This window comes from Camelus dromedarius, chromosome 32 (genome assembly GCF_036321535.1).
Source record: "Camelus dromedarius isolate mCamDro1 chromosome 32, mCamDro1.pat, whole genome shotgun sequence".
Taxonomy (NCBI): Eukaryota; Metazoa; Chordata; class Mammalia; order Artiodactyla; family Camelidae; genus Camelus; species Camelus dromedarius.
The window spans coordinates 506,762-650,940 of NC_087467.1; the positions used below are offsets into that span (position 1 = coordinate 506,762).

The following is a 144,179-nucleotide window of genomic DNA, read 5'->3' on the forward strand; positions in this document are numbered from 1 at the left end:
TCTTTTGTAGGTCTTGTTTTTCACTCTTTCTTCTTTTTGTTCTCTTTTTTTATGGCTTGATGACTAGAGAAGGTCCTTTAACATTTGTTGTAAAGCTGGTTTGGTGGTGCTGAAATATTTTAGTTTTTGTTTATCTGTGAAGCTGTTGATTGCTCCATCAATGTACACTGCAAACCTTAAAAAATGAAAAAGAAAGAATGGACTTCGGTTAATATTAATGTGTCACTATTGGCTCACCAATGGGCCGTAGTAATATAAGATCTTAATATTAGGGGAAACTGGGTGAGAGGGATGTGGGAACTCTTTGCAACTTTTTCATGTATCTAAAACTATTCTAAAATAAAAAGTGTATTTAAATAAAAATAAAGAAATAAAAATGTACTGAAAAATCAGTGAATTGTCCTTTGTAATAAGTGAACTTCATGGTATATAAATCTTACCTCAGTAGAGCTGTTTAAAGTTAGTAAGGGCAGAGTGGGATCGGGGATGGGCCCGGGCAGGGTCAGGGCCAAGGCTCAGGGCTGGGTCAGGCCAGGGTCAGGCCGGGGTCAGGCAGGGGCCTGGTGGGGGTCAGCAACCTTGACAATGGGCACGGGGGCATGGCTCCCTGAAGGTTGAGGCCAGCCTGTGGCCTTCCTCTGGCTGCTGCTGCTGCCACCAGCGGCCACCCCGGAGCTGCGGGGGTCCTCTGCCAGGGCCTCGGTGGCACCTGGCTGGGCCCCAGGCGCTGGGGGTCCAGTGGAGGGCGGCCCTCTGACCCCTGATGTGCAGCAGCTGGCTCCAGGAGCCGCAGGTGCGTTGGGGCCTCAGTGTGGGTCTGGGGCTGTTTACACAGGAGGGCCTCAGGGGGGCGCGGCTGTGACCAGGGCCTGGGGGCCTCATCTTTTCTCGCCCTTCCCTCCAGCCAGGCAGCCCAGAGACCACCTCAACACAGGTGGGTCACAGGCCCCCACTGTGGGGCCTCTGGGTGGGAACCACCCCAGGACCTTTGTGGGGCTGTGGACTGGGCAGGTAGCAGGGTCTGGCCCTGAGGCTGGGAGGCTGGCTGGAGGGAAGCACCGGAACTGCTGAATAAGTGGCCCTTAGTCTGGGGCCCAGGAGTCTCATTTCCCTCCCTGAGGCCCTGGGAGCACAGGCCCTAGGCCGGGAGGCCCACTCTCAGGGGGCCAGGGCACACCCCTGCCCTCCCAAGTGTGGGTCCTAGAGCCAGGGCTGTCTTCATTAGCCCACTCCCTCTTTAGAAATGGAGGATCCTGAGTCAGAGAGGGGGAGTGACTTTCCTCAGGTCACACAGCACTACAGAGCTCTGCCTGTGAACCTATTTCCCTGAGATACTGGGATGACGTGGAGGGGACACAAGCCCTTAGCAACCATGATCTTGGGCAAGTAATATTGGCAGCTTCTGAGGCCTGCAGTTCTTGGGTCTGCAGAGCAGGCACTGAGGAGTGCTAAGTGAGGGAGGTAATGGCTGTGATGGCCCAGCCCTTGGCAGGCTCACTCAGGGATGTCCGTCACCCTGGAGATGCTGCTGTCACCTGCTGTGGCTGCCCTTGGTCCCCCTCCCACCCACCAGACCACTGAGCTCTCATCCCCACGGGGCTTGCTCGGTTGTGCTCTGCTGTCCAGTTCTTGGCACCCTGTCATTTTGGTAGGCCTCTGGACACTTGGCCTTGGTTTTTCCATCTCTGAAGTGGACGGGGCTTCCCTGGTAGTGACACCTGGGGCATTACTAGTGTCTCTGTCATAGAAGGCAGGGGCGTCTCCACTGTGTGTGGGAAACCCAAGGTGATAGGGAAGGTCTACGGCAGCCAGAACACGGCGGCGGGCCAGTGGCCATGGCAAGCCAGCCTGCTGTACCAGGGCTCACATGTCTGTGGAGCCACCCTCATCAACTCCCACTGGCTGGTTTCTGCTGCCCACTGCTTTCTCAAGTGAGTCCTCCTTCCTTGGGTGCTGGGGAGAGGGGTGCAGGGGAAGAGGAGAAAAGGGGTGATGGGCATCCCAAAACAGTCCTCTGGGCTTTTCTCTGGGGTGGCCTGTGGCCTTCAAACCCACATCATCCTTGCCTTTGACCTGCGTACCCTCCACCTGGACTGTCTTCCTCGCTCACCTGTCTGACCCTCCTCATGCTCTGTCCTCAGCCCTTGTGCCTGTCCCCTAACACAGATGTGCCCCAGGAGAGTGGAAGTGTTGGTCCTGGCTGCCATGTGGTGTAGACCAACCTCAGACCACAGCTTCTTCTCAGTGTCCCCACATTCCTGGGTGTCAGACTCTAGGCAGAAACTGGAACTGTTCTGGGCCATTCTGCTTACTTGTGCAAAACTGAGTTCCCAGGAGGAGCTGTGGTCACTGGTGTGAGTAGGTGGACCCCTGCTGCCAGGCTGCTTAGGTGGGAGATGGGGCTCCCTAGGAGAATGACATGACTGTGGAGGAGTCTAACTCACTGCACCTCCTGGGCCTGGCCCAGTGCCTAGCTTCTGAACGCATGAGGAGGGGTCTGCAGGGAGCAGGGGCATCACAGCCCAGGGCCAGGAGCTGGATCTTTGAGAACCCAGAGTCCTGTCGGCACCTACTCTGTGCCACACTGTATGCAGGACCTTCTGTGGCATTGGGGTGGTAAGACCCCACCTCACTGTGTCTCTGTCTTGTCAGAAGAGAAAGCCCAAGATGGGTGAGAAAAGCAGATCACATGGTGGGGGGGCAGGTCAGGAGAAGCTCTGTGCTCCATTGGGTGTGGAGAGGGAGGGGCTTGCAGGAGAGGGGCAGGGGGAGGGTGTCCGGGTGGATGAGCCATGCATGCAAGGTCAGGGAAGTTTTAACACCTGTACTCAGGGAACAAGGCAAGTTTCCATTCCCTGTGCTCATTTGCTCATTTAACAATGTTTTGTGAGCGCTTATAACTAAGTGGACAAGCAGCCCTTGGGCAGGAAGATGTTTAAAGAAAAGAGGGTTGGGAAAAGTGTGGGGCCAGAAGGTGGGCTGTAGGGAGCCTTGGGAAGGGTGAAGTTAGAGCTGGGACTGAGCCAGGACTCCTCCTGTGCACAATCACAAGGCCTTCATTTGATGGCCCCCCACCACCCCGCCACCCAGCACTAGGATTCAATGCGCCTCCAATTCCTGGGTGTGATGGAGAAGCCATATGCTGACGTTGTAAGTAGAGTATCAATTAGCCTCAAGAAAGAAGGGCTCCTGACCATTAGAAATGGGGAGACAAAAGCCACGTGGCATACTGGTGGGTAGAGGGGTGGGCAGTTAGATGAGGATGCAGGGAAAGAGAGCTGGCTCACATTCAGACATGATGGTGACCATGCGCCCTTCCTCCTCCAGAAAATCTCACGTCCTGGAGAACTACCGGGTTTTGTTAGGAAACACCCAGCTGTACCAGCACACCAGGCACACCCAGAAGATACCCGTGAGCCAGATTATCGTGTACCCAGACTTTGATAAATTTCACCCTTTTGGGAATGACATAGCTATGTTGCAGCTGCTCTTTCCTGTGAACTTCACCTCCTACATCATCCCCGCCTGCCTCCCAGCTCCTGGCATGCAGCTGCCCAGTAACTTGTCCTGCTGGATAATGGGCTGGGGCATGCTCAGTGAGGAACGTAAGGGGGCATGGGAGAGGCCAGGGGGCAGATGAGGGTGGGGAGGAGGGGCAGGGAGGGGAGGAGGACAGAAGGGTCCCCAGGCAAAGTGGCCGCTGGAACTTGGCTTGCTGTGCCTCGTTTCCAGAGGACCGGACTAGTCTAGTTCTAGTTCTGAAATTGTGTGATCCTAAAGCTTTAGTGCTCCCTGAGTCCAGATCTCCGCAAGTCTGGGAATCTGACTTTTGGACTCAAGAATTGGGTTCTTGGAGTCTTTCTAAGGCTTGACTCCAAGATTTTAATCAACCATGGATGTCAGATGACTTGATTCAACTCAGAAGTCATGGTTGGGGCCTGGACCATTCCAAGCCACTGACAAACACTCCTATTTCCCATTGCCATAGGAGGCACTTGGGGAAACTGGAGAGAAAACACATTTATGAACTCGGACCTCTGACCTCTGAGCCTGCAGGATAAAGTTAGAATAATTATGACCTGAGAGTGTTTGACCTCTCTGAAGCTCGCTGTGCTGTTCTTCCAACACAGGTCAACTATCTACATTGTAGGCTTATTCAGTGAACTGAATAATGCAGGAAAAAGGTTGTGTTTTTTAGGATTGAAAAAGGAGAAGTGTAGGCAAAGACTTATAAGCAAGAGTCTTTATTAAAGAAAGGAATGTTCATGGTTTGGGAAATGCTTACAGTGCAAAATTAAGTGGAAAAAGCACATATATTTGTAATTATTTGGTACGGTGTTTCTCAGCAGAAGTGCTGCAGGCATTTTGGATGGACCCTATCTTCACTGGGTAGGATGCAGCTGCTAGTGTGTCAGTAACTCTCCCTGTCATAGGACAACCAGATCCCCAGTATTCCCACACCATACACACGCGCGTGCACACACACAGAGAAATACACCAACACAACACACCACGCTCACACCCACAAATACACACACAGAGACTGCTTCCCCTTGAGGGCAGGGACCCTGTCTTGCTGGTTTAATGTCCCAACCTGTGCCCAGGGCCTGGCCCTGGCAGGTGCTCTGCTGCTGCCCCCAGGTCCTAGAGACCGTCATTCTTGCCTGCACCTCCAGACCGGTCTCCAGCTCCACCCTGTGCACTCTGCTTTAGTCCCCACCAGCTGAATGTTTGCTTCAGAGCAGGGGTCGTGTCAGTCCCCTGCTCACTACCCTCAGTGCCTTCTCACTTATGCTTCGAAAAAGTCCAGACGCCCTACCTCGGCTCTGCATAACGGCCTCCATCCCTCTGTGCTTATCTCCTGCTGCGTCCCGTGCGCTCGTGCCTGCCCAGCCGCAGGCCTCCTTCCTGCTGTGAATGTGCCGCAGCCACGTCCCCATCGGGGCGTCACCGTGGCTGGGCTCCCAGCCCCGCTTGCTCTCCCTGCTCTCCTGGGCACGACTTGCCCATCTTGGCGGGACTCATTCCTTTACATGAACAACTCGGCTCCTCCTCTGAGGAGTTTTAGTGGATCACATGAGCTAAAATAGACAACCTCTAACACCACAGCTCCCTGTTGCCTTTACACCACTTACTAGATCTAAAATCATTCTACTATTCACTTCACTTCCCTGTGTCCCCCAACTGAGTATGTTCCCCTGTATCACTAGTGTCTAAAAGACACTAAACACAAGGACAAATGAATAAGTGAGTGAGTAGATGGGAGGATGGATTGGGGAGGGGGAGGGAGGACGATGAGTGAGGGGAAGGGAAGATGGGGGGTGCGTAGGTGAGAGGATGGTGGGCAGATGGATGGAGTGAGTGGACACATCAGTAGGTGGAGGGAGAATGGAGAGATGGGTCAAAAGATGGGTGGATGGGCAAATGGATGGAAGGGTGAGTGGGTGAATGGGACAAAAGGAGAGCTAGGTAGATGGAGGGAGGATTGGTGGGTGGAAGGAAAGGTTAGTGATAGACAAACGGAGAATGGATGGGATGGTTTGTGAAAGGGCAGGCAGGCTGGTGGATGGTTGCTGGGCACCCTTGTAGGGTATGTGCCAGTGGGATTTGCGAAATAGAAGAGGTGTGGTCTGTTGCCATGAGAGAGGTAGAGGGAATAGGATGAGTTTGGAAGAGTTCAGGAAACAGGAGGGGGCTTCTAGGCAAAGGTAGGACTGGAACAGTGCCGCAGGCCCAGCTGTGCCGAGACAACCCCGGGCTCGGGGCGCAGCGGCGAGCAGGGCGGAGGAGCGGGGAGCGTGGAGCGGCCCGGAGCTGATCTGCAGCGCACTTCACTCAACTCCTCCTTGTCCTCACAGGGCCTCTGCTCGAGCCCTTCCGTCTCCAGGAGGGAAAGGGGGGCCTCGTTGAGAACAAGTTCTGCAATATGTTATATGAACAAAGAGTTGGCCAAAGCAGGAACTACTCTGAGCACGAGGAGATGCTGTGTGCTGGGGACTTCTCGACAGAAAAAGCCATCTGCCGCGTGAGTGAGGCCATTTCTGTTCCTCCCTTGTGTGTTCTCAGGGCCTCAGTTTCCCTGAGGGGGGAGTGGTGTTGCCTCTGCTCTCCTTGTGGAGACCCCCCGGGATGTCCTGGTTCCTCCCTCTCCGTGTCTTCCCGGGCTCCAGCCCTTGACAGCTTCCCCCCCGGCTGCCCCTTCCTAAGCACATTGTCCCTGAGAGCATTACTGGCAGGACCTCAGACAGCGTCTGTTTTTGAGGCATATGTTCCAGTTTTAATTGAGGTGTAACATACATACAAAAAAGTATATTCATAGTGTTGTCATAGGTGTGGGGTGGACGAATCTTCACATAGTGACACAACATGTGACCAACACCCCAGGGCCCCACTCGTGTCCCTTTCCCACCACCAGCACTCAGGGGAAACCGCCACCTTCACTTGCAACACCTCAGATTAGATTATGGGTTTTCTGTAAGTAGAATTTATTTCCAGTTGTCAGTCTTTCGTGGCTTCACATTCTGTGTGTGAGCTGCATCCCTGCTGCTGCCTGTATTTAGTTTGTTCATTCTTGTCGCCTTCCAGGACTCTGCTGGAGGCACTGAATTCTGTGGTCAGTTCTGCTTCTGATGGGTATTCTAGCAGTTTCCAAGCTGTCCATTTCATTTTGCTTCCAAATGTTTCATATTCCATTTCATACAAGCCCATGAGGAGAACTGTTGGATTGAAAGGTATGTGTGTGTTCAGCTCTGGCAGATGCTACCAGACGCCTCCAAAGTGCCCGCCACACGCCCCCGTTCCAGCAGCGGGTCAGGCTCTGTGTCCTCGCCGACACTTGGCACTTTCCATCTTTTCTCATTTTGATATCTTATCATGGTTTTAATCTTCATTTTCATTAAATATATTTTCGTATGTTTATTGTCATTGGATCTCTTCTTCTGTAAATCTGCCCTTCCAGTTCTCTCCCCTCTCATCTTCCTCTTGGGTTGTCTGTCTTTTCCTTGAGGGGCTCTTGGTGTGTTTTTCTATATTCCAGACATGAGTCCGCTGTTGGAGTGTGAAGATATCTTTCTGCTCTTTGTTGTGCCCCGTGTTGTAAGCGGGCAGACAGGCCCAGAGAGGGAAAGTGGTGCCCTAAAATAAGGCAGTACAACCTGACTGCAAGCCCACTGCCTCCCCTCAGGGCCCAGCCTCCCACGCTGACATCACATCTTTCGCACAGATGGCACCGTGGGTTGGAGGGGAGAGTGTTGGAGTTAGAGATGCTGCCCTGCCACGTGTCCCTGCCCTGTGACCTCCGGTGGTCTTTTCACCTTCAGAGCCTGTGTCCTCATTCGCAGTGTGGGACTCTGAGACCTCCTTCACGGGGTTGTGGAAAGGCTGGTGCAGTGGGTGGATAGTGTCCCCTAAATTTGCATCCACTTGGAATCTCAGAATATGACCTTAATTGGAAATAGAGGCTTTGCAGATGTGACTAGATAAGAATCTTGAGATGACATCACTCTGAATTTGCAGTGGGCCCTGAACCCAATGACTTGTGTTCTTATAGGAAGAGAGAGAGAGACACAGAGATGCTCGGTGTCAGACTTCTGGCTTCCAGAACCATGAGAGGACATGTTTCTGTTGTTTGCAGAGTCACTCAGTTTGGGGTGATATGCTGTGGTGCCCCAGGAGACCCGCATGGGAGGGATGAGGTGTGCCTGGCCTGTGGGAGGGCCTCACTGATGGCAGGTTCCATGATGGCCCAGTGAGCTGCTGAGCCCGAGGGAGAAGCTTGGCCACCTGCCCCCTTGGTAGGAGGTGGATCCAGGTTTCCTGGGTCCCAGGCCCTAACCAATGGTGTGGACTTTCTGACTGTCTGGCCTGGCCCATCCTTCTCACAGAGTCAGCCGCACCCAGAGGTGAAACAAAGGGCTCAGCCCACATCCTCCCAAGTCCCCATCTGGCTGTCACCCTGGACCCCACTTCCAGCCTTGTCCTCCACCTGCCTTCCCCTGCAGAGGTCATGCCCATGGATTGCAGGGCTGGAGCCCTTTGCTTGCCTCTGGACATACGCAGTGGCCCTTGACCTCTAGTCCCCCCGCCCCCTAGCTTGAGGACACCACTGAGCTGGACGCCTAGGAGTCCCAGCAGATGACCCCCTCCTGCCTCCCTCAGCCTTTCAATCACCCAAGCCCATCTGAGAGATTCCTTCTAGATTCATCTGCCACGTCACCTGCTCTGGCCCCCACCCTCCAACCCGGGGCTCTCTTCTTTCCCCCAAAGTGTCCCTCCCCCTGCACAGGGCCCCCAGAAACAGGTCTGAGGAGAGAAGGGCCACAGGGGCACTCAGCACTCAGACTGTGGGTCAGGACAGACCTGGTTCCAGGCATTAATCTGTTGTTTACTGGAATTGTGGCCTCACCTCAGTTTCGTCACCCATGAAATGGGGTCACTAACAGCCTCCACTTAATAAGGTTCCTATAACAATTTGAGTACTGTGCCTGGCACTCAGTAGGTGCTTGACAAGTGCTGGCTTTCGTTCTCCTGGCCTGGTCTGCCCCCCTCTATCTTAATTGTACATGTTCTGGGCCTTTCTTAGACCTTCCTCTCAAGGTGGATTTCACTTCCTGGCCCCACTCAACACACACGTGCAAGTGTGTCCATGCACACACAAACACACACACACACAGTTGGCTGTGTATCTACAGCAGTGCAAACCACAGCTCACTTCGCATAGGAAATATTAGTGTTGGGGTTCCCTCTGCCTTCTGAGAGCTCCCCAGGGGCCAGGGGCCAATGGAGCCCTTCTCATCTCCTCTAGATTGGTCCAGAATCCATCATGATATTGGCAACCACATGGCTCATCTGCGTGAATCCCTTGAGGCCTGGAGTGGACAAGGACCAGGCCTTCCCCTGGCCTTGAGCAACTAGGAGTGGGAACACTGTGGGGAGGGCCGAGGGATCTCCAGGCAGGGACCACAGAGGGGAGGAGCTGAGAGGATGATGGCACATTCCCTATCTCCAAGGAGCCCCATGTATGAGCCTCTTAGGGCTGCTGAGACAAACCACCTCAAACTGGGTGGCTAAAATTACAGAAATTTATTCTTAGGTTTCTGATGGTCAAAGGTCTAAAACATAGGTGCTGGCCAGGCACGTTCCTTCTGGAGGCTCTAGGGGAAAATGTGTCCTTTCTTCTTCTGGCTTTTTAGGGGCTGCCTGCATTCCTTGGCTCATGGCCCCTTCCTCCATCCTCAAAGCACATCGCTCCAAACTCTACTTCTATCATCACATCTCCTCATGTGACTCTGGCCTCCCACCTCCCTCCTTACCCATGAGGACCCTTGTGACTACCTTAGGCCCACCCAGGTAATCCAAGATGAGCTTCCTACTTCAAGATCCCCAACTCCACCACATCTGCAGAGTCCCTTTTGCCACATAAGGTGACATAACCACAGGTTCCAGGGATGAGGATGGGCATCTCTGAGGGTTATTTTTGGCTGGCCACACCACGTACCCCTCTCTCTCCTTCAAGCCACCGCTTCCCCCACCCTCCCTCTCAGCTAGAGGTCTTGCTGCTTATTTCACCTAGAACATCAAAGTGAGCAGTCAGACTAGAGCTCATTCGCCCTCCCAGCCCCACAGCCCGCTCCCCGCGCCTTGCATCTGGCTCATCCCTCTTCCCCTCGCCTGCACTTACTGCTCCCTCTGCTCCTGCATCAGAAGGTTAGGTTGTTTCCTGTTTAGAGTCTCAGCTCAGGAAGCCTTTGTGCCTCCACCCTTCCTGTCCTGTTCTTTTCATGGCTTGTTTCCACACATCACATCTGACCACGGCAGGCTAGCTGGCTTATCGACAAAACACCATGGGGGAGGAGCAGTGTCATTTCACCCCTGTGCCCGAGGGCGGAGGCTGCCCTGGATGCTTGATGTGCGTGTGGACAGGTGAGCGGAAGAGTGGCAGGCATGGCTGTGGCCCCGCTCCACTCCCCCCATGCCCAAGGATGAGACCCTCCCTTTGGCTGACGAAGTGAGAGGATTTTCAACCAGATGGTCCTGCCCTGACAGTATTTCAGGACTCCAGTGATTCCCAGCAGCTTTCTGGGGACCCCCTCCTGCTCCCTGAGCAATGCAGGCTTCCTCTGCCAGGCCTGGGTATGAACATTTTCTGAGGATGCTCAACCAAGGGGTTGAGAGAAAACCAAAGGCCTAAATGAATGAAAAAGGGGGAGGACCCAGGTGGGGATGTGCTGCTGCAGCTCAGGGTTTTGCAAGAACTGAGGTCTGAAGCAGCTTGGCCTGACCAGGCTCCACTCACAGACCAGTCCTCCTGGGCCCTGTTGGGGCAGCTGTCCCTTCTTGGCCTGGACAGTGCCTTGTCCTGGACCACCGGGGCCTCCCTGGGCACAAGTGTCCATGTGTTGTAGATTTCAATCCACAGCCATCCTGGGGGTCAGTCAGAGCTTCCTGAAGTGTGATGACAGCGCCTGCCTGCATGACTGTAGCTGCAGGGGGACACTGGTGTTTGGACTTTCAAAGAGGTCCACCTGAGTGAGTCTGGATGCTAGACACTCATGAGCCCGGCCTTGCTCCCTGGTCTTCTCAGCGCTGGCCCAGCCGCCCACACTGACTCCCCTCTCTTTCCTAGGGTGATTCCGGGGGACCCCTTGTCTGCGACCTCACCGATGCCTGGGTTCTGGTGGGGCTGGCCAGCTGGGGCTTGGACTGCCGACATCCCATCTACCGCAGCGTCTTCACCAATGTCTCCTACTTCATTGACTGGATGGATGAGATCCAGAGGCTCACACCGCTCCCTGATGCCATGTCTGCGCCTCCTCAGACCCAGTTTCCACACCAGCCTCTGCAAGCTGCTGGCTCGCCGGGGCCTGGCACAGGCTTTGTGCCCCCACAGCCTTGGCCCCTGCTGCTGTTTCTGCTCCAGGCCCCACGGCAGGCCCTGTGGTGACCTGCCAAGCCCCTCTGCTCCTTCCCTCTGTCTCAGACCCCAGTCTCCTTGCTGGAATTTTCCACCCCTCCCCTCCCCCAGCCCCATCAGCTTTCAGAGGTTCCTTCTTGGCTTTCCAGTCCAACAGCTGCCACTCCCAAACCAAGCCTGAAAAGTCAAATAAAAACAAATGAAAGACTCATCCTGCTCCTGTCTTTGGGCCCTGCTGCCCCTCCTGACCTTCAGCACTCACCTCTTCCCTTGAGGTCTGTTTTCTGGCTCCCTGGACAAAGAAGCAGGACCTGGCAGAGAGACTGTCCCAGGAGGAAGACAGGGGTGAGGACACTGAAGGAGTCCAGCTGGGGAGAAGGATGTGTTCATTTGCAGACTCCACCCCTGCCATGGGAGTGCACACGTTTTCAGAGGAAGTGTATCAGTCAGCTCCAGCCGCTACAACAAATACCACAGGCAATGTGGCTTAAACAACAGGAATTTACCATCTCATAGTTCCAGATGGAGCACAGAAGTCTGAGATTAGGGTGCAGGCAGGGATGATTCCCCATGAGGCCTCTCTGCTTGGCTTATAGGTCATCTTCTCCCTGTGTCCTCACATCATTTTCCCTCTGTGCATTTCTGTGTCCAAATTTCCCCCTTTTATAAGGACACCAGTCATAATGGATTAGGGCCCACCCAAGCGACCTCATTTTAACTCAGTTTATCTACTCCAAATAAAGTCACATTCTGAAGTACTGGGGGTTAGGACTTCAGAATATGAATTTGGTGGGACACAATTCAGCCCATAACAGGAAGTTGGACATTTTGCCAGGTGACTACAGTGCAGAGGAGTAACAGCTTTCTCACAGTAAAGAAACATTACCCCTGGTGTTTAGCGAAGGTAGGAACAACTTGCTGTGGAGGTAGAGGGAGCTTCCCAGGGTGCAGGACCACTGAGCTGGACTGGAGTGCGTGACCCGGCCCGTGAGGAAGAGGGCTCCACCCTGCAGCACAGAGGGCTCTTGAATGCAAGGGGTCTAGGAGACGGCGTGGGAACAGACAGCGGAGGCCCGAGGCCAGGCTGTGAGCTGGGGTTCAGGCTGGCAGTCCTCAGACCTCTGCTCCTAGAGTTGACTCCTAGCACCTTCCTCACCTGCCCTCATAGCCCTGCTCTCCCCTGTCTGAAGGGGCCCAACTCACTCCCCACCTTCCTAGCTCCCAACCCCACCTGAAACTGCTCCCTTCTGTCCAAGGACCCAAGTCAGCCTCCCCCAAGTTGTCCACACACCTCCAGGAGTTGAAGCCTCATTTCTCCTCTTCTGCTTAGCTGACTCAGGACTTAGCGGCCTGGCAATAAGCCTTGAAGCAATGTTCTCATCATTCTTCCTGCCCATCTACCTGACACAGTCCTTGTGTAGCCAGAAGGATCCCAGATGAACACCTGTATGGCAATAAAGAAAAAAAAAAAAAACTGGACAACTTAGAAGAAATGGACAAGTTTCTAGAAACAAACAGTCCACCAGAACTGAACCAAGAAGATATAGATCATTTGAACAGACTGATCACTATAAGTGAAATAGAATCAACAATAAAAAAACCTCCCTGCAAACAAAAGTCCAGGACCAGACAGCTTCACTGGGGAATTTTACCAAACATACCAAGAAGAGCTCATTCCAATCTTTCTCAAATGCTTCCAAAAAATTGAAAAGGAGAAAATGCTTCCAAACTCATTCTATGAAGCCACCATCACCCTGATACCAAAGCCAAACCAAGACACCACGTCGAAAGAAAGCTATAGGCCAATATCATTGATTTGCATAGATGCAGAAATCCTCAACGAAACATTAGCAAACAGGATCCAACAACACATAAAAAATGTCATACACCACGATCAAGTTGGGTGCATCCCCGGGACACATGGATATTTCAACATACATGAATCAATCAATGTGATACACCACAGAGAAAGAACAAAAATCACATGGTCATCTCAGTAGGTGCAGAAAAACCATTTGATAAAATTGAACACCCATTTATGATAAAAAATCTAACCAAAGTGGGTACAGAGGGAACATATCTCAACATAATACAAGCTATTTATGACAAACCTACAGCCAGCATGATACTCTTCAGTGAAAAGCTGAAAGCCTTTCCGCTAAAATCTGGAACAAGACAAGGATGGCCTCTGTCACCACTTCTACTCAACATAGTAAGCAGTGGAAGTCCTAGTCATAGCATTAGATGACAACAACAACAACATCAAGAACAACAACAACAACAACAAAAAGGAATGAATGGGATCCAAATTGGAAGAGATGGGTAAAATTGTCATTATATGCAGATGACATGATACTATATAGAGAAAATCCTCAAGGCTCCACACAAAAACTATTAGAGCTGATAAAAGAATTCAGCAAAGTAGCACGATACAAGAGTAGCATACAGAAATCAGTGACATTTCTTTACACTAACAATGACATATCAGAAAAGGAAAGTAAGGAAACAATCCCTTTTAAAATTGCATCCAAAAAAATAAAATACTTAGCAATAAATCTGACCCAGGAAGTGAAAGCCATATGTGGAGAAGTACAAAACACTGACTAAGGAAATTAAATATGACTTAAAGAAATGGAAAGATATCCCATGTTCTTAGATTGGATGAATTAATATTGTTAAGATGGCCATACTACACAAAGCAATCTACAGTTTTAATGCCATCCATATTAACCCAGGACACTTTTCACAGAACTACAATAAATTATCCTAAAATTTAAATGGAATCACAAAAGACCCAGAATTGCGAAGGCAATACTGAAGAAAAAGAACAAAGCTGTAGGAATAACCCTCCCAGACTTCAGACAATGTTGTAGAGCTACAGTAATCAAAACAGCATGGCATTGGTACAAAACCAGACATATGGATAAATGGAACAGAAGAGAGAGCCCAGAAATAAATCCACAAACTTTTGATCAATTAATCTTTGACAAATGAGTCAAAAACATACAGTGGAGTAAAGACAGTCTCTTCAGCAAATGGTGTTGGGAAAACTGGACAGCTGTATGAACATCAATGATGTTAGAACACTCTCTCACACCATACACAAAAATAAACTCGATATAGCTTAAAGGGTTAAACATAAGACAAGACACTATAAACCTCTTAGAAGAAAACATAGGCAAAACATTCTCCAACACAAATCTCAGCAATATTCTCCTTGGGCAGTCTACCCAGGCAATAGAAAAACAAAGCAAAAATAAACAAATGGGACCTGATTAAACTTACAAGCTTTCACACAGCAAAGGAAACCATAAGCAAAACAAAAAGACAACCTATGGAATGGGAGAAAATATTTGCAAAACATGAGACTGACAAAGGCCTAATCTCCAGAATATAAGAACAGCTCATACAACTTAAGAAAAAGAAAACAACCCAATCCAAAAATGGGCAAAAGACCTAAACAAGCAATTCTCCAGTGAAAACATACAAATAGCCAATAGGCACATGAAAAAATGCTCCACATCATTAATTATTAGAGAAATGCAAATCAAAACTACAATGAGATATCACCTCACACTAGTCAGAAGGACTGTTATTCAGGAGTACACAAAGGATAAATGCTGGAGAGGCTGTGGAGAAAAGGGAACCCTCCTACACTGCTGGTGGAATGTCATTTGGTGTAGCTGTTATGGAAAACAGTATGGAGATTCCTCAAAAGACTAAAAATAGACTTTCCCTATGATCCAGAAATCCCACTTTTGGGCATATATTCAGAGGGAACCTTCATTCAAAAAGATACATTCACCCTAATGTTCATAGCAGCATTATTTACAATAGTCAAGACATGGAAACAACCTAAATGTCCATCGACAGATGACTGGATAAAGAAGTGGTATGGTATACAATGGAATACTACTCAGCCATAAAAAATGATAAAATAATGCCATTTGCAGCAAGAGGGATGGACCTGGAGAATGTCATTCTAAGTTAAATAAGCCAGAAAGAGAAAGAAAAATACCTATGATATCACTTATATGTGGAATCTTTAAAAAAAAATACAAATGAACTTATTTGCAAAACAGAAACAGACTCTCAGACATAGAGGACAAACGTGGTTACCATGGGGAGGGGGTGGGAAGGATTAATTGGGAACTAGAGATTTATATGTATAGAACAGATAAACAACAATTTCATGTTGTATCTCACAGGGAACTATATCCAATACATTGCAGTAACTTATGATGAAAAAGAATATGAAAACAAATATATGTATGTTCATATATGACTGAAGGATTGTGCTGTACACCAGAAATTGACACAACATTGTGAACTGACTATCCTTCAATGTATATGTGTGTGTGTATACATATACACAAAAAATAAAACAGGATCCCAGGAGGCCTCAGTACACTTGTGCCAGCCCTTAGAAACCATGATAATGTGGTAAATTCCCCATTTAGCACATATCAGTATGAAGCAGATGACATTCAAACAATTCAGTGCAGATTCTTTCCAGTCCTGGCATTGCCCAGGTATCCTGGACCCTCACTGGCAGGTGGGCACAAATGGACTCACGTGCACATTGACACTGGGATCTCACCGGCTTGAGCAGGAACGTGCACAGGAACTCCCTTCCCAAGATAATCTTGGGAGGCCTCAAGAAAGTGGTTTACCAGCGTCCACACCCATCTAGGCATTGCCAGCAGTCCTAGTCTCTGGCCATCTCTCTAGTTGGAGCTCTACCACTGAGGTACCACTATGCCTAGCTATGTGCCCACCACAACGATCGATCCATAAGAGCTCAGCTGTCTCTGGAAGGGGAAAGACAAACATTCCCTCCCTTGGTGGTAAACTCAGTTATAGGCGTCTCAGGCTGCGTTGCTCAGGCCCTGGATGTCAGTGAGTTACTGAGATGACATGTGGCTCACCCACACTCTCCACTAGGTCAGGGGAGCGCAGGCAGTTCAGCCGCAGTAGTAGCCATCCACTGGCCCTAAACTCCTATTCTCCGCCCAACCACAGCAGACCTGGGCTGGCTGTGCCCCAGGGGCCTGGCCTTCATATACCTTGTTCCTGAAGTTAGGTGATTCTCTGCCCATCTTGTATGCTCTGACCTCTAACCAAGGGATCCCACTATATATCTCATCTGCACAACAAACTGACCAAATTTCAGCTCCAGCCCAATCAGTTTCCCCATTGCCTGAAACCAACTTAGTGCTTAGTATTATTATCCTGGTTTAGTTTTTTTTTTTTTTTAAGATAAACTGAAGCCTAGTAGGTTTTAAGTAGCTTTTCAGAGGTGACATAGGTAGGAAGTAGTGGAAGAGGAATTCAAAACTTGATCTCTCTTGAGAGAACTTGAATGTCTTTGTCCTTCTCACTCCTGCATGTTGTACCCAGATGCCTGTTACCCTGTCTGACTTCCCCTCATCACCTGGGGAAGGCTTACTCTAACGTGTCCCAAGAGCAAACCCCAGATACCCACTACTGAACAGAGAGACTAAGGTAGGGGTGGAGGGAAAGGACTAAGCAGGGGACAGAAGGAGCCAGTGAGCCTGGGAGTGGGGCCTGGACTGTCACTGAAGTCACTGGCAGGGAGAGGGACTTGAAAGGTATGTCTTCAGGGACTCCCTGCCCTCCCAAATGGTGTGCTGGCATGGGCTGCTGGTGCTCATTGCCAAAGTCAAACACAGACAAGCTACGGAGGGGAGAAGAAACTAACAGAAATCATAGGCTTCCGGTTCCTAGTCTAGGGTGTGAGGATCTTGGAAGTCATCCCTCCCATCCTCAAAACAAGAAAAAATGAACAGACTGAAAAGAAACAACTCTTTCTAGACCCATCAAAGATCTGAGGTCACAGGGCAAACCACTGCCCTGAGAATTGGAGAAGCAGGCAGATGCTTTATACGGTATGATTAGAGAACCCAGGCCCAGTGTGGGCAGGGACTGGAACCAACACTGTGACACGCAGGCCCCAGGTCCAGCTTCTCCACGGGATGAGCACTCCAGATGAGGGAAGCACAAGCCTCTCTCCTGCTGGTCAGGGCTGGCACAAGCTGTGGTCGCCGCTGTAATGCTCAGCCAACCCATGGCTGAGTCAACGGACAGCACTTACCAGCTTTGACAGCTGTGAGCCTCGGCTGTGGTCCGTGCCCGTGACGTCTTGAGGAAGGCCAGCCTTTCTACTGCAGGGAGTCAGTCTTGAACAAGTAAACCTCGCCCTCTAGCTACTTCAAGAATCAAAACCCAGCCATGGCAATCTCAGGTATACAGCTATGAGAAATGAAAACATATTTCCCCACAAAAACTTGTATACAAATGTTCACAGCAGAATCATATGATATAATGCATAATTGTGAGAAAAGTGGAAAATAAAGTATATTTTCATTTTTGTTTGTATCTGAAACATTGGAAATATCATTTAAGAAACTAAGTAGTTATCTAATAATGGTAGGGGGAACTAAGATGTCACAAGGGTGGAAGTGAAACTTCTCAATGTACAGTATTTTGTTATTTTAACTTGAAACTGTGAATGTGTTCTAAATTTGAAACAAAGTTTTAGAAACCATATGAATTATAGTTCCCAACAAGACTTGAAATATTGTAAACATGAACAATGTTTTTAAAATACATATAACTATTCAAAATCTGAGTTGGGAATAACAGTGGTAGAAGAGAATCTGTTAATGACAAACTTTCAAAATGAAATCAATAGATAATGTCTAAATTTGAAGCACAGTGTTTAGAAAACACAAAATGTCTTTAATTTATTTCACAACCTGTTAATGCATTTCATAATTTTATTTATTTATTTGTTTGTTTGTTTATTTATCATTAACTCTTTGTACCTTATAGAGATCTTTTACGCAACAATATTTCCCATGACAAAGATACATTTACTTGAAATGCGGTAATTCCTCCAGTTTTGTTTTAGTTTTTTTCTTCTATGAAGTTTAAGTAAAATTACAATGAACATTTTTGTTTTAAAAAAAAAACTTGTATACAAATGTTCACACCAGAATTAATCCTAATGGACAAAAAGACTACAAATCTGTGGGGCCACCAGACCCGCCCCCGGGGTCACGAAAGCCAATCCGCGCGCAGGCTTCTCGGCCCCGCCCCGGCGTCCTCTTCCGCACCGTCCCTCCCTCCGCCCACTCGAAGGTCAGTTTGTCAGGCGGCCAGGGGGAATCCTGTGCGAGCAGCTGGCTGCTCTGCGGTTCTCCCGAGCGGCGCAGGCCCTGCTCCCTCCGGCCAACGGCGGCGGCTGCAGCGGCGGCAGGGCAGTCCCTCCGGGAGGCGCGGTGTGGGCCGAGCGGCTGCCGCGGAGCTTCGTGCCCAGCTCGGCGGCGGCGGCGGCGGCGGCGGCGGCGGCGGCCCCAAGATGGTCCGCGGGCAGGTATTCGACGTGGGCGGCGCTCCAGCAGCCTGCTACACCGGCGAGGGCTCCCCCGACGTGGTGTGGTGAGTGTCCGCGCCCGGCCTGCAGGCCGCGCCCGCCCGAGGGGCCCCCCGCCCGGCCTCGGCAGACGCAGCTGCGGCTTCGGCCCCACGACCCGCGACCCCAACCCCGAGCGCGGCCCCGACCCCCGCAGGGCTGCCCCGCAGTCCGCGCGCCTGGGGTCTCGGGCATGGCCGGGCGGTTCGCGCTGGGGCGTTGCTCGCGGCGCTTCCCGGGCCGGCCCTCGCTGGGCGCGGGGGTGGGGGTGGAGGCCGGGAACGTGGCCTCCAGGGACCCCCAGAACGGGAACGGGGCCCCCACCCCCGGGTGCTCCTCGCAGCCTTCCCTTGAGGTCGGACTGTGAAGCCGCGAAGTCCTTCAGGTGCTCGCGGCGGCGGCCGTGGTCTGGGAAGCGGTTGGCAGCGGCGTGTGTGCACAGCCCTGAAGTCATCTTGTTTGCCCCCTCGCCTGCGTTTTCTGCGGCCGGCTTTGCTTCAGCACCTTCCGTGCTGCCAGGGCTGCTCTCTTGCGCAGGCTTTCTAAGCAGCATGAGCAGCACCAGTGTTGGTGTGGAATGTTTCAGTGTTGAAGTTTTTAAGTGGTTGTTGGTGTGGTACCGTTCGCGTTTCAGGAAGGGTAAGTCGGCATTCCTGTCTTGATTTCTTAAGGGGTCATTTGGAGTTGGGCCTAATTTGACTTTTTCCCCTTGTACCGCGCGTGAGCTCCGTTACTAGCGTAAAGGCACCCAGTCGTTTTAGCACAGTGACTGTGGACTTTCCCAGTTACTGCTTTAGTGCTCAGTGTGTTTGCAGCCCTGATGGAGTTCTTGCAGGACCACATGCAGGCTCCCTTTGCTGGCTCCACATCCCTCAGAAGCGTTCATGGAACGTGGGGGTGGGTGTTGTTTTTTATTAGAATCAGCTACCTGTGGTATTTTGTGCTGACAGAGACTTGTGGAGCTGATATTTTGTAAAGCTTAATGTTTCTCGAAAGACTTAAAGATTTTAAGGAAGAAATTTTTTTTTTCATTTTCTGAATCTGTTCGTTAGGAATTTTGCCTTTTCTGTGCAAAGTGCTTTCCTAATCATAGAGGATATAAAGAGTGGAGTTTGAATTGAGCCTTTCCAAGTGGGTGTGGTTTTGATATAAAGACAGGTGCAAGTGACAGTCTAAGCTGTGGAATCCAATCCTGGAAAAGGAATTAGGTGGCAAATTGTGGAGGACTTTGTAGGCAGAACAGAGTTCAATTTTATATTTGTGCAATGGAGAAACAGAGTTTTTGAAAAGAGACAGGCACACGATCAGTTTTGAAATATTTGAAGAATCTAAATAAACACTGGTGGAAATGAGAGGAGAAAACCGAGGTGGAGAATCAGACTGTGTGACCTTCTAGAGGTGAAGTGATGTAGTGGCGTGAAAGATGGAGATGTTAGAGTCAGTAAGGGACTCTTATCAGAGGAGTGGTGGACTTTTCATCATGGCAGGTATGGGATGAAGCAAAGGATGATGAGGTCTTACAGGGTAAGAGGCTGAAGAGGTGGAATTTGGATTTGGGAGAGATTCTGAGACAGGACGTGGTGGTGTGGTTTGGGGAAGGTTGTTAATTCCAAGGCTTCTAGCTTGGGGCCATGGTGGCAGGAGTACTGTAGGCAGAGGAGGTTTGTTAAGGAGAAATACTGAGTTCTGGTTTGGACTCGTTAAGTTCATGATGCTGGTTTTTGAGGCCCTTTAGGCTGTATCTAGAAGGCATCCTGAAAATGAAAGGGATATGGCATCTGGAGATGAAAATTTGTGTAAGTGGTAGTCTGGTGTGGATGAACACAGCTTCTTATTTGAGACCTTTGGTTAGGTGAAACTGCATGCATGTATTCTGTGTGTTTATCTTTTTAGTAAATAATCCGTAGCATTCAGTAGATTTTCAAAGCATTCATTATCCCAGAGAGTTTAAGAACCAGGGAGACAGAACAGAAAGAGCAAAGGAGGAACCGTGACAAGCAAGTAGTTTTAAGAGGTGGGCAAAGGAAGCTGAGGACTGGTGAGATGTATAAGACCCAGGAGAAAAGGAAAAAAAATGGTATGAAAGAGAGAAGCTGAAGCTGTATGCTTCATGACCTAATTAAGGTAAGTATGTTGGATAAATTCAGCTTGAAACATTTTCTTAATGTGACTGAGAAGTCGTGGGGTCATCTCCATAGAGATTGTAATTGAAGCCTTGAGAAGGCACAAGATAAGAAAAAGTGAGTGAGCTGAGCCAAAGAAATGCCTGACTTTAGGTGTCCATAGCAGTCAAGCTACAGAGGAGGAGGAGGAGGAGATGTGGTCAGAGACCAGAGACCTGGGAGTCCTCATTGTCAGCGGAGCCGGGGGACAGAGTGGTCAATGGGGATCGGTACTGAGGACTGTAGAGAGCACAGTGCAGCTGGAGGACAAGCTGTTGGATTTGTTGACTTTCAGCTCTCCTAAAAAATAGTTTTAACCAAAATTTCGTTGTGCTCACATTCCTGGTGGTACAGTATCTGGTCTTGTTAAGGTGTCTGTGATGATGGCAGGCTAGTCAGAACTGCCATTTAGCCAATGCTTTCTGTTACTTTTTTTTTTAAGCATATATTAATTAGTCATCTTACCCACACTGCAGGGGTGGTTTCTTTCAGTTATTGGAAATTTGAGTCACAGTGAGTTTACTTAATTTGCCCACAGATACCCGACTAGGAAGTGGTAGAGCATCTCTGTCTGGTTCCTAAGTGATGCTCAACCAAAGATCAGAGTTTAGAAAATACATGCTTTCAATAGTAGAAAATATCTATTGTCTGCTTTCTGTGTGATTTGCTTTTTTTAGCCTTTTACAAAAACCTTTCATGCAAGGTCATTCTCTTAGAATTCATTGAGCTCCAGTTCTCTGTGAGGACTCAAGGGGTGCCTGCCCTTCAGTAGCTCCCGCTGCAGGCAGCGGGGTGCAGTTGGGCGGGAGCACGGAAGGGCGGGGTGGCGTGGGGCTGCCTGTGTCTGGCTTCACAAACCTTGGCACTGGGTATGGATGTATGACTGGGAGTTTGCCTTGAGACGTGCACTCCAGGTAGAGGAGAATGCACATGCCAGGGCACGGAGGTCTGAGCGTGGTACATCCGGTCGGGGAAACCGTTGTCTGGGAAGGGAGGGTGTGGGTGGGCACCTTAGGGAGAAGGCTGGAGGGGAGGCAGCTGGGATAGATGGGGCCGAGTCCTGAAGGACTTTGTTTTCTAAGGAGCTGGGACTTGACCTGGTAGGTGAAGGTCATTGAAGGATGCCTTTTTTCTGCTGATTCCTCATCAAATTTTGTGTTTCCCTCATTGTCTCTCTTTGACTTCCTCCCCACTGTGCTTGTTCTCTCTTCTTTCTGCTTATTTAAAGGTACTCAGTGGGTGTGAATTTTTTTCCCCGTCTCCAGGGGCATTTTGAAATGTATGTGGGTTTTGTTTTGCTTTTTGTTGTTACATTGATTGGAGGTGTTATTGGCCTTCGGTGTGTATGTGGTGGAGGTGGACGTGCCACACGACCCGCGTGCAGTGCACATGCAGCACTCAGTCCCTGCACCGGAGGAGCGTCCTGTTAAGATGCCAGTGGTGTTTCCCTCCAGCCCGTCCCCAAGAAAGGCTGGGCCCTGGGCAGGTCCTGCCTCCTTCTGAGATTCATCTCCTCCATGACCTTGCCCTTGTTACTCTCAGCTCTAGCACTCTCCCCATCCTTCCCTGGAACTTTGCTGGGTGTTGGTACCGCCTGTTTGAAAGGCAGGACCAGCAGCAGTATAAATCCTCTACAGACGCTCCAGACCAGATTCCTAGCTGTGCTGGCTTAACTGTTAATGTAACTTTTAATAATATAGTCTCTTGTGTGGTTTTTAGAGCTCAAAGACGTGAGGAGATCACCTTACATGAGCAACAGAAAATCCAGAGTTTCTGAACAGTTTTGAGTACAAGTAAAATGAAACAAAATTCATTTTGATATTAGCAACATCCCTAATAATGCACTCCTGGTGGTTGGAATGATTGAGTCCTTTAAAGTTTGGTAGCACTTGTTTGTAAAGCAGTCTGAACCTGGATTTTGTTTGAACCTGGTTTTGATGGGAACATGTTAAACTACTGATTCAAAAATTTTTTAACACATGGTTACAAGATTTTACATTTTCTGTTTCTTCTTGATAATTTATATATTTCTAGGTGTTTATTTTACACTTATTGGAGTATTTTTTTTTACCACTTCTAATTTCACTTTGACGTATTTAAGCAAATGTAAAACATACCTTTTAAAAAAATTAATAAATAATGTAATTATTGTGCAAATTGTAGAATAGAACATTGTCAGTTCTTTAGAAATGTCTTATCAAATCCCCTTCTAGAGGTGACCACTATCCTCAGTTTTGTGATAACTAACTACCCCCAGCTCCTACTCATCTTTCTAATCTCAACTGAAATAGTGCTGACATGGATAAGCTTTTCCTGACTAAGCTCCCCTTCCCCCCTCCAGACCATACAGTTCCGGTTGCAAATTACTGTAGCACCATTTAGAGCACGTAAAGCATTTTGAAATGTACATTTTATGATTAGTTTATTGTTTGTCTTTCTTTCCTAGACTGTAGTTCCTTGAGGGCTGAGCACCAAAATGGGTCCTCAGTACCTCTGAATGAATGAACGTGTCTGGTTATATCCATTTGGCTTTCTTCATGAGGAAACTGAAGCTTGAACTGTGTAGCATAGTCATTCTTCCTTCAAGTGTGGAGTTTGCCACTTACTAGCTGACGGTGTTTACTTAACCTCCCCAAGTCCCAATTATTTTATCTGTTCCACAAGAATAAAAATAGTACCTACTTCTTAGGTTGTTTTGGGGGTTACATGAGGTGCTGGGAACATAATGAAGTACTCAGTTAGTGGTAGCTGTTGTCATTAGTGTTGGGTCCTACCCAAGGCCATCAGCTGTTTAATGTGGAGGCTGCCCTGGGTACCAGTTCTCCTTCATGATTTTCTCCATACTGAGATCGTTTGGAATTCTTGCAAATTTATTCTGCTGTGAGCCAGAGTTCATCTTTGTACTTTCTTTGAAAAATGGGTTTGCAAACTACCCTGAGAAGGTGTGTGCACATGTGCCCGATTACAAATAAGAATCAACACCACCCCTGCCTGCCCCCTTGAACTAGATGGAAGGCATTTCTGATGTGTAAGGAAAACTTGTGCTTACTCAGGGAACAAGAAGGTTGGGAACAGGTTTTATAGGACTTTGAATATCAAATTAAGGTCTTTGAAATCAGGTATTTTGGAAATTAGAAATAATTAAAGGGTTTTAAGTAGGAGGTGAATTCTGTGCATGGAATTATTTGTAGAAAATTGCAGTCGGAATGGAAGGCTGGATTTGGGTGATGCTCTCTGAAAAAATCAGGAAAGTTAGGAGGGAGAGCTGGGCTTTTTGGGAGAAAAAATGAACTTTTATAGATTCAGGTTGAATTGCTTGTTGGACTTCTAAATGGAAGTGGCTTCAGGTTAAGTACATGGGACAGAGTCAGGAGAGAAACATGGGATGGAAATACTGAAACCATGTGTGTAGTATGACTAAAAAAGTGAGCTATTAACACCTAGTACACTAGCAAAAAGGCTGATCCCACAGTGCTTCCCTGTGATAAGGAATTGTTAGCTATTATGTACTTCTGAATACACTTGAAGGTGATGAAACTGTATTTTAAATAGTATTCTGTAAGTTAGAGTTTTCACCAGTCAGCATGGCCTTCCCACTAGTTAATCTGATTTAGTGATGTACAATTTAGTAAACTGCGGTGGATTACCTTGGTTGTGTTTAAGGAGGGATAATTGAAGGAGACATGCTGCTTTATAGTTCTTCTCTAAAAGGCTGAAGAAAAGCAGTAAGTATTAAGCACTAGATTGATTTTACAAATATGTTACATATACCACATTCTTCAAAAATATGCCTCAAAAGGAAGGAGAACATGAAAATTAGGACAAAGCTCTTGACATGAACCTCAAGGAGGTGGTAGATTCTTAAGTCCCAAGATAACCAGCTTGTGTGTGGGGGGGAGTCTATCCTGAATACCTCACTGACTCAAATGATTGTCCTTTTATTTTTCTTAACTAGGATTTGTGGGGCTTGGAATAAACAGAGTTTATGCCAAAAGTTCATTGAGTAAAAATCTTATAAAAATGGTGAGTGTAAAGATTAAACTGTTTGCTTCTAATATTAAGATATAGTGTTGATATCAATCTGAAAATGATTTTTCCCCTTTTCCCTCCTTACCCTACTGATTTCTGTTTTTAGCTCTCAAAAGCTGTGGATGCTTTAAAATCTGATAACAAAGTGCAGACCATAACAGAAGTGAAGTCCCAGGGATACTCTGTGCTGGTATGTAAATATATTGTTTTTAAAACCGGTCTAATTTTTCCTTAGTGATAGCCTGTTTTCCATTATGAAGTGTTCTGTGGTTTGAATTTTGTTACCAGCAATTCTTCTTTGTCTGTTTTTTTACTGCTTTACCAGAAAAAAATGCATGTCAGTATTAGAAACTTTTACAATATGTGGAAAAGTTGTTTTGGAAGTTGAGAAAATAATTCAAGCCATTAAAATATTCATTTGTAGTACATGAATAATATTTATGAAAGGTCAGCTTGGAAGGAAGCATTGTGTCTTCTAGTCACAACAGTGTGTTCTGTATGTATGAGTTGTTTAAAAAATGCTGTATTTGAGTAGCAGTAGCTGCCCCAGGACAAAATGTTAAGCACAGATGTTCGCTTTGGAGGTTGGTGTTTGTGGTAGTACTCACTCAGGTATGTGTCCACAAGTTGTATTTTTAAATTGGTACCTACAGCAGCAAAAGCTGGTTTTTTGTTTTTTGTTTTTCTGTTTGTGCTGTGTTACCAAAAGCCAGAGATTAAGTTATCTTGCATTTTCCATATTTGTCAGTATTTCTGAGTCATGAATTTGAATGACTCTATTTCAGTTAGTAAAAAATGTAGCTGATAAAGATTAAAATGCTGATAATATGCAGTATCATTGTAATTTATGAATAAGTAAATGAAAGTAGAAGGAACTGAGGCATAACTTTTTTTTTTTTCAGTAAAAATATAAATGAGATAATCCACTTGAGATAATCAGACACCTGAGGGAACAGCATACAGTGATTTACTCATTCCACACGTATGTTTTGAGCATTTAGAGTCTACGAAGAGCAGTGCAGGGGACATAGGGGAAGTGTTTCTAGACAGAATGTTTTTACAGCTGTCTTAGTTGTGGCTGATTTTGGTCAGTTTCATCGTTAAGGGTCCTCAGTTTCTCAAACTTCAAACCCTGTATCTTCCACCTTAAAATATGGCAGAATTCTATGGTATTTAGGAACATTCGGTATAAATGAGTTATATTTTAGCTTTTGATATAATGTACTGTGTCTAAAAGGATTAGTTCAAGCTTGAGTTTGGTAATCAAAGAGAGCAGGATTATTCTCGTCAGCAGCCTGGGAGATGATGTTCTGAGTACAGGCTTCTGCCCTTACATCTGGCAAATGCGAGTAATGCTGCCCTCCCGGTAGGGTTGTTGGTATCATGTGACAGTGTACGCCAATGCAGTGCTCATTATTATAGATGTTAATAGTTTTTATAAGGGCTTCATATATTTAAATTTTTTTCCTTAAACAATATGGAAAACTTACACTGAGAGAATTAGGATTCTTATATCTGTGACCTTAGGACCAGGTGGATGGCTGTCTCTCCAGATGACTGAGTCTAACACCATACTGATGGCTCTGAGGACCACTGAGAGGCTCATTGGTGAGACACAGAACAGTCTGGGGGCTTTTAAGGGAGGCCCAATTCTATGAATCTTTGAGGAGTGATGGTGGTGTAGTGAAGGCAGAATGAGACTTCAGAAGTAAGTGCTGATGGTCATAACTCATTACCGTCTGTGTTGGTAGTAGGTTTTATAATTATACCACTATAATTACTGATAGAATTCTTTTTGTTTTACCTATTCCTTTGCTGTCCATTTGTTTTAGGTCTCCACAATATTAATGCTCTTTGGAAAAAGTTTCAATGCTTTAGTACAGTTTACAGGTATCTTTTATAGGTTGCTGTTTTGGAGACATACTAAGTAACATATGAGGTGCTTGACCAGATTAAATACTGCTGGGCTTGAATACTTTTTCCCAAGGGCCAAGCAAGTCTGTTTTCTTTGCTCTGTGTACTTTTCATGATCAGGATAATCTCCTATACTTTAACTCATAAAGTTTGTTACTGTATTTTGTCCAAAAAAAAAAAAGTTTGAATTACAGAAAAATTGGAGAAAATCATTTGTTTTAGTAACTCAGTGTATAATAGAACCATTCTTTTGAATCTCTCTGAAAGGTTTTCTTTTCTTACATATATTTGAAACAGACAGTTTAGTAGGTCTGTCTTTATTAATATGTACACATTAAGTGTACTATAATTCTGCATAAACAAAATCTCTTTACATACATAAGAATATTTAAACATATTCTATATTAGTATAAAATCTTAATTTTAATCAGACCTCATTTATTAGTTATTGTTGAAGTATGGTCTTTCACATAATTAGAGCTTTAATTTCTGTTCTGAAGCAGTCATATTCAAAAACAAAATCCTCAAAAATGTAAATGTACTCATTTATTGGTTATGTTAGCTCCTCAACCCCCTAAAGTTACTCATTTTCCCTCTTCCCTTTCTGCCCCCACAAATGTTTCTCTTCTCTGTATGTCTGTATTCTAGTGGCACCTTGTCTATTTCCAAACACTTAAAGCTTGTGAAGTGGTCTTGCCTCAAATTTCTTGAGGACAGGAACTTCTATTTTCTTTTTTGAGAATCATCTTACATGTTCTAACAACACAGTGTGTAATAGGGACTCAGCAGGTATTTGCTGAATCTAATCAGCCATTACACTGTGCTGTGATTCACTGACTTTTTTTTCAGGGGCTATTGGGATGTGAGCAGTTTCTCTGAAATTCACTGATAGGGTCTCTGGCTCCTGATCTTGGTTGGTTTTCCATGTCCTTTTTCTAATATGCTACAAGAACAGATAATTAAGCACTGTTAATAAAATGATCCCTCTATGCACTGCAGGTTGGACTGAGTGATTTCTGACTTCTCATTTAAATCTTTTATTTAGAGTCAACAATCGTATTTTACTTATCTTTACATTTTTAAAATTATATTTTAGTTTAAAAAATAGGTAGTATGTCAAAATGTATGAAATGTATACAATATGTGTGAAAAGTATACAAAGAGAAGTCCCACTCTTACCCACTCCCTCTACACCATTCTTTCCCAAATAAAAGTAGCAATTTTTATTATTTCAATTCATCCTTTTAGTATTTCATTGTACAGATGCATACAAATATACATGAATATGCAGATATGTAAGTGCACTCAGTAGAATGTTAAGATACTACTTAAAGTGATAAAGTGAAAACTACATTACAGTGTGAAAAATACATAGTATGAGAAGAGAGCTACATGTGAAGTGTTACTCCCATTATGACTGCACCTGTGTGAGCTCTGTCTACAAATAAAGTCACAGCTTAGGAGTGATGGTTTCTTTTTCCCACCTTCAAACTTTTGGTAATAATAATTACAGTAAGAAATTATATTAAGCTAATAGATACAAAGTAAATAATTTTGAAAAAATTGCCAAGTATATTTAGTGTATTTTTCCATTTGGGTAACTAAAATTGTAACATTAATTGCATTTCTGAATTATTGTTGCAACATTTAGCGGGAAAAATTTCAGAATAAAAAGACCTTATACAGCTATTCAGATGCTTTCATTTTACAGAATCTCTGTGAGGTTAAGTACTTGGTTAAAGGTGGTGGCTCCATTGGAACTACTTCTGACTCTTAGGGCAGAGTTTTCTTTACTGTAGCAGTGATTTTAAATCTTTTGCAATATGAAGTCTCCTTTTTAAGTTCTTACAATTTCAGGCACTTACACACTGTAGTGGTCCTGTGTTGACTGAGAAGATATGTAATATCAAAATGCCGCTCTGGGTACAGTAATCTACTTAGATGAATTTTCTATTTGACTACAGTAATATCTAGATCCAGAAAAAATATATATCGTAGTTATGGCTGGAGATGATGTTTCCTCCATGTACATGCTTTCAGATAACCGTGCCGTGCCCTAGGACCGACTCCAGGTTGGGATTCGGTGTCACATGTATACTCCTCCTTGTGGATGCACTGCTTCTGGGTTCATGGCTTGCCTGTAAGTCTCTTAGTATCCTGAGAAATAACATTTTGATAGTCAGAACTCATTGTGAAATGTTTAGGAGTTAAATTTTTAATATATTATCTTTGACGAAGTTATGAAAAGGTCTTTTTAAACTAGGGTACTGCATCAGATGTAACTGTTTGATCCTGTCATCTGTTTATTTTTTTCTGTTAGTGTTCTAAGGCTAAGTAGCAAAGTACATATGTGTTGTTTTTACCATAAAATTTTTGAAATGAAATTTTTTGAGAAATTACTGAGACTGAGGATCTTTTCTTTTGAAATTCCTGAAATAGATTATAAACAGTTCTTGGTAATTGATTCCTGTATGTAGAACTCTAAATTGAGTATTTCACTGAATTACACTAGTGTGGGTTTGTTTTTTTTTTAAAGTAAAGGTACTTTTGCTTCTGCTTTTCAGTTCTAGTAAATTGTGTTTTGACTAAAAACTTCTCACAAAAATTGTCAACATGCTTTATCATTGAACGTTGTATTTTCAAATGGATGTAGATTTCAACCACATGACATGGTTAGATACGTGGAGGCCTCTGTCTAATGAACTTACCTAACTCAGTATTGTTTCAGAATCTCAGGTTAAATTATATTTGTGTATGTGAGTGTTAGTCCCTTAGAGACTTTATAAGTGAAAGCTAGATATCTACAGATCTGTGTTTAGTTTAGCATAAGATTCTTTTTTTGGAAATTAAAAAAAATCTGTTATAGGGATAAGAATTTCTTGCAAAAATGCACCAATTTTAAGTACATATGTTGTTGATTAGTTTTGACAGATGTTTAAACCATGAGGGTAGTTGTGCTATAGAACATGTTCTTTACTTAAAAAGCTTTCTTTTTTCTTTTTTAATTGAAGTATGATTGACTTATAACACTGTGTTAGTTCCAGGTGCATGGCATAGTCATTCAGTCTTCCTATACATTACGAAATGGTCACTGTGAGAAGTCTAGTTACCATCTGTCAGCATACAGAGTTACTAAATATAATCGACTGTGTTCTACTGTACAGTTCATCCCCGTGACTCATTTATTTTGCACCTGGAAGTTTGTACCTCTTAATCTCCCTCACCTTTTTCACTCATCGTCCTACCCTTGCCCCCTCTGGCAACCACCTGTTTATTCTCTATCTGTGACTGTTTTTGTTTGGTTATGTTTGTTGATTTGTTTTGTTTTATAGATTCCATGTATAAATGAAATCATATGATCTTTGTCTTTCTCTGTCTAACTTATTTCATTTAGCATAATGCCCTTTAGGTCTATCCATGTTCTCGTAAGTAGCAAGATTTCGGTTTTTTTTAATGACTAATATTCCACTGAAAATATATATCATATCTTCTTTATTCGTTTGTCTATCAGTGGACACTTAGGGTGCTTTCATATTTTGGCTACTGTAAATAATGCTGCAGTGAACATAGGGGTGCATATATGATTTTGAATTAGTGTTTTTGTTTTCTTTGGAAGGCTACCAAGGAGTGAAATTGGTGGATCGTATGATAATTCTATTTTTAATTTCTTGAGGAGCATCCATACTGTTTGCCATGGTGGCTGCATGACTTTACATTCCCACCAACAGTGCATAAGAGTTCCTTTTTCTCCACATTCTCACCAACACTTGTTACTTGTTTTCTTTTTGATAATAGCCATTCTGACAGGTGTGAGGTAATATTTCATTGTGGTTTTGATTTACATTTCCCTTGTGATTAATGATTTCATGTGACTTTTGGCCATCTGTATGTCTTCTCTGGAAAAATGTCTATTCAGGCCTCTGCCCATTTTTTAATTGGGGTGCCTGTGTTTTTGATACTGAGTTGTATGAGTTCTTTGTATATTTTAGAGATTAACCTCTTATTAGCTCTATCATTTGCAAATATATTTTCCCATTCAAATAGGTTGCCTTTTTGTTTGTTGACAGTTTCCTTCACTGTGCAGAAGCTTTTAGTTTGATACAGTCCCATTTGTTTATATTTACTTTTGTTTCCTTTGCCTGAGGAGTCATTTACAAACAAATTATTGCTAAGACCAATGACAGGGAGTATACTGCTTTTGCTTTCTTCTGGTTTTGTGGTTTCAGGTCTTATATTTAAGTCTTTAATCCACTTTGAGTTTATTTTTGTATATTGTGGGAGTAGGTAGGTCAGTTTCATTCTTTTGCAATAACCATCCAGTTTTCCTAACATCATTTATTTCTCTGTTTTACGTTCTTGCTTCTCTTGTATATTAATTGCTCCTATAAATGTAGGTTCACTTCTGGGCTTTGTGTTCTGCTCCATTAATCTGTGTGTGTGTGTTGGTGCAAGTACCATGTTGTTTTGATGACCGTAGCTTTGTAGTGTAGTTTGAAATCAGGGAGTATCATACCTCTAGCTCCGTTTTTCTTTCTCAAGATCATTTCCCCTATTTGGGTTCTTTGGTGTTTCCATAAACATTTTAGATTTATTCTAGTTGAAATGCCATGGGTCTTTTGATAGGAATTCACTGGATCTGTATATTGCTTTGGGTATTATGGTCATTTTAACAATATTCTTAATCCACAAGCATGGTATATCTTTCCGTTTGTTGGTGTTGTCTTCAGTTTCTTTCATCATTGCCCTACAGTTTTCTGAGTACAGGTCTTTTACTTCCTTAGTTAGATTTGTTCCTAGTTATTTTATTATTTTTGATGCATCTGTAAATGGGATTGTTCTCTTAATTTCTCTTTCTGATAGTTTGTTGTTAGAAAGGTAGAACAGATTTCTGTATATTAATTTTGTACCCTGCAACTTTACTGAATTCATTGATAAGTTATAATAGTTTTTGGTAGTGTCTTTAGGACTTTCTATACATGGTATCATGTCATCTGCAAATGGTGACAGTAAAATTCTTTACATCTGTTCTTCTCCCGCATTCACTGAACATCTTTATGATCTTTATCTTGAACTCTGTCAGGTAGTTTGCTTATCTCCACTTCAGTTAATTCTTCTGGAATTTTAATGTTTCTTTAAAATATATACTTTGTTGCCTCATTTTTCTCAATTCTCTGTTTTTAATTCTGTGTATTAGGTAGGTTGGTTACACTTCCTGATCTTGGATTAGTGGCCTTAGGTAGGAGATGTCCTATGGGGTCCAGCAGCACACTCCCCTCTGGTCACCAGAGCTCTGTGCTCTAGGGCTGCCCCCTATGTGGGCTGTGTGAACCCTTCTGTGTTGGCAGGGCTGACTGCTGTGGTTGTGCTGGGAGATGGGGCTGGCCTCTGACATGGCTGGCTGCCAGGCTCTGCCTTGTGCAGACGCTGCAGATCACTGGTGGGTGGGGCTGGGTCCTGGGGCAGCTGGCTTTGGGATCAGGTTGTCCTGGGGCTGGTGCCAGCCTGCTTGTGGGTGGTGCTGTTAAAATCTGTCTTATGCCCATATGTAGCCTATCCCTTCCCCTACTCCCACCCCCTTAAAACAATGACCTTCATTGCTTTTACCATAGTTTTTCCTCTTCTAGAATGTCCTACAAATGGAATCCTTCTGTAGATGGCCATTTGTATCTGGCTTCCTTCACTTAGCATAATGCTTTGAGGTTGACCCATGGTATATGTTCCAGTAGTTTCACTTTATTGCTGAGTATGGTTTTCATTATATTGCAGAGCATTTGTTTTCCATGCTGAGTAGTCCATTGCATAGATACACCACAATTTATCTGTTTAGCAATTACTGGTCATTTGGGTTTTTCCACTATTTTGACTTTTATGAACATTCACATATAAGTCTTTTTGTGAGTGTGTTTTTTTTTTCCTCTTGGATAAATACTTAAGAGTGGAATTACTGGGTTTTGTCATAACTGTACATTTCATTTTATAAGAGGCTGCTACTATTTTCTAGCCATTTTGCATTGCCGCCAGCGGTGTATGATAGTTCCAGGTGTTCCACATTCTCGTCAACGCTTCATGTTGTCAGTCTTTAATTTTAGACATCCTGATGGATATGTAGTTACCATGTAATTGTGGCTTTAGGTTGCATTCCTCTAATGCGTAATGATTTTGAGCATCTTTTCTGGTGCTTTTTTGTCACCTGTATCTTTTTTGGTCAAGTGTTTATTCACATCTTTTACCAATGATCTAGTAAAAATATAAATAAAAGATCATCTTTTTATTGAGTTACAGAGTTTTTAATATATTCTTGATACAGACCTTTTGCTGATGAATGTTAAATGATAAATGATAAGTAAGCATATTTTTACTCCTGCTCTTTGGCTTGTCTTTTTCTTAACAGTTTGTTTTGAAGAACAAAAGTTTTTCAGTCGAAGTCCAGTTAATCAATTTGTTTTCTTTTATGGCTTGCTTCTATTTTGTGAACTAAGAAAAATTGTCCTACTTCAAAGTCACAAAGACTTTTTCACTGTGTTTTCTTCTAGAAAGTTTTCAGTTTTTATGCTTTATACTTAGACCTATGATTCATTCTTAGTTACTTTTTGTATATATTGTTAAGATGTGGATTTAGGTAATGTGGTATAATAAAATATATATTTGGTTTTTGCCCTGGGTTCCTGGCACAGAGCTCCTAAAATCCTGGGAATTTCTTTGGAGTAATAAGAGTATCTTTTTTGTGCTAAGGAGATGCCTGAAGGCAGGGGCCCCAGATGACCTTAGAATGGGGCTGGTTGCCAGAAAAATCAATCCTGACGTTAGAGGGTTAGAACTTTCAGCCCTACTTCAGCCTTGAGAAGGTAGAGGGGCCAGAGATTGAGTTAATCACTACTGGACAGTGATCTAATCAGCTATGCCTGTATAGTGAAGACTCAATTAAAAAACTATATGAACAATGAGGCTTGGGGCAAACTTCAGGGTGGTGAACACGTGGGATTGTTGGGAGGGTGAAACCTTTGTGCCCCTCCTCCCCTGTATCTTGCCCTGTACATCTCTTACTTTTGGCTGATCCTGAGCTGTATCCTTAATAATAAACTGGTAAATGTAAGTAAAATGTTTTCCTAAGTTTTGTGAATTATTCGATTGATTTATTGAATCTGATGAGGGGTTTGTGGGAACACTTAAATTTTTAGCTGGTTGGTCTGAAGTCTGGATTATCTCCAGGACTTAGGACTGGCATCTAAAGTGAAGCAGGCTCATGGACAGTGCCTTTAACCTGTAGGATCTGTGCTGATTTAGGGAGTTAGTATCAGAATTGAACTGAATTGTTGGACACCCAGTTGGTGTCAGAATTGGTGAATTGGTGCATAAACCACCGCCTCTCCCCCATCATAGGACTGGCTGGACTGACCCTCAGAAAGTGCTTTACTTATTATTACTGGTTTATTTTAAAGGATACAACTCAAGAACAGCCAAATGGTAGAATGCATAGGGCAGGCTTGGGCTAGAGAGTGTTTAGAACCTTCCATGCCCTCTTGGGTGTGACACACTCCCAAACATGTGTTTGACAACCTGGAAGCTTCTTTTTCCTTTTCTCTTTTTTTTTCACCAGGGTTGTGGGGAGGTAATTAGATTTGTTTATTTATTTGAGGTGCCAGGAGTTGAACCCAGGACCTTGTGCTTGCTAAGCAAGCACTCTACCACTTGAGCTACACACTCCTCCCATCCCCGGAAGCTTCTTGAACCCAATCATTAATGATTTTTACAGAGGTTCCATTACATAGCCACGATTGATTGAATCATTTGCCATTAGTGATCAGTTCAGTCTCTGGTCCCTCTACTGTCACCAGAGGTTGAAGGGTAGGGGTGAAAGTTCTAACCTCTTATCATGGCTTGGACCTTCTGGTGACCAGCCTCCATCCTAAAACTCTTAAGTGGCCCTCCAACTGTCATCTCATTAACATAAACCCAGCTGTGGTTGAGAGGGGCTCATTATAAATAAAAACAAAATACTTCTATCACTCAGGAAATTCTAAAGGTTTCAAGAGCTCTGTGCCAGGATACAGTGACAAAAACCAAATGCATTTTTTATTATACTTCAGGGTTTTTTTTTTTTATTCATATGTATGTCCAGTTCTTTCACCATTTATTAAAGACTAACTTCCTCCACTGAATTATCTTAGGACCTTTCTAAAAAGTCAGTTGAGTCTTGGGAGTTATGCCCAGGCTCTTATGCTCTTTACTGTCTCATTACTCTGTACAAGTCTTGAACATACTTGGCTAGATTTAGTCCTAAATACTGCATATTTTTTAATGACATTGTAAAGTGTGGAAATGCAATTGATTTTTGTATATTGACTTTGTGTCTTGCAACTGTATTAAACTCACTTTTTAGTTCGAGGAATTATTTTTGTAGATTCCTTGGTATTTCTATGTAGATGGTCAAGTCATCTGTAAAAAAGGACAGTTTTACTTCTTCCTTTCCATTCTGTTGGCCTTTTGTTTTAGACTTATCTTAAAATTAGGCCCTTATTACAGTGTTGAATAAAAGTGGTGAAAATGTCCATCCTTGTCTTTTCTTCAGCTTTAGGGGGATGCATTCAGTCTTTCACCATTAAGTGTAATTTAGCTGTAAGTTTTTCATCAGTGTACTTGACTATGGTGAAAAAGTTTCTATTCCCAGTTTGTTGAGTTTGTTTTTTTAATCATGAATTGGTGTTGAATTTTATCAAAAACATTTTTGTACCTATTAAGATGATTATATGGTTTTTCTTTCTCAGTCTCTTAATATGGTGAATTGATTGATTTTCAAATATTAAGCAATCTTGTATTCCTGGAATACACCCTTCTTGGTCATGATGTACTATATAGCTTTTATATATTGCCGAATTTAGTTTGCCAGTTTTGTTGATGAATTTTGCACTTCGTTCATAAGGGAAATTGGTTTTTAATTTTCTTTTCATGTCTCTGTCTGTTTTTGGTGTCAAGGTATTATTGGTCTCATACAGTGAATTGGGAAATGTTCTGATTCTGTTTCTTATGTCTTGCTGGACAAGCTTGTGTAGAACTGGTATTTGTTTCTTACATGGTTGTTTGGTAAAATGTACCAACAAAGCCGTCTGGTTTCGGAGCTTCTTTGTGGGAAGATTTTTAACTAAGATTTTAATGTCTTTAGTGGATAGAAGACTATTCATGTTATCCACTCCTTTTTACATTTTGATAAATTATGTCATTTAGGGATATTATATGTTTTATCCATGGTTTTAAATTTATTGGCATAAAATTGTTCATAATATTCCCTTATCCTTTTAATGTCTACTGAATCTATATTGATATCTCCTTTTTCATTTTGATACTGATAATTTATGTCATTTTTCTTAAAAATTCTGGCAAAACATTGATTACTTTTTTGATTATCTCAAAGAACCAGCTTTGATTTTTCCCCCCTGTTTTCTGTTTCATTAATTTTATTAATTAAGTAATCATTTTCTTTCTTCTATGTGCTTTGGTTTTAATTTACTTCTCATTTTCTAGCTTCTTAAGGTGGAAGCTTAGATCATTGATTTCAGTCCTTCTCGCCTGATATAAACATTTAATATTACACCTTTAATTTCTTCATTTGAACATGCCAGAGATGCCATTAAAAATGGCTTAGAGTACTCTTTTTGTGGAAGTAATAATATTGGCTGTTGCTAATTCATTTCTGACCTTGTTTCCATTTTTAAAAAAATACTACCTAAATAATATTTTATGCTCTTAGATATTATTTTCTTTTTTAAAAATAGGAAGTATGTATTAGCAGTAACTTGCTGACTCATCTCTCTGCTCCATTGTTGGCCCACTGTAGCGCTTTCCCCTAGTGTAGCCTGAGTAATCTTAAAAAATAACCACTTCACACTTCTGACTCCAAATAGTCCTCAGAAGTAAAGTGTGGTGGGCTGAATAATGCCCCCCGAGGGTGTCCGTGTCCTAGTCCCCAGGACCTATGAATATGTGCTCTTACAGCGCAAAAGGGACGTCACAGGTACAAGTAAGTGAGAGATCTTGAAGTGGAGAGGTTATCCTGGGTTATCCAGTGGGGTGAATATACAGACAAGGGTCTGTATAAGAGGGAGGCAGGAGGATTAGAAGTTGAGAAATGAGAATTAGGAAAAATTACTATGAGGGAAGAAATGACAGCAATGCGGGGAAGAATCCCTGAGCCGAGGAACGTGGACAGCTTCCAGAAGCCGGCAAGGCAAGGGAGCTCATTCTCTGGTGCCTCAGGAATGCAGCCCTGCCAAGTTTCAGACTTCTGACCTGGAACTGTAGGGTGATTCCACTGAATTTGCAGTTATTTGCGGGGAAGCTGATACCAAACGTGTGAAGTCTCCTGCCCTGGCTGCCTCGCCTTCCCCGCCACGTCTCTCCCCTTCTCCCCCTCGTCCATCCCGCTTGGTCTCGCAGCCCTCGTTCTCTGCTAGAAAGAGCTCAGCTCCCCTCAGACGCATTGCACTCAGCGTTCCCTTTGCTTGGAAAGGCCTCTGCTCAAATGTCATCTCCTCAGAGAGTTGTTACCTGGGCATTTTCACCAAAACAGGCCCTTCCACTTCCCCTCACTGTCTGTCACATTTTCCTATTTTAGCTTCATCTTCGTACTTCTCAGTTCCTCAGTTTATTTTTTAGTTGTTTGTTATCAGTCTGCTTCTTGTACAGACAAGCTCAATTCCTGGAGTCGGGGCAGGAGCCCAGCACCCGCACGGTGCTGAGTCCACTGAAGGTACTTAACAGGTAGTTCATGGGACGAAGAATTGAAGAATTTTCGTTGCTGATGAAGTAACGTTGGCCAAGTGTCATGGTTAAGTAAAACGAGCTTTGTGTTTTGATACAGTACGTGTATAGGTGGCTTATAGGGTGAAGAAGAGGCAACTGCCTTTGGCCATTCTCCCCAGTCCCCTGTCCAGGCCTGCCCAGTTAGGTCATGCTGCCTTTGGTGGGGAGCGAACATTAGAAGGCACCAGAGGCCAGAAGAGGTCTTCCATGCAGAAGTCCCCTCTTTCATGAGGCCGGGGGAGTGTAATTCAGCCCGTGACCCTGGGTCAGGTTCGGTAGAGCTCCAGCAGCTAGAAGGGCAGAGCTGAAAAAATTAGAAAAACATTGAATTTTTATCAGTCTGCCTCTGGCAATTTATGTTTAGCAGGACAGTTTGCTTTCTGAGAGGGTCCCATGGGAGCCAGAGTTAGACCAGACTAGGGTTAGGCAAACCTTTTCAGTAAAGGGCCAGGTATTTTAGCTTTGTGGGCCTCTTGCAGTCTTTGTCATATGTTATTAATTTTTTTTTTAATTTTTATGATGCTTTAGAAAAAACCAGACTGTTTGTAGCTTGAGGGCCATGTGAAAGCTGGGTGCAGAGTTTCTGCAGGGTGTGGTGTTCTTACCCCTGGTTCAGGCTCTGTTCCTTTGTCTTGTCTGCTTGACAAAGTCCTTTTTCTGGGACCTGGCCCCTCACCTGCAGCTGGAGAAGCCACACTCAGCATCCTTGAGCTTCACAGGAAGATGTTAGACATCTGACCCTTGGAGGCTGTGTTGTGTGTCTTAACATACATTAAAAGTGCCCTTTTTTCATGTGTGATTGATGAATGATTCTGCAGACAACTCTGCAACTCACCATTGTACAAATATTTTGTTCAGTGAGAGCATCACTGAGTGAATGCTAGATTTGAAGGCCACTACCAGTTAGGAGGATCTTGAGAATTAAGGTTCCTGGAAACCTCCTGATTAGAATTTCCATGTGAGTAACTTAGGACTTTGGGAGTCAGAATACGATTTGAGAGACATGGAGGTAGTCAGTGTATTCACATTTTCGAAAATAAAAGCAAAGCCAACATGGTTAATGCATTAAATAACAATGTAATTTACTCATTTAAAATATTTGTAATATTACGTACTTGTTATCTCTTAACTGTGAACCTCTGGGAATGTTCTCCTCTTGGATTATACGAAATATCTGTAAATTGGTTTTGCTTTTGTACAGATAGAAGAGCCCTTACTGGGTGTCTGTGTTTAAGTGTTGTTTTGTTCTAGCAGGCAGTTACTCTCCTGGAGGATCTGCCCAACCCTTTTGAGGCTTGTTTTAAAAGTTTGTGATGCCTTTACTAAATGCCTGGGTCTTCTGTGTATTCTCTTGTTTCCTGCTGGTCATGATGTGAACACCAGGAGTTGTTCAGGCCAGAGCTCCCTGTTGTTCTTTCTTCGGTAATTGCCTATGAAATGGCAATTGCCTCAGCTTAAAGCTTAAGCGAGCCCCATGTAGTTTATTGGAGCCCTTTCTCTGAGAGGCGCTCTCCTCCTCTGGTTCCCTGTCCTGCAGATTCCAGCCACCCAGCCTCCCTGAGCTCTCATGTCTCTGCATCATCAAGATGACTGTGCTGATCTATTTAGGGCCCCCTGCCTCACACCCCAGCCTAGGAAGTGCCTAGGAAAGAAAGCTGGAACAGTCAGTGGGCTCCCAGATCAACCTGTCACTACTTGTTGATCAGCTTCTGAAAGATATGTCATATATGTGGGGTGAAGAAGGGCTCATGCTCCAGTACCACTTACTCCCCCACAGTCAGAGGTAGAGGTCTGCAGTTCCCTTAGTGGGGAATGGTGTTTAGCAACCAACATCGAGTGCTCAGGATGCTCATTGTTCCTGGGGCTTCTCTGTTTCTAGGCCCTTTTACTGCACACAGCTAAGAAATAGAGAGGTAAAAAAGTTAGATTATGTATATACACACACATATTTATGTCAAGGTCTGTATTTATTGTTGAAAACCATGAGTTCATACAAATAACTCTATTTCCAGTTCATCACCACAGGATTCACTTTTACTCTCTCCCATTCTGTAAATGTCTTATTTGCAGTATGTTTACTCATTTGCTCAATCCTATAATAATGGAGAAAATAGTTTTCAGAATTACTGACGCATACCACTGTGATAAATAAGCTTTCTAACCAGAGTTTAATGTTTAGAGTACTTATGTCTTTAGACTGAGGGTAGAGAGTAAAAATAGCGTGTTGAAAAGTTATTTACATTATTTCCCCTTTGGTTAATTATGTTTTATTCATACGAAGTAAAATTAGGTTTCCTCACTGGTTTATTTCACTTTGAGTATGTGAAGTGTCAACACAATTTCAAAAGTCAAAGCTATCCATGGAAGTGTCACTACCCCCTTCCTCCTCTAATCCCTTCCGATTTCCAGCCTTGAGGGTTGTTAATGAATCTCCTTAGTTTCTAGTTTATCCATCATGTTTCTTTCTGCAAAATTAAGGATGTACTTGTTTACGTATTTCCATTCTTGTGCAAGTAGCGTCCTGTACATACTCTTTTGTCCTGTCCTTTTTTCAGTTAACAGTATATCCTAGAAATCACTCCGTATTAGTTCACAGAAATGTGATGATAGCTGAAGTATATTAGGGTTAATGAGACTTTCTGAAGATGGTGCTATGTCCCCAGTTTGCAGGCTGATGACACGGATCCTGATCCTGTTTGACAGGGAGAAGTGACACGACTTTAGAAGAGAAGCCTTCACGTAAGCCAGGGGGCCTGGGATGCTGGGCAGAATGGAGGTTTTGGGTTTGGGTTGGTGAAAGGACACTTCACTGTGAGGAAAAACGAAGCCCTGTTTATTAGAGCCTGAGTTCTGATAAAATTCTATGTCAGAGCACTCATTTTCATTAAATGGGGAGTTATTATAAATGAGGAAAATTTGCTATGTAGATTTTTTTAAATTAATTTTTTTAGAGAAATTTTAGATTCACAGCAAAATTGAGAGGAAGGTACAGAGATTTCCCGTATACCCCGCCCTGCCTCCACTCACGAGTAGCCTCCCTCGTTATCAGCATCCTCTGCCAGAGGGGTGTGTTTGTTACAATGGATTAACCTACACGCTTACAAGTGAGTAACCCTACCCAAGGGTTCACTCTTGATGTGCGTTCTGTGGGCTTGGGCAAGTGTAAAATGACAGGTATCCACCATTGTCGTATCATACATCGTATTTTCATTGCCCTAAAAGTTAAAAGTGATCTGTGCTCAGCCTGTTCATCCCCTTCACGCCCACAACCACTGATCTTTTTACTGTCTTCATGCTTTTACCTTTGGCAGAGTGTCATATAGCTGCGATTATGTAGTATGCAGCTTTTTCAGATTGGCTTCTTTCACTTAGTAATATGCATTTAAGTTTTCTCCATGTCTTTTTCATGCCTTGAGAGCTCTTTCTTCTTATTGCTGAAAATTTTTCTGCTGTATAGACATATCACAATTGGTTTATCCATTTACCTACTGAAGGACACCTTGGTTTCCTCCAGGTGTTGTTGATTATGAATAAAAGCTGCTGTGCAGACTTTTGAGTGGACATATTTTCAACTCCTTTCGGTAACTACCAAGCAGCATGATGGCTGGATTGAGTGGTAAGAGTCTGTTTAGTTTTTTAAGAATCCACCAAAATGTCTTCCAAAGTGGCTGTACCATTTTGCTTTCCCACTGGCAATGAATGAGAGTTTCTGTTCTGCATTCTTGCCAGCATTGGGTTTGGTCAGTGTTCCAAATTTTGGCTATTCAAATGAGTGTGTAGTGTTATCTCTCTGTTGTTTTAATTTGCATTTCCATGATGAAATGTGATGTGGAGCATCTTTTCATATGCTTATTTGCCATCTGTATATGTTTTTGTGAGGTGTCTTTTAAGGTCTTTGGTTCAGTTTTTAATCAAATTCTTTATTTTCTTATTGTTGAGGTTTAAGAGTTCTTTGTATATTTTAGATTACATTCTTTTATCAGATGTGTCTTTTGCAGATACTTTCTCAGTCCATGGCTTGTCTTCTCATTCTCTTGACATTGTCTTTTGCAGTGCATAATTTTTAGTTTTAATGAAGCCCAGCTATCCTTTATTTCTTTCATGGATTATGCCTTTGATGTTGTATTTATACATTGAATTTAATAGATCAAATTGGGAAGAACTGATATCTTAAACATTTTGAGTCATCCTATCTGTGAACGTAGACTATCTCCTCTTAGTTCTTTTTTGCTTTTGTTCATAAATTTTGCAGTTTTCCTTGTGTGGATGTTGTACATATTTTATTAGATTTATATCTGAGTGTTTCATTTTTTGAGGTCCTAATGTAGCATTTTAAATTTCAAATTCCACCTCTTCATTGTTGATTTATACAAAAGCAGTTGATTTTTTAATATATTAATCCTGTATCCTGCAGCCTGGTGTAATTGTTTATTAGTTTCAGGAATGTTTTTTATTCATTATTTTGGACTTTCTACATAGTAAATAATCATATCTGTGAACAGTAACAGTCTTCCTTCCCTATCTGTATTACTTTTTATTTCCTTTTCCTGCCTTATTGCATTAATAAGGGCTTCCAGTATGACTTTGAAAAGAAGTGGCTTTTACCTGATTATAGTGCAAAAACCTAAAGTTTCTTCACCTTTAATTGTGTTAGTTGTAGGTCTTTAATAGATATTCTTTATCAAGTTGAGGAAGTTCCACTTTATTCCTACTTTATTGAGAGCGTATGTCATGAATGGGTGTTGAATTTTGTCAGATGCTTTTCCTGCATCTATTGATATGATCATGTGATTTTTTTTTTTTTCAGCCTGCTGATGTGATGGGTGATTTTAATTGATTTTTGAGTGCTGAGCAACCTTGCATATCTGGGATAAGTCCCACTTACTTGCGTTGTATAATTCTTTTTATACATTGTTGGATTTGATTTGCTAGTATCTTCTTGAGGATCTTTGCATCTGTTCATGACAGATACTGGTTTGTAGTTTTCTTGTAATGTCTTTTTCTGGTTTTGTTATTATGGTGTTGTTGGCCTCATTGAATGAGTTAAAAAGTATTCTCTCTGCTTCTGTCCTCTGAAGGAGATTGTAGAAATTTGGAATAGAGTTGACCCTTGAACAACACAGATCTGAACTGCACAGGTCCACTTACATGCAGATATTTTTCAGTGGTAAATAGTACACTACTATGTGGTCCTTGGTTGGCTGAATCCATGAATGCATAGAAACTGTGGATCCAGGGGGCTGACTGAAAGTTATACACAGATTACCCCTGCATTGTTCAAGGGTCAACTGTTACTTCTTCCTAAAATTTTTGGTAGAAATCACTGCTGAACCCATCTGGGCCTGGTCCTTTCTGTTTGGGAAGGTAAAGTATTTATTCAGTTTCTTAAATAAACATAGACCTATTCAGATTATCTGTTTCTTATATGAGTTTGGGCAGTTTGTATCTTTCAAGGAATTGGTCCATTTCATACAGCTTACCAAATTTGTGGGCATAGAATTATTCATAGTATTCATTTTATTATAATCCTTTTAACGTCCATGGGATCTGTAGTGGTGTCACCCTCTTTCATTTCTGACACTAATCATTTGTGTCCTCTCTCCTTTTTCCTTTGTTAGCATGGCTAGAAGCTTATGTTTTATATTGCTCTTAAAGAACCAGCTTTTTTTCCTGTTGATTTTCTCTTTTTTGTTGTTGTTTTTGTTTTCAGTTTCATTAATTTCTCTTTAATTTATTATTTCCTTATTCTGCTCACTTTGGATTTAATTTTTTTTTTCTTTTTTTTAGTGTACTAGGGTGGAAACACAGATTATTGATTTTAGACATTTCTTCATTCATAACATGCATTCGGTGGTCTATAAATTTTCCTTTAAGCACTAATTTTTCTGTATACCACAGATTTTGATAACTTGTGTTTTCATTTTCATTTACTTCAAAATATTTTAAAATTTCTATTGAGATTCCTTCCTTCCTCCCTCCCTCCCTCCTTCCCTTTCTTCCAATTATATAGTGCTTGAGATCTCTTCTTTGACTCATGTATATTTTAGAAGTGTGTTGTTTCATCTGAATATTTGGGGGTTTTCCCATTATTTTTCTGTTCTTAATTTCTTGTTGAATTCAGTTGTGGACTGAGAGTAGACGTTATATTTCTTTTCTTTAAAATTTGTTAAGGTATGTGTTATGGCTCAAAATGGGGCCTATCTTGGTGAATGCTGCATGGGAGGTTGAGAAGAATGTTTATCCTGCTGTTGGATGAAGTAGACTGTAAGTGTCAATGATACCAGTTGATTGATGGTGGTGTTGAGTTCAGTTATGTCTTTCCTGGTTTTTTGCCTACTGGATCTGTCTATTTCTGATAGAGATATATTGAAAATTTTAATTATGATAATGGATTGTTCTATTTCTTCTTGTAGTTGTGTCAATTTTTGCTGCATGTAGTTTAATGCTCTGTTGTAAGGTGCGTATGTGTTAAGGATTGGTATGTGTTCTTGAAGAATTGACCTTTTTGTTATGTAATGTGCTGCTTTATTGCTGATAACATTTGCGGCTCTGAAGTCTATGTGTCTGAAATTAATATGTCTACGCTTTCTTTCTTCCAATTAGTGTTAGTATGGTATATTTTTCTATATCCATTTACTTTTAATTTATATGTGTCTTTATACTTAAAGTGAATTTCTTATAGACATACGTAGTTCAGTCTTGTTTTTTAATCAGCTCTGACAATCTCTGTCTTTATTGCTGCATTTAGACATTGATATTCAAAGTGATCACTGGTACAGTTGGGTTAATATCTACCATGATGGTTACTATTTTCTATTTGTTGCCCTTGTTCTTTGTTCCTTTTTATTTCATCTACTCTTTTTTTTTTTTTTTTTTTGGCCTTTTGTGATTTTCATCGAACATTTTATATAATTCTATTTTCTCTCATTTCTTAGCCATATAAGTTATATTTCCTCTTTTTACTCTTTTTTGTTGTTGCTGTAGAATTTGTAATATACATTTACAATTAATCTAAGCCCAGTTTCAAATAATGCTGCTTTATGATATCTTATAATAAAATAATCCTAATTCTTCCTTTCCATCTTGTGTAATTGCTGTCATTTGTTTCACTAATGATAAGTATATATAAACATGTGTACAGGTTTATACACATATATACACACATGCACATATACATAAGATATATCCATAAGTATACATAACTGAATACCATTATTATTTTGAACAAATTATTATCTGTTAGTTCAAAGAAGAATAAGAAGAGTAAAAGTTTTTATTTTACTTTCACATTCCTTTTTGGATACACTTCCTTTCTTTATGTGGATCTGTGTAATTTTTCCTTCCCTCTAAAGAACTTTGTTTTTTTAATATTTCTTGCAAGACAGGTCTGTTGGTAGCAAATTTTCTCAATTTTTGATAAAGTTTTATTTTCCTTCACTTTTGAAGGATGAATTTGTAGGTACAGAATTCTAGGTTTGGTATGTTTTTCTCTCCACATTTTAAATATTTCACTCCAGTCTCTCTTTGCTTGCATGGTTTTTGATGTTGGGTGTAATTCTTTGTTCTTTTATGGGTAAGATTTTTTTCCTCTAGCTTTCATCAGAATTTATCTTTGACTTTCTGTAGTTTGAAAATATTATGCCAAGGTGGGGTCTTTTTTGTTTTTTTTTGTTTGTTTTTTATTTATTTGTTTGCATTGGTGTTCTTGGTGTTCTCTGAGCTTTCTGGGTCTGTAGTTATGTGCTGACATATATTTAAGGAGATTCTCAGCCATTACTGGTTCAAATATTTCTTCTGTTTTTTTCTCCCTTTCTTCTCCTTTTGGTATTCCTAGTATGCACATATACTTTATACTTTTTGTGCTTGTCCCTCAGTTCTTCAATGTCGGGGTTTTAATTTTTTTTCAGTCTTTATTCCCTTTTTCAGTTTTGGAAGTTTCTGTTGTGATAGCCTCCAGCTCAGAGATTCTTTCCTCAGCTCTGTGCTGTCTACTAAGAAGCCCATCAAAGCTGCTGTTCATTTCTGTTACAGTGTTTTTCATTTCTGACATCTCTTTTTGTTTCTTTCTTAGGGTGTCCATCTTTTCTTGCATTTCCTGTCTGTTCTTGCATGCTGTCTACTTTATTCGTTAGAGCCCTTACCATATTAGTTATCATTATTTCAAATTCATGGTCTGTAATTTCAACATCTCTGCTACATCATGTCTTTCAATTGTGTTTTTGTGATTTGGTATGCCTTTTACTGTTCACTTGATAGCCTCACATGATGATATGCTGGGTGAAGGACCCGCCGTAGATAGGCCTTTAGTGATGTGGTGAGGTGGCGGGATGGGAAGTATTCTGTAGTGCTAAGATTAGGTCTCAGGTTTGTCAGCCTGTGCCTCTGAACTGTGAACTTCGCAGGTGTTTCTCAGGGTTTTTCCTGCCCCCTTAGGTGGGACTGGATGGCTAGAGTGAGCTGGAGTTGGGTGTTCCCTTCCTCTAGGTTGTTAGGCTCTGGTTAGTTAGTTTCCCCTGAAGGCAGGCCTTGTTAAGAACAGAAGTCTTTGATGTTTCAAAATGGCTCCTTTTCCCCATCCCCTGCCAGAAGGAGGAAGGAGTTTTTCTCCAGTATTTACTCTGAGAAGCCGATGAGGCTCTTGGAGGTAAATCTCGCACATTGTTGGGTACCCTGGAGTCTTTAACCCACAGAGTTGTTCCTACTGAGCCTCCAGCAGTTCATCAGTTGCATTTCAGGGTTTCCTACCCTGGCGGTGGTTTCCACTGCTCATGAGTCTCTGCTCTGGAATGTTGTGGTTCTCTGTATCTGCCTGTTTTGTTTTTTTTGTCTCGGGGGCTGCAGTTTGCCCTGTGCCTTCATCTGCTCTCTTTCCGATCCTAGAAGAGTTGCTGATTCAGTCTGTTCAGCTTTTTACTTGTTAGGACAGAGTGACAACTTCTTGGCTCCTTACATGTGGAGCTGGGAAATGTATGTCTCTATAACTTTTTATAGGTTGAAATTTTATATTTCATTGAATTAAAGGGTAGTTTCAGATCCAGAATGAAGTCTAAGCTAAAAGTTCTTAAGAATTAGTGTTGCTGTTAAGGTTTGAGAAGCTATGAGGGTAGTCATAACAAGAAGACTATGTTCCTGAGCTTTACCTGGTTCTCTCCCACTCAAAACCTTGGCTAGAAGTTCCCTGTAATGATTGGGGCTTACCTTTATGCCTTCACCAGTCAAGATCCCATTCCTTGAGAACAGAGTAATCTGAAGCTGGACCCATTTGTTATCATTTATAATATATCATCTAGTACACAACAAGCATCAGTTAGGATTCTCTCAGTTTCATGTTACAGAAAAATGGATTGTGTACTTACTTAAGCTGTAAGGTTGTTAGGATTGCTCTAATTGAGTAATTCTGGATTGTTATGAAGTTCCTTTGGCTTCACTCTTTTCTGTCTGCCAGCTTCATTCCCAGCTTGGTAGCCTGAAGCTTCAGTAGTTCAGGGCCTCCCATCCATGTATGACCATGTTGAAATGAAGATAACACTTTTGCCCAAATTCAGGCTGGAGCCCTCAAATTGATTTTGATTTGACTTCTTGGGGGAAGAAAGTATGCTGGTTAGCTCAAGCCAGCCAGAACTGACCCCTAGATGTGGGAGTGGATTTAACTTCTCTCAGAATACATGGAATGGGGGATGAGGGGTAGAGGGTGGGCTAGAGGCAGACACCAGAACAAAAATAAGTGTACCTTTAGGAAGTGGGAAGAAGGCGGTAGATGCTAAGTAGACAGCCAGCATTCATGAATTTTAAAATTCCTGCTATCAACTGTCTTCTGTTATGGTCCAACTATAAAGAAGAACACAGATTCCTTTAATTTATTCATTTATTTATTCATCAGATTTCTTGGAGGGGAGCCTGTTGTGGTCTAGTTGCTGTTCTGGGATCTGGGAATACAGAAGTAAAAAAGACTGAAGTCACCTGTTCTTGTGGAGCCTCCAGAGGTATGAGGGTGGAGGAGGCAGTTAAAAAACACTAATGTAAATGTGTACTGTGTCCAATAAGTGCTCTGAATGCAAATTAAACTGGGCAAGAAGAATGAGTTGTTGTGGCTGGTGTGGAGGATTGCTGTCCTGTACTTGGTGAAGAGGGAAGTTCTCAGTGAGGGGATAAATGAGTAGAGAGTCCTGGATAAGTGAACCAGTGAGCCTTATGGGTGTCTGTGGAGGGGTGTTTTCAGGCAGAGGGGGGAAGCAAGAACAGAGCCTGGAGACAACATCATACTTTGCAAGATAATGGAAGAGCAAGGAGGCTATTGTCTCTGGAGCAGGGTGAATGAGAGGAGGGGAGCTAGAGGTGATGTCACAGAAGTAGGAGTCCGAGTGATGTAGTTTTTGCTTCTATTCTGAGTGAAAAGAGAATCTGGAATTTTTTAAGCTAAGGAGTGACCTGATATGACTCAAGTTTTAAAAGGCTTGCTTTGGCTGTGTGTTGAGAACAGACTGTTCCAGAACTTCTGCCTTTTGATCCTCAACAGTTAAGATTGTATTTGGACCAGTGTACCAGTGCTGGAGGTAGTGAAAAATTGTTGGATTCTACATGTATTTTGAAGGTGGAGACAGGGATTTATTGATGAAAAGGAGGGGGTGTGAGGGAGAAGAGTCAAGGTTGACTCTATTTTGATCTGAACATTGGAAGGATGGAGTCACCATCAACTGACAAGTGGAAGAATGCAGAAGGAGCATGTTCTGTGGGAGGAAACTTAATAATTGGGGGAGGGGAGTGTTTCTGGAGTTCACGATGCATATCAGATATTCAACCAGATGTGTCTAGTAGGCAGTTGAACTTAGGAGTCTGTAGTTCAGGGTAGAGGTCTGGGCTTGAGGTAAAAATTTTGATATCATTGGTATACAGGTGGTATTTAAACTTCTGAGTAAATGAAATAAGAGCAAGTAAAATAGTCCAGAAGATGGTTAAAAAACAGAGGGAGGTGAAAGGAGAAGAAAAAGAACTAATGGGCTATCCCCAAATGCAGCGGTCAAAATAAATTCAAATTTATTACCTATCATAGTCAATGTCAGTGTACTAAATTCTTTAGAAGACAAACAATAGCTGGCTTAAGAAAAGTTATCACTAAGCTGCTGTAAGAAACACTTAAAACATAAGGATATAGGTTGAAAGCTGAAGGGTAGAAAAAGATACACCATTCCAATACTGACTAAAAGAAAGCTCATATAACTATATTGGTATCAAATTAAATACACTTCATTAGAAATAGTTATTAGAGATAAAGAGGGTCAGTAAGTCATGATAAAAGGTTCAATTCCCCAGGTAGGTATAATGCTCAACTTTTATGCTGTTAGAAAAGGCCTCAAAACATACAGTGCAAAAATTGACATTTTTTATGAATTGTACTTTTATGAAAATAGGAAAATATTTCTCCTTTTAAGAATTGATGCTTTATGATTTTCATTCTTTTTTAGAGGTCTTCTGAAGAACAGAAAATTTACTTTAAAAAAGAAAGTTAAAACTCTCTCTTTCTAGTTACTGTATGGGTCATTGGACCTTTTTATGAATCTAAGATGTTATAAATTCTTACATCACTGTATCTTTATATTGGAAATTTCATCATCCTAGATTTTATCATTAGTCTTTATTCCCAACTATGCTAAGAAAAACTAAAATAAAAAATGGAAGAATGAAGGAATTGTCTAGAAAGATGATGGAATACTCAAATCAATGCTATGGCATTATCTTTGAGTCTTTATTGCATTGCCTCAAGAGTTGCACATATTTTAAGAAAATACAAATGAAGTCTGGAGGTACCATCTTTGTAGTCTTCTTTTAGTTTTCATTGAACACAGTTGAAAATTTAGAACTTTTCATTTTCTATCCATAATGGTTAAGAGTAGAAAAGTTGACAGAGGAAGACATTTTACAGTTGTTAGATGGATAAAATAATGATCAAAATAGACAGTAGGACTCTAGGCCCTAATTACAATGGTGAACTTGATCATATGAGTGAAATCTTAGACTGTGAGTCATCAGATGGCAATATCCTACATGAATTTTCTTGAACTCAAGAACTGATCAGTGAACAGTGTATTTCTGTGGTTTCTATAAAGGAAATACGGGCTTTGCATCAAGTTAGTCATTAGGCAGAAAGGGCTTCATCATGCAGTATTTTGTGACAAAAAACTAGACTGTCCCATTTTGCCAGAAGGATGTGTGACAATATTCTTGAATTTCATATAATGCTGTGCATGAACTTGATGCAGTTTGCACTTGAAGAGTGTTGAAGGCAGGTGTGTATACAAAGGTGATAGGAAGAGAACATGTAATAGAGAAAAGAAAACAAGTCATTGGCTTGATCATTCTGATGGATGTTTATAAATCTGCAAGTGAAAATATTTTACAGTCAGGGAACAAAGAATATGGGTGTCAAATTTATAAGCCATCAAAATTTTCAGAAGCACTACATTTCTACAATGCAAGTTCAAGAAGCAGCAGAAGTAATGATCATCTATTAGAGATATATTTGAAATCTGGAATCAGATTTTATAAAACTGTATGTCCCACATGTCAGTTGATGACCAGTTTTATTCAAATGATATAGCCCTTTCATGTGTGTTTGTGTATGTATGTGTGTGTGGTGTGTGTAAATGTGAGTACATATGTATATAATCACATACGTATTTGTAGGTATGTGTGTGTATAATATACATATGTGCACATACCAGGAAAATATAAAAATATGGGGTTTCCATTTCAATTTTGACTAGTTTCCAGCTAACTTGCTTTTTTTTAAACATTCTTTATAGATTTATAATCATTTTACAATGTTGTGTTAACTTGCTTTTTTACTATCCTTTTATTTTTCTGTATTTACCATCCTTTTATTTTTACTATCCTTTTATTTTTATTTTATTATCTTTGCCTCCAGCAGTTGATGACTGTGCATCCCTTTCAAGCACACATGAAATATTCATGAAAATTAACCATCTGCTTGGCTATAAAACCTCCACAGATTTCAAAGGCTGAGTTCTGTCACTATAGGCAGTTACAATAGAAGCCATTTACAGAAGGTAATTAGAAAAAGTCCCATACATTGAGAAATTTAAAATAATTTCTAAGCAGCTTAAAGCTCAACAAAGAAATTAGGAATTTCAATGGAAATGAGAACATATTCAGAATTAAATTCTAGCAAAATACTTTAAAAGTTGTGTAATATAGTTAAGATTGTATTTTAAGAAAGAATAAATGATCAGGATGAATAAACTAAGAATCCAATTTAAAAAATGACAAAAGTAACTACAGAATAAACCCAGATAGGGTAGAAGGAAGGAGATGAAGATGAACATAAACTTATGACATAGAAAACACACAGTAAGTAGTGAGGATGATAAAGTCCAAAGCTGGTTCTTTGAAAGTCAAATAGTCAAACTTCTGGAGGGGAAAGCACCAATGCTCTCATGAGTTCAGGGCCTGCCATTGTCTAGAAGGCCACAGTTAGGGATGTATTTAACCCCCAGCCATGCAGGATGATCCACTTTTCTGCCACCATGTCTTGAAATTCATCTGCATTAAACTTAGTAAATCCTCACTTCTTGGATGATACGGGTCTTTTGGGGCCAGGGAACTTGAACTTGGCCCTGCATAGGACCTCAGTCACATGCAACTTGTTCTGCAGCTGTTCTGGTTGGACATAATGCCTTGGCCAATGTGGCCCCTGGGCTCCCAGTGCGCTGGGACTTTCCAAAGGCACCTGGAGCACCTGTCTGGAGCCTAGATTGGGGACAGCATGAAGTTAGACATGAATGTCCACAGGAAAGGGCTGTCTCCAAGGCCCCTTGGAGCAGTCCATACAAGCAGCAGGCAGTGTGCACTACTGAGGGGGCTCCTGTTTGCAGCCACTGCACACCAGGCCCCCTGGGGAAAAGAGCATGGCAGGCTTACTTGGCTGCAGAATTTTAAATTGAATTACAATGAACATATGGAAAATTACACAAACCATAAGTGTATAATAAATTTCTACAAAATGAACTCACCTGTGCAGTCACCACCCACATTAAGAAATGAACGCTACCACTGCCAGCACACCACAGTTCATTCCTTATGCCTCCTTCTGTTGTTAACCATCTCTCACCCAGAAGATGCTGGTGTTTCTCTGATTTTCATTACCAAATACTAATTTTGCCTGTTTTCAAACTTTATGTAACTGGAATTATCTAGCATGTACCCATCTAAGCTTGACTTCTACTCAGCATGTTTGTGGGATTCAGTATGTACTATTCATCTAGGAATCGTGTCATCATATTTGGGAGTATTTCACAGTTCGTTACGCTGTTGATGAATGTTTAGTGTGTTGCTGGTTTCTGCTATTCTGAATAATGCTTCTATGAATGTGCTTCTGCCTGTAGTTTTTTAAATTGAGTTATAGTCAGTTTACAATGTTGTGTCAATTTCTGGTGTACAGTGCAATTCTTCAGTCATACGTGAACATCATACTATTTTTCACCATGAGCTACTATAAGATATTGAATATATTTCCCTGTGCTATACAGTATAAACTTGCTTATCTATCTTATATGTACTGTGCATTTTTTTTAGTGTACATATCATGCATGTGTGCACTTGGGGTGGGATTGCTTTCCAAAGTGATTTTTACTGATTTTTATCCCTAGCAGCATTAAATCAATTTCCATTCCTCTATATCTTCACTAACACTTTAACTCTGTATTGCTTATAAAACTTATGTTTTTAATTTATGTTTCCTTGTTGATTAGTTATGTCATATTCCTTTTCATCTCTTTATTAGCCGGTGTGTTGCCCTCTTTTGTGAATTGTCTGTATCATTTGCCTGTATTTTATCTTCCCGACTTACAGCCCTTTATATGCACAGGACATGTGTATTTCAGATGCCTTTTCCCACTCTTTCACTTGCATAATCCCTCGCTTAATGATATCTTTTGAGGAACAGAAGTTTTTAATTTTAGTGAAATCTAGTGTTTTCCTTTTAGACATCTTTGGAAAAATCTTTAAAAAAATCTTTTTACTAATGTCTTGAAGATATCTTTGGATGTTTTCATTTAGAAGTTAATTGTTTGACCTTTCACATTTAGGCAGTAATTCACCATTAATTGATTTGTTTGTGTATATGATATGAAGGGTCAAGAACTGTTTTTTCCCATATGAAACTTCAGTGGTCTCATTCCCATTTATTGGAATGTTCCAGCAGGGCCATCTTTGTCATAAATCAGACAGGTATTTTCTGGACTTGCTGCTCTATTTATCTTTGAGCCAATTTGAAGTTTTTTTAATGACTAGCTTTACAGTGTATCTTCTTTTAGTATGTTTTTCAACTGTTTCTTCTTCAAGAGTATCTCGACTGTTATTGGGCTTTTGCACATCCATTTTGTCAGTTTCTAAAAGCATTATGGTTTTGATTGGAACCACACTGAATCTATTAATTTGGAGAGAATTTACATCTTTTAGTATGGTGTCTACCAACACTCCATACAGTACTACTCCATAAACACGGTGTAGTTCTCCATTTATTTAGGACTGCTTTAATTTAGATTTTGTAGGTTTTTGTGTCAAGATCTTATACATCTTTTGTTAGATTTATTCCTTGGCTGTTTGATTTTTTAATGTTAATATAAATGATGTCTTTTTAAAATTGCACAAATTTCCTTTGCTACTATGCAGAAAGACACTTGATTTTTGTATATTGAACTTGTATCTATTTTCATGATTTGTAAATTGTTTTGGCTATTCTTCATGTATAATTAGGTCATCTGCTAATAATGGCAGTTTTATTTTTTTACCTTCTTATCTTTGTAATTAAAAAGTTATTCTTATTACACTGACTAGTACATCTGTTCCCATCTGTAGAGATTTCTTGATCTCTGGGAGGAAATAACTGACCATTAAAAGTGATGTTAGTTATAGGTATTTTATAATTGCTTTTTATCAGATAAAAGAAATTCTTCTATTCCTAGTTTGCTGTGACTTTTTAATTAATAACAAAGCTTGATTAGAGAGGACACCAAAAACACAAGTAATAAAAGAGAAAAATTGATGAATTGGACTTCATTACAATTAAAACTTCCAAAACCCATCAAGAATCATCAAAAGATAAGCCACAGACAGAGAGAAAATGTTTGTAAGTCATATTTCTGAAAAAGACTTGTATAAGAATAAAATGAATTATTTAGGGAAAAAATGAGCAAAAGATTTGAATAGACACTTTAAGAAACTAAGGCACCGTGAAAAGATGCTTAACCTCATTAATCATTTGGGAAATGCAGATTTAAAACCAGAAAAGATACCACTTCACATCCACTGAGATGGCTGTGATAAAAAGGCAGACTGGTGTTTGTGACCATGTAGGACAACAGAGACCTGTAGGCATTGCTGATAGGAATGTAAAGAGGTGCGGCCACTGCTGAAGACAGTGACAGGTTTTATTTATTTATTTCAAAGTTAAATAGAAATTTACAGTGTGACCCGGCAATTCCACTCTACCCAAGACAAGTTAAAAAATTTCTCTACACAAAGATTTGTCTGCAGATGTTCATGGCAGTATTTTTATTATAGCCAAATGGTGAAAACAGCCCAAATGTCTATCAACTGATGAGATGATAAACAAAATGTTTGTCTGTCTCTACAATGAAATGCTATTTGGTAATGCAAAGGTAAAAAGTACTGATTCATCTCTGTATCATGAATGAATGTGAAAAGCACTATGCTACATGGAAGAAAGAAACAGAAGACCATATATGAGTTTATTTATATGGAAGGTCCAGAAAAGGCAAAGTTGTAGAAAAACAGATTAGTGGTTGTCTGGGGCTGGAGGTGGGAACAGGGAGTGCCTGCACGTGGGTGTGAGGGATCTTTTTGTTATAATGGAAATGTTCTGAAACGATTGTGGTAATGGTTGTACAACTCTGTAAATTTACTAAAAAAAATTGAGTTGTGTATTTAAAATGAATTGTATTTTATGTAAATTTTACCTCAGTGAAGATGTTAAAAAATGGGTGTTGAGTTTCATCAAATACTTTTCTGCACCTGCTGAAAATTTATATGACTTTCACCTGTATTAATTTTAAAAATTAAAAAATTTAGTATTAAAGCAGTTTTATATCTTGGACTGAGTATAAATTGGTCTTGGTAGATTTTATTTATGTTACCACTAGGTATGATTTGACTAATATTTTGTTTAGGATTTTTTGAGACTTTATTTATGAGAAAAAATGGCCTGTCATGTTTTTTTCTTACAATGTTCTTTTCATGTTTTTATTTCACTGTTCTCCATATAAGCATTTGTAAGATTGATGGTAAATGTTTTTCATTGTACGTTTTGAAGAATTTACTGTTGAGGCCTTATGGGCATGCAGTTTTTGTAGGAAAGTTTTGAATTACGTATTTAATTTCTTTAATACATATTTGTGTCCTCAGATTTTCTATTTCTTTGTCATCTTTAGTAAGTTGTGTTTTCCTAGGAATTTGTTCATTCGTCCTTTTTCAAATTAACTGGGCCAGAGTTATTAATTATAGTCTGCAAAATCCTTAGTACTGGCCTTCTTTCATTCTTGATTGGAATTTGTGCTTTCTTTTATTTTCCATTATGAGTCTTGATAAAAGATCTTTTATTTATTTCAGTTTTTCTTAAAGAGCCACCTACTTTGATTTTTCTCTCTTGTACATTTATTTTCTACTTAAATTTTTTACTGTAGTTTTTACTATTTCTTTTCTTCTATTTTGGGATTTTCCCCCCTATTTTCTATTTCTTGATAGGGTTATTGATAAGGATATTTGACTGCTTGCTTTATCACTCCTGTGAGAGGTCTGTTAAAATCCACTGTGGTTGTAGATGTGTCCATTTTTGCCTGTATTTTGGAGCTGTCTTTTTTATATTTTTTATTTATAGTTCTTATGACTTTTTACATGGATCATCATATTTGTTGTCATAACGTGACCCTCTGTCTTGAGCCATGATTCTTGCCTTTGTTCTCCATTGTCAGAGATTAAGATGACTTTACAAGTTTTATTTCACTTGATGTTGGCATGTTTTTTACCCTTTTACTTTAGCCATTCTGTGCTCTTATATTTTAAGACATATCTCTTGTAAGCAGTATAAAATAAGATTTTAAACTCTTCTCTCATAATCTGTGTGAGGATTTTCCTGTAGTGTTTCTTTTAGTGTGGGCTTGCTGACATCAGATTGTGTGTGGGGGGATGTCTGGGTGGGTGTGTGAAAATATGTTTATTTCACCATCATTTTTGATGGATTTGATTCTTTTGGAATTCTACGTGGGCAGTTATTTTCTTTCCCAACTTTAAAAAGATACTCATTTTCTGTCTCACACTGTTGTGTGGATAAAGCTGTGTTCCATGACTTCTCTGCTGGGACTGCTGTGCAGTGAATGGGCCACAAGTGTTACAAGCAAACCTTGATTCCCTTTAGCTCCTGGCATGGCTTCCAGCAGCCTGGTCTCTAACCTGAGTGTGCTTTTCAAAGCATGCTGTGTGGTTGCAGGGTCAGAATGTTGGTAAAAGCCCCCCGTCAGACCTCTGGTTGGTGTGTTAGAGGGCACTGTCATGGTGTCCTGAGACCAGAGGACATGATGGATCCCATGATGCAGTTACAGGGGCCCCTCAGGGCCACCTCATCCAGAGTCCTCGTCTGTCTCATCAGCTTCCACTTTTTTGTTGCTTTGGCTCCTCTTTCATCCACTCCCTTCCCCCGTATCATACTACATTTAGCTACTTCTGTTAACCAATATGTATTAGCTAACACGCACTAAGCAACATTTTATATTCTCAGTTTACAGTTATATTCTCAATGTTAAATGATAGTGAGTTGAACAATTATTTCATTAACAAATACATCCTACTAATTTAATGTAGCATTTTTTTGGCCCTACTAACTTTTTTTCTATGCTAAATTTTAACTTTTCCTAGAAAAAATTAATTATGAAGATATTATATCAGACATCCAAAAACATTTAAAGACTAACATATTGAGTAACCATCACCTAACTTAACACAATATTGCAAATAAAATTGAAGTTCTCTGTGTCCATTGCCAGTCACCTCCCTCCGCTCTGCCGAGGTCACACGAATTGAATTTGGAATTTATTACTTCCATGCATGTTTACATCCCTAAGTAGCATTCTTCTTTTAAAAAGTATGTAAATAGTTATTATCCTGTGTATCTTTCTGTAATTATATATAATTATAAATGTTATGTTTATTCCTATACTTACAAATTTTTCAACATTGTTAGTTTTATCCATATTTATACTTTAATTCCTTCATTTTAATGATGCACGTATAACATTCTGTTGTATAAATATGGTCCAGTTTTATTATTAATACTTTTGTTGGTTAACTAGGTTATTTCCAATTTTTTTTGCTATTTTTATATATGTTACATTGAATGTTATAGTACATGTTTCCTTGGGCGTGTGTTTGAGAGATTTCATAGGGTATGTATACCTAAGAAGTGATGGGTTGTGGGATGTGTGCTCAGTCAGCTGTAGTTCTCACTCCCACAGGAAGTGTGTGCGCTCAGAATGTCCCGGCCTCAGCTGATACTTGATTATTACTTGTCATGATCAGTTCTAGTGGGCTAATGAGAGAGTGAGTAGCTGAGCTTATACCTTCTATCCTGTAATTATACTTTGTCTTTTATTTGTCTGTTTATTTAAATAGAGACCTACCTTGTCTCAGAGAAGTTAATTTTATAAAAAAGAATGTCTTTGTTGAGCCACAAACAATCCCTTAAGGAATTCGTTGTTTATTTGTGTCTGTTCCCCAAGTTATGAGCACGTGGTAAACTCATAATTATGAAACTGTCCATTTGTATATACTTTCAAATGATTGATTCTGAAATGTGATCTGTGGTCACCAAGTGGGCACCATGAAGGCACAGTGATTTTCATAGCAGTGAGGTGTGATTTGCCCTTTTCACTGGGTTGGCATTTGCACTGATGGGGCAGAAGCAGGAGTGGGTAAAGTGCCAGCATCTCTGCAAGAACCAAGAAAGTGGCATCAATCTGCAGTTATTTATGTTAACATGAATAGGTTTATTTGTATTATTCAGTGAATAAACAAATATTTAAAAATTTTTGTTGTTTCATTTTATAATAGAATAGCTATTGATAGATTTATATTACATAACCTAAAAAAAGCCTCTTCCTCTAAGAGTATGAAGAGGGCCTGAGACCACAAAGTTTGAGAACCATTACTTCAAGCACATGGTAGATATATGAACAAACAAGTATTTTATTCTTTCTGATGCTGACCAGGGTCTTTGGGATGGAAAAGTCAGATAATAGAATTCCTTTAGTAGATAAATTCAGTCTTATCTTCAAGTTATATGTGACTCTTAAGTCAATTTTCAATTTGTTGCCTTGAAATTTTGTTTATAACTATATTACATTTGTAAATAAAATATTTTGCAGGCGGTGACCTTAAGGAAAGAGTAAAAATGAATTCCGATGGAGTTGCCCCTTTTGTCTCCAAAATAAGAGCAGTGATTAATGAAATCGGTAAGCACAATTAAATTGTTTAACATGCTGAAGATGACCTTAAATGTCAGATTTAAAAGTTGCCCACTATGTTGTATATAAGCTTTGACTAAAATATATAATTAGATTGTCATGACCTATAGCTGGTTGTAAAGCAGCATGGAATATATTTAATTTGAAAAATTTTGGAAAATATTTTATAATGAAGATGCCTCCTATTTATGATGACATAGCATATAGAGGTAGTTATTAGGAAACAGAATAATTTGGCGTAAGCCTTTGATGTAAAGTGTCTATATTTCTTAAATAATTGCACCAACATTTATGGATTTGGAATTTTTTTGTGTTTTATGTAAATAGGATCATACTGTTTCCTTAGACTTCTGTGTAATGTTTATATTTCTGTACACATCCAGTTACTTTTTTATTAATACTTTTTAATATATTGCTGCATAGTAATCCATAGTCTTATCCATAATTTTAAATTATTTCTTCATTAGGGTTTTTTCTTGTTCTTTTGGTTTTTTGTTTTTGTAGGTTTTTTGCTGTTTTTGTTATTTATGATAAAATAGTGATTATCTTTGTACAGAGTCTTTTAGAACATTAGTATGTGCTTATAGGCTAGATTTCTAAACATGCTGTTGCAGTTCTGAGTATCATAGGTTCATTTTCCATGTTAATAACTCCTACCAGATTACATTGCAAAAAGTTTATAGTAATTTATATTCTTATCAATTGCATGACAGTACCTGTTTCCTCATATTCTTGTTAGTATTTAATGTTGCTGTTTTTTGAGTTTGCCAGAGTTACAGAAAAAAATACATCTTAGCATTTTAATTTGCATTTCCCCAGATGCTAGTATCATGTTATATCTTTTCAGATTAGATATACCTTTCCTCTTCTGTAAATGTCTTTTGTGTTCTTCATCCTTTTTTATATAGCATTATTTAATAAATATTTATTTTAAAGCCATTTTTATGTTAGTCATTTGCTGTAAATTTATTACAGGTTCATCTCTGAATGTTCCACCCTAAATCAGTTCCAGGAGCTTTAAATATCTAGAGGGTACTTAGTTCCCTTCATTATTATTTTCTTTTTTCCTTGAAGATTTTCCTTGCTAAATCTCACATATCAGTTCTTTCAAATAAATTTAGAATTACCAGTTTGAAAGTGAAGAAGAAAAATACTTTTGTGAGACTGTGATTGGAATTTCTCCTGATCTTGTTTATTAAGAACTGACATTTTTATGATACTGAGTCTTTCCGTCCACCATGTGCATGGCTGTCATTTTGGGGGGATTGTTCATGTTTTAATGTTTTTTGAAGCTTCCTTCATGTTGCCTTTGGTCTTGTATCTTTTTTCCGCTCTCATATTTCTCCCTAGCTGTATTATAGCATTTATTCCTTTGAGTGGAATGCCTGTATTTCTGTTGAAGTCTGGTTGTTATTATACGTCTGTAGGAAATTGGTTAAATTGTATGTGCTTATTTTGTATCATGCCAGCTTACTAACTACTGGTATCAGTTACTGTTATTTCTGAATTGTGTTTTCCAGAAAACAGAGAAGTTTTATTTTATATAAGCAATGCAGTTTTTCTCTCTTTTTTTTTCAACACTTTAATCTTAACATATTTTTCATATATTTTTATATTGGCTAAGGCTCATGGCACAATATACAATGTTAAGTGATCATGTTCATCCTACCTTTGAGTTTGGTGAATGCTTTTACTGTTTTGCCAATAATTACCAAATTTAGGGAGTTTTCTTCTATTTCAGCTTGCTTAGGAGTTTGTTGCTCTTTTATAATCGACAGTAAGGGTTAAAGTTCGTCAGCTTCCCTTTTGGTGTGTGTCAGGATGCTATACATTAGAATTTGTCTCGGTTCGCTTTTATTATACTAAATTGTATTAACAGACTTACTAATGCTGCACTGGCCTTATGTTACTAGAAGAAACACCACCTGGTCATTGTGGTTAGTTGTTATAGTTGTATTTAATATATGGTGCTGGATTCAATTATAGATTTTGATATAGTCATAGCTGAGATTGATCTACTTCTGTTTTTTGTGTTACCCTTTCTGGTTTAGTATCATGATTATACAACCTTCATAGAATGAAGTGAAAAGGTTTTCATATTTTTCTGCTGTATACAGGGATATCATCTGTTATTGGAAATATTAGTAGAATTTGACCCATGTGACATCTTTTGGGATCTTGTGTGGTTTTGTAATTGTTTACTTGTATTTGGCTGGGGGAGGGGCTAAGTTTTAAAATATATGTATTTGTTCTTGTCACCTTTCTACCTTTTGTTTATCCTGTGCCAGGGCTGCTGGGGACTCTCCTCTGCTTCTCTCTCCAGCTTCAACCACGTGGTCAGGTGGATGTCTTGAGGCAGAGCAGGGACTGGGTTTCCATGTTAGTCAGAGAGCTTGACCTTGGAAGGAAAAGTTGATGCTGTCTCTAATTTCATATATGTGCTAGGACAGATGGCTAAGACTGGTTCAGTTGTAAACATTACCCTGATATTTCCTCCAGACCTTTTTCTATTTTATTGATTCTGAAATGGGACTTTTTCTGGGACTTTTTAAATGAAGGACTGTTCCTGTTTTTGTAATGGCATTTTCTTCTCAGTGATTGTAGCTGTAGCATTTCTGTTCTGGATCCTGATCCAGTGTATTTTTTTTCTGCTTCTGTGAGTTCCCCAATATTTGTTAATGATTCTCTTCATTACAGCATGACATTGGCTACAAAATTTTTAAAATGTCTTTTGTGGTGACTTAGATTTTTAGGGGCAGGTTAACACTGTCTTGCTCATCTGTTCAGTTAGTATATTAAACCAGATGCTGGCAAACTTTTTCTTAAAGGAACAGAGCAGATATTTTAAACTTCAAAGGACACCTTGGTTGCTTCCAAGTGTTGGCAATCATTAATAAAGCTGCTGTACACATCTGTGTGTAGATTTTTGAGTGGACATGTTTTCAACTCCTTTGGGTAACTACCAAGGTGGACGATTGCTGGATCATATGGTAAGAATCTGTTTAGTTTTATAAGAATTTTCCAAACTATCTTCCAAAGTCGCTGAACCACTTTGCCTTCCCACCAGCAATGAAGAGAATGTCTGTTGCTCTACATTCTTGCCAGCATTTGGTGTAGTCAGTGTTCCACACTTTGTCTATTCTCATAGATGTATAGTGGTATCTCCTTGTTGTTTTAATTTTCATTTCTTTGATGACATAGGATGTGGAGCATCTTTTCATATGTTTATTTGCCATCTGGTGATGGCATGTGTTAAGGTCTTTTGCTCAGTTCTTAATTGAACAGTTCTTTGTATATTTTAAATAACATTGTTTCATCAGATGTGTCTTTTGCAAATACTTCCTCCCAGTCTGTGGCTTGCCTTCTTATTCTCTTGACATTATCTTTCACAATGGGGAAGTTTCTTATTTTAATAGGGTCAAGCTTATCAATTATTTCTTTCATGGATTGTGCCTTTCATGTCATATTTAAAGAGTCATTGCCATACTCAAGGTTTCTAGGTTTTCTCCTATGTTATCTTCTAGGAGTTTTACAGTTAGATCTGTGATCCATTTTAAGTTAATTGTTCTGATGGGTGTAGGTCTATGTCTAGATTTGTGTTTTTGCCTCTGGGTGTCCAGTTGTTCTAGCATCATTATTGAAAAGACTATCAGTGTTCCACTATATTACCTTTATTCCTTTGTCAAAGATCAGTAGAGTGTATTTATGGGGTTGACTTCTGGGCTCAAATAGTTCTGTTCTTTGATCTTTCTAATCCTTTGCAAATCTCGATTACTATAGCTTTATAGTAACTCTTGAACTTTGGGGGGTGACAGTCCTCCAACTTTGTTCTTCTCCAATATAGTGTTGGCTATTCTGGCTCTTTTGCTTCTTCATATAAATTTTAGAATCAGTTTGTGAGTAGCCACAAAATAACTTGCTGTGCTTTTGACTGAGAATTGCATTATACAGATCACATTTGGAAAAGTCAACATCTTGACAATATTGAGTCTTATATCATTGCACACAGAATATCTTTCTATTTAGCTTTCTTTAATTTCATGCATTAGTTTGGTAGTTTTTCTCATATAGATCTTCAACACATTTTGTTAGATTTATATCTAAATATTTCATCATTTGGGGGTATTAATATAAGTGATATTTGTTTTTAATTTCAAACTCCACTTGTTCGTTGTTGGTGTACAGAAAATGGTTGACTTTTGTATATTTGCCCTCTGTCCTATAACCTTGGTATAATTGCTTATTTGTTCCAGGAATGTTTTTGTTAATTATTTCAGGTTTTCTGTACATAATACATGATCATATCTTTTGCAAACAGAGCTGGTTTTATCTTTTTTCCCAATCTGTATTACCTTTTATTTCCTTTTCTTGTCTAATTGCATTAGCAAGGACTTCTAGTATGATGTTGAAAAGGACTAGTGACAGAAGACATCCTTGTCTTGTATCAACTGCTCAACTTTGACATATAGTGCTAAAGCAGCCGCAGACAATGTGTAAACAAATGTGTTTTTCTGTTACAATAAAACTTCATGCGTAGTGAAATTTGAATTCCATGTAATTTTTATAGGTTGTGAAATAGTATTTTTGAATAATTTTTTTCTAGTGCTTGAAAAATATAAAAACCATATTATCTCATAAGTTTTACTGGAAGAGGCACAGGGCCTAATTTCTTCCCTTTTTTCCTCTCACCTTCCCTCTCTTTCTCTCTCCCTCCCTCAGTGCCTTCCATCCATTCATCCATCCATCCATTTCTGATATCTTACGTCTTATTTATTTTTCCTGTTTTATGGAATTCTAATTTTCCACTCTTTATTTACATATTTAAAAAAATCTACTGACTTCCACTTTTAATTTGGACAGCTTGCCTTATGCTTGGCTCAGGCCTTTTCATTGGTTTTTGCTTTTTTGGTGATTTAAAGATTTTAAGGTCTATGAATTCTTTGATAACAGCCTTACGTGTTGTTCATGGAAAATTAATGGTGCATAAGACTTAAAGATGAGTTGGAGAGTGGAGGGAATAGTAAGAAAAACAAAACAAACACCAAAAGAAAGTTCATCAGATTCTTAAAACATGTAAAGGGGAAAAAAGAAGCATCACGTTAGTAAGATGTTGAAATAAGTAACAAAATTACCATTAATGTCAGTGAATTAAAGTTGTTAAAAGACAGATGTTTAGAGCTGATTAAAAAAAAATAAAAATCACCTGTGTATTGTTAATAATAGCCACATCTGGTGTACTTTTTTTAATCCAGGAGATTACCAACCAAAAGAAAGAGCTATATTGATATATACTTGGAGAGAAAAAAGAATTATTAGTAAGAGAGAGAGTCACAGCATATGATAAAAGTTTAAAGTTTTTAGGAAATGCCATTCTAAACTTGTATGTATGTGAAAACATATTTCAAAATGTACAAATAAAGCTATATTGGATATAGTATAAATTGGAAAATCCTTTATCATTGTGGATAAATTTCAACCCATCTCTCCCAATTTATCATGGAGTCAAAAGATAAAACTTAAAAACAAAGATTTCAACAACTTGAATATCCAATTTGATTTAATAGACACTTAACCCCAAATTAGAGAATGTGTGTACTTCTCATGAATATGTGAAACATTTATAAAAATGTATTATGTGCTGAACCCTAAAGTCTTCATTAAATTTCTGAAGATTAGTATATAGAGACCACACTGTACACAATGCAGTTAAGTTAGGAAAAAAATACATAATGTAGAGATTTAACAACATATATTTGTAAATTTAAAAAAGATGATTTAATGATTTAAATAACTCATTAGAAAATGACCAAACCAAGCTTAAGAATGCGATAACTGAAATAAAAAATAACACTAGAAGGAATCAGCTGTAAATGAGATGACACAGAGGAGCAGATGAGTGAGCTGGGAGACAGAGTAGTGGAAATCAATGAAACTGAACAGAAAAAAAGAAAAAAGAATAAAAAGAAATGAGAGCATTTTAAGAGACCTACAGGTGAGAGGAAGGTCTTGATTGTAGACACAGCAGCGATTATAAAAATTCCATGAAAAAAATCATGAAAATCTTTATGCCAATAAGTACAAAATTTCTGTCTGAAGAAATTATACTGTGGAATCGTCACATAATGCACTGAAGAAATTGAATCCATAGTTGACAGTTTTTTTCACAGACAAAGCCCGAGGCCCAGTTTTTACATGTTAAGTGACTTACATTTCAGATTCTTTGCCTAGCCGGTGAGGAACAGATCATTACAACCCTATACTACCTCTTCCACAGAACAGTGGAGTGAGAGTTCCTTCCTAAACTCATTATTCCACATCAGCAGCACCTTCATGCATAAATACGACAAAAACAATGGAAGAAAGGATTGAGAGGAGCCACTCTCACCTGTGAACATAGATGAGATCAGTAAGTTTATTAAAAAGACCAAGTTGGATTTTCACAGGAATTCAAGTTGGGGGAGAGAGATTTCCACTTGAAAATATTAAATTTAATTCATGGCAATAGCCAATTAAAATCATAGGTTTTTCTCAATAGGTTGAGAAAAAGAATTAGAGCAATGTCAAATCTATCACAGATAAAGCTCAAGGCAAAACCAGCAATGGCAGAGCACGTCTGTTCCTGTCCTGTCTTCTTAGTAAATGCTCGTTAGTATCATCTCCTGTTTTAGCACTGAGATTTCAAATCAAACAGGCTCTGTACTCACAGACTATAAAGCAATAGTAGAATAGAAGAAAAAAAAAATCAACGGGTCTCCTAAAATCAGAAAAAAGACAGAATGCCCTCCCCACCTCTGTTCAACATTGTTCTGAAAATTCTGGCATGTGTGCAAAAGCAGGGAGTAAAATAAAATAATGACTGAAAAAGAAGAAATACAACACTGTCTTTCTCTAGTAGTGATTGTCTCCACTGAAAATCTATAAGGATCAAGAAATTATTAGAAATAATTTGAGTGTTGCAAGATAGCTGAATATATGATTCATATTAAAAAATAATTTATTGCCTTTCTTGCTACCAGAAGCAGACAAGCGTTATCAAAGAAAGATAACATTGACAGACAGTAGGAACAAAAATGGATCTAGAAATACATGCAAGCTGTTTGGAAAAATTATGAAACTTTACTGTAAGAAATTTAAAAAATTAAATGGAGACATTATCTTATTGAATACAAAGATTCAGTATCAAAAAGATGATTCTCACAAATGAAATTAAGTGCATTAACTTTGTGAGGAGCTTAGTGGGTATAGACAGGTTCCCAAATAGCTGAATATTCTTTAAGAAGAAGAAAATAAGTGTCCTTGCCTTATTATACTCAAGACCTATTTCAGAAATATAGAAATTAAGATGGTATATTATTGGCTTTGGGATAGACAAATTGACCAGTGGAGTGGAATACAGAATCTAAAGCAGGCCCGTGAAGTAGGGGAACTGCTGTTGAGAGAGGAGGCACTGCAGATCACTGGGGGCTGGAAAATACATGACTATAGTTATGGAATAAAACAAACTTATATAGTCTTGATGGAGTGAAAAATTTCTTAAACACAAAAAAACACAGAGAAAAGTTGATATGTTCTATGAAATTGAACTTAAGAGCATCTATTTGTTAAGACACTCTAAAGAAAGTAGAAAGAAAAGCCACAAACTGAGAGAAAACAATTGAAACACATAGCTGCCCAAGGATGGATGGATGGATAGATAGACAGACAGACGGACAGATGCACACACATGAATCAACACATGCATATGTACATGAAGCCTGGAAGCCAATAAGACAGAAAAATGTTTCCCACAAAAGGAAAGAAAAATGGGAAATATGCACAGGAAAGATGACCATTCTCACTGGTAATCATAGACATGCAAATGCATACCGCAGTGGGACACTGTTCTGTACCTACCAGGTTAGCCAAAAATTCTTAAGCCTGCTATTACCAAGAGTTAACAAGGAAGTGGATCATTAGGAAGTGTATACACTTCCAGTGGGAGTATAAATTGGTGTGGCTGGTTAGGAAAACAGTTCGGTGTTGTCTTATAGATTTGCGCATCCACATCCCCTATGACTCAATAGTTCACTTTTTTTGGTGGGGTATTTACCTAGAAGGGTGACTTTAGGACTGTTTTTACTAGACCCAGAGCAACAAATATATTTTTAGTTTGGTCCAGTAAACACATAGGGGTGGGTGAGTATCAAAGGTTCATGAAATAACCTTTCTTGCATTGCATTTTGATACTATTTTATAATATTTTTAAAACTTCCCAACTTTGACCTTCTAATGATTGCATTGCTACTTGGAGTTTGACACTACACTATTCTATAGGTATTTTGCAGGTGCATCTCAGGGAAACTTTTACCTGGATTTAAGACAAAGACTATTTATAGTAGCAATATTGTTCAGAATAAAAAGCTGAAAACAACCAAACTGCAATGACGGGGGAATGGATAAATGTTTTGGTCCTTTTGTGCAGTTGGATGTAGACAGCATTGCAAATAAGTGAGTAACTTAACACATGTAACAGCAAGGATAAATCTTTGAAAAATGTTGAATTAAAACAATATATAACTTTTTATAAAACTGAAAGCATGCAAAACTATATAACTTGGAGATATGTAAGGAAGTAATGAAATCACATACACAATACACACACAGAGGAAAAGTGTGAGAATGATAAACACAGACGTCAGCGGTTACCTTTGGGTTTGGAAAGGCAGATGGAAGAATAGGTGAAGAACGCTTGGACAGGTAGGGTATATTAGTTCTGACCTGGTTCTTACTTTGGTGATTTTAAGGGAATTATTATTATGCTTCATTATGTGTACATGCTAAATATGTTCTTTATATTTGACAAATTAGGTCAAAGATTTTAGTAGATTCATAGATCTTGAGTTCTGCAAGCATTTCTTGTATTTCTTGAATTATTTTCTGCATTTTTTTCTTCTATCCTTTTTTCCTTATTTTCAAGAGAAGCCAGAATTCTAGAGTTTTAGAAAATATCTCCTAGTTTTAAGGTTTTTATTGAGGGAGGAAAAAACCCTTTGAGTGTCATACAATTGATTTATGGACCAGATTTTGCACATAAGCCTCCAGCTACTTTGGGGTCCTTACCCTCTAGTTCTCCTCAGATAGTTCATTTTCTGTAGAGAAGGGCTTCCTGGGGGTTCTTTTCCCTGGAGGAAATGGCTTGTCTGGTGGGTGTTAATGGATGCTGGTAGAGGAGGATCCTGCCTTGTACTCTTGAGGCTGTTTTCACATACAGATGTGCTGGTGCCTGCTTATATGGACCTGAGGATTGTTAAATTGTCAGGAATTTTGTGAGCTGGTTTTCAGCAACTGTATACATCTTAAGATCCGTCATCGTAGCTGTATCAGTAATAGTACAAATCAGAACGTATCCTTCCTGTTTGATACCACTTTCCCCTCCTGCCTCCTGTTACATTGCCATTTTTCATTCCCTGCGGTTGTCTTTTTGAGATACTACATTATTTACTTTGGATAAACACCCAGAAGTGGGGTTCCTGAGATCACATGGTGGTTCTACTTTTAATTTTTTGAGGAGCTATATGCTGTTCCATAGTAGTTGCACCAATCTACACTCCTACCAACAGTCCACAAGGGTCCCCTTTCTCCCAAATCCTTGTCAGCACATGTCATCTTTTGTCTTTTTGATGACAGCTGTCCTCACAGGTATGAGGTGACGTCTCATTGTGATTGTGGTCTGCAGCTCCCTGATGAAGTGGAGCACCTTCTCATGCACCTGTTGGCCAGTGTACGACTTCTTTGGAAAAATACCCGTTCTGTTCCTGTGGCTACTTTACAATCAGATTGCTTTTGCTTTAGTAATTGAGTTGTGTGAGCGTTTTATATATTTTGGATATTAACCCCTTATCAGATAGACGATTTGCAAATATTTCCTCCCATTCCGTATGTTGACTTTTCATTTGTCAGTGGTTTCCTTTGCTGTGTAGAAGCATTTTCCTTTTATTAGCCCCACTTTTGGTGTCAAATCCAAAAAAGCCACTGGCAAGCTGGTATTAAGAAGCTTACCATCTGTATTCTCTTCTAGGAATTTTGTGGTTTCAGGCCTTATTTTAAGTCTTCATTTTGAGTTGGTTTTTGTGTGTATTTAAGATAGGAATCTGGTTTCATTCTTTTGCATGTGGCTGTCTAGTTTTCTCAGCACCATTTATTGAAGAGACTGGCCTTTCCCTATTGTGTATTCTTGGCTCTTTATCAGAAATTAACTGACTATGTATGCGTGGGTTTATTTCTGAGGTTTCCAACCTGTTCCATTGATGTATGTATCTGTTTTTAATGCCAGTACCCCAGCATTTTGAGTACTAGCCTTGTAATATAGTCTGAAATCATAAAGCATGATGTCTCCAGCTTTGTTCTTCCTTCTCAAGATTGCTTTGGCCATGCGGGGTATTTTGTGGTTCCATACAGTTGTTACACATTTTAGTATTTATCCTAAGAGGTATTGTAATCATTCATGAGTTTGGAGCAAGCTCATATTTTTCAGAAAAATCACTCTGGTTTCAGTGTGGAGAACACCTTGAATGGGGTTTCAGGGTGGGAGGGGCTGGATAAGTTAGGAGATGAGGGTGTATTTCAGAGTGAGAGACAAGCTTTATTTGTACTAGGGTAGGAGTGAGATGGAAAGAGAGGCGCTGACCTGAGACAGCAAATGTAGGGTGATTCTTGAACAAGGGTTGTTCTTGTCTGCATTCTATCAGATTAATCACCACATTCATGTAAAGCTCTTTCTAAGGGAAATACAATTTTCACAAAGTTCACAGAGAGTACTTCTTATGAGAATAGTGAGAGAGAGAGAGAGAGATCTGAATATTGCACACAGTGTCCTGGAAAGGGGAGCTATTTATTAACTTGTTCCTGGGAAAGACCCTAGCAACTCTCTTCTGATATTTGCCCAAGAATTACCCTGAAACACTCAGTAATGAAGAACTTCATTGCAAAGGCTTAGTTCAGTAGCTCTCAAACCTTAGCCGCATCAGAATCATCTGATGAGCATGTTAACAGATTTCTGGGCCCAACCCTCAGAATGTCTGATCTGGAAAATATGGATTGGGGCCAGGTATTTTTCAGCTAAATCAAGTTTCCCAGGCAGTGCTGATGTTGCTGGCCTGGGGACTAGTGTAAGAAGCACTGGTTAATTAGTGGTGGGGTAGCCAAGAGGTGAACTTCTGAGATTAGACACAAAACTCTGTCCCTTTCTAGTGATGGGACTTGGGGAAATCACTCACCCATTTGTGCCCTTGTTTCCTTATGTGGGTCTTGACAAGGTTTAGAATGAGGAATGTTTATAAAGTTAGGGTGGGCACACAATGAACATAAATACATTTTTATGAAAAAGAAGATGAATTTTATGTGCCTCCAATATGCTGCACGTCTCAGTGTAGAGTGGGACTGCTAACTCTTTCAGTTCATTCTTGGGAAATGCTCATCAAAGTTCAATGTGATAACAAGTCTTCAGTCAGTAGCCTTGAAGGGAAACCTACCTCTGATCCATCTCTGCCTCCTCAGTCCTGGTAAATTCCTAGTAGGACTGTGTGTTAGGTGATTGCCTGCCTGTCCCCTCTCTCTCATCCCCACAACCTTGGCACTGAGCCTGCCCCTGGACAGGGTGTCTCCTCTGGGAATGGGCAGTTGATGGAGGTGGCAGAGAGCTGACTCACCCGTGCCCTTGGAAGGCAGCTGTGGGCAAGTTTTCCCAGGTTGCACAAGCCATGAGTTTCTGAAACAGAAGGAAAGACATCTCCTGGCTCCTGGCTGACCTCATGGAGACAGTCGTGGTGTGTCAAGAGGAGGGAAGGGAAGGAGAAGACCCATGGAGACCTGTCATCTGAATGTTAGGTGCTCCCAGGTTCTTTATTAATAAGCAATAAATGGCTCACCTACACATTCCATGTCTAAAATTTCCATGGGTAAAGGCTGGAATGTTCTTTACCTGGAATTTGCACATGGGAATCTAGTTGCTTTCCAGAGAATGGGGTGGAACAAAAGTAGGGCCAGAAGATAGGTTAGCTTCTGCTGAAACCACCCCTCAGTCAGCCTTCAGGTATAGGGTGGAGCTGGGGGAGGTAAGGCAGAGTCGGTGTAGGCTCATTTTGAGCTTCTGAAGAAAGTGTGAAATCCAAACAATGGGCGGCAGGAGAGAAAGTTTGGCTCGATAATTAGGTTTTCTCAACCCTAAATTTAAACCTGGGGCAGGGAAAATGCACCCCTTTACCTGGGCCTTCAGGCACTGTGCCCTCTTTGGGCAATGTCCGAACGTGGTAAGTCCTCTCTGGAGCGACCTTTCTCACCATGTAGTTACTGTGCAACATTTGTTGAGTTCCCACAATGGGAACGTGTTTAAAGCTTGGCCTGGCTCTGGCCTGGAGGAGTTGTGGGTTTTGTGTTTGGGACATGAGGACACTGAATTTTGAGTCCTTTGGGTCCTTGCTTCTCTGTGGGGAAATGGAGGCAAGTATCAGGGCCAGGAGAGCTGGTGAAGTTCAAGTCAGAGATTCTGCCCTTCACTCTAGTGATCTTGTTTTTACCTCCACGTTGGTGTGGCCCCGCCTAGCAAAAGTTCTTTTTGGGGAGATACCAGTTATCTGAATGGTCAGCAAAAAATGATGTTTTCCTATTATGGACAAAGTGTAATGAAAGCATCCAGTGGTTTGAGCCAAGGCAAAGATCTGGGAGTCTCTGACATAGTTTTTAATATCTAAGATGCTGCCCACTTAACAATAGTTCATCTAAAGCCTAGCAGAGAATTCAAGTTTTGTTTGGCAGAGTAGTAATTGGGTGAAAAGTGTAAATTATGTCAAAATAAGAACGTGTTATAATTAGAAATAAAGAGTTAAAATCTATTTCCTTTAGTTAAGTAGTATAATTGGAACTTCTCACTCCTTAGCATGGCTTTTATAAATGCATGCTTAATAGTTTTATTTGCTGTCAGTAATTAATAGATTATTAATGTTTTCCTCACCTCTGGTGATGAATTTTAAATTACAAAAATTATCCAACAGCTTTAACTTAAACAAGAAACTAGATATTGAAATAAATTTGATACTTTTTTATTACAAAAAATTGGGGAATTCACATTATTGTTTATTCATGTCTCCCTTTAATCAGCCACCCTGGGTGATCCCCCACCACAGGAAATAAATATGCTATGTGCCTCCAGTGCACAGATAAATGGGGGCTCATGGTCACTGTTAGACAGACTAGACCTTTTGAGGAAGACTGACCTAGCATTTTTCTGGAAGCACAGGGCAGCAGAACACCCACCCATGGTACTGCAGAGTGGTTTCAGGGCATCCTGAGTATCAATTCCCAGCCTTGGAGACAGAGTCCATCAGCTGATCATCTCTGGCCATAGCTCATCTGTGAGTCCCAGCGGGCCATGTGACCAGCAGACATTTACTAAGCACCTACTATGAGCTAGAAGTGTTGATGTGCTTGGGACGCCTCAGTGAAGAAAGCAGGTAAAGATGCCTGCTCTCTAACAGGGACACAGACAGTTATGATAAATGCAAGAACACTTATCACATGTCATCATTATTTTCCCTTTGCCAAGATGCAAGATTGCCAAGAAGGACTGGTTAGACTAACCACGAGGAGGCAGCCTACCCCGGGGGTTTAGCCCTGATCCCATTGCTAGCAGCTGGGGCCACCTGCCTTCTACTGTGTGTTAAAGGCAGCTACCACTCAGGCCCTGGGGGATTTTACCAAGGGCAGAGTCCACAGTTGAATCTCTGTCCCGATACAAGGGGACACCAGAGGGCTCCAGAAAGGGGTTGTGTGTGTTTAGGGATTCGGAAGGGCAGGTTTCTGCTTCACTCCCTGCCTTAGGCTGTCCTCTCACTGCAGGGATCACCAGTCAGGGCTGACAGTGGGACAGCTTCTTCAACAACTAACTCCCTAAGCCTGGATTCTGGGGCTGGGGGCAGCCTTCGGTGGGGCAAGCAGAGCATCTTCCAAAGACTCGCATGCCCTCTTTGGGAACTGAGAGCCAGAGATAAGCAGTCATTCTGTTGTAATTTTTTAAAACCATATTCTGCACTGCTGTTTTTTTTTTTAAACATCTCGAAGTTTGGAGAGTTAATAACAGAAACATAAAATATATTTAAACTCTTTAAGATATGATTGGAGATCTTGAATCAAGCTTTAAAACTAAAGTAACTTTGAGATGAGATCAAAGTCAGAATATTCAGTGAGGATCTTTAGGAAAGTTCATCCTCAGGCCAGGATGATCCTGAATGAAGTGCCACTGAGTGGTCAATTCAAAGGGGGCAGATTAGCACCGAGTTGCTCCTGTGGCTGCTTAAATAAGACACAGATGAGGTTAATTTTTTCTCATTCACTCAATCACACTTCTTGTGCAAGGATGACTGATAATTCTCTCTTGTAATTTTCTTTTATGATAGTGATTTTTTTTTTTTTTTGCATTGCCTGGACAGCTCAATACGGACAGCACAAATTTTTCCATCCTATTTTAGTTCTCAAAGTATATTGATTTTTAATTTACGAGTCAATTTTCTAAGCAAGCATATTTTATTTAGCATGAAAAGTAGTGCCAATTTTAAACATTATAGAGTTGTTTCTCCAAGGAAAATCACAAGCTAGAAAGAGAAGTGAAAATTTCATTTGATGAGATTCAAATGGCAATTGGCAGTTTGACTGTAGAAATATTTTCTTATCCAGAACAGTAGCTGGAAGTCCATTTATGAAATGATACCTAGCCAATTTCTGTGCATTTTGCAGAGAGAGGACAGATTCTGAGGAATCAAAACAAGTTTGCCATTGTCTTGTAAGCCTGATGTGAGAGACAAGGGGAAGATGGAATATATAAAGCTAAAGTTTCCCCTTTATACATATAAACACATATATTTGAAATCAGTACATTAATAGATCATACAATGTTGCTTCTCAGAAATTTTCTTTCTGTGTTTTCCTTGTCTTACCCCCGTGTGCCCCCAAGCTCCCTCCTTGCCTCATGCACAGGTATGACCACAGGACATGGTCTTTGGTTTTCATGGCACACGTGGAATTTTCTACTACTATTGTCCATTGCGCACATGCCTACTTGCATGTATGAGCATAGATGCAGAGGGCTTTTCTTTGTTGTTTTAAAAATGGGATAAGACAATATACACTATTTTTGCACTTGACCTTACTTTGTAATTGCTCATGGACATCTTCCAAAGTCATTAAATATGCCTCTAATTCATCCTTTCTGATGGCTTTGGTGTGCATGAACCAGAATTTATTAACCGTTCCTTTGTTAATAAACATTCATTTGAGTTCCTCCCTTTGGCCAGTAGGAACAATGCTGAAAGAAATGCTTAGACGTCCTCACAGCTTTAAAAAAGAACTTTACTTTTTAAAGAAGAGTTTAGGGTCACAGCAAAATTATGAGGAAGGTACAGGGACTTCTCATATACCCTCTGGCGCCACACGTGCATAGTCCCCTCCATTGTCAACCTCCCCCATGGGAGTGGGGCATTTATTACACCTGATGGACCCGCAATGACACATCATGATTACCCAGTGCCCATAGTTTGCCCTAGCGTTCACTCTTGGCGTAGCATATCCTATGGGTTTTGACACATGTATAATGACACGTATCCATTAGTACAGAATCATATGGAAGTTTCACTGTCTTAAAAATCCCCAGTGCTCCACCCTTATCTCTCCCTCCTAACCTCTGGCAATCACTGATTTTTCTCCTGTCTCCATAGTTGTGCCTTTTCTAGAATGTCTAGAAGTTGGAATCATACATGTCCTTGCATTTTTGTTTCTGTGGGGTAGATGAAGGTGGATACAGAATTCTGAGTTTTGATTTTCAGTCCCCTTTGGCTCTTCTTTATCTGCCATAGGTGATGGAAAGGTCAAAACTCACCTGGCAGAGCCTTCACAGCAGAGAACAGCCATGGGCCTGAGTCTGTGGAGGGGAAGTGGCCTTTGCCTGAGCCTCTTCCAATGCCACCTTTTTCCTGCTTGGAGTGCAGCTGATGCTAAGACCATTTTTAAAGCCTCATTCTATAATTTAGCCATCATTTTAGCAAGTGTTTATTGAGCATTTACTCTGTTCTGGCAGGAGACTTGTAGGACATAGATATAACACAGGCCATATGGTCCCCTGACTTCATGAAATATGCAAGTGCTTTGTAGGAACAACAGAAGGGCTATAAGGCCATAATGCACAGAGCTAGAGTGGTCTGGGGAGATGGTGTTCATAAAGACCTACTGGGGACTCGGACTGGACCAGGAATGGAAAAGGGGAGGGGCCTTTTGGACAGATAAAGCTCTGAGGTAGAGAGGGACATGGCCAACTCCTGTCTGTTGGAGCAGAGAAAGGGTCAGCATGGTGAATGGCCAACACTGGAGACAGGAGGGCCCAGACTGGATGTGGCATTGCTAGTCTTTCAGGGGTCTTGAACTTGGCTGTTGGTGAGGAAGGGATGATCGTGTCAAGTTAGGGATGGCTGTGGCTTAGACCACTAAAGTGGGATGAGATTTAGAGTTAAGTTGATGGTTTTAAGATGTAGCTTTCCCCCACTTTTAAGATTATTTTAAAACAACATAGCAATGAAAATAATGTACTCCCCCCCCCCAGATTTGTCTGATTATCTATTTAGAATAAATTTTAGAAGTGATCCTCTGGAGCAAAATTGATACCTGTTAACATTTGGTACCTCTTATCAACCTGCCATCTCCAGCAGCTGTGGGGTTGATTCTCCCCATCAGCATGGCAGTGGGCACTGACCAGACCCACCACACTGGGTGCAGCCAGTGTCTTAAATATTCCCAATCCGATGGGCAGAAAATAAGGTCTTGTTATTATTTGCCTTTATTACTTCTGTGGTTGAATTTCTCAGTAACATTTCGACGTCACAAAACATGTTTCACTTTATAGTTTCCTAAAATGAAACGTGGGAGTGAATAAGGTCCATTCTAGGACTTTCCGTCTTGTAAAAACGCATCTTCCACTGGTCACCTGATGAATTGCTCTTCTCTGTAGATGTAATTATGCTCCTGGAATACGTGTTAATTTACTTTCAACAGTGAAACAGTGATGACATCAAATAGGGTCAATCAAGAAAATGGCTTGAATCAAAAGAAAACACTGTAGCACTGTGCTTTTAAGAGACAGGCATGTCCTCAGTGATGGCAAGGTGAAGTACCAGATGTGGGGAAGGCTTTTTATCTGATGATTCTGTAGGAATGCAGTTTATCTTTTTGAACTAAGGGGTAACCAAAAGAGACTGAAAATACCAGAAGTAGACACCGTATTACCCAGCGTGTGGTGGGTACTCCTAGGTGCCAGGCCCTGTGTAATAGGCACGTGAGCACGTTCCCCTTCTCGAGTGGATTTTCAACCACCCCCTGAGGTCGGCCAGCCAGTGACAGTGCAGAAACTGGCATAAACCTGGGAAGCAAATAACAGCACAAATGCCCAGATTAAGCCAATGCTCTGGCTTCTTGTGTATTACTGATTCTCTCCATTAACAGTGGCCACTCACGGTGACCTGAAGTGCCAGGTGCTCAATATAAACGCAAAGTTCTAGTATCATATGTGCCAACTAATAGCAGCTCATAGAAATGATGAGAGCTTTTCAGGAAGAAATCCATTCCTTTAACTCAAAAAAATTCTTGTATTCCTTTATACTTTTCCAGAAAAAAACATTGTCCCCAAAACACCACTCTTCAACATCCAGGTTAACACTGATCAGGTTGTAGAGGAATCTCAGGTAGAAAAGTGAACAGGTCCTTGGAGCCTGCAAGGAAAGTTTGTTCACAGTTTGTCTGGAAGGCTGCACATCAGAAGTTTCAGGAAATTCTTTGACCTGGGTGCTCCTGCCCACCAAGAGGCACACACAAGAGAATCACGTCTGCATCATCACAGTGTAGCCACTCACCACATTAATAGTGTTACCAAGTCCAAACTCGTTCTGCTCGCTGCATGACAAGCCAGTAAATCAGGAGACAAGGTGTTGGGGCAAGGAATAGCTACTTTATTCAGGAAGCTGGCAGAATGACAGGATGGCAGGCTCATGTCTTGGAGAACCATCCTGTTCCAGTCAGAATACAGGCTCCTTTTATATAAAAACAAAAAACAAAAAACAAATGGGAGGGGGTGTGATTGGCTGTTGCAAACTTCTTGGTGTAGGAATTCTTTGTTCCTGCAGCTGTCAGAGTGGGCCAGGTCATGGTGCTCCTCAAAACCTCCAACAAAACAAATGTTACTCTCTATTCTGCAACTTTGTTATCTTTACGTGAGTGCAGAGGTAGCAAGACTAAGCCTAGAAAAAAAGGGAACAGTGGTTAAAGCCAAAGGACACGATCTAATTATAGAGTCAGATTTGTTCTTGTCTATTGCAAGATCACAGAGGCCTGTTGGTATCAGGACCCCAGGGGGTTGCTGAGCTAATCCAGAAACATCCTCACTGAAGCAGTTGCTCCTTTGGTTTCCTCTTCAGTGTGCCCTTAACATTAATTAAAAAAATCAGTCTCCTTTGCTAACCCCAAAAGACCAAATAACGCATTCTTCTTGTTATGAGCGAGCATAATGAAGCAGAGTTACATTTCCATATACTTAACTGCTGTTTTGTTTTTGTTTTTGTTTTTGTTTTGTCTTTTTTCAGAGAAGGCACATGTTTGTTAGTGATCTTGGAGTCACTTCTCATACCTGGTGATCATGAACTCTTTTATCATGTGCTTTGGAGACTTAACTTTTCCCAAAAATCAGGGATTTAAATGACAGAAACAGAGCCCACAAATTAAAGAACCATTTCTGGCCAGCTCCCAATGTCCTCCATTGAAAAAGAAGTGTTTTGTGTGAAGTATTTATTTCTCTTGGTTCCATTTCATGGATGTGGCAGGATGTCAACAGTGCGAGTTGATTCAAAGTGGTAGCTTCTCTGTGCTTTAGTCACAGCAAAGGGGTGTGTATTGGTCAGTGTTCTTGAGACAGAGCCAATGGGATGCACACACAAACATTTATTAAAAGTAATTGGCTTATGAAGTTATGTACATATATATATTTAAAATATATGTTTATTTGTTATAAGGAATTGGTTCATGTAATTACGGAGATTGGCAGGTCCACATCTGCAGTGAGAGCTGGCAGGCTGGAGACTCAGAAGAGCCAGTGGTGCACATGAAGTCAGAAGGCAGTCTGCTGGAGAATCCCTTCTTACTCTGGGAAGGATTGGTCTTTTTGTTCAACTTGGGTCTTCAACTGATTGGACGTGGCCCACCCAAGTCAGGAAAGGCAATCTGATTTAGTCTTTCAACTTAAACGCTAATCGCATCCCAAAAGACCCTCACAGACATAGCCAGAAATGACCAAATATCTAGGCCACCTGAGACCCAGTCAGGTTGACTCACACTTAACCTTCACAGAGAGGATGCTGTTTTAACCTGGAAATGAGTCAGTCTGTGAGCAAAAAAAATGGAATAAGCCTGGAGTGTGTGTTTCTCTCATTCGTTTTATTTAGATTTGTGTGACATCACACAGGGTGGCTGAACCATGATTTATTAAGATCCCTGGTGAATGGACATCTAAATGGTCTCTGTACTTTTGCCTTCATGTCCGTAGCCTTGAGAACCTGTGGAGGTATTTCTGAATGATGCATTCCCGGAGTCAGATTACTGCCAAATTGCCCTCCCACAGGGGCTCTGAATTTCCTCTCCCGCCTTTCTCCTCATCCTTGTTAGCCCTGAGTACTACCAGTCTTCCACATTCCTGCTAATCTCAGCAGAGAAAAGTGACCCTGTTGCTTTAATTTACCTTCTCTGATCACTGTCATCCCTTTACATTTCTTCCATGAACTGCTTGTTAGCTCTTTGGATGCTTTTAAACAAGAAACATCCCACCCTCAGAGCTTCCTTTGCTAGACTGAGAGTTGGCGGGCCTGCTGTGGGACTCGCCGCTTCATGCTGAACCCAGGGGCTCTCTTCCAAGGTTATTAATCACATCCTGCATTGAGTGCTGGACACTGTAGTTTCCCTGCAATTGTTTCCAGCAGTTCTCCTCGTCATTCTTCTGAGGTGAACTCTGATTTAGCTCCATTTTATGATGAGAAACTGAGACCTAGAGGGATTAACTCACTTTTCCAAGGTTAATATACCAACACTGGTAACCGCTCGGTTTACTAGTATTAACCAGAGTTTAATACATTGCATCAGGAGCAAGTTTGCAGTGTTAATGAGAAAAAAACAACTACTAGCATCACTGGATAATTTATTAAAGTACAATTTTTGCTTTGGCTTCATAATTTTCTTCTTCCATCCCCTCAAAGGCCTTGCCTCAGGGCCATCCTCAGGATAGAAATGAATTGTACAGCTGTTCCACTTTCTTGGTGTGTGTGTGTGTGTGTGTTTTAAAACCAGACTAGACTTTGGGACATGGATCTTCCAGGAAGGAGGCTGTAGGCACAGAGGGACAGGCTCTCGGGACAAAGAGGAAGCTCTAACCCTGCAGGAAGAAACATTTCCCAGCCCAGGGAATCCCAGGGGCTATGATGAGAAGCTGTGGTGGGCAGGCCCAAAGCCCTTACAGAGCTTTGTGGGAAATGGCTGTGCACCCACACAAGCAGTGAGCCTTGTCAACCAAAACACAGAAGACCTTTCAGAATAATCTGCTTGGTATTAGGCTCCCAGGACAACCATGTGGCCCCCTGGAGAGCTGGGAGGAGGTTCCCATAAAGACAGAGATTGAATTTTCTACCAGCTGTGTGGGATAGGGATTTCGACGCAGATCTCATTTGATTTTGAAAAAAATGAGACATTTCTTGCATTCCCATGTTAATGTTTGCACGTTCATTTTTATTGCATAGAAAGAGCATATCTCAGGCAATTACTAAGGTTTCCAAGGTGTTAATCAACAAAAAATGCAGCAGAGTCAAATATCTTTAGCTCAGTGAGCAAAGGAATAAATGGGTTCCAGACCACTAGACAATGACAGTTTGATTGAAGCCTGGTGTCTGGTTCCTATTAGCCAAAATGGAGGCAAAATATGTGTTCAGGGTTTCCTGCCACTTAATTTAAAAAGTAATTTGGATTTCATGGGCCTCAGTTGAAGTTTGGTTTCGGGGATCCCATAGGCATGAAACCACAAGAAGCTGTAATGAGCTAGACAGGCTCATAATTTCTTTTCCGTATTGTAAAAGCAATAATCACCTCTCAGAATATTTGGAAAAGAGACAACAGTGACTCACAATCCCACTCCCAAATACAACTTGTAGTCTTCTCTTGCACATTCTTTGAGTGTTCTTCCTGTGACAATGGCAGAAAGGACGTTATATCAGCGTGCATGTGTTTGTGTCCACGGCAGCATGAAGACGTCTTATCAGCGTACACGTTTGTGTCCACAGCAGCATGAATCACAGAAGATACTGCATGTTCTATGCCTTCACAACATTGTTCTCGTGGCTTTACATCGTCATCATGAGCACTGCTTGTCTTCTTGCTGATGGTCCATCAGAGATAGACCCTCATTTCCTTCTACATTCCCATGGTGCTGAGTTGTTAGGATGCTGTCAATATTTTGCTCCCAGAAATAATGACATGGCCACACCTCTGCACAGACAGCCACGAGCCGAAGGCAGGACCTCCCATGGATCTGCCTTCATGCCTGTCACCAAATTGCCTCCGAAAGAGCTGTGCCAGTTTATACTTGGCAAAGCCTGCTCCTCTAAACCCTCACAGTGTTGGGCATTCTTCTTATTTTTCAGATTGGTTAGCAAAAACGGTGTATCCTTGGTCTAATTTTATGCTTTAAGATCACTAATGATTTTGAACATCTTCCCATGTGTTAATTAATGAGCGGTTGGGCCTCTGTTGTGAGTCTACTTCAGTGACAGTGGCTGTGTGCATTTTAATTGCTATGTCTGGTGTACAGAGAAGACTGGGAAGCTCATTTCCCTAGAACTGATCTTGTCTTCTCAAGATGCAAAAGAAAAGTTGAGACTTTCAGTGAGTGACGCACCTGTAGTTTAGAACAGCCCCTTCCTGGGTTGTGCTCAGCTGCTTTGAGTGTCGGTCACATCCTGGCTCTCCTCTGCTCGTGGCCACAGATGCTGTGGGATCCTGGCCTGTTCCTGGCTCCTGGGTCTTCCCATGGTTCATCTTATAAAACTAATTCCCATAAAAAAGATGGGGCTCATGTGCCATGGTTTTTGAGTTCATTTTGAACTCATTAACTAATCAGCAGGGAAGACATAAATACTGACCCAAGCTGGTTAGAAATCTGTTTAAGAAACTGGAATTTCTGCAGTTCATTAGGAAAAGTGTGGGTGAGACTTCTCAGGTGTGTCTGAATGGTCATCATTTCCTGCAGTCTTAAATGGGAACACAGACAAAAGCTCTCTAACTCACAGCTTCTCAGAGATTTCTGCAGAGACTTCCCGGAGTTTTCTCTGTCAGCTTGGCTGAGCGGCAGTCCCCAGTTATACAACCAAGCATCCATCTAGGTGCTTCTGTGAGGGTATGTTATAGATGTGATTAAAGTCTTCAATCACTTGTCTTTAAATAAGGGGGATTATCCTGGATGACATTGGTGGGCCTGATCCAATCAGTTGAAGGACCTCACGAGCAGAGCCTAGGCTTCCCTGAGGAAAAAGAAATCTACCATCGACAGCAGCTTCAGTCTCTGCCTGAGGGTTCCTGTTCTTTCCCACTATCTACCTGACAAAGTTCATACTTGTTCAATGAGACCCCAAAACCACGTGAATCATTTCCTTATGACAAACCTCTTAATACAGATCTCCTACTGCTTCTGTGTCAGTGACTGAACCCTGGCTGACATACTCCCCATTGCCCTCATCATCTGCCTCCCACTCCATCCCATCCCCTTTCCTCTTCCACTCTGAAAGGACTTTGTGTGCATCCCATCCTCCACTTTTCCCTTGGAGCCACCTGGGCAGACAGCGTAGACAGGAAAGTCAATTACAGATAAGAAACTATAAACCAGGAGGCACCTTAAATGTTTCTGTCCCCTTCCATCCAACATTTCGTTACAAAAATTTTCAAACTACAGAAAATTTGAAAAGGTTATAGTAAACACCTGTACAATCTATATCCCACCATTAACATTTTATCACACCTGCCTCTGTTAAGTTTCCATCCATATATTCTTCTCCTCCTTCATCAGCCCATGTTATTTTTTGATGTATTTCAAAGCAAGTTGTGGATATTAATACCTTTCTCCCTAAGTGCTTCAGCACGTACAACATTAATTAAAATGTAAATATTAATGGATAGCTCTTTTTTTGAGGAACATTTCATACAATGAGATGCACAAATCTTAAGTGGACCATTCAGTGAGTTTTGAGAAGTTCTTCCAGCTGTGTGATCTGAGCTTCACCCACAGGACATCTACATCACCCCAAACTTCCCCCATGTTCCTTCCCAGTTGTCCTTTTCGTTCCCCACCAGAAGCTGCCACTGACTGTTTTCCCTCCACAATTAGTTTTGCTTATTCAAGAAATTAATAGATATAGAATCACAGAGTCCATATTCTTTTGTGTCTGGCTTTTTTCATTCAACATGATGTTCTTGAGAGTCATCCATGTTAACTATGTCAGTTGTCCCATTTTGCATTTCATTGTACAAATACATCATGATTTGTGTGTATATTCTCCTACTGATGGGTATATAGTTGTTTTTGGCTGTTATGAATAAACCTGCTATGAATGTTCCTGTAGAAGCCTTTCTGTGCATATATGTTTTTCATATCTTTTGGGTTAATATTTAGGATTGAAATTGCTCCGTCATGTGGTAGGTTTATGATTAAGTTTATATGAAGAGACCAGACCTTTTCTCAAGGGGGTTGCACTGGATCACACTTCCACCGGCAGTGCTTGGGGGCTCTGACTGCTCTATATTTTCACCAGCATTTCAAATTGTCAGTCATTTATTTTTAGCTCTTCTGGTGGGCATTCATTGCAGTCTCATTTTGATTTTAATTTACACTTACCTGATCATTAATGATGTTGAGCCCTTTTTCATGGTAACACTGTCTTTTGGTCACATGTTTACAGACTCCTTGAATCACTGTCACCCCCAACTTTGTGGGGAAACATGGCAATCTGGTCAAGAGTTACATTCTGAAAATCTATCTTGAGTGGTGTCTTCATGAAGCCTAGGTCAAATTCTTGACTCCAGTGGGGAATCTAGAGGCAAAAGGCCTTATACAAATGCCAAATTCCCAGCCAAAGTGACATTCTAAAAGGTCAATAAAGCCCAGGTCTGCAGTACATGACTAAGGGAGCTACTGAGAACCATGGGAGTCAGTGAGAACCATGGGCGTCAGTGAGGATCACGGGAGTCAGTGAGGATCATGGGGTCAGTGAGAACCATGGGGTCACTGAAGATGATGGGGGTCAGTGAGGTTCATGAAGGTCAGTGAAAATCATGGGGGTGAGTGGGGATTGTAGGGCTAGTGAGGACCAGAAGGACTAATGAGGCTATTGGCCCTGAGATTTGGGGTGTCTTGTCCACCTCCATGCATTGGCAGTGAGTTGTGTAGGGATGTCTTGGGAAGGACTGTTGGGGGTAATTTTTTGAGTAGGGCAATAGATTTCATTCTTATGAATTAGCATGTGATATTCATAGAGTAAAATGATTGAATGTTTTTCTGCTGTATATACCATAAACATTTCTCCCAGGCTATTGCTTGAGAGTCCAGCTTCTGACATAATGACTCTCCAAGCTGGGAGTGGAATTATGATGGTGTTTTTCAGATTTTAATGTTTAATTTAACCCCTAATGTATCTGCCATTCTGCCATAGCTGACAACTATGGTTCAACAAAAGGCTTTAACTAACAGATAAATTGACAGAGTCACTCAGCACAGACAGAGAGGTTTGGTGGTCAACATTCCTCAAAGCAGAACTTTCAGGCTGAATCAAGCATGTGCCTGGAAAATGATTTGCCCTTCTAGCCACTCTGAATCATTTCCTTAAAGGGGAAGATGGGTGGGAGCTGGTGGTTCATACCCTCTGTTCCAAGCAAAATACATTATGCAAAGCTGGACTTCTACAAAGGATCCAAACATGAGGAGTGATTTTTACATTTTAAACAGCTTTTGTTGGTTAAGAGTTCACTAGGGATTAATTTGAATTTCAGGTCCTTCTCTAGTCAAAACACAATTTGATTGTTCAGAATTCATCAGGCAACTGATTCTCCCAGGCAGATACAGGCCCAGAGCAAGAACTGGCCTCCCCAGACACAGGGTGGGGGTCTTGGTCCCCTAGGAGACAGGACAGCATAAGGCAGTATGCATGCTGGGAACACCCCCTCACCCCCTGGTTTGTGTTGGTCCCACGTGGTCGAGCAATGCAACACTGCTATAGTCTGAATGTTCGTGTCCGCCCAAATTCATATGTTGAAACCCACCACCCTCCACAAATTTTTGGTCAACTAATCTTCAACAAAGGAGGCAAGAATATACAATGGAATAAAGACAGTCTCTTCAGCAAATGGTGTTGGGAAAACTGGACAGCAGCATGTAAATCATTGAAGCTAGAACACTCCCTTACACCATACACAAAAATAAACTCAAAATGGATCAAAGACTTAAACATAAGACAAGATACAATAAACCTCCTAGAAGAAAATATAGGCAAAACATTATCTGGCATACATCTCAAAAATGTTCTCCTAGGGCAGTCTACCCAAGCAATAGAAATAAACAAATGGGACCTAATTAAACTTACAAGCTTCTGCACAGAAAAGGAAACCATAAGTAAAACAAAACTACAACCTATGGAATGGGGGAAAATTTTTGCAAATGAAACTGACAAATGCTTGATTTCCAGAATATGTAAACAGCTCATATGACTTAATAAGAAAAAAACAAATGGGCAGAAGACCTAAACAAGCAATTCTCCAAGGAAGACATACAAATGATCAATAAGCACATGAAAAAATGCTCAATATCACTAATTATCAGAAATGCAAATCAAAACTACAATAAGGTATCACCTCACACCAGCCAGAATGACCATCATTCAAAAGACCACAAATGACAAATTCTGGAGAGGCTGTGGAGAAAAAGGACCCCTCCTACACTGCTGGTGGGAATGCAGTTTGGTGCAGCCACTGTGGAAAACAGTATGGAGATTCCTCAAAAGACTAGGAATAGACTTACCATATGACCCAGGAATCCCGCTCCTGGGCATATATCCAGAAAGACCCCTACTTCAAAAAACACCTGCACCCCAATGTTCATAGCAGCACTATTTGCAATAGCCAAGACATGGAAACAGCTTAAACGTCCAATAGATGACTGAATAAGAGGAAGTGGTATATTTCTACAATGGAATACTATTCAGCCATAAAAAATGACAACATAATGCCATTTGCAGCAACATAGATGTTCCTGGAGAATGTCAGTCTTAAGTGAAGTAAGCCAGAAAGAGAAAAATACCATATGAGATCGCTCATATGTGGAATCTAAAAAACAAACAAAGAAACAAACAAAACAGAAACAGACTCATAGACATAGAATACAAACTTGTGGTTGCCAAGGGGGCAGAGGTTAGGAAGGGACAGACTGGGATTTCAAAACATAGAATAGATAAACAAGATTATACTGTATAGTACATGGAAATATATACAAGATCTTGTGGTAGCTCACAGCAAAAAAAAAAAATGTGACAATGAATATATGTATGTTCATGTATAACTGAAAATTTGTGCTCTACACTGGAATTTGACACAACATTGTAAAATGACTATAACTCAATAAAAAATGTTAAAAAAAAAAAAAAAACCAAAAAGCCTAACACCCAGTGTGATGGTGTTAGGGGGTGGGGCCTGAGGAGATGAGTAGCTCATGAGGGTGGAGGCCCCAGAAATGGAATCAGTGTCATTCTAAAGAGGCCCCCAGAGCCTTGCACCATGTGAGAACACAGTGAGAAGACAGCCGTCTCTGAATCATGAAGTGGGCTCTCACCAGACACCAAGCCTGCCTGTGCCGTGATCTTGACTTCTCAGCCTCCAGGACATGCGAAATCGATGTCTGTTGTTTAAGTCACCTGATCTAGGGAAATTTTGTTAACAGCAGCTGGATGAAGGGGCGCTCATCTGGAGTCCCTGCATTAGCACTAGCTACATTGCAGAGACTGAGAAATCTGGGGGAGTAAGTGGTTATCTTAGTCAGCTGGGGTTGCCGTAACAGAACACCATAGACTGGGTGGTTGAAACACCACAAGTTTATTTCTTACAGTTCTGAAGGCTAGAAGTCCAAGATCCAGGTGTCAGCCAATTTGGTTCCCCAGTGAATCTCTCTTCCTGGCTTGCAGATGACTACCTTATGGTTGTGTCCTCACAGAGAAGAGAAACAGAGCAAATTCTCTGGTCTTTTCCTGAAAGGACACTAATCTCATCATGAGGGTCCCGTCCTTATGACTTAATCTAAACCCAGTTACCTCCCCAAGAACCCATTTTCAAATACCAACACACTAGGGGTTAGGGTTTTAACAGCAATTTTGGGAAGGCACAATTCATTCTACAGTATTCTGCCCCCAGCCCCCCCAAAATTCATGTTCTTCTGCCATGCAAAATATATTCATTTCATGCCAACAACCTCCAAAGCCTTCATTCATTCAGTATCAACTCTCAAGTCTAAAGACTCATCTCAATCAGGTATGGATTAGACTTGAGCTATAATTCACCCGGAAGCAAAATTCCTCTCCAGCTGTGAACTTGTGAGGCCAGACAAATGTGCTTCCAAAATGCAATGACAGGTCCCAACCAAGTACAAAACAAAGTGAGGAAGAATCAAGAAGATCTTAAGACTTGAGAATAATCCTCTTTGGTTCTGTGTTCGGCTGTCTGGACCCACTGGGGCGGCACTTCTGCCTTGAAGACCACTGGGGTGATTTATTATGAGACTGTTATAAGGAATTGTCTTATGTGGTTATGGAGGCTAAGTCCCAGGTCTGCAGGCAGCAAGCTGGAGACACAGGAGGACCCAGGAGAACCAATGGTATGGTTCTAGTCTCAGTCCTAAAGCCTGAGAAATAGGGCAACCGATGGTCTAAGTTCCAGGCCTAGTTCCAGTTAGAAGGCAGAAGACTGATGTCCCAGCTCAAAGACAGTCACACAGAGAGAGCAAACTCTCCCTTCATCCACCTTTTAGTCTAGTCAGGCCTTCAGCTGATTAGATGCGGTCCACCGACATGGGGGAGGGCAGTCTACTTCAATCTGCTGATTCAAAGCTAATCTCATCCAGAAACACCCTCACAGACACAGCCAGAATCAAGTTTAACCAAATATCTGGGCACCCCAATCAAGCTGACACAGACAATTAGCCATCACAGTGACTGACTGACGGAATGAATGAATGGTATCAAATTGTTCATGGCTGTAGAAGCAGTAAGGACAGGACTGCAGGCTTCCCAGGGCATCACCAGTTAATTCTTTGAACCCTTCAAACTGACTAAGATGATTTCTCAGAGAGTCCCCAAAAGACATGGCAGCAGGGGCGGCTCCAAGATGGGTGAGGTGGAGGTGGGATGGCAGTGGGGTGGGGAAGAAGGCAGTGGGGTGGGGAAGAGATCAGTGGGTCTCTGCCCGTGACCTGGGGTCACCACCTCACCTGGTTTGGTTTTCTCCACAGCTTGTGGGCCATCCTGTGTCCTCTGGCTCAGACCTTCTCCCGGGCCAAGATGAAACAAACCCAACAAGAGAAGTCATATGCACTCAATTTCTCTCCTTGGTGGCTAACTTTGCCTCGTTCCCCTCTCACCTCACGCCAGCCTACGTCATCTGGGCCTCACCAGGTTGGAAAACCTCCGGGCCTGGGCTTTCTCCCAGGTAAATGAGTGACTGAATTAGACTCATACTCTGAAACTTTTCTGTTATCTTTTGTTGTTGTCCTCTTAACTGTTCCATTGTGCATTTCTTGTTTCCTCGACTAGAAGGTTGCTCATTCAGGGCAAGGACTGTGGCTTTATGCACCTTGAAATTCCCACCTCATTTTACAGCCTCGAGGAGACACCCATCTCTTGCATTTTTGCTGGATTGGGCTGCATCACGGCTACCAATCCAGCCAGCCACCGGGATGGTGGGAAAGGGACAGGCACTTTTGTTTCTGTTTTAAAAGCAAATGAAAGGTGAAACTCCAGCTGATGTGAGAGAAGACAGCTCTCTGAAATAAGCAAACATGGGACACGGTCCTCATGGCGAACTGGTTTGAATTTAAGCAAGTTTCTTCCCTGGAAGAGTGTGAATTATCACCACAGCTCTTGCTCCAGTGATCAGCCTGGCCTGTTTTCCTACCTGAGGACATGTCAGATGTGTGTAGAATTAGAGAAAATAATACAAGGGTCGATGCATTCCTGCTGTAGGAGAGACTGCGGTGCCCCGCCCACACCCCTCAGGCTTTGGAGTTCCGTGTAGACAGTTCCTTCAGATGCCCGTGGTTCTGCCTAGGGCTCAGGACTTGGTGGACAAAGCCCTTGCCCTCAGGGGGTGGCCCTTGGGACTTCCATAGTTTCTCAGAACAGCCCCAGGTGATGCTCATGAACCCCTGCCCCCCATATTTGGCTTCCATTCCTTTCCTGCCTCCCTCATGTGCCTCTGTTCACCTCTCGATTCCTGTACCAGAGTCAGCCTTGGGGGATCCAACCAAGACATCCCCAATCTAGATTCAGAAATTATCAAGATTTTGCCACACTGGCTTCCTGTCTTCCCTTTTCTCTGGAGTATCTGAAAACAAATCCCAGATGTCACGAGATGACACTGATGGTTTATGGACCTGCTCCGGTGGGGGAATGGAGCTGTCTCCCTGATAACGCTCCCACATGCATTAGCACAGCCCCATCCCGCTCCCCCCCGCCCCACCCCACCGCAAGCCGGGGTTCCCAGGCGAGCCATCTGGACACAGACTGGAAATGTGCCAGCCCATGTATCACTTTTTCTTTACGTGAATAAACTTAAAGCTTCGAATTATGGGTAGGTGTGATAAATTGTGGAAGGAAGATTCCCTTTAAAAGAAAGGACCTTTCATTAGATGGAAGATAAGGAACAGGAGAAGACCACACTTAGCAAGCAAGGCCAGCTGCGCTGGTGGTGGGGGAGCAGCTTGCTGTGAAAGACACAGAAAAAGACATCTGTTGGCCCCAGTGGTTGCTTTCAAGGGCATTGTTTTGTCAGGGCCAGGTCCCCTCCTTTGCCTGCACAGGTGAGGGTGAAGTGACACAGTCACTTCCCAGGCTCCTTAAGACACGAGTGAACATCACAGCTCTCTCTTTCAACGGAACTGAGCAGCTGGTTTCCAGAGGAACGTTGGTTGGTTACATCCTGTCTCGAGGTTTCCTCTTACATTGTGCCTTGCTGATGGCAGAGAGATGCATGCACCAAACACCTCCCGATATTTTGATTAATGGAATAGACAAGACTCCTGCCGTGTTCCCTGGATGTTGGCAGAGAACACAGCAGGTTCCACACGAGTGGTCCAGGGGCCCGAGGTAAGTGAGTGGCTTCCAAGAGCCACTGAAAGCAGGCCAGATGCATGTTCTCCCTGTATTCCCACCAGATATCAGGGAGGAAGATGGAGAAGGGAAGTGGGTGTGTTGATGATCTCCACATCACAGCTGGGAGAACTGCGGCCAGAGCCCTGTGTGTGGAGATGGATTTGGGTACAGCGCTGGGAGACTGTGCACCCTTTATCAGCTTAAAAAAAATTTTTTTTGAAGGGGAGTAATTAGGTGTATTTATTTATTTTAATGCAGGTACTGGGGATTGAACCCAGGACCTCAAGCACGTGCTCTGCCCCTGAGCTATACACCCTCCCCGCCCACCCCATCCCCCCCCACCGCCACTATCAGCTTTTGAAAGTTGCTCTTGGAAGCTGTGCTTTTAGTCCCACAGTTACGCTGTCAAGCCTTCACTGCCCCAGAGGAGGGACAGGTGGCCTGTCAATGGAGTGGAGCCCCTTGTGCGGTGGGTGACTTTGGCCTGTCCGTGAACTAATATTTGGGGATTTCTGCTCTGGGTACCTCACAGCTTCCCAGAGATACCACAGGAGGTGGAGACAGCTGAATGAGGGCTGTGTGTGCTTCTGTCCTCTGCTGATTTACAAGCCCTCACAGGCAGCACTTCACATGATCCCAGTGAGGCTTGGGAAGAAAGTCAAAGGATGGGGTTAGCGATGAAGGAAAAGGCATTGCCACAGGCTGGCTGGGAATGCAGGGAGCTGCCCCAGTGCCAACGGCTACGGGGACCAGCATCGCCTGAGGCCCCGGTGTGAGCAGTGGACGCGGGGGGCCTGGGGGCTGTCCCACAGACAGAGCTGGCCTGCAGTGCAAGTGCGCCTCCGCTCCTGCTGCCTGGTTCGGGGTGCTTCCTGTTCCCCCAGAAGGCGAGGTCCTGAGGGATGATGGCTCCAGGCCAAACAGCAGTTTGGAACAAGGTGGTGAAGGAAACAACAGAGTCAAATTTAAATTGAAAAGATGCTCTGTTACATCCATTTTCATTCGAAACCATTTAGAAAGAGAAGAGCTCTTTGAAATCAAAAACACAACTTAGTCCATAGGGACTCATGATCTCTCTGCAGACAAGCACTCAGCTCAGGCTCCCAGCAGACCCCCGAGTCTTTCTCTGCATGGTCCATGTGCTCTGACTATGCTGGGGCCGTCACAGAAGGTGCTGGCCCCGGACTCTGGGGAGAGGCCTGCAGCATGTCCCCACACACCTCCTGGGTCCCCAAGAGTCATGGGTGGTGTTTATTTTATCCTCTGTTTTGAGGATTCAAACATATCACTGTGTCAGTGACCAGTTTGCTATCTTTAAGGGCCAACTCCATCAAAGTGGCAAATGCCATCTGTCATGGGCTGAACTGTGTCCCCTCAAAATGCAAAGGTTGAAGCCCTAACCACCAGCACCTCAGAGTGTGACTGTGTTTGAACAGAGGGCCTTCAATGAGGTGATCAGTGTAAAATGAGGTTATCAGGGTGGGTCCTAATCCAATACAACTGTTGTCATTATAGGAAGAGGTGACATACAGAGGGAAGATCATGTGAGGACCGGGGAAAGGGCGGCTGTCTTAAAAGTCAAGGAGAGTGGCCTCAGGAGAAGCCACCCTGCCCTTCGAATTCTAGCCTCCAGAACTGAGAAGGAATAAACATCTGTCGGTTCAGACCCCATTCTGGGGTGTTTTGTTACGCAGCCTGAGAAAAGTAACACCCTGTCTGAACTAATACACTGTCGTGCAAATGCACTCCCTCCAGCCGGCTCTGCATCCCCACGCAGCAGGGGAACTGGACTTCAGGATGCTTGGATCTCACCCAGGCTGTCAGGTGAGTCTTTTTTTATTATTCTATTACACTATTATGCTTTGAAAGATGTATCAGTTAATAGTTTTCCATTTTTATAGTGAATCCTCAGAGCCATGGGCAGCAGCACAGTGAGGTGAGCTTCGTCACCCAGAGCTGACGAAACCGAGTTTTGAAACAGGGTTTCAAAAGGAAGACTTAAGACCTTAGTCAGCAGCGTTGGTGGTAAAGGTCTGATTCCTGTTGGGGCTTTTTGAAATATCAAAATTAGCATGTGGATGCTTTTTACTGCTTTCCTGGCCCCTTAGCTGTGCAAGGGCCTTGGCTAGGAAAGGCAAAATCAGAGAAAAATCCAGAACAGTCCAGTACACTGATTGTTGTGTAAACAGGGTTAATCCCCTTAGTTGGGGTCCTTTTGGGATAACTTCTATACAGACATGGGAGTCACACTTGGAGAAGTATGGAAATTAAGAATTTATTATATTCACACAACCCAGAGAAGGGACCCAACATACCCAGAGGGCCACACACATCACCCAAAGCTGAGTTGAGCTTGGCTGGCTGGAAAACAGGCCAGGAGAGGATGGTGGGTGAGCACCTTTGTTAGGGTCCTGAGCAAGGTGGCCCTGGCAGGAGGGAACCCTTCTTTGGCTACTTTGAGCTTAGGTCAGCAGAGAGGAGGAAAGAGGTTGGGAGTCCTCCTGAGATTTATTGCCTGGGCACAGTGGAGAGGAGGCTGGCCCTGTGAGGCTCACACAGGTGGGTGTGCAGCTGTGGAGTCCTGAGGCCACAGGTGTGTTAAACTGACCACATGAGCCTCAGTGGTTCTCACACAGGATGAATTCCTCTTACCACTACGTGGGGGAGACGTTGAATGTAGACAGGAGGTGTTGCCAAGGTACTGGACAATCAGTGTGAACATTGAGGTTAGAAATGGGCCCCCCAGTTTGATGACCAGTACTTAGAAACCAGTATGTAGCCAGTCTCCCCGTTCTGCAGGAGGAGAGAAAGGAATATAGGCCTGATACCTCTGGGTTTAAGGAATTTGCTAACTTCACTTAAATAATGAAATGATATCACAACCTGTGGAATCTTTAAAAGGAAAAAGAGGACACTAATGAACTCATCTATAAAAGAGAAACAGACTCATAGACATAGTAAACATTTTATGATTACCGGGGGAAAGGAGATAGGATGGGATAAATTTGGGAGTTTGAGATTTGCAAAGGTTAATCACAATATATAAAAATAGATAAAAAACAAATTTCTTCTGTATAGCACAGGGAACAATGTTCAATATCTTGTAATAACCTTTAATGAAAAGGAATATGAAAACGAATATATGTATATATATATATGCATGGCTGGGACATTGTGCTGTACACCAGAAACTGACACATTGTAACTGACTATACTTCGATACAAAACATGCTAAAAAAAAACAACAAAAACAACAACAAAAACCCTTTAGTTTTGTTTTGAAAGATTTCCCACCTTCTCTAAGTTGTTGGAGGCGTATCTGTCCTCACCAGAATGGTTGACATTCACACAAGAGGATCTTTGACCAGCAGGTAATGAAAGGCTCAAGGACTCTCAGTGACCATTTGGGTCAGAGGTTCTTGGGCTTCTTGGGTCAGAGACAAGTTCTGGATATTTTTTGAGCATGTTCTGTGTGGGCAGCAGATAGCTGTAGATTAGCTGAGATATTTGACGTGGTTTGACTTGGGGAGGTGGCAGCACCTGTCCCCGTTGCAGCTGCCTCCACCACTGTAGCCAAACTTACTACTAGAGATACAGGGCCAGGTGCCTCACCCTCTGCCTGTGTGAAGAGAATGGAGATAGTCCGATGGGGCAGATGTCACGGGCACTCCTGACGCCATGAAGAATGGCAACGGGATTTGACTAATCTAAACAGTGAACTTAGTCTTGCAAGAAAAGGGACAAATCTCACGAAATTTGGCTTCACTGAAGAGGGTAAGTGGGGAGGTGCTCTGAGAGAGGCCGGGCTCCTGCTCCCCAGACTAGGAAGTTACACAGGCAGTCAGACATTCTCCCCTTAACAGGCATGCCAGAGAGATCCCCCTCCCCTGAACAGAGGACATAGCCTCAGTTAAAGGGTAAGATCTCGCAAGATTTGGCTTCTTGAAGAGGATAAGGGTGAGGTGCCATGAGAGAGGCTGGGGCACTGCCTGACGGGGAGGGCAAACAACATAGACCATTATAAATGTTTTCATAATACTCATGCCAGTGTGATTCGACTTTCCTGACAAAGGGACTTAGCCTCAAAAGATAAGGAGTCAAAGCTCCTGAGATTTGGTTCCAGTGAAGTGGGTAATGTGTAAGGTGTCATTGGAGAGTCTGGGCTACTGCTCAGTGGAGCAGGGAAGCCACACAGAGAGTAAAAATTCTTTTATTAACAGGAGCAGAATTGGAATTCCTCCCTTTTGAGGTGGGGACTTAGTCTCATGAGAAAAGGGACAAATCTCTTGATATTCCTTGGGCTTTTGGAGCCAATGGAAGCTGTATTCATGCTCATCTGAGAATTTCACAGAGTCTTAAAGGTAGTGTGTGGACCTAGTCTCCAGAGAGATGAAGGACACCATCAGAAGATGAAGCCATTTCTTCCCTTCCAACAAGATTAGAATTGGTTTCCAGTGAGGGATAATGACTTTGTACAGAAGAGCCGGCCGAGTCTCATGTAAGAACAGGCATATCTCATGCAATGTGGCTCCAGCTGAAGAGGATTATGTGTGAGATGGCCTGAGAGAGGCTGGGCTTCTGCTGGCCAGAGAAGGGAAGCCATACAGAGAAAATTGCTTTTATTACCAGGCTTGCCAGTGGGATTCCTCTGCCATGAAGAGGGGAGTTAATCCCAAGAGAAAAGGGACAAATCTCACAAGATTTGGCTCCAGTGAAGAGGATAAGGTGTGAGGTGCCGTGAGAGAGGCCGGGCTACTGCTCCGTGGAGATGGGAAAACATACAGGCCGTAAAAAATGCCTTCATTACCTGGCTTGCCTACGGGATTCGTCTCCCTTGAGCAGGGGACTTAATCTCGTGTGAAAGGGAGAAATCTTGCAAGATTTGGCTACGATGAAAAGTATAAGAAGTGAGGTGCAGAGAGAGAGGGCGGGCAACTACTCCCTGGAGAAGGGAAGCCATAGAGAGGATTAAAAAAAAAAAGGCTTTTGCTAACAGGAGAGCAATAGGAATTCCTCTCTTTGGATTTGGGGACACAGTCTGACGAGAAAAGGGAGAAACCTCCTGATATTCCTCGGACTTTGGGGAGAGGACGGGCTTCTGAGGCTGAGGGAGGCTGGATTCACGCTCGTCTGAGAAGATTAGAGAACCTTAGAGATAGTTTGTGGACCTAGTCTCCAGAGTGTTGAAGGACACCATCATGAAATGGAGACAGTTTTTATTTTCCAAAAACATGGGAATTGATTTCCAGTAAGGGGAATCACTTCCTCCAGAGGGAGCGGCCTGTGTCTCACGAGAAAAAGGCATATCTCGTGCTATCTGGCTCCACCTGAGAAGGATTAGTGTTGAGGTGCCCTGTAGGAATCTGGGTTACTGCTCATCAGAAAGGAAAGCCTTAGTGTGAAAAAATGCTTTCATTCAGAGCCATGTAAACGGGATTACTCTCTCCTGAACAGGGAACATAGGGTGGTGAGTGAACCGACAAATCTTTCAGTAGAGTTTTGGCTCCACTGAAGAGGGTAAGTTGCCAGGTGCCCTGTGAGAGGCTGGGACGTGGCTCATTGCAGTAGGGAAGCCACACAAGCTGTAAGAAATGCTTTCACTTAGCTGAGTGCCAACAGGTTCACCTAGTCTGAATAGTGGGCTTAGTCTCAGGAGGAAATGGACAAATCTCACGAGATCTGGCTTCAGGGAAGAGCTAAGTGGGGAGGTGCTCTGCGTGAGGCGGGGCTCCTGCTCACCGGACTAGGAAGCTATGCTGGCAGTCAGAAATTCTTCCGTTAACTGTCGTGCCACAGTGGTCCCTCTCCCCTGAGCAGGGCATGTTGTATCATGAGAAAAGGAGAAATTCTTGCACCATTTGGCGTCCCTGTCTCTGGCATAGGACTTGAACATTTCTGAACTATTTTGTGGCAGAACTTTTAAAATACTTGACTTTGGTAATTAAGACATTAATTTGGTTTTTTTTTTTTTTTCAGGTGTATGGTGGCTGATGAAGTAAGTATTTTCATGATTTTTATGTCTTTTACACGATTTCCCAACCAGTTTTTATTGACTCCTATTTACCATGTGCTCTGTATCTTTCATATTGACTATATGTCTTTATGGAGAAGAGAGTGGAAAGAATAAGAATGAGAGTATGTGTGTGCATGTGTGTGCAAGGTGTACATTTGAAGCATGTTAGCGTTAAAAGTAGTGATCCAAAATTCTATATTGCTGGTCTCAGAAGCATGACTGCAGCCCCAAATGAAACTGAACTCTTTTTCTGCGTGTCAATATACTGCTTGCTTTGAAGCTAAATTTTTAGCCTTTTATTTTAAAGGTTATTGTTAATTGTTTTGTATGAGTGTGAAGCATAATGTAAAAGTGGTATTTTATTATCACTAGGCAATTTGATATCTTTAAGCAACGTGTACCTGTATATATTCATATTCATTTGTTTTTCACTGAAGTGGGACTTCTTATTACATAGACTGATACTTTATGTACATTCTCAGAAAATATATTAGAACTGAAGAAAATGGATACTGAATTTTTTTAAAAAAATAAGTGAAACCATAAAAGATTCTCCCAATTAACTGTCTTATAATTTTAGTTATATATAGACGCACCAATGGCTTGTGTTGACAGTCTCTTCTTCAGGAAGAAAATGAATGAGAATATAACATGAAGGTGAATGCCATGCAAAGTGTTGATATAGAGTATCTTGGTTTATGCTGCCTTATAATTACCAAAGTTTTTAGTTTAAGTCTTCATTCTATAAGTATTTGTTTATATTCTTTTTTTTTTTTTTTGATTCGGGTCTAGTCAGTTTACAGTGTTGTGTCAGTTTCTGGTGTACAGCACAATGCTTCGGTCATACATGGACGTGCATATATTAATTTTCCTATTCTTTTTCACTGTGAGCTACTACAAGGTATTGAGTATAGTTCCCTGTGCTATACAGCATCAACTTGTTTATCTATTTTATATATACCAGTCAGTATCTGCAAATCTCGAACTCTCAGTTTATCCCTTCCCACCCCCCTCACCCCTGGCAACCACAAGTCTGTATTCTATGTCTGGGAGTCTGTTTCTATTTTATATGTAAGTTCATTTGTATACGTATTTGTTTAGACTAGATGTTATAGATAGAAACATAGTCATTTCCTGTGAAGAACTTGAATAATGTAATTAAAGAGACAGAACATAGACATTTGGGAAACAACAGAAATTTCTATTTTGCAGGGGAGGGATGGTATAGCTCAGTGGTAGAGTGCATGCTTAGTATGCATGAGGTTCTGGGTTCAATCCCCAGAACCTCTATTAAAAAAACTAATTAAAAAATAAACTTAATTACCTTCATCTCCCAAGAAAAACAACAAAAAAAAAATATAAACAATTTTAAAAAATCAATTTCTATTTTGGAATAGAATGAATTCCAAAAGGATCTTCATAAACTAGTAAATTTGAGAATATAAAATGAGTGAAAGAGGCTTATGCTTTTAGTCCCTGAATATGTTTTCAATAGAAATATAAACTCATCCTTCAAAACTTCAAAACTGGGCATAATTGTTTAATATAATATGTATAAAATAGTGTGTGATGTATGTATGAATGTGTGTATATGTGAATCAATAATTTTTGAAAAACAGACCAGTTTTATGTCCACAGAAAATATACTATAAAAGGTAACATTATCTTGACAGTTTTCCCAAGCAATTAATGGGGAAAATCTTAGTAGCTATGACATGTCATCACTACCTTGTTCTTCAGTTTGATGTCCTGGCAATTTGAATAGGACTTAAATATACACAATCATTCATGGATTGAAATAAACACTTTATCAGCACCTTAATTCTTTTTAGCTTTTGTTTTCTCCAACAAACTCCTATCTTCCCAGTTAACATTAGACTAGGGATTATGCCAGGTTCGTGATGAACGCTTAGCCAGCAAGAGTTTGTCACTATACCAATTATTTCTCATCTCCTATTAATTACAGTTACACTTGTCATGTGTTGAGTGATTTGTGATCTCTCAAAACCATTCTAAGGTTTCAATTTAATAAATTTAAAAGAATGATTTAGTGTTTCCTCAGCATTTAAAATTCCACTTTTGTGTCCCTCATATCTTTTGTCTTTTCACCAGCATTTTAGACTCTCATTCTTTTACACTGTTTGACTTGACAGGATTCAACATAAGAAACTTCATCAGTAAGGTTAATTAAGGAGAAACTCTCAATTTTACAGACAAGTTCAAAAAACAGGCTACAGAAGTAAATATCATGATGTACAGTTCTAAGATTACACCTCAAAACCACTAATATGCTCTGTTAATGGTAGAGTTGAAATGCCATTTCTTTTTTTAATTAATTTATTTATTATTGTATTATTATTATTTTTTGGCAGAGGGGAAACTAGGTTTTATTATTTATTTTTAGAGGAAGTGCTGGGGATTGAACCCAGGACCTCGTTCATGCTAAGCATGTGCTCTGTCACTTGAGCTATACCCTCCCCTCTGAAATGCCATTGCTGTGGAATCTTACTGAGTTAGTATGGATGAAGGTTGGTAAGTTAGAAGTCTTGAAGTAGAAAGAACTTGTATATATGTAAATTATATGAACCCTGCCTTAACCTTCATTCTGTTTCTTAATACTGTTCTTCTTTTCTTATTCTAATCACAAAATGATAGTAAAGTCAGAGAAGGAAATGTAGTTTATCATTTGAGGTCAACCACATTTTGATTGTTAAGTTAAAACATCTATTTCAATGTGATGAATATTTGACTCATCAAATAATAGCTAAAAGCTTTCGGAGAGCAATTTTACATCTATGCTGTTGAACCTACTTTTTTCAGATGCTTGAATACACACTTGGAGTATTGTGTAATTTAGCTGTCTGCTGTGATCTTGCCTCCCTCGCTTTAGAAACAAACGACTTCCTTCACTGCTCACACAGTGTAACTGCCCCCTCTTCTATTATTTTTCCACTCTTATCCTTTCCTAGTGTCTTCAATCTTTGTGGAATTATATAAGCTGTACATTGTATATGATAGTCGTTAACTTAAAATTGGAATGATGAGTTAAGTTCTGTTTAATTGTCTAATTGTGTGATCATTGCGTACTTCAGTTATAAAACTGTATACTTCACAGAATCAACAAAGCTGCAACTTTTATTAAAATTAAGTTTGCAGATCTAGCTTATACAGTTTTAATTCGCTTTTCCTCTTCTTGGTTTAATGTAATCAAGTGTTGTTTCAAGAACTAGGTAATAAATATGCAGGAACTCCTGTGAATTTCTATTTCTTCAGTAAGGGAATTCAGGCCACAGTCTGTTGTCAGGCTGTTGTACTGTTATCTTAATTGTTTTTCAGTAATTTTTTGAACCACTGTGTCTTTGCTCAGTTATTGTTCAATTGAAAATTATTGAAAATTTTTATTCATGAAAAGATTTTAAACATGAAAAATACTTCACATTAACAGAAGCCAGTTAATTTAATTGGATATACTTGGGGGGAAATATTAAACCTACACACTCCCTACCTTATTTGTCAGATATTTAAAGGCTGTTATTCTTTGTAGAAACTTGGTGTCCAGAAAATTTTTGTAATGTTCATTTTTTTACTTAAGAACATGGGATTAACATCCTGGATTTACGTGAATAGCCAGATGCTGTGTCACTGGGGACAAAATTTTGTCAGTACATGGATTCTGTCATGAGTATTGAATCTGTTATCAAAGTCAGAAAATTCCTGCTTTCATCCTCCTATGTAACATTTTTTGTTAGCACTCTACTTAGTCTCCTCCCGCAACCTCCGTACATACATGTACACACACACACACACACACACACGCGTGCGAATGTGCGCGCACACAACTTTTCCAAGTTTTCCTTCCTCTTACTTGAGAAAACATTTAGCATCAGGGAAATAGTATACTAAGTGAAGTGTTGCTTTCTGTCCTTTTTCAGAAGAAAAGGAAACCATTTGTCAAGGCTCAGCTACTTGGCGTGGCCTACTCTGTGGCTGTTTTGGGACATACTAATAAACTTGGAACAGAAGCCATAGAGTTACCATTGTGGATGCTTTTCTTTTGGTGAAGGTGCTTCTCTGGAAGAGGAGTTTGGAGGGAGAGGCTGTGGAACCTGTTCAGTGCTTGCAGAAGCTTTTCTGCAGGCTGAGGTCAAGTTTGAAAAGCTTTGTCAGTTTCTCCCCAGGCAGAAATCTGTAGGTGTCTGGAAACACTGAAGAACCCCTTTGGAAGATTAGTTCTGATCAGAAGACATTAACATTGACATTGTGATATAGACTCTGTCAACATTAACTTTATAGGTTTGAGGACTAAGAAATTAAACTAGACCTGAAGAATTTTCCTTTTCCTTTTATATAAGCCTACCCTGGTTTGACAAAGTGAGCTGAGATGGCAATTTTTATTCCGTTTGCTTATACAGATTCTAAGTACCCTTTACCAGACCCAAGTTGAATTGAACATTCTCCTCTTTGAGCTCTTATTGTATCTGATTCGTAACCCTTCTTTGCTGGGGGCCCATTTTTGTCGAGTGAATGGACTGATTAAGGAGTTAGCACTTACTTAACACATATGTGCCAGTTTCTGTTCTAGTGATTGACATGTATTAATTTAGTGCATCCTCAGGGCAACCCTACGGAGGAGGAGGAGGAGGAGGAGTAAGTAGAACCACCATTTTCCAGATGAGAAACAGAGGCACAGATATATTAAGTAAATGCAGCTAGAACATGCTGAGAGCTGATATCTAATCTGAAATATTCCAGCTCTCAAGTCTATTATTGCTATTCTATACAAAGTCTCCAGGTACCCAACTTCCTGTGTCTTGAAACAGGATTCTGAAGTACAGAAGAATCAGCAGGACACAGCGCTGAAACGAATGAAGGTGAACAAGAGAATGAAAGTGATGGCATTAACATTTTGTGACAAAAGGTTTCTGTTATTGTATATGAGTATTGCTACCCCTCCTTTCTTGCCATTTCCATTTCCATGAAATATCTTTTTCCATCCTCTCACTTTCAATCTGTATGTGTCTTTCTCCTTAAAGTGGGTCTCCCATAGGGAGCATATTGTAGGTTCTTCTTTTATTGTTCAATCTGCCACCCTATGTCTTTTGATTAGAGCATTTGGTCCATGATAATTCTGTATCAAATTGAGGAAATGCTCCTGTTTTCCTAGTTTTCTAAGAGGTTTTGTCATGACTGGATGTTGGATTTCATCAACTGATTTTTCTGCACCAATTGATATGATTTATTTCTTTTTTGTTATATTGCGGTAGTGAATCACATTTATTTACAATCAAGCATTGAACCAGTCTTGCATACCTAGGGTAAGTTCTACTTGGTCACAGTGTATAATTCTTCTTAAATATTCTTGGACTTGATTTGCTAATATTTTGTTGAGGAATTTTGCCTCTATGTTCATGAGAGATACTGGCCTGTAGTTTTCCTTTCTTGTAATAACTTTGTTTTTGCTAGTAAGGTAAAGCTGGCTTTTATGGAATGAGTTAGGAAGTGTTCCCCTTTTTTCCCCAAATGACAGAGCTGAATCAAATGAAAATGGCAACCCTTTACTGTTGCTAAAGTCCTCAAATTTTCCATTTTTCCCTGTTGCCTGTAGAATAAAGCACTTAATAAGGTGGCTGCTACATATCGTTCATTCTCTTCTGCTCTTCTCAGGCGTTCTTCTAGTGGCACTTCCATCTCTCCGCCTATTGTACAACCTACCACTTACTATCAGTGTCATTTTGGACAGGTTAGTCATATTGGAGCCTTAGTTTCTTTGTGTAAAGTATAGAATAATAATGCTTTTTCTCATGAGATTAATTATGTTAAGTAACAGGAAGACTGTATTTCAAATATGCCTTTCCCTTATTCTTCTATTCCCACACACCATGACTTTTTAAGCTTTGTTATCTCTACGTATGTTCTTTTTCTTGCATTTTTTAAATTTTTATTTTTTATTGAAGTATAGTTGATTTATAGTGTTTCAAGTGTATGGTAAGTGATTCAGTTATACACATAAGTATCTATTCTTTTTCAGATTCTTTTCCACTATAGGTTATTACAAGATATTGAATATGGTTCTCTGTGCTATATAGTAGGTCCTTGCTTTTTCTCCATTTTGTGTATAGTAGTGTGTATCTTTTAACACCAAATGTCAAATTTATCCTTCCTTCCCTTTCCCCTTTGGTAAACCATAAGTTTGTTTCCCATGTCTGTGAATCTGTTTCTGTTTTATAAATAAGTTCATTTGTATCTTTTAGATTCCACATATAGTGATATATGATATTTGTCTTTGTCTGGCTTACTTCACTTGGTATGATAATCTCTAGGTCCACCCATGCTGCTGCAAGTGGCATTATTTCATTCTTTTTTATGGCTGAGTAATATTCTAGGGGGTGTATACCACCTCTTCTTTTTTCCATTCATCTGTTGATAGACTTTCAGGTTGCTTCCATGTCTTGTCTATTTTAAATTGTACTGCTTTGAATGTTGGGGTGCATGTATCCTTTTCTTTCTTTTTTGTGTATGTATTTTTCATTGAAGTATAGTCAGTTTACAGTGTGTGTCAATTTCTGGTGTACACCATAATGCTTCAGTCATACGTGAACATACATACATTTTCATATTCTTTTTCATCATAAATTACTGTAAGATATTGAATATAGTTCCCTGTGCTATACAGTATGAACTTGTTGTTTATGTTATATTAGTATCTGCAAGTCTCAAACTCCCAATTTATCCCTTCCCACCCCCTTTTCCTCCCTGGCAATCATATATTTGTTTTCTATGTCTTTGAGTCTGTTTTGTGTGTACGTTCATTTGTCTTTTTTTTAATTCCACACATAAGTGATATCATGTGGTGTTTTTCTTTCTCTTTCTGGCTTACCTCACTTAGTATGATGATCTCCAGACCCATCCATGTTGATGCAAATGGCATTGTTTCTTTCATTTTTATGGCTGAGTAGTATTCCGTTATATAAATATGCCACGACTTCTTTATCCAGTCATCTGTTGATGGACATTTAGTTTGTTTCCATGTCTTGTAAATAGTGCTGCTGTGAATATTGGGGTGCATGTATCTTTTCAAATTAGAATTTTCTTCAGATGTATGCCCAGGAATGGGATTATTGGATCATATGGTAAGTCTATTATTAGTTTTTTTAAGTGCCTTCCATACTGCCTTCCATAGTGACTTCAGCAATTTACATTCCCACTAACGCTGTAGGAGGGTTTCCTTCTCTCCACCTCCTCTCCACCATTTATTGTCTGTAGACTTTTTGATGACAACCATTCTGACTGTTGTGAGGATACATTTCTTTGATGTTTTGATTTACATTTCTTTAATAATTAGCGATGTTAAGATCTTTACATGTCCCTATCTGCCATCTGGTTGTCTTCTTTGGAGAAATGTCTGGTTAGGTCTTCAGCCTATTTTTTGGTTGGGTTGTCTGCTTTTTTAATATTAAGCTGTATGAGCTTAAGCTGTTTGTTTATTTTGGAAATTAGTCCCTTTTCAGACACGTTGTTTGTAAATATTTTCTCCCAGTCCATATGTTGCCTTTTAGTTTTGTTTGTGGTTTCCTTTATGGTGCAAAAACTTTAAATTTAATTAGGTCCCATTTGTTTATTTTTGGTTTTCTTTCCATTAGTCTAGTAGAAGGATCCATAAAAATATTGCTGTGATTTATGTCAAAGAGTGCCCTGCTTTTGTCTTCCTCTATATTTTTGTAATATACAATCTTACATTTAGGTATTTAATCCAATTTTTACTTCATTTTTGTATATGATGTTAGAGAATGTTCTAGTTTTTTTTTCTTTTACATGCAGCTGTCCAGTTTTCCCAGCACCACTTTATGAAGAGACTGTATTTTCTCCATTGTATATTCTTGCCTCGTTTGTTGCAGCTTAATTGACCATAAGTGTGTGGTGTTATTTCTCGGCTTTTTATCCTGTTCCATTGATCTGTATGTCTGTTTTTGTGCCAGTACCAGACTGTTTTGATTCTTATATCTTTGTAGTATAGTCTGAAGTCAGAGAGTGTGATTTTCTCAGCTCTCTTCTTTCTCAACACTGTTTTGGCTCTTTGGAGTCTTTTGTGTTTCCAAACAAATTAAAGAAATTTTTTGTTCCAGTTCTGTGAAAAATGCTGGCAGTAATGTGATAAGGATTGCATCAAATCTGTAGATTGCTTTTGGTAGTGGGGCCATTTTAGCAGTATCAATTCTTCCAATCCCAAAAGATGGTGTATCTTTCCTTCTGCATTGTTCTCAATTTCTTTCCTCAGTGTCTTATGGTTTTTGGTGTACAGTTGTTAGTGTGTAGAAATGCAACAGATTTTTTGTATATTAACTTTGTATCCCTCAACTTTACCAGATTCATCGATGAGCTCTCATATTTTTCTGGTGATGCCTTTAGGATTTTCTATGTATAGAATTATATCATCTGCAAACAGCGATAGTTTTACTCTTCCTTTCTAATTTGGATTCCTTTTATTTCCTTTTCTTCTCTGATTGCTTCTAAAACTGCGTTGAATAAAAGTGACGAGAGTGGGCACCTTGCCTTGTTCCTGATGTGAGAGGGAACGCTCTTTCAGCTTCTCATGGTTGAGTGTGATGTTGGCTGTGTGTCAGCTTTTCTACAGCGAGCAATACTTCAGATCAGGTCCGCGATTCACTAACACCCGCCTCCAGTTATTCTAGGCATGGAGGTAATGGAGAAAAGATTCCTCTAAGTGGGTTTTGGGGCTTGGGGGTGTTTTAAAACTTTATTAAAATGTCTAGTATAGAGTCTTCTTGCTTTCCTTCAGGTCATCCTTCAGTTTGAAATTGTCTTGAACACTAGCAATGTACAAATGCAACTGATTGGATTTTCAGTTTTAAAGACGTTTACCCTGGTTTCTTTGGAGTCTAATGTAATTGTGTTCAGGGCTTGGTTATTACAGTGTTCTCTCAGTAGTCTTGGACAAGTATCAAAATGACACAACAGGTATCAAAATGACACACCAAGGTGACAGCAATGGTGAGTCAAGATAGAGTGAGACACAAAGCATCTTCTTGGAATATAATGTTTACAATTCACATAAGCATTGAAAGGCACAAAGCGCTAATGCCATTGTCTGTATCACTGTAAAGCACTACTATTATACCTTAATACTTCCAAGTACATTGTAAGAAGGATCTGGCAAACATTCCTGCCTCTCCAGTTTTTATTAAATGGAATGTTCTTAATGGGATAGAAATTATTTCACATCAGGAGGAGTGTTTAAAATTAATTTTCACCCTATAATCTACCTTTTTCTTTTTTTCTTTTCTTTTTTTTTTTTTTTAGTAATAGGCTTAAGTTTCCACAGAACTTAACAGCCCAAAGGGGCCACATCTGCACTGGGAATCAGACATCAATTCTGAACATACATAAATGCTCCAGACTTTTCATAGAAGCTAGAGATTCTTCTCAATCCAGGTCTTATTTCTTTGCATTAGAAATTTTAAAAATCATTTTCCCCTTTAGCCATTGATTAACCTACCTTTTACCCCTATATTCAACAATGTTACTGAGGGTCTTCTATTTGACAAGTTATCACTAATACAGATTAAGGAACTTGCCCACTATTTGAGAAGCTTTCAGGCAGGAAATGAAGGGTGTGATGTGGAGAATACTGGAAATGCTGGAAATGAAGTTTACAATATGACTAACACTCCTGTGGTACCTTTGTGGAAGGAATCATTAATTTCAACCTCACTGAGTCAGAGGGCTGGTGGAACAGGTAGATTCGAGGTGGGTCTTACTGAAGAGGTAAGCAGAAAAGCAGCGCTGAAAAAGGGAAAAGGAAAATGGAGTTTTTCAACTAGGTGATCTTCCATACTTCACAGGCTGCACTTCACAGAACTGAGGGTGGGACTGAGGGTGTGAGGCTGTGAAGTCTCTACTTTCTTCAACTACAGCTCCCTCACTTTTTCTGCTTTATAAATGTTGAGTTTCTGTGTAATGTTTTATTTGAAAATGGCTTACATTGTTTTTTAAAAGATTAAGAACTGCTTTTCTAGATTCTTTGTGGTTCTTTGTGTATTACAGTGATATGAAATGTATATCTTTCTTAACTTTAATCTAATTATCTTGATCTAATTTTAATCATAAGTGATCCAAAAGTTTTCAGTAGAATAATTCAATCTTTGGCATTTTCTGCGAGTTTTAATTTTGCTCTCCTTTTCTCAAGCTATAAAGTTAATTAAGAAAGTTAAACTACAGTATATTTCAATGGTGATTATATTTTCCTGTTATTCTGAAGTTTTATATATTTAAGCTTATAGTAAATGACATATTTCCAAAGAGTAAAAGTTTTTAGGACATCCAAGCATCCAATTTTTTTTCTTTTACCATAGCAGTTTTGAAAGAAAGATTTTTTTCCCCAAAGGTTTTCTATATATTCCTGCTTCTTTAAATGTTGTACACTATGCATAGTTTAACCGTTTTTTAGTTACTCAAGATTATCACCAACTGAGACAATTTTGGCCCTTTCCTCAAATCTCTTAGGTTGTTTTTAAGTTAAGTGTCTACTTATTCTTCAATTTTTCTACTCCAAGGCCTTTCTCTTCCCTGTCCTGAATGTTTACATATAATGAAATGGTTCTTCATGTATTTTTATTAGTATTAGTACTGACGCTATTAATGATAAATAGTATTACCAAAGATAAATGAAGTAATAGTCTTTGCTATTCTGTCACTTTTCAATTCACATTTACTTAAAATCCATATTTTAGATTATTCATAATATATCGATTCATCAATTGAGTTGGTTGTCTTTTTAAATTCTACCTTTAGTCTCTAACACTTACTACTTTTTTATTCCAACATCTTCATAATATTTTTAATTTTCTTTTCCTTATTATTTTATGACATAGTGTTCACTGTGAATTTAATAAACTATTTTCTCTGCTTTTAATGTCACTAATATTTCAGTGAAGTGAAATCAAGCCCAGGCCAGATCTTAACATGTGCAACTTCTCCACATAAATTAACTTTTATTATTTATTGTTTATTGTTATAGTCATTAATACTTTACAGGTAACATTTGTTTTGTTTCTAAACCCAATCTGAATTTATTTCTCAGGAAGATTTTCTTGGATAACATTTTCATTAAAATTACTGAAGTTCAGATACATTACATTTTCTCTTGTCAACTGGTTCCCCAAAGCCAGAGTCAGTTTTTTATTTTGACATGGATAATATGTAATAAATGAGGACTGGGACTAGCATATGATGCCATTATCATAATTGTGGACAAATCTCATTTCTTTTTATGGATTGAAATTGAATTTATTAGGTAATAATTGACAAGCTGTGCACTTTTGAGCACACTCTGTATATACATTCATTTAAGACATTTGAAGCTGTTATTAGTTCTAGTAGAAGACAAAGGATGAGACAGAACAGAGAAGTTACACTGAGTTTATTGGGAAAACAAGGTGCATTGCTTAGCCAATAAAAATGTCAGAAACAAAATATATTTCACCTTGCTATAATACTTCCCTGGGGCTTGTGTGACACTGCATTGTAAGAGAAATTATCTGTAGCTCTGTCTAATACAGAAACAACCTATTGAAATTCCACTCCAGGGAAGACGAATATATAATTTGGACCCAGGAAAATTTACCTTGACGTGAGGTTGTTGATTTTTAGCCCCCCAAATCATCTCTATATTCTCTAAATATATAAAAATTAATTTTTAAGTATTTAGTACTTTTAAGAACATGGGTGGTTTTCTCTTTCTTATTCCTTAATTGTTCTGTTTTTTCTTTATTGCCTAAGCCAATTTAAACAGCAATTTTTCTCTTTGGTAGCACTCTTCTCTTAGAATGACAGATTGACTTTGCAGCCTTATTTGATTCATACTCTTTGTTTCTTTTTTAGTAAATAATGCCTAATCTCAGGCTTTGGTGATCATCTTTTACTTTTTAACCTTTCAAAGCTATCTACCCAACTCATTAGGGCTCCATCTTTAGTCAACAGTGGCATTCTGGCAACTGGTAGAGATGTGGTGAGCATTTTGTTTTCTTCTTGCTTGTTTCCTTTGCATTTTATGTAACCATTTATAATTCTTAACTTTTCTTTTAAATAACCTTTTCTTATGAAAGCTTCCTTTTAAATTCTTTTGTAATATATATATATATATGTTATATATATATATATAAGACCCATCTTTAAAAGGATCTCAGTTCTGAATTTGAATAGTGAATCTCTGACATTGCTTAATGAACGTTTTCAAAACTTACTGGATTAATATTTCAGGTTCTTTCTAATGGTTCTACAGTGATTGCTATGTGTCAACACAGGAATTGACAGATATTACAAGTACTTGTTCAACTGAAAGCATTCTAATAACTTTGCAAAATTTTTGTCTCTGAAGTTTTTGATTGATTTGCATTTGATTCCTTGTGTTGAAAGCAGAAGTAATTTTCTCATCAGGAATAAGTGGTGACCTTATTTAGTTACTTCACTTCTACCATGATTTTTATGTGTCATATACCTGAAGAAAATATTATATTAATATACTGTGAATTTCAACATGATGTTCCTTTTTCTTTATTGTGATGTTGTCTTCAAATTAATTATAGTGTTGCCACATAAAGAAGGATATAAAACACCACACTGTAATTGTTTATACTACTCAAGCATAATATTTATTCATCTTTTATAAAATCTCTGAGTTGATCTGTGATTGTTATTGGCAACAATCAGTTTCCCAAGTGCAAATGTTCACTATCTGCTCTTTGTTTCTTAGTCCTTGCTTTTGTATACTTTTGAAAGACTCCTTTGTTTACGTGTGTGATCAGCATATTCAGTGTTACTATACAACATGGGTAATTTTGTACCTTTCATACATTCTTCTTTCCTTTAATGCCCTTTTTGCTTTCTCTGTGCTCATTACAGCTAGCAGTTATTTAGTGATGTAAGTTTTTTATTCTTCCAAATGCCAAATACTTAAGTTTTTATTATAATGGCTTAATAGCACCTTAATTAATTACCTGAAACAACAGATAATTTAGCAAAGCAATGTGCAAATTAGATTCCTTTTTAGAGCCTTTATTAAACTTGTGAAATTAATCTGTTTCTATTAAAATGTTAGTTTATCTAAATAGACTGTGAAGTTAGAAGCCAAATCCTGTTTTTGTTAAAGTATTCTGTGTACTATACAGCAAAATAGACAGCATGGTGTTTAACTGCCCTGGAATTGAAGCTGAAGATCAGTTAAGTAATAACAGTCCCCAGAAATTATTAACAGGTTCAAGAATAAAATCCTGGAAGTGTTCATTTTGGTTTCATCTTATTTTTTCTCTGGAGGAGAAAATGGCCCAAAACCAGACAAAAACACTCTGGGATATTTTCCCCCAACTTTTAATCTGCAGAGTAGTTATTCTTGAAATGCAGCCTGAGAGTCAGTCACATGAGGGTCGCTCTAGGGGTTCTTATTTTTAAAAGTCTAGTTCTTTTAAGTCAAGATTGGGGGAGTTGGTGCTCCAAATCTGAATTTTTAACTAGAATCCAAATGATTCTTAAGTATAATAGATTCTAAGAACTTAGAACATTACCAAATGATTGGATGAGTTTTTCTCTGCTTTTCTTTCTTTTTTTTCCCCTCAGCATCTATGACAGTGTTCTTTGTGTTGTGTGGGGCTCTCATTTTCAGGAAATCTCCAAGGCACTAATCCTATAATACATATGGAGAAAATGAAAATAATCTTATTACAGTTTGTTCACTTGATTTGAATTTTACAAAACACATTTGTAAAACATGTGGAAAGCTTATTTCTGAACTATTGAGCACTACTAGTCTTTATTATCCTGCCATGATCTTCTGTTAATTCAGATTTTACCTTAGGAGTGAGAACTGTTTGAATGATAATACATATACATCTGAGCACTTCACATTGTAGTTACCTCATTTGTACCATGGTGTGACCCTTTTAAGATTAAATATGAATGCAAGGGGGGAAAAATAATTTTCCTTCTACCTTTCTGAGTTCTTGGTTGAGACTCCCTATAATAAGATAGATAAACAAGAGAAAAAAAAATAGAAGTTTATTAACATGTATTCAGGGGAGATAACCCAGGAAAAATGAGTGAAACTCCTTAAATGGCCCCAGGTACCAGCTTAAATACTGTCTTTAGCTAAACACAAAAGAAAGATGGGGCAGGGGCGGGGGAGTGAGTTATGGGAAGTTATCAGGAAAAGCATGGTAAACATGGGTAAGATTTCTTTACCCATATTTAGGTCACTGCCTTCTCTGTTGGTAAGAGTTTCTTTTAAGTGTCATTTCCCTATTTTGGGTATGGAGAAGGAGATACCCTGAAAATAGATACTTCTTTTTTAAATGTAAATTTTCCTTTCAAAAGGATAACTTCTGCTTCATCTTCAGAGCTTCTCCTGTGTCTTCTCTTTCTCAAAACTTCAAGTCAAAGTAATCCTTATTCCGAAGAGGCATATGTTGAGGTGGCATTTTCTTCTAACCTTCAGTGAATGTCACTAAAGGATTTGAATACAGTATCAGTAGATCACTGCCCATGTCAACAGGTATAACGTAAAATTCTTCTAACATATGATAGTCTATGTTCATTGTTCTTTTTTTCTGTTCTGAAATTCAAAACACTGCAGTTGTTATTTATTTTTTTTGAGCAAAGTTGTTTTTCCCCAGGAAACACATAAATTATTCCTTTTATGTCTTCCCACTTACTCCCTTGAAATGAATAGCATAGTACACAGTCTCCATGTTGTTACAGACTGAAAATCCAAGCGCATTAAGGAAAGGTGCCTTCCTCTGAGTCTTGACCTGATCACCAGCAGGACTAGGATGAAAAATCATGCAACCCTCGGCTGCTTCATTTCTGGCTTCCTCATTTTTCCTGTGTGGGTTTGACCAGCATTTTTTTAAAAAGGCCTTCTTTTATTCTGCACTTAAATATGTGTGTTGAATTCCTGCTCTTCCTCTCCTCATCCTTTTCCCCTTGCCCCCTTTCCCTCCCCTCCCCCACCTTAAGCATCAGAGGACTTCTGTAGTCTGATTTTATAAGGTCAGTTGATGTCAGATTTGCGCATAAACACTTAGCAATTTAATACTCAGAAATTTGCTGCTTTTGAATAGCTTCCTGTATATTTTTAAAAGAACTTTTCTCTCTGTCCTTTACTGCCCTCCTGTAAGTAATATTTGTTCAGAGGGGATGTGTGCACAGCACAGAAGACTTAATATGAGCTCAAAGTCAGTATTTTCCTTCCAGCCCTACCCCTTCAGTCCCTCCCTCCAGTGGTGACAGTATCAGTAGTTCCTTCTGTCCTCCTCCTTTCCTTTCCTCCTTCCCCTCTCTCTCAGCACTAGCTGGATCATATTCCCATACTGTCTTTCATTTTAATATACTGTTTTGCAGCCTATGACTTACAGTGTTTCCAAACCAAAATATAGATCTACTTCATTTTAAACAATGATTACATAGCACCTCATTGTACCATAATTTCTCTAACTGGCCTTTTTATTGATCTAGCATGCTACGCAGGTATATCCCTGAATAAATTCAGAAGTGTTGGACTTGGATGGTCCAGTCAGTATTTACATCCACAGCAGTGTACAAGTGCCTGTTTCTCCACACCTTCTCCAACACGATTGTCGTATCTTTACTTCCTGTTAATTTCATTCTGAAGGTGAAAAAAAGGTTCTCAAAATTTTGATTTGTTCATTTGTTAAAGTATGATTGACATTGGGCATCTTTTGATGTTTGTTGAACATACTTAACATACGTGAGAGTGTTGTTCAGTTCTTTTCTCCATTTTTCTATTGAATTATTTGTCCTTTTTTTCCCCCCCTTTGGTAGAAACTTTTATAAATTGAGGAACTTGTCTTTTGTCCTTTGTATGACTAGTTTTTTTCTTGGTTTCCATTTAGTTCTATTTGTATTTTCCTTTATGCTTTCTGGGTTTGACATAATGAATTAAAATGTATACGCTGAGTTTTAATTTTTATTTTTACACATCTTTTTTCTATCACTTTTATCTGTTCCTTTTTAATATATAAATACTTGATCTATCTGGACGTTGTGTTATAGTAAGGGGCGAGGCAAAGACCTAGTTTTATTATTTTTCCAAGTGGTTAGTATAGAGGAAGAAAAAGTTTTTCTTGACCCTCTTAGGGTCCCTGGCTGGGTCTGAAAATTAAACTGACAAAGACAGATTGACAGGAGAAAAGCAGTTTCATGTATGTTTTCATGTACATGAGAACCATCACAAGAGAATGAGGACTCAAAGTGACCAGAGCAGAAAGTTTTTATACCATTTAGACAAAGAAACATACATTTGTGAAGAACTGACAAGGCAGTGGGGTTTGGGCTCGGGGTAGTAAATGGTGAAGAAGTAACTCAGGGGATAAAGGTTAGTTTAACAAGGTTTGTTTGTAGATTCCTCTGGCACCTCCCTGGACTAATAAGAGTCTGTCTCCAGGAGAAAGAGAGTCTATTTCTTACCTTCAGGTGGAAAGCAAGCTTTTTCTGCATACACCACTTCTCAAGTGCATTCAGCTCAAAATAGTTTTTATATCAGGGAGGCATTTGGTGGTCAACATATTCTGATTTCCTTTAGAAGCTAGTTTTCCTAACAGCATTAACTGAATAAACCATTTTTTTCATTGGCTTAAAATGCCACCTTTATCATATACTCTTTCCATATGTACCTGGCCGGATCCTGCATTTTCCTGTTTCATTGATTATTCCTTCCAAAGCACCCAACTTTTTTCATCATAATTTGGAACTAGGCACTTACCTAAATCTTGTAGGTGATGCTTGGGTATTACTACCAATAGTTGTAATCCTTTTTCTGTTGATTCTTTTAGTTTCTAAGTATTTGATCACATTATCTGCAAATAATAAACTTTTTGCCTGTCTGTTCTACTATTTACATCTATCATTGCTTCTGTTTCTGATATTAATGGGAATGTTTGTTCCCCATTAAACACACGATACAGCCTCTTTGGTTAAGATACGTACTTTTTCTAATGCAGAGAGATTTTCCTTTTAGTAATAGTTAATACTAAAGAGTTTTATCAAGAATTAAAGCTGAATATTTTTAGTTGCCTTTTCAGCTTTTAAAGATTATCATATGATCTTTTCCCTTGAATCTATCAACATTGTGAATTATAGTGACAGACTTTCTTACATTGAACAGTCTTTTTTCCTGGACTTGAACTCTTCTTGGTCATGTTCTTCTATTAACGGTCTCCTGAAGCGTGTTCTTGGGTTCTAGTTTAAATGTTTGCGACAGTACTCACTTGTGAAATTGATCTTCCGTTGTCTTTTGTGCTGCCTTTCATGCTGTAGTACCCATGTTATGCTGACTTTTTTAAATAAAGAGAATTTAGAAGTTTTTTCTTCTTTTAGTACTGTCTGTAATAATTTAGTACCTTTTCTTGTTGGCCAGCCCTTTTAAAATGTAGGACAGCCCTCCTGTCCTCCCTCCCGGCACAACTGATAATAGGTTGTAGAGTGGGGAGGTTTTCCTCCAGCTTTTTATTTGGAGGTTATGTCACCCTCACAAAGGAGTTGCAGGAATGTGAACAGTACAAAGAACATCCCCATACCCTTCGCTCAGATTTATCTGTTGATAATACTTTATCCCATTTGTAAAGTTTGACTTTTAATAAAACTTTCCTAGAGACTTGGGAAGAATAAAACTATGATGTTAGAAATGTAATAGTCAACTGCTGGCACTGGAAGTGGTATTCCTAACGTACATTTGCTTAGATCCAGCCTCTCTGTCCACTGCAGGGCCTCCTCGCTGCTTCGCTTTTTGCTGTCCCTGTAAGCCCCGCGTGGGAGTACAGGCCTACTTGAGTCCAGCCCAAGTGGTTCATCAGCTCAGTGTCTTGTCTTTAGAGAGAGAAGTTTTTCACCTTATCCTGCAGCCCTCTAAGGCCCACCTCCTTTACAGCCTGAGGGTCTTCGTGTTCTTCCTTCTAGGGAAAGCTTTCCCCACTGTGGGAAAGAGCTAGTTCATCAGGGAAGGCTAATAGTCTGTTTCTTAAAGCATGGCCTCTTCTTGAGTAAAAAGATCAAGCCTGTGTGTGATTTTCCTCTAGTCTGTTCTCTGCTCCTACTGTGAGAGAATAGACCTCTGTGAGACATGAACACACACACACACACACACACACACACTCAGGCTTGTCTAAGAATAAACAACTTTCAGATATGCCATCTAAACCTCTCTATAGGAAAGAAAGTTATAGCTTTATCTATATGAACATGGAAACAGCTCTGCTAAGACATATATATATAAATATATATATATATATATATATATATATAAAATAACATATACATAATAAATAATAGAACACAGGATTTCAGGCTGACATTCTCCTCTGTGGATTTCTGTACTTACTTGAGTTCCTCGCTAAGATGTTAAACCTACATACCTGAAAGGGTCCTCCCGAGTGGTCTCTTCTAAAACAAACAGACCACCTGTTCTAAAGACAAGTCCACATCTCTGCCCTAAAAGGTCCTAACTGCTTCTGAATTTAAAATTGAGAAAATTTTCTAGTTTTGAAAAATTCTCAGTCAGTAGGCATCTTCTGTATACAGTTGCTAAGTAAGAGCAATCATAATATTAAACATTGAAAATGGTATTCTAGGGTCAGGATCATTGTTATTTAATTGCTCTTAATAACTTTATGACATAGGACATTTAGAGAGCTTAAAATTGTTTTCAAGTAAAAGAGTAATTCATTATTTTGAAAATATTAGTAAAAGTATACCCTTGAAGTCCCTGTGTTCCTTTAAATTACTCTGTGTAGTTACCTAGATGGTTGTACGATTATTGAGTAAAGGCTTTTGTTCTTAATATGTGATTTAGCCCTAATTGTTATGAAACAGTAGACAGTTTCCCTTTATCGAACTCTATGGTAGTTGGAGCCAAGGGCTTTGAACTACCTATTGAGCGGGGTTATTTCTTTATACCTAGACCTCTTGAAGTGTATTACTGAATGTTACAATTGAATGTTAGGCTATTCAGAATTCTTTGAAAAATACTGAAATCCAAGTACATATTTAAAATGTTTATTTCTAGGTTATAAGTAGCTTCAGACAATTATTTCCCTGTTTATATTTATAAATTTTATCTAGAACTCAGCTATCCTATACTATGTGTCACTTCCTTCCTTAATGGGAACATGAGATTACACTAATATACTTTTATTTTCTAATATGAAATCATGTTTTATTTGTTTATCTCATCAAACTTTATCTACTGATGGTGCCCCAAAAAGTAATAATCAAAAGCAAATACCTACAACATAAATACCTAAGAATGTTAGCAACTGACTGCTTTACTTTGTGTTGATAAATATCTTTCTAATTTCCAGAAATCATCATTAGTCATTTAACTAAATGATCTTTTAATAGACAGATGATGAAGAGAAGATTTGGGGTTGTTACTATGAAAGCAAACTGGATAAAAACTGTACAGCAGAAAATTAGCACAGAATTGTAAATCTGCTATACTTCAATAAAAAAATAAAGTAACTGATGATTTTATTCAAGACAATCAAGGAAAAGGTGGACAAAAGATGAAAAATTTCAACAGATTTTAATCTATTAAAAATAATCTAAAAATATTTAAAAACAGATTCTGGTGAATATTTTAGAACTGAAAAATAATATATCTGGAATTAAGAACTCGTTTGTTGGGTTTAATAAAATATCAAATTAGGTACAAGAAGACAGGATGGGGGAAATAGAAGATAAAAATATTCCAACATCTGATCAGGTCAGCTTCCCAACACACCGAGATTAGTTCTTATTCTTATCTGTACTTAGGCTAGTTCCATCTCTCTTCCCCTGTATCCTCCATCCAAAGCTTCCCTTTTCCCAGCTGTCTTCTTCTCTACCTATTGTTTCAAGTCCTGTTTCCACAGATCCCTGCTGAAGACCTGCATACTTGATCTCAGTAGCAGACAATATTGGGAAAATTTGAAAACTGGTTCATCAATGGGTGGTTGGCAGGCCCACACAGAACACTGCTAGTCACACTACCTGAAGTGCACAAAAGTCCACTTTGGGTGATTGTCACCAAGTAAATTCAGCAACAAATGTAAGGTAAGGACCCAGTGATACAATGTGAGTCCCAGAGAAAAAATCTTATTTCCCAGGAAATTAGAGTAGCAAAACAGACCCCCTTTTTCCAGAGAAATTGAAATTAGGAAAATGAGTTATGAAACCGTGGAAGGAAGCAGAACCAGGGACTCACAACTGTGGCGCAGAGTTCGTGGCATGTTCTTCTGTACACCCAGAGTAAGGCCGTGGCTCAGTGCCTGGAACCGTGCTCGTGGTCAGAGTCGTTGCAGGAAAGCAGCGACATGAATGACCCCATGCCAAGTAAACGTCTCAGATTCCTACATTTCTGCTGCCTTGGAACTGAGTTGTTACCAGAATCTAGTGTAAGTGGTTTCAGCTCTGAGAAATGGAGGGCTTTGAGGACAAGGAAACATATCAGTCATTATACCACGTGCGTATTTGCTCTTTGGTTCAGATTTAACAAAAGTAAGTTATATAAAACTTTGTTGTTTTCTCTTAGGGTATATATATATACCACCATCAGGGATACCTTAAATTTGTCTTTGTAGGCCTAAAGTTTGGGTTGTTTTCTATTCCTTGGAAAGAGATACAGAATATTAAGGTGTTAAGTTATTTAATTTTATACTAAAATAGGTAGGGTATGTGTGCATTTGTATATGTGAGTGCACGTGTGTGTCCATTCCTAAGTTGCCTTAACCTGTTACCAAACCTTGTCTCACTTAACCTCAATTTTATTCTTAAAATAGTAGGTAGAAAACAAATTTTTATCTTCAATTGGATCTTGTTTCACTATTAAAAGCTTTTAGACTGTTCGGACGGATCTTGTTTCACTATTAAAAGCTTTTAGACTGTTCGGACGGATCTTGTTTCACTATTAAAAGCTTTTAGACTGTTCGGACTCAATGGTTGAATGTTGTGCCTCGGAACTTTGAAATGGTAACAAATAATATAACTGCTCTTGGACTGAAAGCTTTTCAGTGAACCTACCTCCCTTTTGTTAAAAACTGCAGACTGCCTGGGTTTTGCTTGCCCAGAGAATTGAAGTCCTTGAGCTTTATTTAGTCGTTCCTTCACTCATACCTTCAGATAGTATCTGAGCCCTTACTCTACACCAGGTCAGAAACAAAATCACTTCCTGCATTCCATTTACCACGTTCCCTTTGGCAGTCTTTATTACAATCAGAAGAATGTTTTCTTAAGCAATTTACACAAATTTTCTCTTTTGACTTGGGGTTTGATTTATACATCAATCAAATATGTTTGCTTGAACTGTCCTATGATTACTTTTGGTTTTTGTTAATAGCAGTAGTTAAAAGAAAAATACATACACAAAACCAGGTTTTCTTTCTTTTTTGCAATGTTTTTTGAGATATAATTGACAAACCATATTGTAAGTTTAAGTTTAATCATTAAATGATTACTACAGAAAGTTTAATGAAAAAATAAGGTTTTTTTAATGGTGACTTGCTGTGTGTCCAAGACTTTATTTTCCTCTTTTCTTCTTTAATTTCACTCAGCATTTAAAACTTACTTTACATTCATTGTTTTAGGTTTCTATGTCTTTTTTTCTTTGAATAGTCCTGTAAGCAATGTCTGTATCTTTTAGTCTTTCTCTTTCTCATTGTTCATAACAGTGACTACTCTTTTTAAAGTCAGGATTATTGAGGTATAATTAGCTCACTCCTTTAGGGAAATTCACCTTCTTAGTGTACAGTTCTGCGAGTTCTGCCCAGTGCGGTCACACACTGGCACCACAAGATGCAGGGCAGATCCCTCCTGCTGCTGCCTCCTCCCACCCACAGCCCCTGATGTGTTTTCTGTCCGTGTTGTTTTGCCTTTTTTTGAATGACATAAAAGTGGAATCATATCGTATCCAGTTTCGGGGACTGACTGCTTTCACGTAGCAAAATGCATCTGAGATTCACTCATGTTGCTGTGTATAGCACCAGTTTGTTCCTTTTATTGCTAAATGGTATAGCACTGTGTGGATTTACCCCAGTTTTTATCCATGCACCAGTTGAAGCACATTTGGGTTGTCTCCAGCTTCTGACTCTTATGAACAAAACCACTAGAAACGTTCATTTAGTAACTGACTTTTTAATGGATGCGGCTTAGAGATGGGGCACAGATGATGTAACTGTGGAAGCAGTCAAGTGAGAAGAGACCAAAGACGCGGGCTCTGCTGCTGTTGCATCCAGTTCACTGTGACCTTGGACAAATAATTTAACTCTCTGTGCTTACTTCTCTTGTCAAGTGTGCATGGTTTAGGACTTAGTCCAGCTTTAAAATGACGTGATATTGTGCTCTGTAGGTAAAGTGTGTACTCTTGTTTCTCTCAGAGGAGAATTATATATGGTCACATACATTTTTATAAAATTAAGTTGCATGAAACCAGTATAACTAATACTTAAAATTAGTAGGTGTCTCAGTCCAATCACAAATGACTTGAAAATAATTTGTTTAATAAATTTTAGATGTCATTATAATCGAACCTTTTATAAATTATGTAATCCAGTTGATTATACATTGGAAAAGTATTTTGATAGTAATACTCTTAAATAAAAACATTTGATAAATATTTTCTTTCGAAATATTTTAGCATTTATTTATTTATTTTCTTGTTTTTAATTTAGATGGGTCTAGGGAAGACAATTCAAGCAGCTGGCGTTGCTTCTATAAGGAGGGATGGCCTCTTTTAATAGTGTCATTAGTTCCTTTAGGGTATATTTTTAAAGTTATATGTAAAAAAAAAATATATATATATATACACACACACACACACACACACACTTTAAAATTATTTGAATATGCCTACTTTATATGTACCTTAAATATACTTTAAACTATTTTAGGGTATAAAAATACATTTTACAATTTTTCAGTGATTAACTTGAAACTCATGAACTTCTGTTATCGGCAACAATGGTAGGCTTTGCTTAGAAGTTGTTAGTTAATATGCAAGTTTTATGTAAAACAAAATTAATGTTAACCCATTCCGCCGCGCGCTGCCGCGGCCAGTTCTGCTTTGACCCCCGCACCGTCATCTGAAATAAACATACCTACGTGTAAGTAAGTATTCGTAAAATATTTCCCCTCTATCATCTTTTATAGTATTCAGGTCTTCTAATTTTTATTATTATTTTGGAAGTATACTCTTGCAGTTAAATAGTGGCTGTTATTTTTGGGATATGATAGTATTACAACCCCAGAGGATGACTTTTCTGCAGGATGTCAGCTAAGGGCAGAAAACCTTACCCATTGTCTTCTAGGAACTTAAAGAAACAGCTTTAGGTTTATAGTAACGTGTGACAACATTATTACCGCAAATACATTTACCTCTTTTTGTCATATGTCTGTGAGGCCTGGACCGTCTGCTTGTCAAGACGTGGCAGGATAATAGCTGCGGTGACCTGTGACGCCCTTGTCTTCTGTATTTTGCTCTTAGTATATGAGTTAGTTAGCAGTATTAACCCTATACTTTTCATCAGCAGGCTTTTCTGTCAGGAGGTGCAGTAGGAAATTCATCAAGTCTCTATATTGAATAGATTCATTCAGGGCTTAAATGCAGTTATCCTTAAGAAAAAAAATTGTCATGTTGGTACTGGCCATTTAGGAGATCTGACTTTTCTGTTAAAGGGTAGAGAACTGCAGAAGATTGACACTGCCCTGTGTTTTTCACTGGTGACATAGAATATGCAAAAGTGACATGTTTTATTGTTAATGAATTTATTTATCTAATTATTTCATTCTGCAAACTCACTGGGAGTGTAACAGAGATGAATAAGGTACATTCCTTACCCTCACTAATCTTATAAGAGAAATAAATATGTAAATGAATAATTTCATTATAGTATGATAGACAATATTATAGATGTATGAATTATAGAGATAATTTAAAAGAGCAGAGATGACTTCAGCCCAGTGTATCTCTGGGTGAGGTTGTACCCTCCTCCTGTCTTCCTCACACCTTACTGCCCCAGGGCAATGGCCATTTTTGCTGTCACCATGATAGGGACTCTACTGGCCTTTAATGAGAGGGTTCAGGAATGTGAAATGCACCACAGTACCCTGGACAGCCGTACAATACTAAGTGTCATCCTGCTCAAGATTTCAGTAGCACTTGAGTTGAGAAACACTGCTGTCCTCTTTTTTGGAAGGCTTCATTGTATAGTCAACTAATATTTGTGTACTTTTTATGTATGATTCCAGATGCATGGAAACAAATATTCTCAGAAAGTAATGTTCTTACCCTAGTAAAATGTGGCTAGCTGTATGTTAAAATATTCAGAAGACCATTTAACCAAAAATTTGGATTCTAATTTATCATATTTGAAGATGGTAAAATCTTAAGAGATATTAGGTTTCAGCAATGTGCCATCTCTTCTTTTTCCTCCTCTCTTCTCCTTCGTATTTCTTCCCAAAGAGTTACATTGTTTTTGATATATTGGTTACTAAGATATATTTAAAGTGCATGGATTTTCTTTTGTAGGAGAATATCGGCCAGCAAAGTGCCAGTTCTGGATTATGGTCTGTTAACCACAGATGCCGAGACGTTGACAGATGCCCAGATGTTGACAGATGCCCTGAATAATCAGAATTTTAGAGTCGTTACTGTGGGTGAATCTTGCTCCATGACGTCCAGAAATGCAGCTCGCAGCAGGATTTCACTGCCACTGGTCCAGAAAGCCACATCAGCCGTTCTTCTTATAGGAACCCCAGCTCTGGGAAGGCCTGAAGAGGCATCAACATCCTTATACTTTGGGCTTTAAAAAAAGAACTGAATCGATCACTGTTTTTGTAATTTTTAATTTTAAATTTGATGCCCCAGATGCCATAAGAGCACATTGGGAATTTCTAGACAGCTGTTCATGATTAAATACATCTTTTGCCATGGCTGCTTTTATCTGTTTACATGTGAGCCTTAGCCATGCTTATAGTTGTATATAAAAAATAGCATCTACCATTATTATAAGATGTTCATATTTAGTACACATTTGTAATATTCTTCATATTTGTGTTCTTAAGGTTTTTCTATAGTCTTAACTTTCAATTATCTAGTTTATTTTACATCTCCCTAGGATTGGGGTTGAATCTCCTCTGTACCTTTTAGACTACATTACATAACTCCTCTCTCTTCCTCTTTCACTTCAAAATCCACATTTGGGAAGGTAGAGGGGTGGGTACAGCTCAGTGATAGAGCACTGTGCTTAGCGTGCACAAGGTCCTGGGTTCAATTCCCAGTACCTCCACTAATAACAACAAATGTAAATACAAAATCCACATTTGGGAAGGTAGAGAGAAAATAGAAGTTATGTGCAGACCAGGGGGGATATCTGCTCTGAATGGAAGAATAAGGCATTTGTTTGATGCCCTATTTAGCTTTTACAGCTCTAAGAGGCAGATGGGGTATGGAGTAATTAAAAGGCTGGGAAGGAAAAATGAAGGATGAAACACTATTAAGGGTCAGTGTAACCTGGGGAAGCCCTGTCTGTGAAGGAGCGCCCAGTCAAAAAAAAAAAAAAAATACAGGCTTGTTGCTTGGTAGGGTTGTTGTGAGAATTAGAAGAAATACTGCTTTGAAAGTGCTGTGTCCTGGGCCTGGCATACATAGTAAGCACTCAGCTAAGGGTGTCCTTTGTTGTTACTGGTTATTAAGTCAGGCCCGAGTGATAGCTATTGCACAGCACCTCTGCTGGCATTACCAAGGGTCTGCTTTTGAACGCTGCCCTGGAATTCTTCAAATATGCAGAACAGTACATAGACAAAGACGGTAAAATTCTCAATTTCACCTTTTTAAATTTTTTGCTCTTGGATACATACTGGAAGTGGGAGAGTAGACCCCAAGTAATTTACTTATGTTCTAAAATTATGTCACTGAATAATGGGATTTATTATGTGTTTATGAAAAATATATAAGATGTATCATTTAAGAAGGAGAGTATATAAAAGATAGGTATATTTTAAATGATAATAGAAAAATGAATCCTCAGCTATTGATTACCTAGCACAGGAAAGAGGATGCTGGCAGTACAGCAGTGGCTCCTGTGCACCATGTGATTACACGCCAGCACCTTCACTCCTCACCCAGGGCACCACTGTTCTCAGCAAGGGGAAGTCCTGGTTTTCTGGATCACGATGATTCTACAATTTGGGGATGTTGCAACTCTTTAAGAAAAAAATATAAAATTACAAATCCTAAATAAGGAGTTCTGAAACTGGTGAGTCCTCTAACTTTGTGTTTCTTTTTCAAGATTATTTTGGATATTCTGGGTCCCTTGAATTTCCATATGAATTTTTTGTAGAACTTGGTAATTTTTGCAGAGAATCCAGCTTAGATTTTCATAAGTATTGTGTTGAATCTGTAGGTCACGTTGGATTGTATTGCCATGTTAACAATATTGTCTAGAAATCTATGAACATGGGAGATCTTTCCATTTATTTGAGTTTTTAATTAAATTTAATTTTCCAACTGTGCTTTGAAGCTTTAACAGTATAAGTCTTATGCTGCTTTTGTGAAGTATTCTTTTTAATGCTATTGTTAATAGATTTTTATTGATTTTATTTGTGGAATGTTTATTAAAAGTATATAGAAATACAGTCATTTTTGTGCATTGATCTTGTATCCTGCGACCTTGCTGAACTCATTTATTAGTTCTAATACTTTTTAGTGGGTTCCTTAGGATTTTCCATATACATGATCATGTCATTTCCAAATAGAGATGGTTTTACTTCTTTCTTTCCAATCTGGATGCCTTTTATTGTATTTTCTAGCATAAATAGCCAATTCTTGCCCTGGCTAGAACTTCCAGTACAGTTTTGAATGGAAATGGCAAGTGTGGGCATCCTTTTTGTTCCTAATCTTGGGAAGAAATCTATCTTTTATTGCTACATATTAACTATGTTAACTGTGGGGTTTTTGTAGATTTCCGTTACAAGATTGAGCAAGTTCTTTACTATCTCTTGTTTATTGTGTGTTTAATCATGAAGGGATATTGAATTTTGTAAGCCTCTTTTCTGCATCTATTGAGGCAATCATAATGGTTTTTATCCTTTATCCTACTGATAGGGTGTATTGTATTAGTTGATTTTCATGTTAAACCAACCTTGCATTCTAAGATAAATCTCGCCTGGTCACAGTATATAATCCTTGTATATGTTGCTGGATTCACTTTGTTAGTATTTTGTAGATGATAGTTGTGTCTATATTCATACAAGATATTGTTCTGTAGTTTTTTTGTTGTATCTTTGTTCAGTTTCTTATTGTCTTGGTATTGAAGTAGTGCTGACCTCAGAGAATGAGATGAGAATTGTTCCCTCCTATTCTTTTTTTTGGAAGGGTTTGCAAAACACTGGTATTACTTAAAAAAAAAAAAACATTTGGTGAATTTGATGATGATTTCTGGGCCTGAGCTTTTCTTTGTGGGCAGTTTTTAGATTAATAATTCATTCTCTTCACTGAATAAATTTCTATTCAGATTATCTATTTCCTTTTGAGTCAGTTTTGATATTTGTGTTTTTTTAGGAAGTTGTCCATTTCATCTATATTATCTAATATAGTGGCATCCAGTTTTCATGGAATTCTTATAATTCTTTGTATTTCTGTGAGGTTTATAGTAATGTCCCCTTTTATTTCTGGTTTTAGAAATTTGAATTTTATCTTGGCAGTCTAGCTAAAATTTTATCAACTTTGTTGATCTCTATAAGAACCAACTATTGGTTTCACTGATTTTTTTTTGTATTGCTTTCCATTCTCTATTTTGTTTATTTACATTCTTTATGTTATTTCTTCTGTTTGTTTTGGGTATAATTTGCTCTTCCTTTCCCAGTATCTCAAGGTGAAAATTTAGATTATTAATTTGAGAACTTTCTTCTTTTTTAGTATAGATATATACCAATATAAATTTTTCTCTACACACTGCTTTCACAGCATCTCATTTTTGGTATGTTGTCTCCTCAAATTTCATTTATTGCAAAGTCTTTTCTAATTTCCAGTTTACCTTGTGGTTTCTTTTTTGAACAGTTGGTTATTTAGAAGTATACTGTCATATAAAAAGGATGCAAAGCAACAAAGCCACTTTGGGAAACACTTCGGCCATTCCTCAATAAGTTAAAAATTGAAATACTATAACCTAGCAAATCCCTTCTTAGGTATATACTCAAGAGAATTGAAAACATACGTTCACAACGTACAGATGTTCACAGTGCCATTATTCATGATATCCAAAAAGTGGGGAGAAGCCAGTGTCCATAACTGCTGAATGGATCAACAAAATGCAGCCATAAAAAGGAATGAAGTGCTGATTCACTCTACAGCGTGGGTGAGCCTTGAAGACACTATGCTAAGTGAAAGGAGCCACACACAAAGACTACATATTTTATGATTCAGTTTTTATGAAATGTCCAAAATAGGCAAATTCATAGAGCTAGGAAATAGATTAGTGGTTGCCAAGACTGGGAGAGAGGGAGACTGGGATTAGTGATGAGTATAGATTTTTTTTTTGGAGTCATAAAAATGTTCCAGAATTAGATAGTGGTGATCAAGACACAACTTTGTGAATCTACTAACAAGACACTGATTTGTACACGTTAAAAGTCAGAACAATAAAACTGGTATATGAATTTATATCTCAAGCTGTTATTTTTTTTAAAATATTAAAATAACACTACTAAGTGCAGCGTATTAAAGTTATAAAAATGGATAGATTTCATGATACAATTGATGAAAGTGTTAATTGGGACTTTTTTTTTTTTTTTTTTACAGTGCAGCATGGTAACATCTATCAAATTTTAAAAAGCATATACCTTAAATTTACCTGTTTCATTTCTAAAAATGTACCCTATAAACCCATCTAATACAGATGCATATAGGGGATGGACAGACAAGACAAATGAGTGACAGGTGTAACTGTCAATGCATATACATACACCTACACCTACATATATATATATATATGTGCACTCATACACATAGACTTAACCAAGTTATTAATTTTTAATAATTGCATAGAAGCTAGAAACAGCCTATATGTCCATTATCAGAAGACTGTTTAAATCTTTCAGTCTATCTACATAATAATGGGTTGCTCTGCCACCTTTAAGTAGTGTTTTATTATTTTAATAGATTGCTTCTATGATTTTAAAACTAAAAATTAAATATATATGTACTTTAATGATGTCTAGGACATGTTTGGGGGGACAGAATTCTAATTGTGTATTATAATATGATCCTTTCCTGTGAATAAAAGAGAATATATACATAAGCTTATGTAGGCATGCAACGTATATATATGTACACTGAAGAAAAGGTTAGCATTTATTCCTGAAGAACAGGATGGCAAGGATGAGTGGATGGAGGGGAACGAGGAGCATTGAGGGAAAAAGTAGATTTTTTTTTCACTTTTTACTTTTTCATTAAGTGGATTCATCATAGTAATAATAGTTTACTAGAAAATATAACATATTGAGAACACTTGTGTCAGCTTTTCATGCACATTGAAGCTCTCTTTCCACAAAAGTTTGGAACGTGGACCGACTACGCCAAAAGATACTGTAATGCACACATCAGGTATGACAGACTGTCTCATATTTACCGTGAACATTAAGCGTCATCAGTTAGCCTTTGTCCCGATGTTTTTCAAACTTGTGGTAGCCGTAGAATAGTTTCAAGTAAAATCTTGTGTGGATGACCCATATGTAAAATAAATAATCAAAAGTTGACAATGGCAGTTTTTCTTTATTTTTTACCTTCCAAGCATTTCATTTTTGAAATTATTTATTTGTATTGATACCTGTGCGAGTTACGAAAAAGTGAAAAGTAAGTGCCCATTCCACCCAAGGCTCCCAGTCAGCCGTTTCCCTCGCAAGTAACCAGTGGTGGTGGTTTCTTGTGTATCCTTCTGGAGGTACTCTCTGCATGAAAAAGCACGTATGATTATGTATGTGTAATGTTATTTTATTTCTACATAAACTATTTGCTGTCTTCACCTCCTATGTGTTGGAGATCACTGCTTATCAGCTACTAGAAGAACCTTGCCCTCCTTTTTCCATGCTGCATGGATTCCACTGCTCAGGTGCACTGTAATGTACTTATGCAGTCAGCTATTAACAGACAGTTGTGTGTGGTGTATAGCTGTTGCACGCAATGCAGCAATGAACATCCTTGCAGGTGCTGAGAAGTAATGTATTAGAGTGGCAAAGAGCATGCAAAACTAGAGCTAGACCACCTGTGTTTCATGTTCCTATTCAGTATTTCCCAGGTGTTTCATTTTAGGACAGCAACTTTATCTCCCTGTACCTTAATTTCTTCAGCTCTGTAAACAATACTTTTTCCTGCCTCAGAGAGTAATTATGAGGCTTACATTTGCTGTTACCTATAAAGGACTTGAACAATGACTGGTACATAGTGAGCACTCAATAATTATTAGCCATTTTAATATTTCATGTCATGAACATGGAAATAAATCTGTAAGATAAATTTATTAGAAGTGGAATTGCTGGTACAAAGGGCATATGCATTTTTATATTTAATCAACATTTGCAAAGTATTCTTATATCAATAGAAGACATACAAATTTATATTCCCACCAGCAGTAAGATTTCCCCCCCACACCTTGACAGCATATTTAAATAATTATTTCATCTTGCCAATGTGATCTGGTGGTAATTTAATACACATTTGTCTTACGTTGTTAAATGCAGTCAAGCATGTTTTCATATATGTGAGACTTGTGTGTACTTTTTTTCTGTCAGTTGTCTATGTTCTTTGCCTTTCTTTCTACTAAACTTACTGGCTTTTTTTCTTATTGATATGCTGGAAATCTTTATATATTATAGCAGTCAGCTCTTTATCTGTGATATGAATCCCTCACCTTTTCTCTCTCTGTGAGAAGTGATCCCATGTGGTAAACAGGCATGTGCATACCTCTCAAGGCATTTTCTTCTAGATTCCATTTCAAAAGTTTTGTGTTATTCCTTTACTTCTTTACCTTGAAAGCACTATGGTTCCATAGACACTGATTTAGATCAAGGCGCTTCCTGGCATTTTAAGTTAGTCTGTGGAATGTTAAACTTTTTCCCCCATAATGTTTGATTCTATAAAGTTGTCATTTTCACACTATAATGTTGCAGAAACCAAATTATGGTTAGTTCTTCAGTTTTAGACCCTTATGTCATATTTGAAATGTCATGACTATATTAAAAATAAAGTTAAATGAAGCTTGAGCCAAAATACAGCTTTTCCTTTGTAAAGTTTATTACATACGTAAGTAATGGCAAACAGAAGTAGACTAATGTGAATGTGATTCAGAGATGAGAAGTCTAGGTACAGGCAGCCACCTACCTGGTTTGGTTTGAGAGGCACAGAGAGTATTACTCAGAGCATCCCAGAGCCAAAATCCCTTGCATCATTCACTCTACTGGGTTATATTTAGAGCTAGCTATAAATCTAGCTATGATTTGGAGAAGACAGCCCATTGAGTTGTCAGCCATGAGCACATTAGAGCTAGGAAGACTTTGCAGGCACACAGCCCCCGCCTCTGTCATTTTATGGGCACCTGGCAAGGTTAAATGGCTTGCCCTGTATCTGACCTCCTCTTACATATTTTTTTTTTCACTTTCCTGGCAGTAAAGAAAATTTAGGGAACGGCAACTTTGATAAATATTCTTTTACATAGGAAAAAAGGACACATAGGTAATCCAGCCAGGATTGGCTGCTGGCATCCTCTTAGCAGCAGCCCCTCCCTTGACGTCATGCTTAAAGGTTAGGAATGTCTTCACAGTAATTTATCAAGTTTTCTGAACTTTCTTTACAGCTGATATTTTGTGCCAGTTTTACCTCTTAGGAGAAACAATTATCTAAATTTTTATGAGAGGGAGAATGCTAAGTGATATAGTACATTTTAAAGGTCTTTATAGTCACTGCCCAAAAGTGTTAATGAATAGGTCATGTCAGCTTCAAAAAATGTCTTTGATGGAACTGCACTGTGCTTTGTCCTTCGCACTGTTGCATTTAATGTTCTCACCCATGGCTAAATAGAGGTCAGGTCTATCCCATTGCCAAATGGCTCAAATCTGAGAGAAATAGTATACTGGATGGCAGAGGTAAATTTGAAAAATAATTCGACAAAAATTCTGTACTTTATGCTTAGAAAATCTGCTTTGTGTGGAAGAGATCTGAGAAATCCTCACCTATTATAAGTAGTTCAGTTTAGTTTAAAAAGACTTCTGGTTTTGAATAACCGTAGGCTAAATTAAAGGCAAGTGTCTATCATAAATAATAAAAAATAAAGACATATTAGGACACAATCAAACTGGCATCCAGAGTAAGGGATGCTTCTGCTCCACTCCTTGATTAGACTACATCTGGAGTTTAACTTTTACTTAATCCACTCATTCAAAGAATATTTATAGGGAGATGGGTAGAGCTCAGTGGTAGAGTGTGTGCTTAGCACGCACAAGGTCCTGGGTTCAATCCCCAGTGCCTCTAAATAAATTTTAAAATAAGATAATTTTTAAAAATATTGATAAGGTGCCTGTGACCTGCCATGCCTGTGCTCGGTATCAAGCATAGATTAGAGAACAAGACTAAAGTATGGATCAGAGAACAAGGTCCCCAGCCTTCACTGTTTTCAAGTCAGATGCTCACCAGATAATCACAGCTGTGATGAGTGTCATAAAAGGGAGGCAAAGGGCATAGTGGCAGAGTTCAGTAGAATTATTTCAGTCACTACAATCAAAAGGACCAAGAGGCGTCCTGTGAGGAAGTGATACTGACTTGTGTTCCAGGATGAGGACTTTTACGCAGTAAGGCTCAGAGCAAATGAGGCTGCCCTGTCTTTGAGGAAGTAAAAGAAGTCCAGTTCAGCTGATTATTCCTGAGCTAACTGAAGAGCGGGTCTCAAGACAAGATGCAGTTAGGCAGGGTCATGTCATACAGGGTCTTGTACTTCCTGTAATAGCAGTCAGAAGGCGCTGGAGGGGGTTTTGTGTTACTTTTTTAGTTACCAGTATTGCAGGTTTTTTTTTTTTTAATTACACTACAGTATACTTGAGGAAATGTACCATTTTAACCATTCTTGTTTAGAGTTCAGTGATACTGAGTTCATTCACCTTGTTCTGCAACCATCACCACCATCTGCCTCCAGAACTTTAATGAGCACTGGCACATTTCCCATTACATTCCCATTATTATAAACAATAATTCCCCATTCCCATTCCCCTTGTCCCCCCAGCCCCAGACCCTGCATTGGGGGATTTTAAAGCATGAAATACATGCATGATTAATTAGTTTTACAAGTTCTATTTGTTATTTTTTAAGATAATGTTTTCACATGGCTCAAAATTCTAGTCCTATAGAAACTCATACGCTTTCAAAAAAATCTCTTTCACCTCAGTTTTTCTTCCTTTAGGCAACTATGTGTAATTTTTAATCTTTGCACAGAAATTGTGTGCATTTGCAAGCAAATGACTATTTTGGATACTCTCAATACCACAAAGCCATAAAAAAGGCTGAAGGTATTTATGTATACAAAACAGGACAAGTAAGGGAAGTACAAAATAACGTGGATGTTTATAATAACTAGTTAAAAATAGTAATTTGCTTTCAAATGCACACAATTTCTGTGCAAAGATTAAAAACTACACATAGTTGTGGTGTCAGAGGGTAAAAATATTATCAAGGAATGAAATTTAATAGGAAGGTAGATTTTGGCTTAATATAGAAAATAAAATATGCATACTTATTTATGTATATAGAATACTTAAAACAATAAAAATATGTAACACACTACAATAAGAATGGAACAGAAAAATACTGTAATTCAACACTACTACCAAGTAAGTTGTTTTCATTTTTCTTCATTTCTACCCTTGTCCGTCGGTCTAATAACTCTAACAGAGCCTGCATGTGATGCCATCACCTGCTCCTCTCAATTAGCACCACTTGTCCCATGCTTTAGCATTGTCTTTGCGAGTTGTTTTATTTTCTTTATTTTTACTAATTTAAAGATAGTTTATTGCTCTTGGAAAAATAATTCATACTTATTTTAACAAATGAAACAAAGAGAAATGAGTTTTTAAATAGGTAAAAACTGAACTCTCACTGCCCAGAGGTACCCAATAATAATGTGTTTTGGTAACTTTCCCTCTAGACAGCTTCTCTGCTGAGGAGCATGGTGGTAAGTAGAGAGAGAGAGAGAAAATTTTATATAAATAGGGCTATGTTATACATACTTCTATAATACACTTTTTTCATTAAACACAATTTTTAGGGTATATCTTTCTATATCAGTAACTAAAATACGTCATTTTTATTAGCTTCATGGTATTACATTTTACATATGATGCTATGCCATGTATTTTAGATGTGTTATCGTCAATACTTTTAACAATCCTACAAAGATGATGAAATTATGGCCATTTTATAGACAAGTAAACTGAGATTTAGAAAGATTAAGTAGCTTGTCCAAGTCACAAAACTAAAAAGTCAAAGAGCAGTAATATGAACACCGCTTACCATCCTCAGGATTTTGAAGTCATTTCTCCATCGTCTCTATTGCTGTTCGTAATCATAACACCTGTCTAACTTTTGATCCTTTGCATGTTTCGTGTACATTTCTTTCCCCCTGTCCTGGAAACTTGTAAGATTGTCCTTTATCCCTGTTATTCTGTAACTTCATAAAAATGTGCCTGGGTTGTGTCCTTTTTATTCAAATGATGGGCACTAATCCCTTTTAACCTCAAAATTTGAGTTCTTATGTCTGGGAAATATTATTAACCTTTTCTTTCCTTTTCCTTCAGTGTTTCTTTCTGGAACTACTATTTTTTTATGTATTGGTCCTTAAGTTTTTTATTTTTTGTTTTACTTTTCGGGAGCTTTCCTCCTTTATTCCACATTTTTCTGTTGAATTTTTGTTTTAGCTAAAGAAAACAGCTAAAATATTATAAATTATTAACCATAATTTCTTAATCTTTATACCCTCTGTATTCAAATAGCCTTCTATTTTGGGATGCTTGTTGCTGAAGTTTTGGGGGTTGTTTTGTTTTGGTTTTTTTGTATTGTTTTATTTTTTAACTTTTGCTTGCTGCATCCTATGTTTACTGTGAATTTTTTTTTTATTTGTCATGTTTTGGTCTCTGTTGTTCACATCAGAGGCTTTCTTCAATGTCTTGTTGAGTCTTGAATGGCCATTCATATTTTAAACTGAAAAGGTAGAAAGCTTATTAGAAGAGCTTTTTGACTAGAAAAAGATGGGCTTTTCATTGGGAAATCCTCAGATATCATTATGTGGAGGTCATCTTTCTGTGACCTTTTAAGTTTTTAAAAGAAAAAAATAGTCCATTCTTCTGTTGTAAGTGTCTTGGAGGTTTCAACCTGGCTACCATGTGTTTGGCATGAACAAGGGAGGGAGAATAATGATCTCAGTGCTTCCTAAGCAACTCTAACTCAGTCTCTCTGGTTCCCATATGGCATCTGTCCTCACCTCCTACTGTTCTTGGTTTCCCTAGATTTAAACTGGTTCAATTTCTCTTGTAGAATAAAACTATGGTCTCATGCAGGAGGGGTAGTAACATGGTGGCATGGAATGGGGAGAAAGGGCACTTAGCAATTCCTTATACAGATTTTCAACCAGTGTCCCTATTTTTAGCCGGGGTGAATCTTTAAAACATTATGGTAAATGAGTTCGGCCAGGCACAATTAATAGAGCCAGAAAATATACCCGTGTTTGCCAGAGGCTGGATGGAGGTAGGGGCAGGAGAGCTGATAATAACTGCTAATGGGTTTGCCGTTTCCTTTTAGGGGGATGGAAATGTCCTAGAATTAGATAGTAGTGATGGTTGAACAACTTTGTGAATATACTAAAACCACTGGAAAATCACAAGTAAAAGCAATGAACTTCACGTATTCAACAGAAAAATGTGTTATGACTCCTTTTATTTAATGATTAGTAAGAAAATCAGTAACAAGACTGATGAACTCATCAAAACAACAACAACAAAAAAAACTACCTTCCTGAAAAAACTGTCCTTGAAATATTAAGACCAGATTATCAAGAAGTAATGCCTTGTCATACAAATGTAATTTTGTCACATTTTCTACATTTCAAATTCCAAGATGCGTGTCAGGACTGGCATCCATTCTCAAAAAGAAACTTGTATAAAGTACTTGTGGCCCGTTAGCGGAAATAATCATAAAAATATTACAACCTCAAATACATGTGTCTATCTGTGCAACTCAGGGTAGAAGGAAGCAATACCTGGGACTAGCAAATCGCACAGGGCAGCAAACTGTCTTATCCGCTTCAGATGAAATGGTCAAGGCTTAAGAAGCTACACAAATGGAAAGCAACATTAAAATTAGTGTCACCAACTGGGTCAGAAGAACGCAAACCTCTTCTAGGCTTGAATGTTTGAAAGAGATTACTGTGTGCTTGCATCCCTAGCTTGGAAATTTGGAAAGGGAAAAAGAATTGACTTGTTCCTTCCTTTGAAATAACTATTCACAAACACAGTATCAGAAACTATAATTCATGACCTGTCTTTGGGAAAAGTATATAAAACCTTCTCTCCGACTGTTGTACTTGGGTTCATGGCTTTGCCCTTCTTTATTTTGTCTGTCAGTCCCTTACTACCTCACTTCCTCTAGACTGATTTGGATTGTAGTCCAGTCTGTTGTAGTGGACACTGTATTTCTGGCCTAATATCCATCTCTATTTCTTTTGGAAGCAGCTCCTCGATGCTGCTTTGGGAAACGGAGTCTCCTCCCAGCGCCCGTGCTCTTCAGATCGCTGCCAGTCAGAGCATCTTAACCTCCGATAACCTCGGGTGGGTGAGGGAGTGAAGCAAAGCCATCAGTCTCCCCAGGCATCAGTCTGTATCCGAGAGGCAGAAGGTAGATAAATGGTGCCAGTCCATCCCTTCTGCAGGTCCGCAAGGGGAACGGTTGCCCATTTATTGCTAATAGATCCTTGAAACAGGTCCTTATTTTGTAGAAGTTCTACTGTTCATCCTTTGATTTATAAAGCATTGTCTTATCCTCTCAGCAAATGTCTTCTCTGTGCTCAATTTCCCATACTACGTTTCTGTTGCTTGAATTGTACTATTTCCCCTCAACTTGGGATTTTAGACACTGCTCACAGCTTATCTAGCAACACAGTGAGAGACTGGGAAATCATACTACATCCTGGAAGTAAGTCTGCAACTGATACTGTTATTGCAGAATTGCCTTCCACTCTTACCTGCCTCCTCAGTGCACGCGGTTAAGGGAGAGGCCAGAAGAGAAGCCAGACAGTCTTTTAAATTTGTTTGATTCCTTGTGGTATGGTTTTATATTTTCATTGACTTGAAAAATAAAAATCAATTTTCTCTGTGGGAGAGAGGGGTATGTAAATATGTATCTATATATTGTATAAATATAATGTACATTCACCAGTTGTTCAATGACAATATAAAGTGAATCATTAATTCAGAAAGCATGTTTTCTTTAATCAATTTATTCATTTAAAACCAATGAACTAACTTTGTGCAGAGTCATCTTTTGGTCCCACTTCTGTAATTCTGAGTAATTTCCTGTAAAGTTTTAACAATCTGATTTACCTCTTAAATTATACCAGTGTTATTTTTGCTAATTCAGAATGTTCATTATTCAGGGCAAAGCTTTGCTATTATTGCAAATGGCACGTCCACAGAAGGATTTCCTATCTAATTATGGAGAAATCTAGATGACTTATTCTACATTATTCTGAAAAATTAAAAATTTGCCATTAAAAATGGCTTTCAGTGAAAAACATTGACACAGAGGGAACGTAAAGTCAATATATAGTGAGTAAATAAAGATGATTGTGGAAAGATAACTGTCCTCCAACCTAGGCAAAGATGTTTATTGCTGTGGGGCAGAAAATAAGCTATAGCTTTAATTATGGTAAAAAAAAAAAATGAAATATATTATCTAATTCATCTTACCTTAACTAAGTAAGAATAAGCTCATCATGACAGAAGAATTTCTCCCTGACTGTGAATTCTTTAAAAACATTTCCATATTAATTTTATGCAAGAAACAATGGATCTCACACTGTGCAGTGTCTCCAGCCTTTCTGTCAATGAAGAGTGTTTGAGGTGCGTGTGGCAAAAGAAGCCGGGAAACCAACAAAGTTCACTGCCCCCCTTAATTGCAAGTCAAAAGGCGGATTGGCTGGACTCACACCTTGAACTAGGCAAGCAAGATGCATTTCTTCATCCTTTCCCTCCTGTGTTTTCATTTCTGTGTCATCACAAGATGCCTTCTGGGCATTTCCAGGTTGAAGTCCAGAAGCCAAAAGTCTTTCCAGTTGGAATCTTCATTAGTTTCATTAAGCCTGATAAGATGCTGATCTCTCCTTAGGTCTCTGCAGCTGGGAGTGTGAGATCTACTCCATTTAGGGATGGTATTGGCTCCCCTGAAAGAACACGGGTGAGACTGAAGGAGGGAGAGCCTCCCAGGGAGAGATTAGGAAATTAGGATGAAGGTAATTCATTTCTCTGTCTCTTCCTCTTTAAATTTTTGGGAACATTTTGTATATTCATACATATTTCATGTTGTTTTGTATATGCATTCATTCTTGTCATTGATGTTTCTACAATGAAAATGATGTTGAATTGAATCTCCTAACTAGAGCAACATGGCCCAGCACAGAGAATGCATATATGTGAAGTCAGAGGCCAAGGGTACCAGATGAAGGCTTGAAACAATAATCCTTTGAAAATTTGCACCAATCTTTGGGAAAGGCTTTAGATCTCTGCTGGCCATGGAATTTCTGCTGGTTCTTAATAGACAGGGGATTCCCCTAGCTGATTGTGAGTGTTAGTCGCATTTTGAGTCATACTAATATCAATTAAATCTGGATAAAATATAGTAAATTACTAAACATATCCACCAATGCTTGAATTTTACTATAGCACAATAGCTGTACAATGAAAGTAGGTTTAGTCAAATTGAATCTCAGTCAAGTTTAATTACTTATGGAAGTAATACAAGATCATTATTAAAAGCTTGTTTTGTCAGTAGGATGCAGGCATTCTAGAAGCTCTGACCTCAATATATATGTAAATGTACGAGTTAAATTCTTAAGTGTAGCCATCAGATCTGACAGAAGTCAAGGCTATCTTAAAAAGAATGCTGACTACATTGAATGAAATGTTGTTCTTAGGTCTCCCACCATTCTACAACGAGAGGCATGATTTATTTTTAATGTATCATCTTCGTATTGTTCATGAAAGACTCTTTAGAGCTTTTTCCATTGGAAGATACTCCCTTTTATTTTATTTTTAAATGAATAGATGGTTTGTGATATGCTGAAGAGACACAAATACCAGCTCTCCAGGCTACTGATATGTTCCCTTTAAATTGTGAGCTCACAAAATGCAGGGTTCACATTCACATCTCTAACATTAAACCAGTGCCTTGAACATCACGACAGTGCAGTAAATGGCTTTGACCTGAACAGATCTAAGAGGAAGCAACCAGTCACGCACTACTGGTATTTCATACCTAATGAGTGAATCACCACACTTCTTACGTATTTTGTTACCTAATACTTCTTATATGTCTGTAAAAATCAATATATGATTTGTGATACTTTTAATGGATACTAAACTGATAAAAGCGTTTCGCGTTATCACACAAATTAAGGGCTGGCACAGATTTAATCGATGTTTATTGAATGAATTCATTTCAAAGTCACCTTGAATCTGGAACAATCATTGTTATGTTGAATTCCTGGATGCAAGCAAATCAAGCATAAGATAGATATAAAATATTTAGTCATCTTATCTTTGGTCAAAATTTATGGCATCCTAGAGCAAATACAAGCCAAGTCACTCTGCAAGGCTATACACTAGAGGACTGGGAGAACCTGAATTATGATTTGATTTAATTTAATGTAAATTTTGTTCAGTAAGATGCCAGAGATTCCTTCATTAGGTGTTAGGATCCAGTGTAAGTAGACGCTATTGTAAGAAAACCTTTCATTCTACACAAAACCCCATGCCTATCAACACAATAAATTTCATGGACCAATAAATTATCAAATAATTTACTGTTTCACACTGAGATTCCTGAATATACTGAGCTCCCATTTTATTTGAAAGGCTGTTATGATCTACAAGAAATTGATTTTGGTTTCAGTTCTTCTAAATCTTATTTTTATTAAAATAAGTTTCATCCAGACTATCTGTCCCCAAGTCTGATGGATCGTCAAAAGCACTGGGAGAACTTTTATTAAAAATAAAGAGTCTGTGATCTTTTCCCCAGAGATTCCTATCTAGCAGGTCTGGGTGGGCCCGAAGGGATTCTCAGGATAAGCCAGATGGGGGACCATCAATGTGGGTCCAGTTATGAGCCAAGAATACTTGCCCAAGTTTGGAGTTAAAGACTAGATTTACACCTGGATTAGTTACAAACTGACTGTCATTATTTTCCTTTGGAAGAGATCAGCTTCTGAGTTGTTTTTGTTTAAAATGGGTTAACACTCTGACCAGGTAAAAGTTCCTGTTCCCTCTCAATCTCTAATAACGTGATTTATGGCCGTACACGAAATGTTGACTTTTCAGTAGGGCCTGCAGCTTAGTAAAAAGTCCGTCTGCTTGTTGTACCCAGGAAATTCAGAGGGTGTTACTGGAAAGAAAAAGAACTTCATTTAGAATTATCTACAATGTTCATTTCAGAGTAAAATAAAGCTTACATATTATTTATTTCTGCACAAACAAGCTGTGTATTTCTATACTGAGAGGCATGAATTATTAGCAAGCTGAGGGCTGGATCGTTGTTAAGATATCACAGATGATCCAAATAATCTGGTTTCAAATGCCAAACACCATTATAAGCAGATGTGCTGGAGCTATTTGCTAGTGTTTGGCTCATTTGTGTAATGGCAGAAGGGGTCTCCCCTGATGAACATTGTAATCCAGTTTCACCTCAGTGAATTTCCATTCAACCACATCAAAGTCCCAACCCGGAAAAGTACTCAACAATTATTCAAGTCAGGATACCAGTGCCTAGAACATTTATAAATACATGCATACAGGCAAAAACCTCATCATTTACCTTTGAAATTAATGTCAGCTTGTGATTAAAATGAAAGAAATATCCTCAGTTGCCCAGTACATCAAAATTTTGCATCATTACTCTGCCCTCAGCATCAGTAGATTACTTGATTCCTTTTTTGCCTTATTTTTCACATGTGAATCCTAAATCTCAGATCTCATTTCGGGGAAGGAAAAAAAAAAATCCAACTCTGAATTCAGTGGAGTTACTTCACGCCCTGATAATGGAAAAAGAATTAACTTAATTCCAGGCTCATCCCTTCACGTGAATTTGGATAAGATTATATTCAAGATCCTTCCAGTTCTAAAGATTTTTTAATTCCATGATTTTTCCAGATTGATAGAGATCCTCAGATTGACAGAAGATTTGCAACAGGAATATTTAAATAAAAATAATGCTTTTCTCATTCAGATAACAAAATATAAACTGCTGTTCCATCCTTGACATTATTTATGACTTTCCTCATCTTGCTTTTCTTTCGATAATGTCTTATTCTCTTCTTTTAGTTTTTTTTCCTTTTATTTTATTCATATATTTTACTCTGTAAAGAAATACATCCTATTTATTATGTTTGCAATGAGTTGTAAGTAACTATGCATTTCAAGCATATGTTGCTGCTACTACTTAAAATTGCTTCCCATGTGCATTTCATTATTTTAATATTTCAAATACCAATAACATTTTACCATAAATAAATAAAATTGTTTCGTTTCACTTTCATTTGTACACAGGAGTTTACACTGCAGGGACTCAATGTCATTTGTCCATGCCAGCATGAAGTAGACTTCTTCATAAACCTTATTATTTTCTTTCCACTTTTGCCCTCTTCTTAAATTTCTTCTCCCACAGTTGCTATAATCTCAAGATAAAAAGAGGCAAAGGAGCTACCTTATTCTCAGTTATGACTTGTAGAGGCCCTTGCATTTAAGAAGCACTAAAGACAAGGTTTTTAATAAGTAAATGAGAAAAAAATTGAACGATGACAATTAGAATCTTAAGTTTTCAGAAGGAGAGGGAAAAATATTGGCTTTCGTAGGAAATAAAATTTACAAGAAATATCATTCATCTCAGAAATGTCTAGTTAAGAAAAAGTTTCTCTTCACTTTCTAGAAGTGGTTTGAAAGCGCTTGTACCACGTGGTGCTGTTCAATACTATCATTATATTTTATAACAAAAAAAGAGATTGAAATGGGATGATCTTTCTCTTTTACCTGAGTCATTAAATGATAGAAATTATGTTTAGAGACGTTTCTGGGATAAAATGTCATAACATGGTTCAAATGAATTGCTTTTTCAGGTTGATTTCTCATGCTAATATTCTCTTTCTCTCAAACACTTTTCATGACTCTTTGAATTTTTATGAAGAATTAAAGTTATAATTCTCAGAAGAGAAAAGGCTTACACGTCAAGGGAAACTCTCCTTCAGAATCTACCTAAACCACGCAAAACGGAGTATTAGGAAAAAATGTTTTCAGTCCTTCTAAAGAGGAGTCATAGTATTTTAAACGGTCTGTTAACTGAGTTCAGCTGCCAAACTCACCTCAGAGCTAAACATTTTACACTTTTATTCCAATGGTAGTGTATGGAATCCAGGCTCCCAAAATCTTTGAAATGAAGCAGCCGTTGTGTCCCTTCCAAATGACAGCATATCCTATACATTGACATCCCTTCTTATCCATTAATTCTTGAAACATGAGTATAGTCTTCAAAAGGACACTGTCCATAGATACCCACAATTCTACTGATTAGAGTAATTTGTTTCCTTAGTTTGTTATATGGACAGCTCCTTTTTGAGTAGCCTCTTCTGAGAACAGGGTAATCTTTTACCTGTAATTTCTTGTCCAGTAAGAATGGGTTATTCCCCATTTCTTGCCCAATAGGAATAGGTTATTCTAAGCCTGGAAGAAGCTAGCTGGTGTTTTTCCATTCACCTCAGGGTGGCAGCTATTTACATTTGGAAGTAGATTTTACCTCATAAAGCTCCAGACCACTGGGTATATAGTTATGTGATCCAATAATGTGGTGGGTTTCACATTGCACTGCTCAAATTTGGTCTTATTAAAAGTTCTCTGGGTGACAGCAATCTGCTAAAGCTGTGACCAAATGGTACTATTCTGGAGCCCTGCACAGAGGTGTCAGCCAGGATAAAATGGCACATTTACCAACTCTTTGAGCCAAGCACTGAAATCATATTTTAGGTCTTAAAGTGACTGTCATTTTGTTATTAGATTCCATAAAAATTGTGGGGTTTTTTTTTTCCCTCTTCAGATAGAACCAATATACTTTAAAAACAAGCTGGAAATTACTTCTCATTTTCCCATATAATCACTAGTACAATGCAGACAATACTGATTTAAAGCCATGAAGCCAATTCTAAATTGTGGTCTTTTTTATTCTTCAGTCTATGTTCCAACTCATGGATTCATCTTCTCCGTACCTTAGGTAGGTGGAAAGAAACCTCATTAAATTCTCCTCCATCTCCCATAGTACCTAAATCCCTGGTGGCTGTCCAGCTGCTGAAATAGTTTATCTGAATGTGATGACATGAACGTGGCTGGAGACCTCTTCAATAACAAGATTTCAATTAAGGAGACATTCAGAAACCAGTAAGAGAGCAGCACGCTAGTTGAAGGGCAGAGAGGAAATGTCTGGCTGCTCGTGGGAAGTTGCACATTCTAACAGGCGTCATCAAGATTGGTACTGTTTCGTAAAGATTAAAGAACTGGGCTGGAGGTAAGTGAGAAAAGGAAACCAAGAGTTTTCATTTTGTTGGGTCCTTAAATTCTACTTTTGGCGAGTATCTGGTTGACGTCATTGACTTTTTGAACTAGGTAGTTAACTACTGGTGTCTGTCCTGCATATTCAGGACATTTAACAACATCCTTGGCCTCTACCCCCTAGATGTCAGTAGCAGCCTCCTGTCAATTGTGACAACCAAAAAAAGTCTCCAGACTTTGTCAAGGAGTGTGAGAAATTGGCCCCATGTAAGAAGAACCACTCTAGGGCAAAAAATTAATAAATTAATGAATTAAATTAAATTTTAAAAAGTATTGTTTTTTCAGTTGCTATATTGTCTACTTTAAAGTCATGTTCAACAAGTTATAAGGTATTAAAAGCTAAAAGAAATGACTAGAAGTTAAGAGATCATAGCACCAACTTAACAAAAAGAGCGATTCACTTGGATGTTCCTCCTTCACCATTCTTAATGTTTAAAGAAGTCATAATACAATATATGCATACACAGCAAAATGATGCAACAGGCATGGAAATCCATCTTAGAAGATTCATATATAAGTCACTGGGTAAATGTGTAATCATCTTCAGGATCCATCATCACTCAGAGAGCAACACTCCCTAAAATGGGAGGAGTGGTGTTCTCTCATTAGCTATGAGAATCCATTAACCACACAAAGTCAGTCTTTTTTCTTTTCTTTTTTATTTGAATAACCATTCATCATTTGAATCATTAGCTTCCTCATAAAATTGTTAGGAATGCAAAATTATTTTTCAAAAAATCATTAGTTACAGGGCATTGCGTTATAAAAGCTTGGGTCTATTACTCTATCCCTTTCTGCATAAAAACGTGTCAGATGTGCAAGGTCATTTACGCTGATAAATAACTTTTTAACTAGACCTATTGTCTCATGGTCAGGCTGATATTAGGGCTTTCATTTCAACAGTGATTTTTATGGCAAAGCCATTTCTGAGATATGGAAAATCCTCAAATGAAAGAGAGCAAACATCATTTTTCATCCAGCTGAAAACAACATTTTAAAAAGTGGTGTTAGTCCATGTAATCTGTGGCTCAGAGACTAACCAGAGGCAGCTGCTCTTCTGTTTCCCAGCATTTTGTCACTGCCTGGGTTCTATTCACCGAGGATTTTGTCTTCCTTCCCTCCCTTCTCTGATTCTTTTTAAGCTTAAAACAAGTGTCACATTTGCCGTGAGAGAACTTCTCAAGTATCGCTTAATGATTTTCGCCCTAGATACTTTGTTATGGAAGATGAATGTCACATCTATTGTTGGCCTCTGAAATGAGCTCTGAAAATGCCATCTCTTCTGTTTCTCCCATTTCTCCAAGTTCCTAAGGTTTTGGAATGATTTGAAATAAATGTTGAAAAGTTGGATCATACATAGCTTTCTCTTTTTGGATCATCTCTGGATACAGGAAAGGAGAGTTCGTTAATTTTTATTACTATACCCTATGGTTGGGTCATTATTTCACTGATTCTTCTGAACTTTATTGATAACCTACTTAATATTAGGATTTTTATTTTTTTTAGTAGCAAATAAAATAAGCCTAACCCAAACAGGTTTAGGATAAAAGGGAATTTATTGCCTCTTGCTGAAGAGAAGGCTGGGGTAAGGAGCATGTCTGGAGGACACAGATGGCTTAGGGTTGTTGGTACAGAGGGCCAAAATGATTTTCTCCAGGAATCAGTCTTTCTAACCAATTTATTCTTTGTATTTCAGGTTGACTTTCTTCTCAGACTCCTTGTGCTGGTGGAATAACTGCACACTTCAGGATTAAATCATTTCATGTCCAAAGCAGGTGGGAATGAAGAAATGACAGTTGATCAGTGGTCTCAGCAAGAGTCTGTCTCATTGACTCGGACTGATCACAGGCTCGTCTCTGACTCAGTCACTGTGCTGGGTAGAAGGTGGTGCTGTGATCGTCCAAGACGGAGTCAGGGACCCACCCCTGGATTCCTGAGTGGGCTGCATTCTGTGTGCAGCATCGGGGCTGAGTGAGGGAAGGATTGGACCTTTGGTGGAGCAGTGAATGGATGCTGGTGGGCATAAGCAATAGATGCCTACTGCATCTGCTCTCTCTAATTGTGACAAAACATTTGTTGAATAAACAAATAAAGCCAGAAAACCAGATGCTAAGAGACAAACAAGGTATCCTTGCCTTTAAATTAGAGAAACAATCAGGTATGTAACTAAATAGGGAGGCCAGTAAGACTATTAGGCACCCTGTGACAGGCACAGAGGGAATTCTTTACTAGGCTGCTTAGGGAAGTTTTTGTTTTGTTTTGTTTTGCTTTGCTTTTTTTTATTGAAGTATAGTCAGTTGCAACGTGTCAATTTCTGGTGTACAGTGCAATGTCCCAGTCATGCATATTAATACATATATTAGTTTTCATATTCTTTTCATTGAAGATTATTACAAGACATTGAATATAGTTCCCTGTGCTATACAGAAAAAAATGTTTTTTATCTATTTTTATATATAGTGTTTAACATTTGTAAATCTCAAATTCCCAAATTTATCCCTTCCCACCCCTTTTCCCCAGTAACCATACTATATCTATGAGTCTGTTTCTGTTTTGTAGGTGAGTTCATTAGTGTCTTCTTTTTTCTTTTTTCCTTTTTTTTAAGAATGATCCACATATGAATGATATAATATGGTATTTTCTTTATCTTTCTGGCTTACTTCACTTAGAATGACGATCTCCAGGTCCATCCACGTTGCTACAAATGGCATTATTTTATTCTTTCCTATTGCTAAGTAGCATTCCATTGTGTGTGTGTGTGTATACACACCACAACTTCTTTATCCAGTCATCTGTCAGTGGACATATGTTGCTTCTATGTCTTGGCTATTGTACATAGCACTGCTATAAATATTGGGGTGCTTGTATCAGAGTTCCATTCGGCTATATGTCCAGGAGTGGGATTGCTGGATCATATGGTAAGTCCGTTTGTAGTTTTCTGAGGAATCTCCATACTGTTTACCATAATGGCTGCACCAAACTACATTCCCATCAGCAGTGTAGGAGGGTTCCCTTTTCTCCACACCCTCTCCAGCATTTATTGTCTGTAAACTTTTTAATGATGGCCATTCTGACTGGTGTGAGGCAATACCTCATTGTAGTTTTGATTCATTTTGGGAATGAATCCTGAGTAGGACATGGACCTGCAGAAATGGAGGACGTAGCACGAACAGATGGAGGGTGCTTCTGGAAGAGTGAGTAAATCAGTTCAGCTGTATCACGAACAGTAAACTATGGCCTTATGCTTTATCTTGCTTTTATAAATAAAGTTTTATTGGAACACAGACTCACCCACTTATTTACCTAATGTCTATGACTGCTTGTTCAAATTTGCAGAGTTGTGGCTGACTTTTCTGACTTTTTGGTTTGCAGAGACTAACATATTTACTATCTAGCCCTTTCATAAAATCTTTGCCAACCACTGAAGTATAGAATAAATTATGAAAATTACATTTGATTAGCCTGGAAAAGTTGTATTTGCATAATATTGCGGAAGAGTAAGCTTTAAAACAATGGAGAACTATTGTAAATGTTGCGAAGCAGATAGTGTGACTAGGACCGAGCCTGACTAACGCTAATCCAGCAGCAGAGCACAGGATGCGCTGGAGGGAGGAAGTGCATTCCCACCATGTTCGCCACACAGAATTATCAGGGAGATATTACACTGGTAGATCCCCAACCCACCTCCGAGAAGTTCCTTCAAGGACAAGGGCTCGCCTATTTAACTCGTCTCCAGGTCATTTTCATCCTGCTGGCTCTTGAAGTTCAGACTTTTAGAAATGTTGAACCAGATTTCCAGGAAGTGGATAACTGGTACTCTTAAGATTACTACAGTGGTTCCTGTAAAAGATGACAGCCTCTCACTAGAGTCGGGGCATGCTTGGTTTCGACATTTGCGGAGACAGGGTTAGAATTGAAATGGAGACACCAAGACTTTTGTACACTCATATCTTTCAATTCCAGGCTCCATCCACCACAAAGGATCTCTTGTGTCTATGGACCTCCGAGGCCACGCTCCACACACATTCCCTCTTCTGACAGCCATGGCAAGTGGCATAGGGTGTCTTTGGAAGGACAACTTAGGGCCACTTGGGCAAGGGAGCCTAAGTGCATGGGTACCTTCACTGTGATCTACAGTGGGATGTGTGAGCATCAGGTGTGCAAATTCCCTTGGTCTTTGGAACTTTCCATCTTTTGGTGAAGCACATGTCCACAGGAGGGCCAGAACAGAGCCCCCTATGATTATCTGATTGGGGCCCTGATTACTTGGTCTAAATGTGCATCTGAGAAAGGGAATAGGGGAGAGGAGATGTTTTTAAGATATTGCTGTGGTAAAATAGACAGGACTTGGTAGCTTGATACAGAAAATCATGGGGAAAAAATGAGTCAAGGGTAACAAAGTTTTCAAGATATTGAAATGGGGGAAGTGTGATGTCATCTAAGAATGCAAACAGGAAGTCCAGGGAAGGAGCACGCAGGGCGAAAACACAAGTTTGCTTTAGGAACCTTGTGAACGAGAAATAGGAACCACCTTTAAGTGTCAATGACCTGAAGGAATTAATAAATGTGGGAGAGAGATTAAAAGTATAACATACAATTTGTAGTTAATGAGTGGTCTTCTGACTCCATTTACTTACGGATAAATTCTAATTTGTACTAGTTCTTTATTTATTATCTGGACTATTTTAAATACAGAAATTACTAGTTATCACCTACTTGGTAATACTGAGATAGAATTTGTAAAAATAAAAGGGGGGCAACATAAATGCTTCAATATTTATAAATGTTGAATAATTCCTTTTATTTAGCAGTTTTCCGACTGTTGAGTTGGTGCCCCAGAATCCTCTAAAAATAAACTACGGGGATTTGTTTTTTAAGGGTAAGCAATAGTTTATTTTTCTTCTGTAAAATGATGAGCTCCAAGATCTAACAGATAAGATTATTTGAGATATTTCAATCCATTGCAATTATCTTCACTGAGACTAAAGTTATCCCATATGTGGCAAGTGGGAAATTTTTTCTGTTGGCTCCTGAGTTGCTTGTTGTGACTCCCATAGTCTTTAATAGCTTTTTTTGCTATCAAAACAGTTTGCACCTTTCTGTCTCCGGCCTGGATTTAGGTGTTTCTGCATCAAGTCTTGGGTCCTATTAATGAACGATATACTCATTAGAGATTATAATATGGATAAGAAAAGTGCTTATTGCTACTGGGCTGCTGATTGCCGTTAGTCTGTTTTTAGCCAATAGTTCTATAAAATGAATATTTTTAAAAGAGAAAATTTATAGTAATTTAATACAAACACCCTCAATTCAGTATGGTTTTAACTTAACCTCATCAGTCTTTACATGTGTTTTTTCTCACATGCTAAAAATCACAGTGATCGGGTGCACTGATGTAATTATCCATTTACTTTATCCACTAATACACATGCCACAGACTCAGAATGACATTACCTATCCACCATTCACTCAATGATCAGAGGATTATTAAAAACAGTGTGAAGATTTTGGTTATTTTGTTTGTTTGGTTGGTTCTGCTCTTCTTTTTTTCTTTGGGTATATGCCGTTATGATATTTGGTCAAAGATTTGGGACAGGTCCATTTTAAGTAGTTTTAATGACCACCTTTACATATAGTTAATCCTTTCATTTCATTTTTCTTCCAAATCTTATGAACAATTTTTTGTTAATTTATTTTTTATAAATTTAAAATATTTGCTTAGTTCCAAAGTCAAGTTTATAAAAGTCGTATTCAGAAGAGTTTAGATTATTTTCCTCTCTTCCTCAAACTTTCCCCTAGTCTCACTAGTTGGTAGCCATTTAAAATTATTTTTGGTTTATTCTGTCATTTTTTAATATAAGCAACTATATATATATTTTCTACATATCCTGAATTCCCTTATAGGATAAATAGTAGCTTATTAT

General features: G+C 39.6%; 1 protein-coding gene, 1 long non-coding RNA gene and 1 other non-coding gene across 3 annotated transcripts; 2 read left to right on the forward strand and 1 right to left on the reverse strand.

The window, feature by feature from the left end:
- Positions 1-486: 486 nt before the first annotated feature.
- On the forward strand, positions 487-11,109 carry LOC105102145 (putative serine protease 47). The gene is given in 5 exon segments (XM_064481439.1): positions 487-793; positions 1,748-1,931; positions 3,328-3,605; positions 5,859-6,025; positions 10,625-11,109. Coding segments are annotated over 5 exon segments (1,254 nt in total). The 3' UTR covers positions 10,943-11,109.
- Positions 11,110-17,817: 6,708 nt separating this feature from the next.
- Positions 17,818-119,936, forward strand: LOC105104540 (methylglutaconyl-CoA hydratase, mitochondrial). The gene is made up of 10 exons (XR_010378649.1): positions 17,818-17,822; positions 17,979-18,376; positions 24,468-24,535; positions 24,648-24,731; positions 28,496-28,595; positions 57,703-57,789; positions 86,438-86,634; positions 89,811-90,119; positions 94,272-94,290; positions 118,892-119,936. It is a non-coding gene; the product is annotated as a methylglutaconyl-CoA hydratase, mitochondrial (long non-coding RNA).
- On the reverse strand, positions 51,064-51,197 carry LOC116148844 (small nucleolar RNA SNORA70). The gene has a single exon (XR_004132442.1). It is a non-coding gene; the product is annotated as a small nucleolar RNA SNORA70 (small nucleolar RNA).
- Positions 119,937-144,179: the final 24,243 nt, after the last annotated feature.